The sequence below is a fragment of the Cygnus atratus genome, chromosome 13 (genome assembly GCF_013377495.2).
Source record: "Cygnus atratus isolate AKBS03 ecotype Queensland, Australia chromosome 13, CAtr_DNAZoo_HiC_assembly, whole genome shotgun sequence".
In the NCBI taxonomy this organism is placed as follows: Eukaryota; Metazoa; Chordata; class Aves; order Anseriformes; family Anatidae; genus Cygnus; species Cygnus atratus.
In genome coordinates, this window is record NC_066374.1 from 19150901 (window position 1) to 19272796 (window position 121896).

Genomic DNA, 121896 nt, shown 5'->3' on the forward strand with positions numbered 1-121896 from the left:
AATTCACTGTTTGCCACAGTACACACCCAGCAAGAGTCTTTATGAAGGTGGGTTCGGAGATTTGGTCCTCTCATCTCACCCTTTCCTTTCGTTTGCCAACCCAGTAGTTTGGGACAGGTTGTGAGGGCTGGTGTGAGCCTCAGAAACCTCCCAGGGTCGGGAAATCCAGGTTGTGCAGTGCCAGTGTGCCAGCTGTGCCGTGTGAGGACTGCCTGTGCCCCCACAGCTCCCGTGCTTGGGGTGGACTCAGTATTTGGGAGAACAACCTAGCTCTCAACACCCGGACAGTGCAGTCTGTAAATCAGCGTGTGCTCAGCTTGAGTGACTTGCTGTTGTCACTGCTTAGGTTTCTTACATGGTTGTTGAATGGAAAACCAAGTGGATTTTTAACATCTCTAATTTGTATTCAGCAATTAAGAACCAATAAGATATGTTCATGCGGTTGCAATACTGTTTGGAAAAGACCCAATGCAGCCTTTTGCTATATTTTCCCTGTAAGTGGTGTCATTTTCCATTAATGTAGGCTCTGTTTTTGTTGAAGCAGCTCCTGTGTTTTTTGTTGGTTCTTTGGATTAGACTGGCTGCTATGAATTTGACAACAGTTATCAAATCTCCCCTGCAGCGGACTGACTGTCAAGGATATGATGGTCAAATGTTTCACATATTGCAATCAAACCATTTGTGTTTGGTTTGAAGAATTCCAAAAGAAAGCTGTCAGCTAAGAAATGAAGTCGAAGTAGCCTGAAGCTTTTGGAGCATGTTGATCCAATTATGATGATCCACTCATATCCTTCAGCTTTTTTCAAAATCAATTTTCATTTTAGCTCAGGGGACAGGGTGGCTTTTTTCTTTTTTTTTTTTTTTTTTTGGTAATGCAGAGAAACATCTGTAAGGGTATTTCAGATGTGTTGTTTCAGGAAATTTCTTTTTTGTGCAAGAGAGCATTGAACTCTACACATATTTTGCAAGTGTCTTTTGTCTCCAGCACACACACACACACTTATATGTTATCTGCCTGTGTATACGTGTATCTGTATATACATGCAAGCAACGTCCACTAATCTGAGTGTGGATTTTAAAGTTATTTATATGGCCTCAATCCAGTTGATTGAACGTGAGGGGGAGAAAAACTACGGGAAAACCCCAAAGGGGTGTTAAATGGCCGGCATGCAAGGATGTAGAGAAACCTAAACCGTAGGTGTTGTGGACCAGATGTTCAGCTGGTGTTTAACAGCAAAGCCGTTTGTCACCGGCAGGGCTGTTTCCTGCAGAGACACTGCTGCGTGTGACATGCTGACATAACAAGCCAGTGGTCAGCTATCTCCTTTCTTTCCTTTGGCTCACAGATAACATTTGAACGTGCCTGATATTTATTATTCTGCTGCCAGGGAGTTGCTGATGTCTCTGTGCCCAGTGCAGGCTGAGCCTGATGCCACAGTGTGAACGACATGATTGAGTAGCAAAACCACGCTCACCCACCTGGGATCAAGCTGTGGGTGTGCAGCTTTTATAAGTTTGGACAACAGATTTGATCCAAGGTGACTGCGTTGTTCTCTCTCTCTAATGCACTGTTCTCATGTTGTTTCTGCACTAGATACGTAGCGAGTATTCAGTAAATTTAATTAGGTGAGATATTCCAAGCCTTTGGACATGGTAATAGGAGCTAGGAGTTTGGATTCAGAAGTGCTTCCACGCTCTGGATGCTGCCACTGGGAGGAGAAACTCTCCAGTGCCCGACAGAGAAACACAAAATCTCCCACGGAAGGGAGGGGAGCGAGAAGCAAAGCTGGAGCTCCGGCCCTGTGGTTATTTTTCCCATTAGGTCCAGCTCTGCTGATGGCGTCCTACAACCGTGTGTAACCATCATCACCCACAGCCTGGGTCTCTTGGTCAGGAGCTCTATACTTTCTTCAAACTAGCAATTATTTTGCAAACAGTCTACACACCCAGCAAGCCGTGAGTCCTGTGACCTTTCAGAGATCCATAAATGCTGTTCAGAAACCACCTGTATAAAATCTCAATCATTTAACCCAACAGTAAAAAATGTATAAGTTCCCAAAATCTCCAGGAAGTGAAATTTGACCTTTTCTCTACGATTCATCTTCAAGCTTCATTTAATGATAATTCTGCTGTGAGAATAGAGTACTAGGAGATGAGGAGGGGGAGCCTGTCTGTAATAGCAGGCAATATTTCCAAGTTCATGATTTGCTGAAGACCACAGAGGACTCTTCAGTACTGTTTGGTTTATTACGGATTTTGAAGGAGATGTTTATAAAGAAGTTAATTTTCTTGATTTTATCACAACATACCTACAGCTGAACTGTGCACATAACCTCTTTTTCAGGAGTATATTTGGTTAAATCAAGGTATTAATGTCAATTGGATTGCTTATAATTTCTGTGGTATGGTATAAGCCAACGCATAGCTGATGGTACTTAAATATCTTTGCACCTTGCAACACTGAGTTTTAAGAGTGGTTTTGACAAATGTTGGCTTTCAGCAGAAACCAGATTTATTTTTATTTGGATCTGAAGCCTTGGCATTTCTCAAGGAAATGAAGAGCTTATTTGATAAACCCCCAAAACCCAGGAGCAGATTACAAACTCTGACTTTAATGGAATGAAGCTGATTTGCACTGGTTGAAGCTCTCACCGTTCTGTCCTACCTCATACACAAATTTGCAGTAAAACAGCACCAAATTCCCTAGGATTTTTACAATGAACTGCATCAGCCCCTTAAAGGCGGTTATCTGGAAAGGAACAGACTGAGATACCAAATACCTTGCCAAGTATTTTTATTAACTGATGATGGGGAACTATATTAAGATCAGAGATCACCTTTCAAACCTTCTGGCCTAAATGCACTTTATCTTATATTTAGAATATATCCAAGAAACTTTGAAGTTAGAAAATGAAGCCGTTTTTGGAGTCCTCTTACCGTACAGTAGTGCTGCTGTTCAAAAGCACTATTCAAAAAAACATTTAAAATTTCACGTGACTATAACTATTTATTGTTGATCAAATTAAGGGAGTACCAGAGATGGGCTAGGCATCCAGCTGGCAGGTTTTCAACAAAATGTTAAATCTTGTATACCCATTTGCACAAGCTGTGCAGTTAGCAAGTGTCAGTAGCTGTTGAAGGCAGGGCTTCCAGCAAAGGCCAGGGATATGGGCAAGTTTCTCCAAGATAAACACGATGGGCCGTATTCTGCTCTCAGACAGATTTATCCTCATTTTCTCCCCATTCTCCCTCCAAACCAAAGGATTGATTTCATTATGAGTATTTGTCTCTGGTCAAAGCAAAGTATTTCCCTCATTCTCAGGCTCCTGAAACTTTCATTCTAAAATCTTTCCCTAATCTAGGTAAATTTTCAAAATCTTTTATATTTACTCTAGAGTAGGAATGGAAGTCAGCATTTCTTGCTCCTCGAGGAGATGCTGTACCTTTGTGTTTGCAGCCGTGATGACAGCACTGCACAGATGTTTCAGACAACCATGGACCTGCATAAACACAGAAAAAAGCCTGTCCAATCTCTCTGGATACTGAATTGTACAAGGAGTGGAGCATGCAAAATTAATACAGCTCATGATATTGAAATAAGGAAAATGCCAATCAAAATCTCTAACTGCTGATATGAAGTATCCCAGGAAGGCAGGATTTCAAGTAAAACCGATGTCAGCAGCTGACTCCCTTGCAAAATTGTGCAATTAGTTATTTTTTGGTATTACATCATGTGGGTGCTCTGGGTAGGGCCTGGGACAGCCTGCTGCATGAAAGCAGACTTTAATATGAGATGAAATACAGGGTTGCAATTAGAGCACTACAAGGAAACACGGTGGAAAATATTAATTGACTGCACATCATAAATCTGGCCTGTGCCAAATTTCTCTGTAGGCGCTCCGAGAAAGGAAAACTCTACAGAAGGATTTAAAGAATAATCCAGTAGCTTTTCCCATGCGTGCATGCAGTTTGGATGAATGCGTGAAATTGCTTTTTTGAAAATTTACCAGCTGGAGCTGGGCAGTATGGGATGGTCGGAGGCAACTGTCGGCCTCCCAGCGCTGGGCTGGGAGAGGTGGGAGAGTGCAGAGCTTGGAGGAGGACGAGCTCCTCAGCAGCCTGCTCTGGCTGGCCCTGCCATCAGCCTGAGTGACTGCTGGATGTCCTTGTGGGTCCCATGAAGACAGGCTGCTGATGGTTTGTTGTATAGAGGAACAGAGAAGGCCACAAGTTAGCAGTGTCCCCCCACATAAAAAATAATAATAATAATAATTTAAAAAAAATCTGGGACTTAAACAGAGCCTGGAGGCTTACACATAAGAAAATTTGCAAGTGAATATGAAGTCAGTATTATCTAAATATAAGCTAAGGTACCAAAAGGCAGATAACGTGGTGGTGTTTTCTGCAGTGGTTAGGTACTCGTACATCTGATCAGGCTGGGGAAGAAAGATGGATAGTTCTGTTTAAATCATATTGAACCAGGATAGGAAAACAGGCAGAAGGAAGGCGTGAGGTTTGGGCAAACCTGCCCTCAGCCTCGCCACCTGAAGCTCAACCCCAGGGCAAGCACTTTGCACTGCACAGAGTACCTGGAGGAACGCTCTGAGGCTCTCGCAATGTTGCTGCCCTTTGAAATGGAGGAGGAAGATCTCTGGCACTGCCTGTACCCTTGACCCTTTGTGCTTTCTGCTTTGAGCATAAACCACTTATCGAATTCACACATAAATATTGTAAAACTTCTAGAGTTGTTTTTAGCTGCTTAAATTTCAAACACGAGTAAATGGAATTATTTTATTTTATTTTATTTTTTACTGTGAGCTGCTGCTCTGGGGCAAATACATAAAGATGATGCATTTCAAAATTGAAGCTTTTGACTCAAAGTTTAGCAGAGTCATTAGTCATGTCATACATGCCAAGTCTGGTGGAATTTGGCATAGCTGTTTAAATTTTAACAAGGGCTAAATTAAATGAACCTTTACCTAAGATATACTGCTGAGGACAGAATGCCTACGGTTATGATCCAGATGCTAATTTATCAAGAACTCTTGAGTTCTCAGCTTCACATTAAAATACCAGTGTCAGCCAGGATCAATCCCTACAAATCTGCCAAGAAAGATACAATTTGGATCAAACAATAACATTTTTAGTTAGGCTGCAGAGACACAGTTTGGCTCTGATGTATTTTCCTGGGTGAATTACAAAAGCAGGATTTGGAGATTCTTCCGTCTCAGGAATTAAATGCTCAGAACCATTGGCTGTCAACTTGAAAAATGTTAGATCTGCATCTCTCCACAATTGTCTTAAGTTTCTTGGAATTTAGCCCAGCTATTAGCAGGGGGTAAATAAGACAAAAATTGACAACAATGTGCATTATAGTGTGAAGTGTTGAAGGATGAGTTTTAGATGTGAATGGATTTCGGTTAATGGATTTCTTAGAAGTGCGGTATTTGATTTGAAGCTTAACGTGTTTTTGAAGAAGGTTCACCTCAGTTACTCTCTAAAAATTAAATATATATATATTATTCCCTTTGAAGTACTGCAAAAAATGCCGGGTAGTGTTTATTACAGATATAGTTTTAATGTGCAGCATTGTGAGTTTGAGTCAGCCAGATTCAGTTCAGCAGTAGGTGTAAATCATTGCAGTAAAACGGGAAGTGCTCTGAGAAACAAGGGTTAAGGAGCTATTATTTCCCAGCACATTCACATCATTTCCAGACTCCTCCTTTTGTTTTCACATTGTATGGTGCCAATCTGACTCGGGGCTATACTGTCAGACAGGGAGTGATTCTGTCTTTTCATATAAATGTTTTTTTATTGGGCTACTTCTGCTAATTTATGTGTTTGAATAGTAAGATTCCTTCTTCTGTTCCATTGTCTGGGCTTTCTTTCCTACACTGTCTTGACTAGAAGTAAAAAGTCCCAAGAAATGAATGATAATTTTACCACAGTGAGAGCTGTTTACTGTGCATAGTGCAGCTAATATAGGGCAAACGTAAAATATCCCATTTCAACAGGTAAATCTGTTCTGTATGATGAGCACGAGTACAGCAAATCCTGATACAAGCCCCAAGCAGTATGAACAAACCCAAATACATATTAAATCTCAATTCAGTGAGGTGTTTGAGCCTGAGGTTATTTTAACATGCATGCAGTCCTACTAAAGTCAAGGGGTGCACAGTTATGCCTATACTAAAATGCTTTGCCAAGATGAGTGCTGGCAAGCAAGTTAAAGCCTTTATTATACTGTTGAAGTGAATGAGTGATTTTTCTGCCTCTCTCTGGACTTCCTTTCCTAGGAAAATATTTTTCGATAGTATTTTTCTTTAGGTTCTGAGGATGTTTCTGGAACCACAGCAAGTCCACGCACCCTGCCCCACACCTGAGCTGCCTGGTGTTGGCTCCAGGCAGCAGCTTCCAGGGGAGCCTGACTGCATTTCCACAGGCTTTGATTTCTTTGCTGGTGTCAACACAAAATTTCACTTTGGAGTTTGAGGCAGGTTTCTACCTATTAGATAAATCTGTGGGCAATAATGATGAAAAATCCAGCATGCACATAATGCCTTTAGAATTTAACTTTGCTCGGTGGGGAATCATCATCCCTTGCCCTGTCCTGCCTTTGGTAATCTGTTGCTATGTCCCAGGAACCACATTGTATACCTGGAAGTTTTCAACTCTTGATTTTCTTAGGAAGGAAAGGAGGACTTTTTTTTTTTTAAAGGTTTTATTTCCATGTTAACGGGTATTAGGTATGGCATTTGCCAGGAACCAACTTCCACATATATATATATATATATGGCTGATGTTCATGATGTACAACAGAAACTACCAAACAATTTGTCATACCATGACTTCAGCAAGAAACATAAGCACAGGCCTGAGCAAAAGCAGCTGAGTTGTTCCATTTGATGATACCATAAAACTGACAAGGGATGGACTGAACCTCAATGACTTGTACTAATCAAAATACCACCCACTTGGGACCAAGAACCTGGGGAAATATGAACTAATAGCCTATACTCAGTAGTTGCAATATCACTAGGTCACCAGGTTAAAGAAAATAATATTAAATGGAGACGGTTCTGAGTGCGCCACCCAGTTACTGTAAGGTATGGAAAGGGACAGCCCAGGTGCGGCGTCCCCAGCTCCAGAAGGGTTCCTGTAAACAAGGAGTTTACAAGGTCCCATTGATCATCCCTCATTGCAACATGTGTATACAAGAGCAATCTGAAGTTTCAGGAGTGTCATGTCGGGATGATGAGTCCATCAATTTTCTTTGGCTGTAGGTTTCCCTTCAGTGGCTGGAACGTAAATTATGAGAAGCTGAAGGAGAAAGCTGCAAATTATTGGGCTCTGTCAACTTCAATATCCTCAGCCTGATGGATCTGTGATTTGACAACAATCTGCTTGTCAGTCACTCTCGCAAAATATTAACACACTCGATTATCAAATGTGTTAGCCAACTGTTAAATCTAACGGGAAGAGCAGTCGAAAGTCCAGAGACACAAAGGCTCGCTCAGACTGCTTCTGTTCGCGTTGCAAAGCATCTGCTCAAACTCAGGAGCTGCTCATTGCTGGCCTCTGACTGCAGAGTTTCTTAGAGGTTTACAGTGTTCTCTAGGAAATCCTCACTGAGGGAATTCTGTCTGTTTCTGTGAGAAAACCAGAAAGAGGACCACAAATATTGTTGCCCAATCACCCCAGGTGCAGTCCGAGTTTCTGCTGAGTCAGTGGGAATGGGATGTGCACAGCACTGCAGAAAACCAGACAGCCTCTTTGAAGATGCAAAACAGAGTCAATGTGACAAAATGAAGTCCCCAGGTTTGAAAGCAAAAGCCAGGTTACCTTCATGGAGGTGTCAGAGAAGGGGACAAGCCTGCAGGAGCCTTGGAAAACTCAGCAGGGAAGGGAAGGAGATGGGACCATAGGGAAGGGGCCACCAGATGTTTGTGGCATCCTGCAGAGATGAGAACAGGCACATGGCATGGGAGACAAATCCACAGTGCGGCAAAGGAGGGTTGCCCATTCCCCCTTCCAAACAAAAATATGAATTTTAAGAATACTTTTTGGCAATAATGGAGGAAAATCCCCATAAGCATTGCAGCATAAAATGAAAAAGGAATGTGTTGACAGTCTCCAGCACCTCTGCTCTTGGAGCTGCAGTAGCAAGGTGGCTTGGAAATACCTACTAAGAGGAGTGCCTGTCCTTAATAAGCACTGTTAGTTTAATTGCCCCCATTACAGACGTTATCAGCAGCAGGAAGAAGAAAGGAATCGCCTGTCAAGTGGAGCAGGAACGCCAGGACAGTCAGCGATGCGGACTGCTGCACTCTGCTGAATGCATAATGAAACTGCCAACCAGCATAAGCAAGAAATTATGAATTTAAGCTATCAGGAGGCTTCAAAAAGTCTTGCAGCTTTTTTTGTGTGTGTGTGTGTGTGCGACTATATCTAAGTCCTCCTAACAAACCGTGCCTGCAGAGCTGGTTAAGTAAGCACTGGCTGGTGCTTTAGAAAGCTCTGAGATACCTCCCACCAATTCATCTTGGCAAGTTTTTTGTAGATGAGGAATAGATCAATTATTACATTTAATTGCTTGTGTGGATTTTTCTCTAAAAAGTTGTATCTTTAAGCACACTGGTCTGCCTTAGAAAATGGTGATGAGCCTTACTCTGTCTCCTCATGCCGTAAATTATGATGGGCTGCTCTAGATATGAGTGTTGTGCTAAACATTAAAAATAGTCACCTGGAAACAAATGAAAGTATGAGTAATAACCAAATGTAAATTTATCTCCCATATATAATGTGCTAGTAAATGCTGACATTCAGAGACAGGGAATGTGGTGCAGGAGGAGGCTGTTGGTTTTTGCAATTACAGTCACAATCCATTCTCAAAAGATTAAAGTTTTACACAGTGGTTGTTCTCAGGAAATTTGCTGAATCCTAATATTTAAGATGAAAGCATAATAAAGGGTGATTTTTTTTAAAGAATTGGCTGATAGATTTGATTTGCCAGTTCTCACTGAAGCAAAACTTTCTACTGACTTCAATTATCAGTAAATTGTGTTGACCTCAATAAGGATTTTTGCAGAAGTGGGCCCGTAGCATGAATAGGCTGTTCTGTGCAGAAAAGGGACTGCATGAAAATGGCATCTTCTTACTCATCAGTTCTGCCTCCTGAGGGCATACTGAGCCGCAGTGTCTGACTTTAATGACAAAAATGAGGTTTTGCTGCTCTTTCCTCCTCAAGACCTTTGGTGTAACCAGGCAGAGTTTGTGCAAGAGCAGCAGGATTTGGAGCTGGGCTTGCAGCATGCCTCTTCTCGGTGACGGTGCCCAAGCCTCAGGGAACACAGCAGTGCTTTCTTTCAAGTGCCAGGTTAAGTCTGCAAAGTTACACTTGGAAAAAGATCTTTTTGCTTGCAAGCCAAGAAAATATGATATGGAGACATCAAGGGAGGAAAACCAGGGAACTCCAAACAGTTTTTCCAGCTGGTTGTGTTTACAGACCATTTTTCCAAGTGCTAATGCAAGAGGACAGAGGACAGTGGGTAAAATGTGTTGCTATTTCACCCACTGAGTTGGCAGATTTAAGCTCAATGGATCTCTCTTCTCTTCTTTAGGTTTTTATCCCAAAGTGAGAGCTAATGCATTGCAGGGGTCAGGAGACCTTACTGTGCCGTTTGGGAGCTGGTCTGTGCCTCCTTTTATAGCTTAGATGTCCTCCTTTGATAGCTTAGCCTAGGGGCCATGTCTTCAGCTGCTGCTTCTTGTCTCAAAACCACATCTCCGCGTTGTGCCTTCATGGGCACAGACACCTCGCAGGGTGGTCATGCCTTGTGCTGGGGACAGCCTGGACCAGAGCCCCCCTTGTTGCCCCATGCCAAGCAGACACCTCACCCCACAAGCCTGGCCCCCTGCACCACGAGCTGGTCCCTAAACCCCACTCTCCATGCGACAATGAATCACAGCACGGTTTTCCCAGTGGGCTATTCCAGTCAGGGAGCTTTAAATGCTCTCTGTTTGACATCCTTCTGATTTATTGCATTTGTAAAGGTGACCTTAAATATTTTAATGGTAATAATTCTTTCAAGGGCTTGAATCTGTAAATGTGCTATGTTCATATTTTGGCATTATATACTGTAGGCAATTTAATCCATATAAGCAGTTTCAGTGATATTAACATTGTGGGCAAACTGATACTAAAGTTTAAATGTCAGAGAGAGTTTTCATATTAGATCTAGTGCAAACAAAGCATTTTTTCTTCAAGTACTGAGGCATAAAATACCAGGAGATAGTAAAGACAGAGAGCGCCAATGAATCTGAAATAAACAGGCGGTGAAATTTATAGTATTTTCAAATATGTGCCCTATCCAAGGACTGCTGCAGCTGCACAGATCTATAAAATTGGAGATAAGAGAAAAACCTTGTAGCACTCCGCAATAAATGCACCTCCACCAGGGTATCTGTCTGGGTTCCTGTAACTCCTTGGAGATTTACTATTTCACCTTGGATTTATTACACCACTGCGCACACCACGGATGGCATTTTATATTTCCTCCATCGCCCTGCTCATTATATGACGGCAAGTCCCAACCATAATCACAGAGAGGAAAGTGCTGCCGAGCCCTTGCCTGCCTCTTGCCAAAGGGTGCAAACAGAGAGATGCTTGGATGGGGCCATCCGTATTTATCCAGTGATGCTATAGGAGCTCTGGGACTGGGCATGTTCCCAGCCCACGTTCCTGAGGCTCTGGGTGCCTTCTGGCACATGATGGGCAGCCAAGCTTCTACCTTTGTGGGGAAGGAAGCATGGGCTGGACAAATGGCGTCTTTTAGTGTTTCTGGCTTGTGGTGAGGTGCTGGATGCTAGCCCTGGTTAGTGTCCCTGCTGGGATGCCTGAGCTGCCCAAGCTCTCGGTGGCATCAGCCTATAACACCCGTGACAAATGGCCAGAAAGTTTATTGCCCATGTAGTGCTGCTTATGACCCCATAAACCACCGAGGGCAGCGTGTGTGGAAACATGGGCTGTTGTTCAGGAGGTTTTCTTGTTAAATAACCTGACCCGCTCTGAAATCTCCTGCTTGGCATCCCGTGGCCCAAAAGGGGCAGCTGTAGGGAGCAGGCCCCTAAATATAAGTAAAGCAGCCCGTGTGCATTCTCTGCTGTGTTTTATATTAGGATATAAAAATGATATATCCTAAAGCCTGTGGAAATGCTTACCTTGACTTCAAGTCCCATTTTCTTCCCCTCCTTCCCATGAGAGCCAAGACGAAGGTTCTTCCAGCTTTGTCTGTCCTCCTCTGCCCCACCAGCCCTGGGCAGGTTGGCACCATCATTGCTTCAGCTTTGGGGGGGCACCAAACCTTAAGCTTTCTTCTACCTTTTCCAGCAGGCGAGTTGTGTGTGTAAGCACAAGGTAAATGGTGACGAATGGAAGAAAACTGTCCCTGCAGTTATGCTGATGCTGGCATAGTGACCATTGGCTTTGCACTGCTAAAGCCAAGGAGATGGGCTCCTCTCACTTAGGTCTCCACTCAAGGAGGAGAACGTGCACTTGGAAACAACCTCTACATCTTTACGAAGCTTAATCATATTTCAGTACAATCAGTCACAGTTTCCCAAACTCTAGTTATACGAGTTCTTGAACTCGGACTGGTGCGTGAGGAGCGATGGTGGCTGGATAATGAAGTTTGGGTGCGTGGTGTAAATGTTGCCTCATAATCAGCTTGCATTGTGCGGGGTGTATTTTTCTCCTTTCTTCGACACTTTGCCAATCACCATTATGACACTCAGCACAATTGCTAATCAGATTTTTTAGAAGTGGGACGAGGCTGGCAAGCTGTCTCCCTCAGAAAGCGCACAAAATGGTGTGGAGTAAATGTCAGCTTTATGGCAGAACAACTTGAGGACTCAGAAGTGACAATTTTCAGACCATTTCTCTGAGCTACCCGAGTGAACGATGTTTACAAAATCACAGGAGGAGAAAGCACAAGTGCCGTCACATGGGAGATGAGAGCAGGAGGGGAAAGGCCAGTGAGAATTAAAATATATGAACTGACCGTGTTCCTTTCTCTAAGGATTTTGTCCTTTCTGCTGAAGATAGAGGGTTTAAACCCACTGAAGTTTTAGCACAGCTGTGTTACCTGCAGCTCCCGGTACGTTCATTGCTATTGCTTAGTTACGTGGGACCGCAGCACTGGACATGGCAGTACCCCGTCAACCTAAGGTATTTGGGGAGAGCGAAGGTTCCTTGGGGACATTTAGATGTCTATACTTAAGGAGGAAAACCTGTTTCAGGTGGGGCAGTGAAAAAGGACCACTGCCTCCATCCGTCTCTGGCTCCTGGGTCTCGAGGCTAAGCCCTGCTAGATCCTGCAGAGATTTCCCTTAAGCAAAAAGAGCTTAAAACTCTCAAAACCCCAAGGGTGGGAAAGGAGGAGACTGCCTTTGCCAGGAACAGTTTCTTCAACTTCTCAGCAAACTCAGATTGCACCCAACAAACCCTCTAAAACTGGTGAGAAAATGAATGTGCTCAAAAGCTGGTTAGAAATTTCAGTATCCTGCTGAATCAGAAACAAGATCTTTAATTAATATTCAGATCTCTAATCAGTATTTAAAGAAAATCACATTATAAAGAATAACCAGTATATTGTCATTTCTTTGTCCTAATTGCAATTCTTTTCATTAAGGATCACTTTAAAGAGCTCAGCTTTCTCTAATATTGAGCTCCAATGAGAGCCAGAGGAACCCAATTCTAGTTGCCTTTGCATTTTTTAGTAGTCAAAAGCAATTCTTTAGCTTTCTGTAGCCTCCTTAAATTGACAAACTGTAAATAAGGTGTTATCATGGCTTATAGAAGATGCTATCATCATATTTAAAAACATATATAGAATGACTCGTGATAATTGCTACTACATCAATAGATGATAAACCAATAAATTAAAGTAACGGTTCATAAAATGATGAATTCTGATAGACTTAAGGCAATATAAAATAATTGGAGACTTTATTGCTCTTTCCATTTTTAATGGGGTGCTATGGCAGTATATTCTTGCAACTGGGATGGAGAGAGAAATTAATCTTTATGCATCATCATCAAGCAGTGTAAACATGGCCAAACTTAATTATGATATAATAGATTGTTAAGTGTCTGCCCCACAGAGGTGTGATTGCTCTCAGGCAAGTGATTACAGCAGAGATGTCTACCAGACAAGGTCCTCTTTGAAAGGCTGGTGCAGCTTTTGCCTCTGACAATAAATCCGACTGGAAAGCCATGCCAGCGAGGCAGCTTTCCATGGTGCCAGCTGCAGCAGAGCTGTGTTCTGGAGACAAACACAAATTTACAGTGGAGCGTTAATGAAACGTGGCCTGAAATTGCGTTAGTTTGCCAGTAAAAACTCTTGTTTCACTACAAAAACATGATGGGAATTTTTCCAGCAAGACGGCGGTGCTGGAACATCCCCTCTTGTCTTCCCATCCTGCTGGGCTGGGGTCCTGTGCCAGTGCTCAGATGGGAATGGGAAACCACGCAGGGCCGCTGGCCCCGTGTGCTTGTGTAGCAAAAAATAACCTTACTTGACATATTGCCTTTTGGAAATTATAGCACATTAAGAGGGAAATGCAACACAACATGTATTTTCCACTTTTGTCTCTGGTATTGTTTTATGTCATTAGCAGCGCTGTTCGTGACACAGATGTGTGATTTTATGAACCCATTGTACCATTACTTCTCTTTCCATGGTAGCAATTTAATTTATACTTACATATATAAGTATATATTTATCCTTACTAGACATACTCTGCAATGAACTTGCTTCCTTAATGGACTAAGTTCACTAAAAGAACACAAGGTAATAATTTATGCTTTAAATGTAGCTGCAAAATGTAGTTCATAAATCTCACATTACAGGGTATTTGTGAGAAATTGTTGGGAACTAATTCTGAGAAGGGAATACGTTTTATTGAGTAGTTTCAAGCAGGCTGAACTTGATGTCTGTAAATGCATGAAAATTCAGGCCAGAGACTATCTGCTGGATACGTCTGCTTTAAAACTCATATTGTCACTTAAGTGGCCATGTTTTATGGTTCAATATCATGATGCTGACACTGACGTGAACTGGTCAGATATCAAGTGGCAGGTTTCTTTCATGCTGTCAAGTACTTTACGATGTCTTAATAACTGGAAGTCAAATGGAAGTGTGATCTTGAATTCCTTCATTACTCTGAACAATTTTTTGGACTTCAGCATACTTGTATTTATTTCCTGATAACTGTGCTTAATTTTCTGTTGCTAAATTGTGTCAGGAATTGGGTTCTGCTACGGAGAGCAGTGAAAGGACTGCCCTGGTAGCACTCCTCACACCTATCCAGAGCAGAGAACATCTCTCATGGTGGAAACTATCAGGTTTGTGTGTGAAAAGGGGGAAAAATCATTTTAGAGCTATGACAGTGGTCTGCTCCAGATCACCAAAAAGACCACTTGGATTCTTCTTGGTAATCAAAAAAAAAACAGCAGGGAGGATTACGTGGCCACTGGTGTACCCTGCAGAGGGGCTGTCTGTAGTTTAATTTCTGTTTTAATTCTTTAATTCTCTTTTTAATTCCCTCTTTACTCATTTATTCCATGACTTTTCTCATTGTTTGCACCACCTAAAATTAAGCCAGCTTAATCCACTATGGGTCTCCATGAACATCTCTAAGTCACACTGCATCCCTGCATCTTGATTTTACATTTCCCCTCTTTGATACTAGCTTTTACTAGCAGCCCAGTTTAAATTCTTAATTTTATCCAATTCCTCTAAATGCACAATGATTCTTCGACTGGAAAGGAAACAGAGTAGCTCTGAATGATCCATATGTTGAAGTACTGTATTTTCATCATTTAAATGATAAACTTCCCATCAAATATCCACAAACGTACATTCATGACTCCCATCCAATGATCTATTGGCCAGAGGCACATACATTGTTTTAATTTATTTTGGAGTAAAGGTGCTTTCCTGCCGAGTTTGAATAAGCTTGCTATGTACCAAACAGATGTTCAATAAAAGAGAGACTTTACTGAATATGACATATAAACACAGGGAAAGAGGATGAAGGAAGGAAAATTACAGGAAGTATGGATTCCTGGTTCATCAAACAACAGGCCACAGTTTGAATCGAGGTCCTTTTATAGATGGAGCAGTAATGAAACAGAAGGACTGGGGTTGTCTTGGGAGAAGGTAATATCTATGCTTTGCTTCTGGTGGAATTAGCTTTGGGGAACCCACTGAGACACCACACAGCTTCCTTTGCAGCAGCGGGATGGTTTCTGGCGTTGCTAAGCTGTTCCTCACGTCATGGAAAAAATCAAATCCTAAAAAAAATCAATTGCGTGGTCTGGGAGAATTACGGTGTCTGGAGGTGTGCGTGTGAGGGTTTCTTCCTATGGCGTAAAATACCCAGTTTGGCTCTTGCCAGAGAGAAGCCTTGCATCTCTTCAAGGCCTTTCCAGCATGGTGCTGTTTGGGGAGGCGTCCAGGAGAGTGGAGCTGGCCTGATCCATCCCCGCAGAGGGGAGATCAGAGAGGGAATGCTGCCTTTGAGATAAGGACGTCCGCGCTTTGAAAGGCTTTTCCTTTGTGCGGGAGCCTTGCGGTGGGACGTCCACACACCAGGGGACGTCTCTCTGGGTGGGACACCTCCTCCCGAGAGGGACACGAGGAGGGAAAAGCACCTGCTGTGCCTTGGGGAAAAAGTTTAACCTTGGGGAAAAAGCTGAGGTTTTGGATGCGTGTGCCAACGTGAAACTTTGTGGCTGGCCTTCTCCAGATCCACCCCGGCTTTGAAGCCAGGTGTGAGCAGGGCAGCACAGCTATGTGTACAATGTGCCAGAGCTTTCCTGGTGGATAATCAGACCCAGTGCCACATCATTTGAAAAGGTAAAATGCTAAAATCTCACTGGAAACTTTCTCATTTGCAAGTGCTTGCAAATGTGAACTCCAATGCAGATTTGGCAAGGAAGATTTTTTGTATTTTAAGCCCAGGATTTTGCCACGCTTGTCCAGGGGCAGTCAGTCTGTAAATGGTTTTGCCTCATTTTACCTTCTAGTATTGATTTGTCAAGGTAGCAAAAACCTGAAGTATTTAAATACCATTGTGGGCATTTTGGTAAAATCTGATGATACAAAAGGCTTCTGCAAATGCTACCATCAGCACTCCCATCCACATCACTTAGTACAATCAAAATCGGTCCTAATAATAGTGATAATGTCCTGGCATGCAGTGCAGGACAACCTACACAAATGTCTTTCAGCTGCTGATGGTTTCCAAGGAAGGAGAGCAGCCTCAGTTTATACTGGGACTCCAAAACTCTTGGAACAAACCCTGTGTTTACGTCATCCCAATGTCAAAAGGAAAACTGCGATAAGGCATTTGTTTGTTTCTTTGTTTTCTGTTTAATGTAGACTTTTTGAGAGTCTCGTTAGCTGTTTGAGCTACAGAATATATCTGAAGGTGTCCTAAGCGCATAGACAAATGCAATTTCCTGCATGCGAGGGGAAGCGATGCGAATGGCACAGGCTGTGTTGGTGGGGTCTGTAAACGAGTAATGGCAAAGGGAATCCCATCTGGGAGCAAAAATTTAAACAGAAATTACACCGAAGAAGCCAATCAGCCTCATCAAAGCTGCTGTTTTAATTGCACCTTGGGTGACAATGTCTGTTTAACGCAGCCAGGCAGAGGACCTCTGGTGTTGGAGGTCTCTACATGTGTGGAGGCTCTTCTGAGAGTCACCCGATGCTCTCTGAGATGCTCACTGATGTTATTGAAGCCTGGTGGCTTGCTGCAGCCCCTTCTCAAAGGTCAGGCTCCTGTTCTGACTGAGAGCAAAAACCCTGTTGTCAATTGTTATTAAGGTAAAACCCCATGTGTGTTATTCAGACGGGAACAAGCAGCCATTTTCAATGGCAGACTTTCTTTCAGCAAGTTCTCAGTTATAAAAGGAAACTTTCCATCTCTCCCACAGGCAGAGTATTCTGAGCCCTGCTTAACACTCCCACATTCATTAAAAAAAAAAAAATCTTCCTTTCTACTACCTCCAAAATGTGCATTTTCATTTTGACGTGTGCAAAATGATTATCAGGTATCGAGTACCCACACCCCTGAGCTCTCAGCTTCAGGTGTAAAAATCCAGATGTATAGTTTGCAAGGAACAGCTGAGCATAAAAAGAAAAGACTTTCCTTCTGAACAGACTAAATACATTTGCTTCTTTCCCCTAAAACTCACTTGCTTCTCCAGGATGAAAAAGAAAAGAGCAATTCCAGGCCAAGTGCTGCTGCACATGCACAAATCAGGCTGAGCCGTCTTCACATAGAGCTGTGGCCTGGTTGCCACAGGGCAAAAATGTCTGCTGGTGTAACGTGGCTGGCTAAAGTAGTGGGAAAGGGGTATTGAGGCATCCAGGACAAACTTGAAGTTCAGTTTTGAAAAAAAAAAAAAAAAAAAAAAAAAAAAACACAAAAGTAATAAGAAAGTAGCTCAGCTGCGGAGCTGAGATTGGTTTCTCCAAAGCAGGCAGCAAGTTTGTTAACTTGCAGGGGTGGGAGCAATATTGTCCCTTTAATAATGGCTTATTTTATTTCCTAGTCCTCAGCACAACCTCCAGCCGTGCAGAGCTGAGCTGCAGGAGCCTGCAGCAGGAAGCAGCACAGCATTGCTCAGACGGCCAGGAGAACCAAGGCACCATGGTCACCTCAAGGCTGATGCTGAAGTTTCAAGGCACCAAACCTGGCCAATTTTTTGAACAAGAGAGACTGGTGGTTTTCGTAATTCCCCGATTTCAAACACATATGAAATGAGCCCTCGATGAGAAAGGTCTGATTACAAATAACCTGCAGGGAGATGAAAGTTTGCTTTTAATATCTGTTTTTTAAAGTCTTCTTTAGACTTTCAAGAGGCTTCAAAAGAAGGCAAAGACTAGAAAACAGTTTGATTTAATACTGTTAGATGTGTGAAATAAAATGCTGGACAATAAGAGATGCAAAACAGGCAACAAGTGCAAATGACTTAAATGAAATTAAAGAGCTAATTTAAAATAATGGAATTAAAACCTTTTTTGGTTGTTTTTATTCATCTGCTTTTCATCGCTGTTTGCAACAGCATTTTTTTTAATCTTTTTTTTACTTTGAAGAAAAAACTTTCCCCACCATAAAAGACAATGATTTTAATCAGTATCTGAAATGTCATTCCATGGGGATGGAGATGCTAAATGCCAGCCAGAAGGAGAAGCACCACCAGCACAAACCAGTGGGACAGTCAGACTGCTATATGGCCTTTGCTTACGAAGCCCTCTAATCCAGCATCGTGATACCAGGTTATTTTATCTCCCATTGCAGTGGGCCTGACTGGCACCACTTTACTTCCATTCTCTGTGCTACCTGAAGGAAATAGTTTTATCTCAGGTGTGGGATACGTGCTCCTACAGCTTCAGCATGCAGTGAGCAGCAAAGAGGTACGGGCAAACTGGAGCCTGCTGGTTTTGGGACCGGGTGTTGCTCAGATCACCCAATATGCAGCTGTGATTTACAAAGGGCTGTAAGGACCTTCCATCGAGAAGAACATGGGAAAAGCCAACGGAGAAACCATGAGGACAATTCCCCTGCCAACGAGAACACTACTTTTTAAATGAAATTATTTCCCCTGAGCACTGCCTCTTCGCTGCAGGGAGAGAAGCGTGTGCGCCTGCCCAGCGCCTGGCTCTCGTGGTATGCGGAGACGGCATAAAGAAATCATTTACAGGACTGAAAACCCAACCGTCACCGCTCACAGCTCCTTAAGTTTGGTGCAATATCCAATCAGTCTCAGTGGGGTTTTTCAGGAAAAGGAATTAACAAAAAAAAAAAAAAAAGGAAAAAGGACGAGACAAAACACACCAAGCCCAGTGCGTTCCCATAATGAAGGGTCTAAAAATGCCCCACTCATTGATGCGAAATTACAGTTATTGTTTATCCTCCGTCTACTTCACACAGCTTTATACAATACGCACCAGGAAAAATACAAGCAAACAACCGCCACATTAGTTAAGAGACCTTCCATTTTACTTTGGCAGTTCACGATAATGGAATTTAATTGTGGAAAAAGCTGAATAATTTTAGCTGAATGTCATTTGGTTCATTCAAACTGGGAATCAGGGACATTTTTAACAAAGGTTTTCAAACTTCTTTTGAAATCAGGAAGCTGCTGTGCACAGATAAGGGGAGAGGTTTGAGGATTCTCTATCAGAAATTTCAAGGTTTTTTCCATCTGCTTTTTCACATTAACTGGTAATTATCCAGAAAGGCACATAATAGTGCAGAAATGACAGAAGCTGACAAAGGTTTTCCTAAGATATGTAAATTGTCAGTGATAGGCAAGGTGCAACAGAAAGGCTTTCTACAGCACAATTATTTATGCCAGTTTCATTTGCTTTTAGGTAGCACTGATGGCATACTGCACGGCCACGCTTATCGCAGTCGCTGCACATTCCCTTCGCCACCAGCCGCCCCAGACACCGCACACACGCAGCTTTAGGGCTGGTGGTCTCCTCTGGCTCCGGCGTTGCACGCTAAAGGCGTGCGTGCGTGCCCGCCTGGGTGCGCAGATACTGCTGAGCCCTCTCTTGTTCGTTGCCGTGCCCCTCGTCGTCCCTCGCACTGCGTCAATAAGTAAATAGGTGAAACCCTTCCCATTGGAACAGCCTCCGCACGTGGGTCGCGCTGCTCGAAGGAGGCTGGCTCAGGAGAGGCGCTCGGCTGTTTGCCTATGATGTTCACCAACCGTATTTTCAGCAGGTAGGGAAGCCCCTGGAAGATGCCACAGCTGGTTCCAGCTGAAAGCACTGCTCCTTGCTGGGCTGGCAGGGCGGTGGTGGCACCCCGTCGGCCACGGCTGTCATGCACAGGAGCCTGTGCCAGCCACGTGTGGCACGATGGCTGTCCCTGCAGGTCACCGCAGCGCTTGAGCAGGGCTTTCCAGGGGTAGGTTGAGGGACAGAGGGAGGAGGCTTGATAAGCGCCGCCTTTCAAAATGAGAGCTCGAGTTCTGCACCCTCCTGGGGGGTTAATCCTTTCTGTAAGGAAGGCGTAAGGGGATGCGCAGTGCTGTGCATGGGAGAAATTCCTGCCTGACCCCCGCCGCGCGCAGCTCACACCAGAATTATGGGCTTTAATTAACCTTTTCTGGGAACAGGACTTCATATGTAACTACACATGTAAGGAGAGGTTAGAAGTTCTTTAATGGATGAAAGGACTTTACCTATCAGTCCCTGATGTAGTGGTACCAGAGGTATTACGGGGGTATAATTGCTTTACATAACCATGTGAGTGATAGCAAATTACTCTGATGGGGGGTGCTGCTATGTGTGGGGAGGTGGAATTAATTTCCCTTATGGTAATATTAACTTAAGTTAATGGGGGCTGTAAGAAAGTAAACAGGGAAGCAGCACAATAGAGTTATATATATTAAAAAAGGAAAGCAGATTGCATTTGAAAGTCAATGGGCTTAGCTATTAGCTGTAAGGAGCTTGTCTCCTAGCTCAAGCTTTGTTTGCCCAAATCAGGAGGCCAGTGCTCAAGTTCATCACCAATCAGCCAGAGCAGGGTCAGGTGCAACCTCCCAGTGGTGAAGGGCTTCTCCTCTTCATCACAGGTTTGGGCTCAGCACTCACACCAACACAAACAAAACATGACCGTTTTTTAAGGAGAAGCTGATACAGCAATTAGTTGTCTAGTGCCTTAGGGAGGGGAAGTTTAGGCACACACCTGCCATTAAAAAAAGGAATTGAAAATGGCCTGTATGAATTCATAACTGAAGAGTTTGGTATTGATGGCCAGGTCTCATTTCAGGGTTTGTCTTGTGATCAGCCATCATCTGACCAGCTCCAGTGCTGAGACTGCTGCACCCCTCTTGTCTGGTCGGCCACCAGCCCCAGCGATGCTGCTCCTGGGGCTTTTCCCCAGATTTAGACCAGAGCAAACCCTTGAGTCTCTCAGGGCTATGAAGAGGATTTTTGGTGCTGTGCGCATGGTGGAGCTGAAGACCTGGTGATGTCCTCATGCACAGACACAAGGTAAAGCTGGCAAAAAGCCCTTGTAAAGGCATGATGGCACAGGTGCAGGGAAAGGTGCCCGCCTGCGATACTTCGAGGAACTGGGCTAAACCTCTGGGTGTAGGTGTGCACATGCTCTGTGATGCGCAGGTTGCATGCCTTTTACATACCTTCTGGTGCTCTCTGGTAGAGAGGAGAGCGTATTTCCAAGTCAGAGCCTGGAGAGCATCTCCTCCTGGCTGTGTCATGTACTCCGAGAAGGAGCCGTAAGGACACAGGAGAGTTTGGCTCAACTACGACATTTTTCTTTGCGATCAGCCCAGGACCCCAAAGATGTCCGTGGTGTGGTCGCTTGGCTGCTATGGGATTTCAGTCCTGCAGACCTCAAATTTTATATATCTGACGAGCTTCATATTGAAAGAGGATGAGTTTAAAGAACACTAAAAGCTTTGGTGAACTAATATGCAAGAGAATCAATCCCGCCTTTTTAAAGGCAGTGTCCCTGTGCCCAAGCACAGCCACCTTTAAATACCCCCTCAGCTTTCGTAGTTCCTGCTGTAATCAGACTCTGAATTTCAGAAGTGCTTCTGAGGAGTTATCCATTGGGACAGTGAAAGGTTCAAAGTCAGAGGGGATTTCTGGTGCTGTGTTTTGCCTAGAGGCCCTTTGCTGCAAAATTTTGGTTGTGCCCTGAGTAAGCAGTGCCTGTCCTGATGCATCTCTCTGAGGGATGCTGAAAATCACGATGTAAAAGGTCACTCGGGATGACAGGAGTGCCACTCCCTTTCCAGGTCATAAAAGGATGAAAAAGAGCAATGTAGAAAAAAAATCTTTAGATAGATTTTCACTGACCAAAACATTCCAGATTAAGTGATGACAGAGCTCCCAAATGTGATGCCTGGCTTTTTTTTTGGTGGGAATCTGGACAGGCAGCTGTGGGGGGTCTAAATGCACAGAAACGGCCTGACTGCACTGTCCAGAATATTTGGGTTTTTCCTGCAGCCTCTTGCTACAATTTGAAAGGAAAAAAAAAAAAATTAACATATTTCAGAGTCATTGAACTGTGCTCACATTAACTTACACTAAAATTATTTTTAATTAAATGAACTTCCCCTGTTTGTAGCTGGAAGGTACTTATGCGAGATAAAAACTCCATTCTAATAAGGCTGAGCCTCATCGCCACTTAATTAGCGTCACAACTGATGGCAGAGGGAGTGGGGCACTGGGCTCGTGCTGCTGCCAGGTTTGGGGGAGCTGCCATCCCCCCCCAGCAGCCCCAGCCCCGTGCCCACCCTGTACCGCAGGGCACACCGGGAGGGGAGCGCACGCCCACTGTTTGACACAGTTTATGGCAAAGGCAATTATAATTAACATTATATTAAATATTAAGTCAAGATCATAAAATGTTGATTGGTGCTGATTAGCTGTATAATCCATAATTAGAAATCACTGCACCCTTCACCAGGTACTGTAGTGCTCGGCTTATGATTCCGCTGCTAAATTAAATGAGTGATTCAGCTTTTGCCCTGAGTTTTGCCTTAATTTAGGTCAGAGCCACATTGCAGGGAAGCAAGGCACAAGCCCTCTTCTTGCTGAGGACGCTCCCAAACGCTCCATCCCAAGCTCAGCTCCCTGTTTTATAGTCTTTGCTGCTGTTTTTCAGTGACTGCTTTGGCTGGAGACCCCTCCACGGCTTTCCATAGCATTTTTGTGTGTGAAAATCCTGCTGTAGCCTGGCCAGCAGGAGTGAACCCGCAGTGTGTGAAGCACGGCAGCTCCCCGCAGTGCTGCAGGTACAGCTTTTCCAGTGGGACCTTCGCAGCTGCACTCCCGCTGCCAAACCCTGGCAGGGAGGAGAAAACCCTGCAATGTTTTTTTCATTTCTGAGGGCACTCCTAGCAGCCCTGCGGAAGAAATCTTTCTAGTCTTCCTCCGGTGGAAGCACACGCTGTTATCTTTTGCAGTGGTTAATATTGCCCAGCTCGGAGGCGAGGCTGGGCCGAGCCCGGCGCTCACAATCAATTAAATCGATGCGGTCGTGTCGCTCCACTGATTCACGCTACACAAGGGTTTGGCCCGACCTGCGGAGCACGCAGCCTTGCAGAGGACACGGGGAGTCAGAAGATAACGAGGCTGGCAGCGCGGCCGAGAGAAGCAGGACCGCGGCACTGCGGGTCCTCGTCCCCTGCAGTCAGCACCGTGGGGTGCAGCACAGGGCCAGGTCAGGGCCTGCACCCTGCGATGCTCACACACATGCCCTCGCACACTTTGAAGTGTCTTATTATTATATCAGTGGCTATATTTTGATGTAAATCGTGGCTTTAAGCTTGCATGGCTTGTCTCTTTTTAGGGGCTGCTCTGGGATAGGATGGGGCAGCTCTGCTCTGGCAGCATCACAGTATAAAACTGCATTTGCACCCACAGTACAGCCCACATCTCCTGCCTGCAATGTACAAGGATCTTCCATCCAGCAGGCAGTTTTGTATCTTGTGTAAGAGCAAAACTGTCTATTTTTGCCTGCAGAACCAATGCATTAGCTCGGAGGGGTGGCACCAGCAGGAAAAGCTGGAGCAGCTGCCCACCACCCAGTCCCCGATTTCTCCTTCATTTTTTTTTTTCCAATTAAATTAATTTTAAATGAATGAAAAATGCTTCATGCCCTAAGATCCTGAAACCTCTGGTGTCAGCTGAAACCAGCACTTCTGCTCCCAGCTGCAGCCCTAGCTGCAGGCACCTCTGCTTTGTAGCCTTTGAAGTGGTTGTGGTGCAGGCAAGGCTCTCTGCAGAGAAAGCCAGTCATTTTATATATATTTAATGCATAAAGTGTGTCTGTTTGTGTTAGCATAACACAGATTTTCACAATGCACAGGGAATGGCGTGGAAGAGGGAGAGACCTGCAGAAAAAAATTGCAGGAAAAAAGCGGGGAGTCGTCCCAGGAATGGCTCTTCCTACCCCAAATAAGGCAGGTGAAGCCAGACAGCTGCAGAGGAGATGAAAGCATGAAAACTGCTTCTTCGCTGTTCATTTTATGAATGAATTTACTGTTTATAAGAGCGAGAGATTGAAACATTTCTCCCGTCATCAGGATTTACCCTTTCAAAGCTTAGAGGAAACAATGCTGCTGGGATGTGATGCAAAAGCTATGCCATAAATTTGATTAATGGCTGGGTTGTGGAGCTAATTACTGGACTCACTTGGTAATGACCTTGGTTCTGGGAGCGCTGCGTGTGGTTTGGGATGCAGAACCTCTGTGTAAGAAATGATCTGATGTGTCGTGGTCTGTAAGAGAAGGATCCACTTCAGCAATCACTAGGACAAATTCACTGGCTGACTTGTCTAGATTGATAAATTTCTATGCTTTTTGGCTGGGAGAGATTCAAAATTGATGCCTCTGTTTCAGAATGAGCCATGTTTATTCACCTTGCTCCCCAATTATTCCTGCTTGTAACAGAGGAAGTTTAAGCTTCAGATCCTCAAACAGCCAGCTCATTGCATGCTACCTGAGCAGCATTTCCAAGTGGTTTCATGAATGACTTCTCCCACAGAGCGGCTTTTAAACCAAAGAAAAATACAAAAGATTTCTAAAAGCATCTGAAATGGAGAAACAATTGCGTTCTGTGACTCTGCAAAAATTTCTGAGGAGAGGTAACGTATTTTGCCAGGGTAATGTCCTTTTTCTGGGGGTGGTTCTTTTTTCTCAGCATTTGTTGCTTTGTCAGTGCAAGCCACACAGGGAAATGTTGGAAAATGGATAGGGAAAATATAATTAACCCTGTGTTTTTCACACAGTTGCCCTTTATGCTCTTTTATTTTTATTTTTTTCCTTGCTTTTATGAAGCCATCATTAATCTAGTCAGTCAAGGTCAGGCAAGATTTTTTTTCTTCTTTGCAGACCTTAAAGCTTATAAAACTTCAATCTCCTCTCGCATAACCGAATGTTTAGTACCTACCGTTTGGGTTAATTAGAGTGCATTCTTTACAGCTCTGATAATAATCACTATTACACCATCAGAGCAGTGGTAGTAGAATATTTTTTCATTTGATATTTCTTTTTCATAGCAAACATCTATGTACTCATACTGCTTAAACAACTGGTTCTTTTGGGTTCTGTCAAGGGTTCATACCTGGAAATACCAAGCTCTAGAAGATAAGAACATTGCATACACTCATTAAAACTCCCAAACTAAATGCGGCACCTTGAAAATACCTCAAAAATAGGTAATTCTTTCGAAGAATTCATGGGGAAGAGATGAGAATAAAGAGAGAAGATCCTCTGAATAGTCAGCATTAAGACAGGCTTATCCAAGCAGGGTGAAAAGGAGCCTTCCCCAATCCCTTCAGTGCATGGTTATTAGTACTGGTAACAGGGCTCTGTGTCCCAAGAGAAAGAGTGGAGAGTGAATGAGGAAACAAAAACATTTCTGTAAATAAAGGTTTTTTTTTCAATTCAGATGTTTTTCAGGAAGTCGGAAAAAAAATCTACTTCTCAAATGTCAAGTACTTGAAAGACTAAAAATAGATCACCAGAATAAATAAATTAACCCAGAAGACAGGACTGATGCTCTGCAGGCACCATGGATTAAATAAATTCACTAAATTCAAAGTGGTATTCCAGATAAGAGCTCTTTGTGCTGCAGCATGTACAGCTTATTGATTATAGGATTGAGGTGCTGTGCGCTCTTGTAAAATGTACTGTGGCTGATACGACTTAATCCTGCAGCAATGTACAGCCCGGTGCACAAAGCATGGAGCTAGCTTATATTTTCTTGTTTATTTTAATTTCGTTTCTGCCTTAATTTGCTGCACCGCATCTGTGCCCTCTTCCACCTGCGCCACGTCAGCACATCCCCGGGCAGCATTTTCTTGGGGCAAGTGATGAGAGGCCCTCCACACTGTGCTGACTCAGCAGGATGAAGGTGAAAACACTACCTGTCCAGAGAAGCTGGATTCTTTTGGATATACAGAAAAAGTTTAGAGTTTTCTAAGTCCTGCTGGGGGAAAGCAAGCCATCCCAGAGGGTGGTTATAAACTTAACTGGAGTTAATTCTGGTTGCCTTTCAGTTAATGGTCTCCATCTCCATCATTACTGGAGAGCAAAACCAACACCTGGCCTAAGTTAGTACATACAGGTAGGCCACAGGCACAATGAAAGTCCATCCTCACCTCCTGCCTAGGTGTCAAGGGACTCCACTGGTCTCATTCTGCACATGCTCAGCACCAGACGCCTTGCTGCATCCGCAATACTCAACCATGGCTGTTGGGCTAAGGCAGGGAGGGAAAGGAAGGATGCAGCATGGCATCATCCGTGATCGGCCCCAGCCCCTAGGCGGGCTTTGGGTTGATGTCAAAGCCCTCTGTCCAGCCCTGTCCCAGGCCCAATCTTCTGCTTGACCCTCGGGCTCTGCATGCCATGTGTAGAGGAGGTCTCCATTCGTCCAGGCTGTGGTGTCCAGAGCTTCTAAAAAAAATACAGGTGCTATGACCTTCCTGTTAGGCCAGAGAACAGGCCCAGGAGACCACAAGGAACCTGGCTTACTCCAGACATTAAGGTCTGATGCATCTTGGGCTGATGAGTCCAGACTGTGCAAAAAGAAAAGTTTGAGCTGGGCACACAAGTCTAACGCAGTGTGAAGCCTCGCAAGTCCAGTGCTCCCATGTTTCAGTGACTTTCAGCACTTTTACTTTTTCCTTGAAACTTTCGAATTCTATTGAAAGCACGTGCAGGTTAGACCTGTTTTCCATGGCAAAGGGTGTTTTCTTCCTCCTGGTCAGACTGAATATCAAAGGTCACCTCACACCAGCACAGAAGAAAATTTCTTTCCTCCTTTGGAAGCTCTCTTCCTTGCGCTGCTAAACCCAGATTTCCTCTGCAGGTTGCTCTAAAGAGCTGGCAGATGCCTCTAAATGTGGAGTTTTACCACATAATTTACCAAGAAAAATTAAATAGCACCAGTCTGCCAGTGCTGTGAGAAAGCAGCAGAGCACAGCAGTATGCCCGTCTCCCGGTCCATCGCCTCTCGGTGCTGCTGCCCAGCACTCGGCAATGGCCTTAGGGCATCCCCAGGTGCTAGTTTGCCAAATCACCAGTAAAAGAGGTGATCAGACCACAGGAAAAGGTTTTATTAATTTTTGCCTCCTTTGGAAGTAATTAACATGAGGGAACATATGAACAAAGAAGCTGCAGGGGCTTGATCCTTGGGTAACCTCCCCAAAGCTCCGTATCTCCCACCTATTTGACAAACCTCCTGATATCTTACTTCACCAAAATCAAGCCTCTTAATCTCAAGACATACAGTGTCTGCTATGTAACATTGCCTCGCGAGCATGATCCACGGGGCCTGTAGTTTAACACCCAAGATTCATTAATATTTCCTGCAGAGCGCTCAGTAAGTAGCAAATAAAGCAGGAAGTGTCCCAGATGTTGGAAAGAAAAAATGGAATTATTCATTGCTTACTAACGTCAAATGCTAATGTGAGAAAAGCATCCTTGAAGAAATCCTTGACTAAAATTCATCAGTGATGTGAAATCACAGTTTTAATTATGCATTTTTGAATGTATTTATTAGTCCCAGTTCTAATCTGACTTACAGATGTTTAACAGTGATAAGAGTCTACTGCAGTCTCTGGAATTACTCATGATTTATAATGACAAAACTTGGATCAGAATTAGGTCCTTGTCACTACTCTATAATATCCTTTCATCAGACTTCTTCACATTCAACAGATGAAAGAGGCTGTGGTTTCCACATTTTCAAACCTTACCACTGAGTCCATTAGCTTATTTTTTTAATATTTTCAGAAACAATGATTTTCATACAAAATTTTATCCACCTAAGGTATAATTGCCACAGGAGGCCAAAGGAGTTGGACTCTCTAGTCCACCAACATGACATGTTTGGTTCACACTTGTGCTGACTATAAATGTTGCATTTTAATATAAGTGCTAATTAATTTAATTGTACTAGTCTATAATCTCATTTTCTGTATCCTTATTGCCATGATTATTAAAGTATGCTCAATACCAGAGTTTAAAAAAAAAAATCAATTCAAGAATGATTCAAAGTCATGTTTTTGAAAAGAATGATGGAGTTTTAAACTATTGCTTGTTCTAGAGCTGATCCAGAAGGAGCAAGTCTCCAGGGATGGTTTACTCCCTAAGGCATGAATGCATGATTAAGCTAAATGTATTCCATAAATGCCTTGATGACATTAAACAAAATTTTTTAAAGAACAGATGGAGAAAGTTAATAAATATTTCATTCTATAATATAAAACTCACTTCTATATTCACAACTTCAGGGATCCTCAGCTTCACAGATATCAATAAGTCTGATGGATTTCTTGCTGCATTCTCATACTTCTGCCCTGGTGTCTCTTATGGGATCATCATTTCTGCATGCTTGGATTGTTTTATGGGATTAGTGAAAGGCAAGTGACTGTAAATCTTGACCTCTTCTGCTCCTAGATTATATACTTTTATTCTTTGTGACCATAAGTGTTCATCTCTACACTGAATAGATAATTAAATGACAAAAATTATTCAAAGTGAATTTATAGTGAGAAATTATCACTTGAAGAACTGATGGGGCACAGGCATAATCAAAAGAGATATAATGAAAAAAAAAAAGTTTAAATTTGCCAAATAAAACACTGTAATACCCATGTGTTTGTAAATGTCATGAAACAGCTACTCACTGGGGGGAAAACAAATAAATAAATAAAATATAGCATGATTTTTACCTGTACATAGCAATTCTATTGAAACAACATTTCTATTAATGGAAATCAGTGTGAATTTTACTTAAGAACTGTAGACCAAGCCTGTTATTCATATGAAAGAACTAAGCTTTACATGTAGGAATTACAATTTCTCACTCTATGTATGCCATGAATCTTGTAAAAGAGTAATTAGAACTTGCTCCATAAAGGAAAGAAATGCCAGACACGAGTAATATTTTAGGAAGAGCATTAACAAACATTTTTATACTGCCAACAATCTTCACTGCTTTCTAGAAGAGATTTACATTCCATTATTAATTAACTATATTGAGTCAATAGTATGACATTAAGCTTGGGAAATGTATGTTTAGCACAAACTATGACATCCATGAGAAAAGCATATATTTCTAGTAAGTTTTATTTACAATTTATGCAGATGAGTTCAGCAAGCAAGGGCCCAACAAACTACTTCAAAGCAGCAAGATCCAGCCTGAAAAACACAGCACGATCAAATCTTTGACATTCCTTGGGTGTCTCTACAAACCTCCACATACACAGAATAAATGACTTCACCTCCCTTACCTAGATAGTTTTGTATAGAATTAGCATGCATTACTCTTAGTGGGACTACTGTAACCTGTCAGACAACATACACTTGAGCAATTGCAAGAATTTAAAAATATATAAATCGTATATAATGCATCTTTTTGGAGCTGACTCTTGTTCTATGCCGGCTGACAGGTTCTACCATAACAAACAAAAATCATAGTATTATTGTTCCCATTCCCTCTCCCCCAGCTCCATCGTTCAGATTTTGGATTGTGAATCCCCACAACCCTATGTCCAGGAAAATATTAAATGCACAGTAGCATGGTGCTGTAAAGAAAGACTAATTAATACATCTTATGATGCCACAGAAATTGCTTTAGTCACTTACTGCAAGTTACGTTAGGCCCAGTTACATTTGTATCTTCAGAATCAGGGCTTTTAACAAAAAAACTTTCTCATGTTTCCTGACATTCCATTAAAACTGTTGTCCTTTGATGTCAATTAGAGCCAGCTAAAAAAAAAAATCATCCTTAATTGCTTTTTCAGAAATAGACATTAGAGCGTACACCCTCACAGTCAGATTCGATTACCTCTTACAAGAAACAAGGATGCTGGGAACGCTGTAAACCCCCAGCTCTGCTGAATACGGATGGGTCGTGGTAGCTGCCTGGCACAGTGAAGGCTGTTCCTCTGACCTAAAAGTGCTGCACAGTCCATGGATACGTCTAAATTTCTCCAGAACATAATAGTGGTTTAGCACTGAGAGCACCTGCATGCTCAGTGCTCCACCCCTGCCTCCACGCACCAGTGACTTTAATCATGCACCTACGCCGACAATTATAGCTACAAAAATGACCGAGTCCTCAAAAACTTGTGAACATTTCATTACAAGGAGCATCACCAATTTTCTCTGAGGCTTGCCCAGCACTGCCCATTTTCTTACTCCAGGGACTTCATAATGTCTCTGCCGACCAGAAAGAAGAGGAGTCCGGAGAGCAGCACCAGGGGCACCCCTGCGGCAGCGAACATGAAGGACCAGCCGTAGTACACGTGCACGGGCGCTTCCTCCAGGCACTTTTCACTCCTCTCCAGGAGAATGTACTTCTGAAAATCAGCCACAAACTCCTTCCACATCACGAAGAGGAAAATGAGCAGGAGAAATAAGCATCCTGGAAAGACAGACAAAGTTATTCTCTGATTACAACCAGCGTATGAGATACAGAAAAGCAAGGAAGGACTGCAACAGGTTCCCCTCTATTCTTGCAGGCCCTTTGCATTAAAGGTCGGTGTTGCAGAATGCCATTCCTTGTTGGGTTTTCCCTTTAGAGAGGAAAAATCTGCCTTCCAACGTCAGATCCCTTTTCCACAAACATTTGAAATTTGAAATGTGAAACACAAAGCCACGGGGACAGGTCCTGCTGGCTCTGAACGCACTGCACTATCCCCCAGCATGGGGGCAAACAGAGCCCCATGGACACCTAGGTGGCTGGCCCAGCTTGCAGGAGTCCCCCTTCACGTCCAAGTGGCCATGATACATCAACCTCAGCTGGACTACTAAATAACAATATCAAACAGCTCATATCATGAGGCTGTATAAACTTTTATGGCCCAACACTGGCACGTGAGACCTTATTAGCCCTCCTTAGAGCCAGGGGGTGAAGGACTGAGGACACGCTCCAGGCTGAGCTGTGACTTCAAAGTCAGCAACTCCCTTGGAGCTCATGAGGGGCCTCCCAGGTCTTGTGAGGTGCCTGTGACCCAAACAGCAGCTCTCCATCAGGCCGAGCAGCTCATATTTCCATACTCATCCACACAGAAGGCCTCACAAGGGCAGCCTTCACAGGAAGAGTGCGGCCACATCTGAAGTGGAGTGCAGGCACCTCCCAGACCCGTGCGGGGTGAAGTGGATTCTTGTGTTAGGTGACCCTATAGGAACCTCCTTCCCCATATCTCAGAGCGGTGGGTCTCTGCACGAAACAGATAACAAAACCTAGCATGGTCCCAGTATTATTTAGTGCATCACATTAAAGAATACATATAGTGCATTTAAAAGTCAGCATGCATTAACACTAAATAGTGGCAGTGTGATGACAGATCTGAAGCTACTTCAGTAATATCTGGTCTTGCCACTTCACAGCTAGAAGCTTACTACGTTTAAATGGTTCCACATACATACACACACACATGTGCATACAGGTATGAAAGACATACATCACAGATTATGGTATTTTCGTAGTAGAAGTGAGGTGAACAGTTCAGAATCAATGTAGTTGACAAGTCACCACACAGTTCTGCTGATGCATTTTGGCTTCTGCTGGATTTCATTTCTCCCCTTGCAAATTTTAACCAAAGGTAGCTTGTGGTATATTTAATTATGCTTCCTGGCAGCTTATGCACTGCAAAATCCAGCTTCCATGCTAGGCACAGGCTGCGGGTATGGCTTGACATTGATCTATCTGCTTAGCAATGGAGCTTACCGAGCCCTCGCTCGGAGGACACACATCAGCGCTGAGCTGTGTTCCTGCTCACAAGGGATATAAGCACATTTGCTGCTTTAAAACCCTGCTTCACCTCTTGTAGCCTAGAATGAGACTTATGTGAAGGGTCCAAAATGTTTCTCAATCCTCACTAGGTGTTATATAGAAGTTGAAGCTACCCATCCCAAACTGTCATATTTATTAAACTGTCTTCTGCACCCTGGGACTGAGAATTGAACCTTAATAGTGAAAAATGTGTGTAACTGTATGAACACACTTCACATCACCACGTTGTGCTGCCTCAGACCATTCTCCCTTCCACAGGCAAGTCCGCATGCTAGGAGTTAGGAGCTAGGAGTTAGGAGCCAGGAGAAAGGCAGGCTAGGAGTTAAACAGCAGCTGCTGTAACATTTGCATGTTCATTGAGATTGTGATACCACTTGAAATTACGTGCACAAATAAATATTTTACACTTAGTATGATAGTTGTATGCTTAAAATACCAATTATTCTTCTATAAGAAAATGATTGAATGTTTAAATAGTCACATGTTCTTTACAAAATACAATATATTGATAAGAAGGCAATTAAGTCTTTATTACTGATGTAATTTAAAATTAAATTAATTAGATAGCAACTGAACCTTGAAAAGTGCTCTTTTAAAGATCAATTTATATTTCATTAGCTTATAATACCTACCATAAGAGACACAAATATAAAAGTAGTCCCAGAGGGACAGAGGACATGGGTACAGTGGTGTTTTTTTCCAGAGTTTTTCTATTTTTCTTTAAATAAAAAGGGTTGGGTTTTTTTTGTTTGTTTGTTTGGTTTGTTTTTTTGGTTTTTTTTTGTGTGTTGAATTGTCCCAGGACATTTCAGATTGCCTGAGGCTCATTTACTGGGGAAAGCAGACCAAAACCTACCTGCCCCTGTGCTGCTCCTGGGGAGCCCAAGAGGAGCGGTGTGTGTATCAATAAACAAGTGCTGGAGGTGATGGCATGGCCACAGCCTCCACACCTAAATTAAGAACGCTTTCACACTCCAGTAAAATGACAAGAAAATGCAGAGTAAGCAATTTCTTCCCTAAAATAATTACATTGGGGTGGCAAGGAGTCCCTGGGACTCATTTACACAGCCTCCACGGCGAGAAAAGGAAATCAAAAGCCACCTCCTTCTGGATGCTCTTTGTTGAAGCCGTAGCAGAAAGACATCTTCGTATCCCACTGGCCCCAAGTGGCTGCATATATACGGAGACAGAATTCTTGTGGCCTTGGTCCGCAAGCTGAAAAAAAAAGCTTTTTTCTGTACTGCTCTGCCAAGAAGTGAACCCAGCATCCCTCTTTGGCACCATTCATTAGGCAGGAACAGAAAAAATTAACTGTGGAACTCAGTCTCCAAGCTGATGAGGTCAATGGCATCTTCTGGGGAGGGGCTAATTGTGGGAAAATTGAAGTGGGGTGTTAAATCTCCTCCATCCAGGAGCTAACCGCGAGCACACAAACCCCCGGCACTCCCCCCACTCCCAGGAGAGCTGCACCTTAATTGTGGGTAAATTGGAGTCTGCCTTCTGCTTTCTCTCCCTTTTTATCCCTGTGACGCCTTTATAGCTGTTAATTGTAGCGACAGGTGAGTGAACTCAATCTTTAACTCTTATTCTGTGGAAGCTCCTGAACTTTCATGTAATCTGCTAATTACAAGAAAAATGAACTTTGACCGTCAGCGACTCGTTCGCCTTTCTCACCGGTCACCTCTTCGGATGCTCATAATAAGGGAACGGAGGGGTGACCTTCAGCTGCCTTTCCCCAGCTGTCAGCTTCTGCTGTACATGCAGAGCCTGAGACTTGCCAAAATGATGTGGGAGGAGGAATTTTGGCGTAAAATCCAATGGAGATGTGTGGAGATGCCCCACAGCCACAGCATCCCGCTGGTACAGTGACGGTGCCACGCAGGTGGGGATGCTGGAGAGCCAGCATAGGGAGCACAGTGGCTGGAGGAAGAGTGCACATTTAACCAGGTATTTGTGCTGCCCAGTGCAAGGATAGCTGGTAACGACTCCTGTCTGCGTTGTTTAACATCATGCAGGACGCAGCAGGACAATTCCTCCCTCCAGAAGAGGCTCCTCAGTCCTGGGCAAGCCAACAGCTTGATCTTGTGTCATTTTCTTCACTTAAACCTGCTGCTATACCAGTCTGAACATCGCACAGCAGCACTGCAGGTTCAGTAGCAGCCCCAGGGCTGGATGAAGTGTTTTCTCGCTTCTAAGCTTGGCTGCTAAAATGCCCAAAGGAAATAGAAATGAAGGAGCACGAGCGAAATCATCTCAGGACTTTCAACACAGCTCCCAGAAGGTGCGATGCAGCGTTCACCCAGCCCTCTCGGTGACACTGTGATGATAATCATATTGTCATCCGACTATCGAAACAAGTGGAAATTAGTCAGCAGACAGTGTCTGCCTTCCCCCTGCAAGCACTGAGGCTGAGTTTGAGAAGGAAAAAAAAAAAAAAAGCAGGAAAGCGACATGCTGGCTGTTTGCTCAGGCATCTCAGGCGCTCTTGGGAGCAGGCTGGCAGGGATAAAGGCTCACCGAGGTACCAATGCAGGTATCGGTGGATGTCAGAGGGACCTGGCTGTATTTCCTGAGTTGTCCAGCAGAGGAACCAAGGGGGATGACTCCAGTCTTCTGAGTGACCTCTCAGAAACATCACCACCGAGCTGGCAGACTGTCAGGTTTGTCTTCTGAATACACAGCAAGCAGAAGGCATCTCGGAGAGAAGACCCAAGGAAACCTAACTGGACAATAAAAATCTGCACCTTAATCTGTTGATATCCTTCTGCCTGGAGGGGCACACTAAGACCCTCAAGATGATAGAGAGGTTACCAGAACAGGTTGCAGCACCTTTCACAGAGTCCCCAAATGGCCGAGGTGGGCAGGGACCTCTGGGTCCAACCCCAGGTCAAGCAGGGGCACCTAGAGCAGGTTGCCCAGGACCATGTCCAGGCAGCTTACAGAACCTTTAGAGCCTTTCAGTGTCCAGCACCTCATTGCTTTACAATGATTCATGATGGTTTTAAAGCTGCCTGCGCAGAGGGAGGTTGAGGACAGGGCAGGGCTGGGCCACGGGACGTCCCGAGGGGCCAGCACCCCATGGATTTGGTGCTGGTCTTGCTGTCCCAGGGCCACAGCGTGTTCCCGCTCTGTGCATCACAGATTTCACACCTCCTCGAGGAGAGATCATTTCTGCAGGGGAGGTTAATTAGCACCGACCTGCAGGCCGCGATTAGAAGACAATATGCAATTTCTGCTGCATCATCGCTCACATCCTGCTACCTGAAGGAAAGGCACGGCAAGGGAGTTGATGCTGTGTTAAATCCATTGCTCCTGCCGCTGAGAACAGTTACACAAAATAGCTTTAGAAGGGATGGGGAGAAAATAACCCCTGAGGGAGGCATCCTGTGTCCATCGGGATGTCAGCATCAAGCAGGATGCAGAAGTTTGAGTTCAGGATCCAAAAACACAGCGATCAGCTGAAACTGTAAGCAAACTATGCTGAAAATGTTGAAATAATATTTCATTCCTCTTTTGTTTAGATCGAAAATGTAACAGTAAGACTCTTTCAGCTGAGCTTCTTCCTTTTAATGACAGTTAATAATGGTTGCTATTCAGGTTGAAACTGATACAAACTTCTATTTAAACAGCAGCATCTCTGTCTAACACCAAAAGGTTTAGGTGATGCATAATCAGCTTTTCTAAAAAACACCGAATTCTATGTCCCAGCCTTTTAATCCAGAAGTAGTGAAATAAAGAGCAAAAACAAAGAAAAAAAAATTGAATATGGTGTTTCAACTTTACTCAACACGCTTCTCTGTGTGATATTATATTTATCTGGCTGTGTCAGAACGTGACCATCCTCCGTTTTTCCAACGAAAGCTGTGGATTTTGGCGAAGCAGGGAATTAACTGAGGTAGGCAGTGTCTCCCCTCAGAGAGAATTCAGGTGCTTGGCCCCAGTCTCAAGTTGCCAGTGGAAGGCATCGGTACCCAACAGCAGTCTGAGAGCATCTTGCATTCCCAAATGAAATTCATGTGTGTAAAACCATATAAAATTTACCTTTGGAAAAAAATTATACCCAACCAAGCATTTATTAAATCATATAAGAGAGAGATAAGCAGATACCCACAGGCTTGCCAGCCTTATTTCAATAACTGACGACCTGGAGGCAAATGGGAAATTGGACAAAATGCAAAGCGAATTAGCAGAGGCAGGTAGGGCCATGTTGATTTAGTGCCTTCCAGATTTTTTAGACAAATAGATAGATGTCATCTAGCTCCATTTTAACAAGCAGCTCAGCTGCTGTCACATGGTTGATTATTAGTACATCCGGAGAAGATGGAGATTAGGAAAGGACCTATAAAACGGGTAGGGAGGTAAATAACAGGGAAAAAAGAGCAAAAGGTAATAATGGGAGGGTATGACAATATTGGGACGAATTTTGTTGGAGTTCCTCCAGGGTTAGTTTTGGGACCTCTCTTGTCAAATAGTGTCATGAATGTTTTTGGGCCCCAAAAGCTTAGGCGCACACACACACACACAAAATGGAGCATAGACCCTAGCTTATGTTTGATTGATGCAGTGCTCGAGGAAGAAGGACCTAGTGCAGGGTCCATAATTAAGCATAATTAATTTCAGAGAAAGGCCTGACTTCATTACAAAGCTCTTCACTTGGCATGACTTACCAGAGCTCCAAGCTTTAACTGCTTGCATTGCAAAAAAGCTCTATTTCCAAGTTTGAGTCATAGTTATAAATCAAGTACTTCTCCTAGTTAAGCTAGTTATTCCCTCTCAAATACAGAAAAAGAAAAAACGCAAGTGATAATTCAGTGGAATAATTAGTAATGATAGTGGGAATAATGAATAAATGACTCTTTTTAATTCATTTTTCTGCTGTGACACTGCTTTATCTTTTCAGATTTTATTGAAGCAGCCCTCCAGTTTTGAGTTGCGGGGTATGCCTGTCCCTGCGTGGTGGGTTTCCAGTTCTACCAGATGTAGAGCAAAGACAGAAGCCGCTCCCAATATATGAAGACACACTGACAGGAGCAGAGCGGGGCTAATCAGTGCCCAGGGTTGTTGCAGCTACAGGCTTTACTAAAATAAAAGGCTCTCTGGATTGCACAGAAGGATAAAGAAGAATAAAATTTGTTGCCCAATTCCCAAACTCCTTAGGACTAAAGACCTTCTTTCTAACATTTTGCTGAGCACAGACATTTTTTCTCTACATGAGGAAGGGGGAGATCATTTATTCCAAGTCAGTGCTGCTTCCATCAGAGCCCCCATCCCTCCCCAGCACCACCCCACCCCTGGGTGCCTCCCCATCCCCTTGCACACCGCGGGCCACGGCCACTGCATTCCTGCCCCGTGTATCTGATTACTGCTGCTTGAGAGCTTACCCGAGGCCAGCAGGAACCCACCGCCGACTTTGTAGGACTTGGCGCTGACGAAGGGCACGCCACACACCAGCAGCAGGCCTCCCACCAGGCCGCCAGCCACAGCCAGCATGATGAACGCTGTCCAGAAGCCTCTGTACACTGTGCAGCCAAAAAGAGAGAGTCAGAGGAAAAGGGGGAAAAGGTTTGCAAGGAAACCATGTCACAGAGCTTGTGAGAGCATAGGACACGGTCCTTAGATGTACCTGTGGGGATGGAAGGGCTGGGCAAGAAAGGAAAGGAAATAGCAAAATTTGGAGAGATGGAATCCGATTATATCTATGTTCCATTTTAACTTACACTTACAGAAGGTGCCGGGATCCTGGTTTAAAGTAAAGTCAATTGTTGTTGACTGCAGAGCAGGACTGCAGTGAAAACAGGAGCTTGTCGTTGTCCCACTTTGTGGCCTTGCTTGACTCCCAGCCAGCGAACAGGGCATGAGAGCGACTGCCTTTTGCCTTTTTGTCCCCAGGATTTGGGGATTTTTGCTGTGACTTCACACAACCATGCCAGCCAGAGCCAGGCAAGCTTGCAGCCGTCATGTCCCTGTCACTTCAGATGGGACAAGGGAGTGGCCAAGTTTTGGCCAAAGGTGGGGGTCCTCAGGCAGAAACTCTCCAATACCCTCTCCCAGTTCCCCAATTTATCTGGTCCTCTCAGACCACTGCCTCTCTCTGCCTTTTGTTTCTCAGAAGTATGAGTTAGAGAGATTTGAGCTGAGTGTGAGCAAATGGGCAATGCTGAAATGACTCACACTTGAAAGAAAAATGATACAGAGAAGATGCGTTTTGCTCATTTTAAACCATTTTGTCAGGAGAGCCACTTAGGGAGAGATAAGTATCTTGAACTCTCCAAAACCACAGAATTCATTTTAATGTTTAACCTCCCGTCACCCATTTCTCTCAGGGAGCCTAAGAGGATGCAGATAAGGCAAAATTATCTCTGGAGCAGGTAATAGCTGGAGGACCCTCTTCTTGGACGGCCTCCTGTTTTGTCATAATTTGCATCTGAGTGCAGACTGGATGGAAATAAAATAAATGTGTACAGCAGAAGTGCCTGCTCCCCTCAGATTTCCAGATGCTTTGCAGTGGGGTTGGTGCAGCTCCAGCTGTCCTAAACATGGGTATTGAGACATCCCCATCTCTATGTCACGATATCCCCATCTCGTGCCGAGGCATCCCCATCTCCATGCTGACACATCCTCATCTCTATGTCATGATATCCCCTTCTCAGTGCCGACACATCCCTGCCTCCCCAGGGGTGACAGCACTGAGGCCAATTCGGCAGCATGGCCACAGCAGCCTCGGCACTGAGCCCATCCCAGGGCCGTCCCCAAAAGGCATTTCGGGAGGCAGCTGCAAAGGGCTGCCGAGTGCAGGCTGACAGGCAGCGACAGATGGCTCAATGGCCCTTTATTTAGTATGGAAAAATCAGTGTGTTTATCATTGAGATCATTCAGAAGCTGGACGTCATACCACTCTCTCCTAAGCAGAAAAAATAAGCCAGTGATAACCTGCGTGCTTGCCATACACAACCTGCAACGGGCTACTCCTTTCACCACCACTCGCATCCGTTCTACATCACGGCTTGTTCCCCGAGGCAGGGATCCGACACGGCACAGCAAAAGAAACTAGCTGCTCTCCTTCACATGCTCCTACTGACAAATATATTTTTTTTAATTAATTCCTCATAAAAAAATAAAAAAAAAATAAAAAGGTACTGCTAAAGGCTAAGGAAAAGGTCAAGATGTTTGTTTGTGCAGTATGCCTGCCCCGGATCCCCAGAGGCAATGCAGAGTGATGCACACTATTTAAAGAAATCAATTCATTTCAAAAAAGATCATGAAATTAATTCTAGCTGCTGCCACCAATTTAGCAAATTAAAATTCCTAACAGCAGCTGATTCATTAAAGAACTCTGAAAATACAGAGAAACATAAATAAAAAGGGAACCAGTTGAAAGGAGAGCTCTCCAACTGTGTCATATTTGGTGTATTAAAAATAAGCCAGCCACTTGCATGGATCTTTTGACAATTCGGTCTTTAACTGATTTTTCCAGCATTTGTTTATTTTGTCTTGCAGTGAATCAACACGGGAGCTCCCCCGGGAAGCCAGGCCCTGGGAACGCTTCGGGGCCACATGAGGCCACTTTGTAGGGAGATGCCCAAAAGTCCTGGCTGTGCTCGGCCGCACAGCTCTGCAGAAGGGGACAGCAGCATGGCACACCCCATCCTTCCCGGCCCCGCTGCTGGGACAAGGGGGGAAACCCACCTGCGGTCGTGTCGTAGGAGGGATGGGGGAAAGGTCCCAGAGTGACAGGCATGGGGAACAGGTAGCCGTGCATGCAGTGCTTGGGGTGCGCTTGGCTGGCTGCAAGAGAACAAGAAAAGGTTTGCTTTGATTTCATGCAAAATCATAGTTATACTATATGCCATAATTTGGATTGGAATGCCCTGTTCTGGAAAACACGCACAACATGCATGAAGGCTGGGGAGTAAAGAAGGATGCAAAATTGTGGCTAGACAGAAGAAAAGAGAAGAGTGATGAGAGAGGGGAGATGTAACAGGATCTGAGACTGCCACCCCCACAACCTCATATCTTCATAACATCAGTCTGAGGTGGACATAAATCACAAAAGATGGAGCAACTCAAATTAATGTCAGTATTCCTCTTGCTATTTCCCTCCTGGAAGGGGCGAAGGGGTTTGGGTGCTAGAGCAAGCCCCCTTACAAGACCTCCAGTTGGTGAGAGGAAAGCACAATTAGAATGGACGTGCCCCATCAATATTAATACCACTGAGGCTTATCGTGATTAACGGTAATAGAATGAATGTTAAATGAATTAATTAATGGTTGGCCACTTATTTAAATATGTTCTCCAGCTCAAAGGAACACTTTATAATAGGTGGACATTAGTTCATGCTAAATTGACTATGGAATACCTATTGAATTAATTATTACATCTATGAGAGCAGCAAATTAATTTACCATGATCAATCCTATTATAATAAATACCTAAAGAAGTAATACAAATTTGCCAGTTATCAGGAAGAGTCATTTTACTTCAGGTAACATTATATTATATAATGTATTTCTGTATAATGTAATTAGATAGCAAACTCCCTCTCGCCAGCTTCTTTTTTTTTCCTATCAAAAAATTTCTGTGAGAAAAATCCCACGTTGTTCTGGTGAACAGTGGCAGTAACTCTTCCTACAAGATTTTACACGAATCGGAGGTCAGGGACTGAGGGACAGCAAAGTCATCTGAAACTTTAATCACCGGGGAATAACCTGATTGAGGGAACCGACCTTAAAAAGCAAAACAGGGCCTTAAAAGGCAAAACAGGTGAGATCTTCCAACAGAGGTCTTGTGTGCCCAAGAGCACCAGCCCGCAGGTTAGGGCTCACCCTGGCCCCTGCTGCTGGAGGCCCGGAGCACCCAGGAGGCCACGTGTGTGTGTGGAGGTGGGAATGCTCAGCACCAGGAGGCCAAAGCACGGATTGCAGAGCAGCACTACGGGCCCGACAGGCACCGTCAGCAGGCCTGAGCTGGACACAGACATCAAGGGGCACGGGGAGAGCTGTCCTTGCTGGTGGAGGTCACCACCGCGTAAGACTTCATAGGTGATATTTTAATTGGCACCAAGGGGTTCCTAAGTGACTGCGAACAGCCCTCCGACAGCAAAATCCAAGTCGAAAAAAGAGCCCAGAAAGAGTGACCCAAGTTAGCTCCTGACAGAGGGGTGATGAGAACGAAAAACGAAACCAATCTCGGAGCGGTGGCGTCGGGGCAGGCTGCAGGTACTCACTGTACCAGAAGGTCCAGATGGTCTCCGGCTGGCCCTCGCCGAAGAACCAGCACCGCCAGAAGAAGCCCTCGTGGTGGAAAGTGAGGATCTCCTTCCTGGCCTCGGTCGGCGTTTCAGCCTGTGGGGAACGAAAGCCTGAGCTGATGTGGGGATGATCACAGCAAAGGTGGAAAGTGTGTGTTTTAGCTTGGATGGTTTGCTTCCATTGTTTGGTGGGGCTTTGATTTGCTGTTGTTTGAGTTGGTTTTGGAGGGGTCAGGGAACAGCTGCTGCCCTCGGCTTTCTGCCATATCGTAGCTACAGAATGAAGGACCTTCTTAGTCCCTCAAAGTGAGTGCCATCACTGTGGCCATTCTGATGGCAAAGCTCCCTCAAATCTTCATAAATCATCTTCTGCTTTCTCTAATATCTTTAAAGCACTGACTGCCAGAGCTGGAAGGTATGTCAGGGGCAGAGCGTTCTGGGGGTATTCTACTTCTTAGCTAATTCCCCTAGGTAAGTGCTATTGCTGTTGTGGATTACCAGGTAAGCAATTCTAGGGGTGACCCAATGCAACAGGTCAGATGTCCTAGCACTCTGCAGGATCCACGTGAGGTCTCGCCCAAGCCCAGAAGGCAGCCCAGTGCTAACACCCCCACTGAGCCTCTACTCACCATGCCAAGGTTTTCTTCTTCCTGTCCCGCTGCTGAGCCTGGCAGAAGTTATGCTAACCTTACGTGAGACAGGAATTACTCTTTGCCCTCACCAGTCTTCTCATGGACCCGGGTAGGGATGCTGACAAATACTGCTTTTTTGGTGACTCTACCGCAATTCACAGCCCAGATTTGCGAGTGCAAGGTTTAGGTCTTTCCAGAAGGGAGGATATTGCAGTGTTGAGTCAAAGACTAGCTACCAAAAAACATTCTCCTTTTATTTTCAGGATAAAATACCCTCTATACAGACCTCATAGTTCATCATCTGGCATGCTGCTGACTTGGTGCAGGTTTAACTGCAGCTTGGCAGGTACTCACAGCCGTCCTTATCCTTAAGGAACAGCATTTGCCAGTTTGGGAAAGGACAGGTAAGGTAAAAACACAGCCCATTTACACAATTGGTACCTGAACTAGAAGTCATGAAAAGAGTGTCTGAAATAGAAATAAAATAGCTCAGAGGAAAGAACAAGAGCAGCGCCTATCTCTTCCTGGTGCTTCTGCAGTTTCCCAGCCTCAGTGACAGGCAAACTAACACACAGCCAGGAGCGTAACTCACAGGTCTGACATGGTTGGGCAGTGCACCGTGCCATCTCTGGCCTCTCCACTCTGACAGACAGCAGCACAAACAAAAATCTGAAACAATTAACGTTGCCATTTCCTAAGCATGCAAAACCAGAGCTGCACTCCTTCGGCCCCTTCAGCCATGGCCCTGCCTTCTCTGGGGCTCTATCAAGCTGCTTTAAAAAGAAAAGACAGCGTCTTCTGCCGGCAGTTTCTTCTATCAATTTTTTTTTTTCACTAGAGAAAGTCATTTGGAAACATGACTCAAGTGAACAGTGTCCTACATTTGATTATGGGATTCTGAAATGAAAGGAAGTATTTCTTGCTGGCATCATGATGTTTACCCAGCGTGACTCACCACACCAGAAAAAAAAATCAAACCTAATTGGATTGAACTTTGAAGTAACAGAAAGACTGCAAAAAACAAGGACCTTCCTGTCATTTTTTAATTGAAGCCGCGCATTGATCAGCACAAAAATATTTTTGAAGAGTAGATGGCTCAGGGAACTGGGCTGGCTGTTACTTCCTCAAGCAGTCAGAGAATAGCAAGTGCGGCTAAGATCACACGTTAAAAAGGATCCATGAACATGTGATAAGAGCACTTAGCACTAAAACACCTGTCATAAAAATAGGAACCATTCAAAATTGTCATCTAAAAATTGTGTTTCCTGCTAACAGAAGTCCTATAGAAATCTTAATTTTACAATAAACAGGCCTCTTCGTGTTAGATGGGCAGGAATCCGTGTCTGCTCTGCGCTGCCCCTGATGCTCGCTGTTGTTTTCTGTCTGTACTGCAGTCCTATCACTTCAGATGTAAATGATTGCCAAGTTCTACACTTTAAAATATGTACTGGTTTTAAATGAGCAAACTACGGGTAGAAATCTTTCAATGGCAAATATCAGGAGAAATCTTTTGTCTTTTGAGGCAAATGCTGTCAACAAGTAAAGCTCTTACATTTTCGCCTTTCATTCCCTAACATTCGTATCTGTCAGAATACAGAAGCACCGTTCTAATGTTTCCTAGACATTTTTACTTCAGTCACAATTTTCAAGTTTGCTCAGGCTGACTTTTTACATGAACAGGTCACTTTAAATAAGCATAAATATTATCACATCTAAAACTGCCAGCGCCTGAATTGAAAGTAGCTCTGTCGCCTTTCAACATTTTCAGAGCATATTATTTAAATGAGTATTTCTCCTCCCCAGTAAGACACGGTGTCAGGCTTTACCTCGCCGGGCTGGAGCGTGCTGTTTCCATCGGGGACCATCCCGCAGGTCTCTGAAGCCAGCAGCCAGTAATCCGTCCCGAAGGCAACGAGGAAGAGCAGCACGCCAGTGCCGCCCAGGATGCCCGCAGCCAGCCCCGCGATGCCAGCCTTCATGGCAGAGCGGAATTTGGGGGGAAAAAAGGGAAATGCTGGAGTTTCCCGTTCCCTGAAAGAAGAGGACGGAGAGACGTGCTATTCTGGGGGACAGATACGGATCTTCTGGTGGCCGGTGTGAGTTTCAGGGGCTGGTGGGAAAGGGACTAATAAAAGCAGATGACCTGGCGTAGCCAAACAGCTGTGGCATTAAAGAAACATGACAAATAGCTATTGAGGCAGAGCAGGAAGATTTCCAAATAAACACATGGCTGTTCATTTCAGCATGGTAGGCAGCGTCCAGAGGTCACAAGCACTTGTTATGCAGAAGTACCCAGGAAACTGGAGAGCTTAAGCCCGGCTTGTGCATGAACTTAGCAGGGAGGCCATGCGCTGCAGCAGCAGATCTGAGCCCGCAGATTTTTACCATTCCTCTGTTCCCACAGCCCTCACCACGAGGTGTCTTCAGGGGTGTCCCCAGAGCACAGTACTGAAGTGCACTTCTGGAACAGGCTCCTGCCTCTGAACCAAACGCTGATGCTGCTTTCGCACAAAGTAACCCCAGGGGTCCAAGGGAGGGCATTAAAATATCGGTGACCCTCTTGGTGCTCCAGGGAGTGGTGCAATCCTCCCCTGCACACACAGTTATATCAGACAGGTCCACATCCAGCTAGACACGGAGCATTTAGCTCAGGTATACCTACCAGTGTAGCTGAAGAGCCTTACTACATGCTTGTAGCACAGGGATCTCTCTCCTGCCACTGGAAATGGACATAGTGTGGTGTTTGTTCCCCTCCCACCGCCCAGCCCCGCTCTGGAAGCAGTGTCTCATGGGGATGGAGGACAATCCTGCACGGAATTTCATTGCCATTTGGTCCCTAACGTTTTTGTCTTCTGCTGGAGCATCTGCTGTAGATCACTGCCAGGAACAGGATGCCAGACCAGGAAAATTGTAATTTCTGTAGGGCAATAACTATATTCATGTGGCATGCCAGGAGTCTGGCGGAGGAAATCTAAATTACGCTGAAAATTTGGGTTCTGATTTTCTAACCTTAGCCTAAGTCGTGACCTGGTCTAAAAGGAGGTTAAAGGAAGATGTTGACTTCCTCGACCTAACAGATTTTGCATTGCCAAATTAATTTCCAAATCAATGTAATAGTTAAAGTTAGCTGCGCACATACGGGTATAGCAGAGAAACTGCCCACTGCTTAGGGAAACTGGAGAGAGCTGGATGAAATGTTGACTACACTTCTAGCCAACTGCTGGTGCATATGGACTGATGAATATGCTCGCTGTTCAATGAGTACAATAGACTCTAAACTGTAATAATTGATTGTATCCTTTGCATTGTTCTTTCTTACATATTGCAGGTTGGGGCAGTTTTAAATAATACCGCAGGTCTCTCTTCCTCGCCGTCCCAGTGGAAGAGCTGGTCTTTGTTTAACCTCACCATGCGAGCACACAAGGCAGCCGATACATTCCAGAAAACAGGTCCCTGCCCAGAAGACAACCGGAGAAGGAAAGGGTGGGCCAGGTATGGGCTTACCAGGGCAGATGTGCAAGACAGGCAGAAAGTGCTGCTGCTGGGCATGGTGGGGCAGACGGTGGGTGAGCAGGTCTGAGACAACCTGCAGACGCCCTCACGGACTGAATTTATGTCTTGGTTGGTCACTAAAATGGAAAAATGCTTTCTGACATTTAAGGTAGTGGAACAAAAATCCCCGCAGCAGGGCTGAATGCTGTTCTCAGCAGGGAAAGGGATCATTGCGTGGCCTTCAAATGGACGGGAGAACTGCAGCTCAAGGGCCGTCTTCAGGGAAGTGAAAGTATATGGTGTGTCTCAGCCCTTCTTAAGCATCTTTTTTTTTTTTTTTTTCAAGCAAACTATTGAGTTTTTTGGTTGAATTGGTTGCCGCCTATCCTTGAGGTCTGTAGCTCAAGGCTGGACATGACCGGTGGGGAAGCTCTGGCAACACCTGGAGAGCTCAGTGCAGGCAAGGTTTGCACACCAGAAGCAAGGACTTTTTTGCATTTTGCAGTGCAATCTCATAAAATTAAAATGCAAAGTGGGCACTTGTGCATTTAAAAAAAGGGATTAATGCACACTTCTACATTTATGTGTGTGCTTTTTAGTCAGCTGTATTTGGCAGTGCTGCATTTATGCTAATGCGTATTTGCAAGTTAGCGCTGTTTGCCATTTGGAAGGTGTCCTTAGCAATTCTCAGTCCCATTGGCAGCAAAACCCTGCGTGGCTGAGGCAGAGCGTTGCTGCTGCCCAGCCTTGGCTCCTTGTGGGCCGTTTTGTGCCCAGCCAAACATTTTCCAAATTCTTAGGCTGTGGAATAGGAATTGAGTTTGCAAGGTCAGAACGCCCCTCCAGCGAGCTCCCCTTCCTGTTCGGCTCCCCCCCACGCACGTGCTCCTCACCTCTGGGATCTGAAAAACTCCAAAACCCTTCCTGGGGCATGGGCAGGTACAGCTGGGGTACGAGCACGGGATGGTGCAGCTGCTCCAGAGAACGCGGTGGGGATGCCCAGGCTGGTCGCAGCCCCCTAATGCAGCCCCCTGCCCCCATTCCTGTGTGCTGTGCAGTGCCAATGGGGCTTTGTTCTCACAGCATTGCTTTCTGCTCAGCTTGATTTTTATTTTTTCTTAGACATCAACCCCATTGTGTCCAACCAGCCCAGGAGCTGCCGGCCCCTCACCCCTGCAGGGGCTACCGAAGAGCCAGACACTGTGGCCAGGACTCACCGATCCTCTGTGGTGCTTCCCGTGCCTCTCTGCTCCCCCAGTGCTGGCTTTCTCTGCACGCCAAGGTCTGGTTGCTTTCCAGAAGCTCTGGAGACAGCTCTGGTCTGGGGCGGTGCTGGCCGATGATGCTGAGCACCATGGTCCTGTCCTGGGGCTGCGCAGGTGCTTGCCTCCTCCTCCTGCCCTTGGAGGCAAATCCCCTCTACTTTGTACCAATGACCACCCATTTGCATGTCAGCAGCGGTTTCTATGTATATTAAAGACATTTCGTATAGCTAGTGAGCAGGAAAAAAGAAGATAAAATTGAAATTCTTATAATAGGAATGCTTTTTTCACAAGACTTTTTAGTCTTACAAACTAGGCTAATAGAAAAAATAGTGCCTTCACTCTTCAGAAAAAAAAAATCTTTATTAATTATAAGATTCAGGCCTATTCTGGTTTTGAAGGTTAAATTAGCTTTTTTGGTTTCCTTTTGTAGAAGCGTTTTGTTCGTATAGATTTTATACAATGCAAAAGACAGCCTCTTTAATAGACTGGACACACGTACACGAGGAGAAAAGAAAGGGAGAAAAGAAAGAAGAAATGGCAAGAAAACCACACACAAATCATTCCAGCCCCCCTCCTTTCCTCTGCAGTTAGAAAGGGCCAGGCATTTCTGATGAATTTCTGAAAATTTTCTGATTTTCTGATGAACTAATCAGAAAAAATGTGAGTTTTAAAACCAAATCAGTTTGAAATCAGTTTTAAAACCAAATCAGGGGAAAATAAATGAATGTCTGGCCAGGCTTTGCACGGCTGGGAAAACCGCTGCGATGCTGGCCGGCCTTCCTAGCTTGCCCTGGGGTCTCTGGAGGAGAAGTGCTGCACCACAGCCATGGAGCTGGGTGAACTGAGCATCACCACGTGTGTGAGCCAGCCACCGTTACCTGCTCCCGGGAAAAGGCTGCGCCTCCCCAAGCATCACGAGGAGCAGGAGCATCGCCGTCCAGCTGCTGCCCGAGGCACGTGCGCCACCCGTCAAACGCCAGCAGGCACCTGGAGGATTGACGGGACTGGTAGGAGCTGCGAGGGAAGGGGGAGGAATAGAGGCTTACGTTGGCATTGGCCCCTTTAATCCTGCACTGAGATTATAAGCAGTGGCTTGCCTCCACCTCATGCCTCTTTTTCAGCTCTCCCGTCTACATTTCTCTTGGAAGAAGCACGTAAGCCTGGACGTTGAAAGATCCGTAGTGTCGCTGGAGAGGCTGGATACCCCTGGCGCTTGATGTCGGGAGAGGAAAAAGCTCAGCTTGCCCCACCTGCTTCCCGAGAACCACCAGTACTCTCCAGGATTAAGCCATTATAATCACCTTAAGCAGTCGTGAAATAAAATAAACACAGGTGTGATTTTCTGAGCCAAGTCAAAAAAAAAAAAAGAAAAAAAAAGAAAAAAAAATAAAAAAGAGCCCACATATTGAGCACAAATTCCTCCTGGAGTTGTGAGTGCAAAGCAGATCTACAGCCTGATTTCTGGATGTGGCTCCTTGATCTATGTGCCCAGGCCTTCCTGATGCCAGTTTGGGCTCTCACTTTGCCATTGAGCCACTCTGCATCTTCAGCGACTTTTGTCTGTTTTAACCTTAACTTTCAAAAGGCTCCTGCAAACTTCCAAAGTAAGCACAGAGCCATAACTCTCTGCACCACTAAAGGAATCAAACTGATGCAATTTATTTCCACGAAAGCATGCAATATTCAATGATACAGCAAATCCATGTTTTAAACACTTTTTAAAGGAATAAAACCCTGCAAAGAATTAATTAGGCATGCTCCGGAGCCCGAGCATTTAACAGTTTTCCACTCAGTTGTAGAATTTTAAGACCACCAACACTGGATACTGGCACAGATTATCAAATGTATTCTAGGCTGAAATACATACTAGTCAGAGGGCTTGGCCACTAAGCAGCTGGAAAAGCTTCATGAAAGCTTTAGCTGTGCTATTATATTTTGTAAAGAAACTTAAAAAAAAAAAATCATAGCATCTAGGAGGTTAAATGTGGGGCATAGTGACTCATTGGGAAAGTATGTACTGCACAGAATATTGTCTTCTCTGCAGATCAAGCAGATTGTTAATACAGCAGAGAGGTATTTACAGTCCCAGCACCACAAAGCAGGGTTGAAAGGGATTAAAGGGCTGGGATCTGAGCAGGATCAGGCCAGTGCACATGCGAAGGCATGCGGCAGAGCTGGAGCCAGGACCACGGCAGGAGCAGGCCCTGAATTCTGCTCTGCCCCCAGCCACAGAGCTCAGGAGCTGGAAAGGTTTTAGGGCCGGGGGGCATCTGGCCAGGGTGCTGTGGGGATGGTTGGTCCTCAGCCCCCCTCCACGGGTGCAGTGTGCTTCAGCTGCTCGGGGAATGCTCGGCCAATACGCCAGCAGAAACAGGCATCTTTGGTTCATCTGAGTGAGACAAGATATTCACATCTTTGGGGGAAACAAAGTGGTGAAAACAAAATGTTGCTGTGTTGGGTTTTTTTTTTTTGGTTTGTTTGTTTGTTTTTCTCCACATCAGAGAATTTCAGTGCTGCAAAGACCCCGTTTTCTGGAAGAGTCCTGCTTTTTCCAACCTTTTCTGTTGCCTACTACAGTGTTACAAAGAAATCCACACCTGCCAAAGCAGCTACCATTGGATAAGAGCCTTGGAAACCCATAACAGTGTTGCAGTGAACTCATTTTATATGATGGGAAGCTCAAATGAAAAGAGATCATTAAGTACCCAATGCCTGGAAGTACGACGGATGCTGTACAAGGCAAAGATGGTGAAGACATTTGTCCAGGCATTTTGAAGGAAAGACGGACAGTTTATAAGCCAATAAAAATAAAAATAAAAATTGGACAAGAGATTCACAAAGTTTCTAACCTTGATTAAAAAACTTGATTAAAAACTCTTTGGCTTGACACTTGGCTTCTTTTAATTTTTGCTCTATAGCTACAGGTGAAAAAGGACCTACCTCAGTAAATCTTTCTATAACTATTTACTGTGCAGAATTAAGCAGAAATTTCATAGACAGTGGGTAAGCGAGGGACATTTCAACAGACAGCCAAGGACCTTCAAGTTCAGTATTTTGTTTCTCTCCCTTGCATGCAATTTCTTACACCAACAACCACATCATTTTTTCCTTACAGTTCCTGGTGGTCCTGTGATCACTTAACACAGGTGGCATGGGGCAGGGCTGAGCAGTTCGCTGTTCAGAGGGGGCCTGCCAGGCTTGCTGCATCGCCGTCCCTTGCACCAACGACAGACGGAGCATCTGCCTCGGAGACCCCGCCGGTGGCACCAGCTACTGCTGACACTAGGGTGTTGGATGCAAAGAGGTAACGACTCTGAGATGATCTCGTAACACAAGGTATTTAATTGAGATAGAAATGCAGTACATGTTGTATTTGCGGCATACTGAAGGATGGACAGTTTTCTAACTAAAGAGTAGACAAACGCATGACTCCTATGCAAATATGGATTGAACTAAAAACCAAACCAAAACTACAGTTGAAGTTGTCAATGGAATTATACTAAAATCAGTAAATATGCACACATATGCACTTGCATGCACAAAATAATGTAAGGCTAAAAGGTCTGATTTTCACAGTGTTGGGGCAGCGAGGAGTGGCCTTCACGTAAAACTGAAGCGTATCGGCTTATGCCAGGACATTGTAAAGGAGCTTCTTCAAATGATAACTGAGACCCTCACGTCTTTGTAAAGCAAACACATACAATTTTGTGTCTTTAATTTAAAATGAAAGCTACAGCGTACTGGGCAGAGATCTCCTAATGGAGTATTTCTGCACACAGGAGATCGGCTCCCAAAGTCCAAGAATATCATGGAGGAAAGTAAACGAATTCCTATAACTTCTTTTATTTTTAATTCAGAAAGAGTCTCTTTGGCCACTTGTTCCAATTAGATGCTCTTGAATTCTTCAATGCAGAGGAAGGGGAAGAGAAAGAAAAATGCCAACGCTTGCAGTACTGGAACTGAGCCCTTGGAGTTCAGCTAAGGTCAAGAATTCAGAGGCTTGAACACTTACCTGGAGTTTCAGACAAAATTACCCAGACATGGAGCGTCTCATCTTCAGGTGCTGTCCTTGCAGTTCACCTCTTGCAAAAGGGACTGCGCCTTTCCTGACAGCAGAGGGGCTGGGGGCCCCCTGTCTATTTAATAGTTAGGAGACTGCCTCAAACCTCCTCCAACGCTGCAGTCTCAGTAGTGGCAGCAGAAATCCTGACACAGGATCAGACACACTGCCTGATTCGACAACATGATTTGACCCTGCAATTCAGGGTTAATGTTCATATTCAGGACCCACCAGTTCCTTAGAAGCAGGAGAGGTCTTCTGCTCTTTCTGCTGTCTTTCCTGGTAGTATGCTCCATTGCCTAATAAAACTCTCCTTGAAATTATAAAGTTTCTCCTAACATATAATCTAAATGCTCCCTGCTGTTTATTCTATCCCTGCTGACTAATGAGAAGACCCGATATCTCATCTTATTAAAAGATCTTTTCTTGTACTTGCCGACAGTTTCGGCAATTTTCCCAGACTGAGCGAACTAATTTTTCTTAGCTCCCCTCATAGGCATTACCTTGCATTGCTGCTGCCTGTCTGTGCATCTTTTCCCTTTTTCTTGGTTCCCTTTAAAAGTACAGTGCTGTGCAATGAGAGCACATTTTGATGTAGATCACTCAGGTTTTTTTGCCCAGTCCATGCTGTCCTTTTCAATATGCATCTTATTTACATTACCGTCATGTTGCTGGCCTCCATTACAGAAAGAAGAAAAAAAAAAAAAGGCAGATTGTATTGTAGACATCCACAAAACAGCCTTCCATGCTGGGAAGCCAGCAGCACCACTTGTGCTTTTACACAGCCAAAGTTAGCTCTTTCTCCGCTTCTTCCTTCTCGCCCCAGGCGGTGCCACCAGGCTGCGGCGGTGGGATGACACACACGGACTGCGATCGGTTCTGCTTCACGGCCTGAACCTTTTCTGCATTCCCAACTGTGAGAAGAGAAAAACACAGGCTGGTATGAGAGATGTTCTCCTCTGTGGGTCAGCAGTAATGAAGCAATAGCAAGAGCTATTGAGATGACCACTGGCTCATTGGGGATGAGCTATTCCACTGCAAAGATCGCTTTTCAATTTTAAAACAGAAGACAAAGATCAGTGCCTGGATGGAGAAAAAAAAAAAAAAAAAGGCGATTTCAGCCCCACTTTGTACTTTGAAGTATGTAACTTGTCTGGTTCAATATAACCATCCTTTTGTCAGTGCCCACCAGCCACTTTGCAGAACAACAAGTCACGTCAGTGACTACCATAAAGCAGCTTCTCAGAAAGCAGCGGCACCACCCAGGTGTCCTGGCGGAGCACCTGCAACTCCAGGAGGCCACAGGAGAGACTGCCTGGGTGCACGCAGTCACGACAGACGGGCTGCAGCCCCTTCACCCCATGCCCACGTATGTCGGGGCCGCTGTGCTCACATTTTCCCTGCAGCACAGCCTTGACAAGAAGGAATGTAAAAAGAAAAAAGAAAAAAAAAACACCCAGAAATGCTGCTTTCTGTCACTTTGCTCTGGCTACAGTCATGTTCTTCTTCAGGAACAACGCAGTTTAAACATTTATAATAAACTGTGGATTAAAATAGCTATATCCACAGCAGACGTCCAAGCTACGAACACACGAGTGCCACAGAATCCCTTTTACCTGCTCTTGTAAGATGCCTTTCTACAGATAAAGTGCCAGCTATTCTACAGCTCTCTTCTTAGTAAGTTTTTAGTTAATTTTTAAAAGAAAACTGCAAAGGAAGAAAATATCAGATTTGGAAGGACACAAAAAGAGTGAAAGGAAACAACAATACTTTCTCACTTAAATATTTTTCCAGAATACACATAATAAAGAAATACTCTGGATGCTAATGCTAGATCCAGGCCCTTAATCCAACTCAGCCTGTATTTGGAGGCAATATTACTTGCAGGATCAACATTGAACCCTTTCAATCATCGCTTTTACAGATGCAATTGTGCTAAAAGGCATTTGCCAAGTACTGTAAAAACTCAGTGCTCGGTTTCCTACGTGCTGCATCTCCAGTATGGCTGGAGACCGAACAACTCTTTGTGGTTCCGAGCTAAAACGAAACCATCCTCTGCATTTTGAAAGATGCATTTTACAATTTTGACCAGCTAAACTTTGCGTGATGCTTCACTGGTATTAAACAATTTTTTTAAGTGTGAAAACTAAGCTTCCAATCGTCTAAAAACTGAGCTTGTGCTTATGAAAACACCTGAGGTTTTAAGCCACGGTAACAGATATTCTAAACAAACAGTGCTGGTAATGGTGCACTTCAATAATAGCCAAAAACCAACCAAAAAAAAATCTTAATTTTTGGAAGGCATTTCTGCACGAACTTCATGTTTCGGAATATCGTTCATTTTTATAAGGTTTTAGTTTATGAGTTAGCTTCACCACAGGTAGAACGATCTGCAATTACTGTCAAACATCTCAGTGTTTGGTAGGATACACAGAATGGTACCAGTGTCAAATGCATTCCTCGCTGGACATGGGAAACAACACATCTCCGTGCATATTCACGCAGCCCCTTGCAGCACACAAGTAGCAAGGAGGCCAAACAGCTGGACAGGGATTCACATCTCACTGCTATCGTCGCCAGCATCGCTGCCAGGAGCCTCTTTGTTGCCAGCAGCGCATCCCAGTACGCGATGCATCTCCTCTGCTCCACACCCCAGCAGTGGGGCGAGATGGGCTGCCCCCAGCAAGTATCTGCTCCTCTCCTGGGCTGGTCAGCGCGCCACGTGCCCGCCTGGAGGGCTGGGTGTTGTGCCTGGGCTGCCTTGCAAATCCCAGCCACGCAAGCAATGTGGCACCGACCTCCCGTGCGTCCTCCCCGCCACCTGCTCGAATGCCCCCCCCGTGGTGGGGAAGGAGACTCGGTGCCCTCTGGGCCCCCCCATCTTACCGGTGAGGGAGCGGCACAGCCTGGGCTGCACGTCGGGGCTGCCCTGCGCCGGGGAGGAGTCCTCCTTCTGTGATTAAGGAAGAAAAGTACTTTAATGCATTTATGAAGATTGCTAGCAAGTCTGTTAATGACACTCATGCTTCATAAACAAGCCATTTACAATCCCCAAGGACTCCGTTTCCATTTGTTTTCATTTTGCCAAGAAAAACAAAAAGAACTATTTCTAAAAATAGACCGAATGCATGGCAGGCATCGCTGAGGGGAAATATTTACAGACGCCGATGTGGTTCAGGTTGGTGGGAGAGGCCTGAGCTCTCCGGGAGCATGATGCAGTGGCTGCCATCAGAAAAAAGCCGAGCTGGGGCGAGGGGGCTGCAGGCAAGGACAGGGAATTGGAGGCCGTGGCCAGGGCAGGGACAGTTCCCACCCTGGCTGCAGAGCCAGGAGGCAGGTAGCGAGCTTGCCGATCCCCACCCTTCAGAAAAAAATCAGGTAGCACGATGCTGCCCAAATTCAGCCCTCCTCTAAACTGGGAGTAAGTCTCTTACGCAGCTGTGATTTGGCACCCAGGTCCAGAAACCCAGACTGCCAAATAACTCTGGACACCTCCCAGCCTGATTTTCTGTTTTGTTTCCTTTCGCTTTCTTCCCTCCCTTAACGAGGGACCCGATGCCCTCCATCCATTGTGTGCAGTTTTATTGACCATTTTAATAACAATGCCTCCCAGGCTCCGCAGCAGCAGCCCGGCTCCCTGGAAAGCCATTCCCAGGGGCATTTAATGCTTCTCAGAGCATGCTCCATGAAAGGGCTCCGACATAATTACCAAAGGCAGTATGTCATTTACGCACACGGCTTACGGGCAGCTCCAAATAAGCTCTTTCTGGGGGAGTGCACTTGCGTTTTGGCAGAAGAAAAGAGAGCGAAGTTGCCTGGCTACAGGTGCAAGGATTTTCTGGGTCCTCCATGGTAAATAAAAGCTATCCTGGGTCTCAGAAACCACAGTGCCAGGGTACTTTGCGTTGGATCCTTGCCTAAAACAAGGCAAGCCCAAAATACACACAGCGTTTAGAGCCAACATGATGCACAGCTACAGGAAGCAGTAGCCTTCAGGAGGAATTTTGTCCTTAGGCGGAGGAAGGCGAACTTTCTGCTGGAAATAGATAGTCTTGGAGTTAATCCTCCGGGCTGCGGTTCAGATCTGAAGTCACCTCTTAGCCTTGCCAAGATTTTTGTGCCTGGTGTAACCCATCTGATCTGCGCCCGTGGCTCAGGAGGGATAGGGGCTGTGTGTCTCTGCCTTCTTTTCCCTGCCTTACCTATTATTCCCTCAGCAAACCCCCCTGGGCAGGGGTTCCTAACACAGCCCGGGGCCACCCCGCACGGCTGTGGAACCACAAGGTAGATGCCTACAGCACAGCAGCCACCCAGGCTACAGACAGAGGGGATTCGTGCTGGCTGCAGCCAGCACTGATGCTGGTGAGCCCTCCGAAACCGGGCACGAGGCAGGATGGATGTCTACTCTCCTCTGGTTCCTCCATGGTCTGGCAGAGCCACAGGCCTATGGAAGGATTCACTTCCATACACACGTTCTTTTTGTGATGACTGATACAGGAGGAAGACAAACCAGGATCTAATAAACTATGAGATTAATCTAATTGAGCTACAACAGCTTCATAATTTAATAGCAAAAGACCAATCAACTCCACTAAAAGAGGAAAAGCCCTACATGCTGACAGCCACCGAGCAGGAAAAGCAGTGTTTCCATTGAGCCAAAGGCATTTTTTAATTATTCACTCTGCTCATGACATGTAACTGACTGAACGCATCGCAAAAGCTTTTTATTTTGTGTATGCTGGAAAGGAAAGACGGCTCACACGTTTCACCAGCACTGGAGGCTTCCAGTGGCCCTTTGCTTGAAGTTTGGTTCCTGATTTGCAGGTCGGTTTGCAAACACAGTTGTAATGCTCCCATCTTGTGGTCAAATGCAGAACAGGAAAATGTGTGGTGTGAGGGTGGGTATTTTTTCTTGCTGACTCAACGCCTGTAAGGCCAAATCCTTCCCTCTGGGATTACAAAAGATGGAGCGTGAGACAATTAGAGCCTCTCAAACACTAAGCACCTAGATTTTGCACTCACAGCTATTTTAAACAGGGAAGTGCCACTTGCTCATCAGCTTGGCATGAAACGCTAAATCTGAGTGGCTTAATTTTTTTCCAATATAAAATGTAAGGTACTTAGCTGCTTTTAATGGGCTAAAATCTACTTGTTATCATAGTGTTCTCTCCTCCTGCTGGCGAAATCCAGTGTGGCAATCTCTTCTGCAGTGGGAAGCAGTGGCATTCACACACCTCTACACTTTGTGTTGATATTCTGAGGCTCAGAATATTTTCCCTTAACTTTGGGGGACGGTCTTACTTCTATCCACTTGCAAATTGCCACGGGGAGCAGCCAGTGGAAGGCCAGCGCTAAGCATCCAGAGAAACAGGACAAAGTTTTCCCAGAGGTGCTGGATGTCCCACCAAATGCACTGCGTTACTGCTGGGAGCAGCAGGCGGCAGGAGTGCAGGAGCACAAGGGTTAACAATCAAATGTCCTTAAAGAATGAAACGTGCTCAAAATCAGCACGAGTTTGATGCTGTTCTTTTGAAGTTTAATTATACCAAATGTTCTACAGGAACATGCCATGTTCTTCCCTATCTATTTTGAATTGTAAGTACCAATCAGCATGTAAATGATCAAATTAAATCTTTTAAGTTGTTTGCAAGAGCCGGAACACCTTTCTGTGAATGAAGGGCTGAGAAGCAGCAGCATTTGGTGCAGTACAGCAGCTCTCGGTGGGCTCCTCAGTGACTGGCATTTGAACAAAGAAATCAGAATGGAATAAAGCCTGCGGCAGCCCCGAGTTCCTGTGCTGTCGTGGAAAATTACTATCTAAATAAAGAAAGATAAAGTACCTCTTTTTAAAAGGTCATTCTGCTCTCCTTAGTGATGGAGTCCCAGAGAAGTCAGTGAAATTTAGGGATGGCTCAGCAGCTACTGCTGCTGATCTGGGGGGCTGGGGGCAAGTTACAGGGGGCTTAGGTGTGCTTCCTACAGAGTAAGAGTTGCAGAGGGATGGAGTGACCCAAAACGACTGAGCCCGCTCCTCATGTGCCATTCCTGGACCACTTTGTCTTTCCACAGGGAAATCCTTGCCCAGTTTTTTTCGCCGATTTCCAGAGAAACCAGCAGAGAAACCATGGGCAGCCCTCACCACTCAGACATTGCATTTACCTCGTTTCTCCTCGCATTCAGAACATGAACTGACAGGGAGCTGTGCCAGTGAATTTGGACTGCAAATGGTTCTCCCAGGAATCCGGCATGCCACACTTCCTTCTATTTTACTTTCTTCAAATCTGCCCAGAACCATAGCTGCTTTTAAAAACAAAAACCTCACCTCCAAAATAAATAAAAAAGCTCACAATAATGCTTCTGTCCTTTCAAAAGAGTTGTGGGAGGAATAAAATCACCAAAGAGTTTAAAATGTTTGCAGAACATCTGGACCTCTGACAATGGGTGCTCCGAACTGGAATTGGGTATGTTCTTTTTTCCCTACTCACAGGAACGCAATTTAGGATTGAGATAAACTTTTTGGTATTTTTTAAAGACAGAATTTTTCCTTGAAAGGAAATACTTCCAGCAAGAAAGAGTGCTCTTCCTAGCATTTGTGATACCTGCTATCACTGGGGAGAACAGCCCGTGCATTACCCCATGGCCACGGGTGTCCCTGCTCTCTCTTACCTCCCTCCTGGAGCTGGCCCCATCGCTTCCAGCCGCGTCTGCCCGCAGGCTCCTGCGCTGCAGGATCAGGACCTCCTTGGCCTGCTCCGTGGGCTCCGTCTCTCCAGGCAGCCTGTGCCTGCTGTACGCCGGGCCCTGCATCGCACCAGAGACCACCCGTGAGCACGGGATGCCTCGAAGCAGCACCCAGTGGTATGGCCAGAGGCTGGCTGTGCGAGGGGACACCCTGCCCCAAAGCCCAAGGGATCACTGAACGACAAGACTGAGATGCCTTTTTGTTAGTCCTTGTGAACACCAGCCTAGAGGAACAGCTCTGGTCAAGGCGACTTCAGCCGGAGCTGCCTCAGTGCCTCTGCCCATGCTTCACATCAGCCCCACCTTCATATATAAATCATGCAATAGCATCAACGGGAACAAGAAATCCTGCTCCAACAGCCATAAGCCTACTACAGTGTGTAAAGTCTCCCATTAGCACCAGAGGGAGATGGGATAATTCTGTTGCTGTGAGGGGTTAGCTGGATTTGGGTAGGAATAAGTGCAAACAGCGGGTGGGTCTTCATCTTTCATAGAATCATCAAGGTTGGAAAGACCTTTAAGATCATCTATTTCAACTTACCACCAATATTGCCCACTAAACCATGTCCCTAAGTACCACATCTACCCTTTCCTTAAACACCCCTCCCCTGGGGGACTCCCGGCCTGTAGGGAGCCAGGAGCTGTTGAAGCAGCTGGATCTGCTAACCTGCTGCCTGAAGATCCCTGTGCTCCTCCTTTCGTGCTTCTGGTGCTGGGTACTGATGCCTAAAATACTTCATGAAATTATAGGCTGACTCGGTGAACCTTTCAAGAGCTGTCATGCTGCAAACAGAAATGTGCCACTGACTTGGAAACTGGATCTGGCTTCATACAGCCAACTATTCTCTGCTCACAAAGACACATCATTAGTAATTATGTAAATATTCATAACATCTGCTCAGGCTGTTAGGATAACTGAGATAACTTTTGTTATTGGACATCTAAAATACAGATGGAAGGAAGAGTTATACCGTTCTCCTTATTCGGTACAGGTTCCTTGCCAATATCTCCTGTATATTTTCCAGGACATCCGGATTCAGGGTATCCTCCGACTTTTTGTCTGTTATGACAGTCCTGTCGCTGTTGCTGCAAAGAAACCCAGAGCACCTTATTTCAGAAGATGCACAGCGGTGCAGCCCCAAAGCCCAGCGCTCACAGCAGCTCTGTCGGAGCCTGCCACCAGCGGCGCAGGCAGACACGGGCCCATTGCACTCATCAAGGCCAGGACATTGCTCATCCTCTGGACCATTTGGAATATCGACCCCTCCCGAGAAAAAAAAAATAAGATTTCTTCTTTGGAGAAACCTCGATAATTCTCAGTCATGATTCTTTCCCTGAGAGCCAGCATATGGCAGGAGGAGGATAAATCCTGCCTGCTGGCTTTCCCAAGCAGGGGCACGGCCTTACTATAAACTTTGTGACTCGTGCAGCTGGCCAGGGAGCACTTACAGCAAGGACGGGTGAGATGGTGCGTGACTGAGCTGCCCGGCTTCTGCCAGCTCGATGGCATGCTTCCGCTCCAGCTTTTCGTAGAGAAGCACGATACTTGATTTTGGCTGGTCATATTCTCGAAGCAGGATCTTCTGCAGGTATTTGCTGTTGAGATACTCTAACCTGTTTGAGGACAGTGCAAGACATTCTTAGCCTCGTCCCCCCTACTCCCCAGAACTGCTATGCATTTGAGCATGCCAGCATGCTCACAGTCCCTGATTGCCCCATATTCTATTTCATTACCTGCTTTCCAGAAACCAATGGCCCAAGAGGCCAGGCCCTATTTATTTCTGTACATGAGCTAAGATATTAAAACATCTTCAAATACAGGAAGAACTCCCCAAAGTGCCAAATTTATTATGAAGGCTAGTAAGTGCTATAAGTACACACAGTAGTCCCAAGGGACAGAGCAGGACTTAGTGATTTAAACACTTCCAGATTCCCTCTTGAGCTGTTTCCTCCCACTTTCTGCTCAAATGCAGCATGAGGTTTGGAAAAGACCTAGCTGTTATCAAACATGGTCTGGCTGCTGTCAGCTGCACCCAAACCTATGTGCAAGGAGCCAGTACGCTCAGCAGCAGCAGCGCTTCCCATACCCTCTAGTGGCACTTCCAAGAAAATACCTGTCAGCTGCCTTGATCTGAACCCGTATCATGAAGTTAGCTGCATCTGTGTCTGCACAGCCAAGGAATTAAAGCAGGTAGATTGTTATTAGCAGGTTTTAAGCTATTCATATTTTTAAAAATAATAACAATTTCTCCTATGTGGACAATCTACCAGAACTCAATGAAAACTGCTACAGAAAGCAGTAGAGATGGTCTGTAATTTGTCAGCCAACAAAAAGCAGCTGCCCCTCCGAGTGCTGCAAGCTCCTACCCGTGCTGCTAAGTGTGCAGGCACTGGGCAGACAGGAGTCTTTTCAGGGCAAAGAACAACATGTAACCTGCAAGCAAGGGGAGGGGCATTGCTCTGCTCAGCACTGGTGCCCTGACAGCCCGCTCTCACCTTGCTGCAGATGGAAAAGCTGCCCCCTTCCATCTGCATTGTGCCATGAGGATGAACGAGGCTCAGCTGCCCACAGCGCAAACTTACGGAACAGGAACCAGACTCATTTTTTTCTACACATGTACACAGTTGTATTTTGGCAAATCCTTACTTGTCTTTCCAGTAATACTGTCCCCAGTGTCCAGATATATCTTCTATGCCAGCCAGCAAATGATCCAGGAACTAAACAGAAGAGAGGATTTTGCTATACACTGGTTGCATGTATTGCATACGTGATGAACTCAGTCAGCAAACATCAAAAGCCAGCAGACTAAACGGGGGACGGTTTCAGCTAGGTACACAGCTCTGGTAAACAAGAAGAGGGGCTGTTGGCTCAATTCCCCATTCAGCCCTACACGTGTATCCCTTGGTTCTGGAGTACAATGAGTAATTTGGCTGCTTTCTTTCAAGCCTGTGCAAGCAAAGACTAATCGCTGAGGGACATGGATCTGTTCTTTATGATACGTGCAGGTTGGCTAATGGCTGGCATGTCCCGTCTATTGGGCCTTGATAAGCAGGAGATGTTCATGCCGCATGTTTTGAGGACAATTTGTCTCAGGAGAACAGTGTCTTCAGGATATCGATGTAGATAATGCACAAATGAATGCTCCGCTTGAATAACAAACACTGCCTTCTCCAAGCACTTCCCCCTAAATAAAATCATTGACCACATCGCGCCCTACACAAAAACATTTTTTTTTTTAATTATATTAAAAACCCCAGGCAGGTTGATTTTTCACCTTGAAGTCAAACCTCCATAACTTCTCGAATTGTCCTCCCTCCTACTGGCATCTGTAAACTGGGAGAGTTCGCCACTACTCAACACCCCTTCACTTGGGTACCAAGGCTCCCAGAGCTTCCTTTGCCTCTAATTCTAAGAAATCAATTTTTTTGTGGGGTCAGAGGCAGAACAGTTCTCTTGTCTGCTGTGGCAGAGTGCTGCACAGGTTTACAGCCCTCGCTATCAGTGTCTGTATGGTCAGAGGAGTGATGGACAAATCCCCCACCCACCAGGCCTCCTGCCAGCGCTGGATGGTACCTCCCGGGCAGGCTGGTGGGAAGGGGAGCCCTGAGTGTCTGGGCTGAGAAATTTGAGGACAAAAGCTGCTTCTGGCTCCCTGCATGCCTGCTTTCCAGCTATCGGCATTGTTACCTTGTCTACTTAGCTTAATTGGTACATAGCCATTTTCTGCTCACATTTCCCAATAAACACATTTTCAGAGATGATTTACTATTCAGTCACTAACAAAAGAAGAAAGTATTCTCTGTTCATTATAGGAAAAGCCTCTTCAGCCTATTGAACTGTTCTGTTCACCTCAGACAAAGCCCTGTAATACAACCTAATTGTGATGATGCCAAACATTTTGTAAATGTCCTCAGACCTAATATCTTTACTTCTAGCTACCCAAAAAGGAAGACAAAAATATTCCTAAAGGAGACGTGCTTATGGAAGTGTGACTGGGCATAAACAACTGGATTCAGAAGCCCTCTGTAACTAGAAAGGCCAACGCTTGGGTGGCAAGAGCAAGGTGAACCGAACTGCACCTTTAGGCTCCGGTGACTTCAGATCTCAGCCCTGAAAGCACCCAAGTCTCATTTTACTTCTTTCCCCTTTTCTGAACAAGGTTAGAGCACAAAGTTTTAGGCAAGTGACCATCTTTTTCTGTCAAGTTTGTGCATCACCTAGTGCAATGCCTGACCGAGTCAGTCAGTGCTTGCTATTCCAACGCAAATAATAACCCATGGCTAGAAAGCTGCATAGGACTTCAAACCTGGAAAGGGACTGACCTGCAGAGGATTCAGGTAAAATCAGCAGGAGCGTGCAGAGCTGTAGAGTCCCAGGAGCTGCATTTCAGAAGGACCACGTGCTGTCAGCAAAGCATGCAGGAAAGCCCTAGCTGTGTGCTGACGGACGCCCCACTTACCCGGATATGGATCTGCTCTCCCACCGTGGGAGCACTCTCTCTTTTCCTCTTGACGTGCAATAGGTCAACGAGAGGGCGGATGGTCATCCCCTGCAGCATAACCACAAAACCAAAAATCAGGCTGTCTTCACACCAAGTGTTCTGGCAGTGCTTGCTCTGCCTCTTTTGGAGCAAATTCACAAGCATGGACGTGAGCCACAGCTACCCCAGCCACTGCAACAGTAATAACTTGGTAGTCAGACCAAGGCCTGCTGTTCAAGGTAGCACCTCTCCTCTGCTCCGCTTTACGGGCAGGATAGTATCTGTGATGCTTTGACAACACTGAAAACTCTTACCTAACTGCAAGCCACACATCTGGCTTGCTTGCAGAGAGCTCTGGCAGTAGCTCGTCAACGGGAACTCGTGTGCAGGCTTTGGGCTGGGGTAGGCAGAGAAGGGAAGCGCTCCCCACTCCTCATCTGGCATCTCAGACACAAAAACTCGACCAATAATTTCAAGGTCAAGCCTGCAGCTCGCTATTGCTGCAGCCTTCCAGATGGAAAGCGGCTTGAAATGCTCACGGTTCAACCGCCAAAAACTGTGATAGCCATGGGTACCTCACAGCGCACGGCCTCCGCCAGCGTTTGCCCAGCCTGGAGGGGTGATGTCTGCTAACTTTCTGAGCATTACATGTCACAGATCGTTACTCCAATGATCTTTGATTGTCAGCCAGTGGCTAAGTCTACTAATCAAAGTATCCACCTGGTGGGAAGGGTCAAGGGAAGAGTCTTAATGTCCTTTCAGCCTCGTGAGAGAACTTCTAAAATGCTGCTGTGATGCATTTCTTGGTCTGGCTTCCATACGAAATTACTTTTCTAGGACATGTTTACAGCAAAAATGATGGAGTGGTTGATGTTTATGACTTCTGAATGTCACAAATGTTGGCACGGAGGAGAGTTGAACACATTTTTAATTGCAAAAACAATTAATGTGTCATTTTAATAGCTAATAGCAATAAAAAATGCATAATTATTCAGAGTAAATAACATAAAACTCACAAATTCAGAAACAAAAGATATTAAAAAAATTAAGTAGAGACTATGCAGTTTGGTCTCTTGTCTTCCGTGGATAATTAGCTGCATTTGCATTCGTCTTAAAGTAGCATTTCAGAGATATATGCCCAGGACTCCCAGATTCAGAAACACCTACACACCTGCATTCCTTTGGCCCTTCCTCGCCTTGGCAGAATTACAGAAATCCCGCATGTCACTGCAGGCCACCAGACCATGACATGCCTGTAGGTCCCCTGTGACCTCCTCCACCCACCAGGGGTAATTCGCCCGGAGTGCATCCCACGATGCTGACAGCTCTATCACAGCTCACACAAAGTTTTTTTACCAACAGTGATGCAGCAGCTAATGGGTAAGCACAGTCAGCAAACAAACAAACAAAAAAAAAGACTTCCCAATTATCATATTTGCTCACAATTTCACCAAAGGGGTCAGAGGCCAAGAGGCTGAGAGAGTGAACTTTAAATGGAGAACACGGTATTTAATCTTTAAACCGCATTGAAAGGCAGAACAACGAGGGCCTCCTGTGACATTCCAGACAAGCCCACAGCTCCTAGGAGGACTTTCGGGTCCATGTGGTGCACATCCAGGCCTGCCTGGAAGCACTGAGGACCCTGACACCTGCTCGGTCAGCCTTCTCAAAATCATTAACCAGGCCTGTGGTGGGAAGAACCTTATGCAACTGATTTAGACTAAAATAGCCATGTTTCCTGGGCTATATAAAGCACCGACAGATCCATGTATGGACAAGCCCAACCGCTGGTTGTTGGTCTGCACAGCACAAGGCTTTTCAGACAGCCTGGTCAGCATTTCCAAGAAAATGAAGTGGCTTCCGAAGCTGCAGGACTCATTTATAAATCCGACTTTCTGGAGGTTCACCTTAATACCTGCATCTGTTGTTTTAGCTTCTGTTTTCTATGCTGGGCTACAACAATATCTTTCTGGCTCAGCTTTTGAGCAAGTTCACTCCCTCCCCCGTTATTCTTGTGGTGGCCTCAGAGGCCCAACACTGCAGGTACCTGGAGCCCACGCCGAGCCTGCCTTTGCAGGGGCTGTGCCCCCACTGAATGGCTGTGGGTCAAGGGGTCGTCCTGCTGCCACGTACCCGCGGGGGACCCTGTTTAACTCTCACCCTTTAGCACGGAGATGACATCACCAGTCGAGCTTTGAGGTTACACAAAGGCCCTTTCCCGGTCCTGGGAAGGATTTTCCGAGGCCTCGGCAGAATGGAGCTGCTGCCTTAGAACAACCTTTGTCTGAGGCTCAAGAGCGTCTCTGCATGAGCGGACGTGCCTAGTGACCGTATCTTTTCAATTTCTGACCCACATTTGCATCTTAAAACTTGTCACCCTCCACCTAACCGCGCTCCCCCCCACCCCCTGGCCCCAGCTCTTTCCTTTCAGCCCACGACAGAGCCCTGCGAGCCGGGCCCAGTGCAGCTGCCCTGCGGCACCCTGCTCCCAGCCCATCGGCACGCCACACTTGTTGAGGATTTTTGGCTCGTGATGTGGATTAGGAGGACATGGGGAAGCCCTGAGCCGACCCCAGCACAAACACGGCCCCCTCTGCATTGCCCAGGAGCCCGACGCCCACGCCAGAGAGGCCGAGCAGAAGGGGCTCAGTGTGGCGGGCAGTGCTCGGCAGCTGTCGCCCTGACCCGCCACCTCCCACAGGCCCAGCTGCTGCTCCGTGTCCCGACCCAGGGCAGGTGAAGGGGTTGGGGGGCATGAGGGGGGCGGCAGGAGGGCAGCTCCGCTCAGCACCCTGCTCGGCATCATGTGCCTGACCCTGCTCGCTTCGGGACCAGACAACCACAATTTTTTCCGCCGCATCCTCGTTTGAACGTGGAGGCATTTGTGAGGTGAAGAAAGGAGTTATTTCAGGGAAACCCTTGAAGTAGCCTGGGAGTTAGAGGCTTGCTCCTGGGCCCAGGCCAGCGGGAGGCCCCACGGAGCTGTGCCACCGCCAGGTGTCAGGGCGATGCCGAGCGCGGCCCCAAGGAGAGCACAACGCCCGCCGCCCTGCACCGGGATCCAAGGGGATCTGCCAAACAAAGCCGCCACAGCACTGCTGGCAAAGCCACAGAAATACATTCGCAGGGTAATCCCAGCGCAGAGGAATTTTGATAGGAACTTCTACACGCTTGCGTTGGGACCCCGTTAGCAAGACGGGGTTCCCTCGTTAGCAAAACTTGTGCCCTCTTCGAGATCCAGCACTCCGGCATAAATGAGCAGACCCAAAGCAGCAACTTCTGTGCAAGAATGTTGGTGCAAGAGGAAGGTTTCTGTGCAAGAATCACTCTGTGATTCCGCAATACAACTGAAGAGTTGCTAGGGCCAAAAGAGAAAGCAGAAAGCAACAAGGCTTAATGTTCAGTTAAAAAAAAAAAAAGGAAGAAAAAAAGGAAAAAACAGAGGCAAATAAATCATATGTGCTATGACTTCATTTGCTTTTGATTCTCCTTGCTTTTATAACAAGAAACACACCCGAATTTTTTTCCAGTGGAAGAGATAGCACAATCCCCTTCCTGCTGAATCATCATAAAATAACTACAGCTTATCCATTAGATTGTGCATCAGATCGAATGGCTTGGTAGTGGTTATTCATATGAAAAAAAATATCATGCTCATTCTCTACATCTGCTGGTGACATTCCTTTGGAGTGAGCATTTTTACCTGTACAAACACAGTGAAGAGGATGACAACAGTTGTTGCTGCAATGAAGAGCTTCTTTCTGTGAAAGTCAGGAAGCAAGAAAACCAAAGAGAAACAAATGGCTCCACGGAGACCCCCGTACGCTATAATGAATTGGTCTTTGCTGGTGACAGTGTTCACATGAAATCTGTTCACGAAGAAGGTCAGTACAAGAACCCCTGAAAAGCAGGAAAGAAGAAGGCAACACATCAAATGAAAAGAGCAAACAGATATATATCTCATAAATATATCTAATACACTGATTATCTCAAACTCACAATTGTATGATATATTCTGCGGTAGAACATCACTGAACTGGTACACACTGATGACTAGGAGTTGACCAGGGCCGAGGGGGTGTATTCCCAAGAATTCCACAAGGCCCCTGGAGAAGGGCTTTTCTTCCAGCCCCAGACATTTTTGATTTGGGGGAATACAACAGATACCAGTGACTGGCAACAGGTCGGGGAACTTTGTAGGACTATAATATTTTAGTCAGCTCATCTGGTAGTAAATTCTCTTTTTTCTCCTCAGCCTCATGCTTATCACGGTCCACCTGGAAAACTGGAGTTTCCTTCAGGAGGACTCTGAACTCTGCAAAGGATTTTTAGTATTATCCCACTCCCATGACTGCGGATGCCCAGAGCATACCATTTACCTACAAAAATAAAAATAAAAATAAATAAATAAATAAAACATTAAGCCTGCATTAATGTTCTTTCTTCACAAATTTTTCACTCAAAGATTTATGCTGTTCAACTTTAGACTGTGTAAGGTGACACAGCGATTGATGTAATTTACAATTGCTTGCAAATACACGAACAGATTCATAAAGGTACAAAAAGTCTGGCCTTAAATCTATAAGCCGTGATCTTAATACCAACTGATATGAAAAACATTTTATTTCCTGAAGATTAATAGCCATTTTGAGAACTGGTGACACAGACTGTCATTGCCTGTTGCAAGGAATTAGCAGGACCCACATCACTGTTGCTCCTCTAGAGGGTGTTTGTAAAGCATCATTGAAGAAATGAACTTCAAAAGTAGCGTACGTGAAATGTACTAATCAAACATCTTCCCACACATGTTCAACTAAAAATAACCAACATGATTGCAGAAGAAAACAAAAACCTGTGGATGTTCAGAAATAGCGAGCTCAATGAAGTGAGCCTCACAGCACCTTCCCTGCACCCAGAGCACCGGGCACGGGCACCCAAAGAGCTGCTGGGGAGGGATCTGGTTAGAAGGGGCTTTGTAGCTTCTAGCTCAAGCAAATGCTCTGCTCTGCGCCAAAAGGCTCTGAACTAAACCCAGAAGGACTACAGCACAACTTACACCCTCAGCCCAGTACTGTCAACCCCAAAGTACCCGATTCCTGCAGGAGGAATCTGTAGGGTCTGGGCCTGTGCCATGAGCACGTCCAGAGCTGCTGCTGCCTGGGTGGGCTGAGCAGATCCCACCTGGCCACCACCTCCAAGGCAGGCGCTTCAAGCCCAGCCCCAACCACTCCTGCCCAGCTCTCACCCACCCCATGCACTGATGTCCCGCACGCAGAGCACAATGGTGCTGCGGGGACCCACACTCAGGGTCAGATATGCAGAATGATTACAAAACAAGAAAAAAAAAATCAAAACTCAGAACTTCTTTTCATATAAGCCATCTAATTAAAAAAAAAAAAAAACACCACTCATAAAAGATTTGAATGTATGCACGTTTCCAGGTGCATTTACAGTGCACAGTTATTAAAACAAACCTTGGCATGTATTAACAGCTAGTAAAACACATTCTGCTGTATCTTGCTAATCATGGTTTATCCTATTTAAGCAATTTCTTGAAGTGTCTATCAAATTTGAGTTCAAGTAAATTGCCATTCTGCTTGACTCAGTGGTTTGTAAACATAAATCCCATGGAATGTTTTGTAGCTACTGAATTCTTTGCCAAAATTCTTTTGCTCTGTTGTATCTGCAGATATTGTTAATATATAAAAACATTCATAAATGAGAAGGATAGGAAAGAAAGAAGATGGGAACATATTGGTGTCATGGAGTTCATCTCTATCATCTTTTCCTTTCAAAAAAACATTTGTACAATATTAAACAGTATTATATTTGATTACATTACATTGTAAAATGAGATCCCAGAGTACTCTGGCACCCGGACTCATGTTTTCACTGTAACTGATCTCAAGGAGATATCTTTAGCCACAGTTACCAGTGAAGTATAACACTCTTCCTTCAATTACCACTAGGTTTTGTTCACTTTTTTACGGTGAACACTGCAGTAGGTTTCCCAGTGAGGTTGTAGAATCTCTCTCCATGGAGATACTCAAAACCCGATGAGACAAAGGAGATTGAGCAGGGCGAGGGACCAAAGAGGGACAATGGTAATTGTTGAGTCCGTAGCACACCTTGGAAATCTCAAGTTTAAGCACACCTTGGAAATCTCAATTTAAGTGCTTTGGAGCCCAGCTCCAAAACTGTTTCAGGGTATCATTTTCCTGCTAACATTTCACAGTTGTTCCCACAGAGGAACAAGCAGACACTGAGGTGTTGGAGCGTGACATTTTCTTCCCATGTCACAACATGCAGATTTGTTCTTAAAAGTCACCACCACCACCCAAAAAAAAAAAATCTGGATGGGTGTTACAACTCACTATAGTTACTTATATTCCTAAACATGGCATCTAAAATCTTAGTTACACAAGTATCCTCATGTTTTCTCCTGTTACCTCCATTTTAGGTCCCAGCTCTTATCTACGCAGAAATAAGCTATGTGAAGCAGAACAGCATCTCCAGGGACAGCTGTCTGATGGCTCCAACAGTTTTCCATTTAAGGACACTGCTGTACACAGAAGTTGTTATGAATTAAATCCCTTAAATCCCTGCAATTCAGAATATGCAGTCAGAGGCCCCAGGGTTTTACACAGCTCTTTGATCCCAGGCTCTGCACTTACACCCTTTCTCCTGTTGTGAAGATACCAAGGGACTAAGCCACACTGAAATGGAAGAGGAGATCGTGGTAATCAAAGAATGGCCTGGGACAGATGTATCAATACACTAGATATCATGAGAATTTCTATTTAGCACCAGCGCTGTCTGTGGTAGTTGCACAGAGTAGGAAATTGCAGTAAAGTGCATGGCTTGCTTTTGAGCCAGACAGCAGTTCTGGAGGAGGAGGAGGAGAAACATCAGCTGGGGCAGCCCTTTCCAGTCCTTGGATTCACATCTGTAATAACCACACACACAGGGAAACAGCAGAGGATGATGGTGGGAGCAGAAGCACTCTCCCATTTCACAGAATTATATGTTTCACTCAAACAACCACCAAAAAAAGCATAATTTCACCATACCTAGTGCTCTCCAAATGAGACAGAAAATGACAGTGAAGCAAATATACGGCCAGTTCCACTCATGATTTTCTCCAATGGTGGAAACTCCAAGAAAGATGAAGATGAGGGTATCGCTAACGCTGCTCCACATCTTCATGAAGTACTTGACTGTGGTGTGAGACTTCAGAGAGATGTTGGCCTCCACGTAACGTTTCATGCCCATGGCACAAGCAATGATGCTGAGAAAACGAAACAATAAATTTTTCTTCATAAGTGCACAAAACTGACATGTTAACATTTAAGAAAAATAAAAATGGCTTCATCCAGTGTCAGATGTTTGCGTCAGTACAGATCCACTTCCTACATCAGTCCACTGATGTTGGCAGGACCACCAGGACAGTAAGATACTACATGGGTTGACCAGACTGCCTGAATCTGGTTTTTAACAGATAAACAACTCAATCTACTGCATTTATCATAGCCACGCTGCAATACTTCCAGTTAAGTACACCCAACACTTCCCATCACCACACGGTTTTAGCGCTCTGACTGTGCCAGTCTCTCACCATCTGGGCCGAAGAATTTCATTCGTAGGAGCTGCTTCTCCTGGATGGGAAAAAGATGTTTGAGAGGAAGGGAGACTGTTTTTTCTCAGTATGAGAAATGCATAAATAGGACTCCTTTGAGTTTGTTTGCTGTCTGGTCACTACAGCAGGCTCTTGTAGGATTCAGAATCATAGAGCAGCTCGAATACTGCACTCCTGCACCCAGGGGAACAAAGCTAGCCTAAAGCTGGAGAAACTCGAGCACAATACATACCTCACGTTGCCTAATTCCAAGCCCATCCGGAGTTGCAATGCACATTCTACAGGCACAGCCATCCCCTCCACCCAAACAAAAACCAACAAAATGCTCAAGCAGTAAAAAATAAAAATCTTAATGAACACTCATCAGGCTGCACAATGAGCCAAGAAACAGCTTCCAAGAGCACTGCTGTGTTTCTGAGCAAATTAGAGAGCATCGCTATAGTCGGAACATTCAACTTCCTCGTGTATCGCATAGCCAAGGTCATTTCAGAAGTGTGCACCACCAATTAAAACTTCTGCCTTGCAATTTTTCATGGTTAATTGGTTCTTCAAGTTACAGGGTACATGTGGTTAGCCTAATTCATCAGCTTTTCAAATCAATACGTATTCAGGCCAGCAGTCTTGGAAGGTCAGAACAATTGAGTGCTCAGAGAGTCAAAGGTCCATTTTTTATATTTTAGCCCCGACAGAAACATTTTGTTTCAAATGTTGTACCGACAATGGCAAAATGGATTTACTTCTCTGAGATCTGATTTCCACTGGTGTTTGGAAGGCCAGTCAGTAAAACTCTGTGTGGATGAAACCTCCTTTCACAGGGGATTTCATGGTAACTCTGCTGTCCTGCTTCAGCCCAAGTATCGAAACGAACTAATCAAAGTCCCCACGTCTTTGCTGATGAGGAGAGCTTTCATCTGGTTGTGGTTTTGTAACCTGCATGAAATCACAGACCCTGATTCCCTTCTCCACAGCTCTTTATTTCAGGAAGACAGAGCCGGCCACCGCGTTGCTGCTCCCAATTTGCACGGCTGCTAACAAGAGCAGAATAAGGGCCACTTTCTTCTGGCTCATCGGTGAATCACTAATGCAGCACCGCTGCCATAACTGCATATATTATTGGACCAAGGCAAAAGGAATGAACAACAGCTACATTCATTTCTGCTCTACTTAAACCACTAAGAAAATCAGTGATACTATTATGGAAAAACACTTATCTGGTATTTGGTTGGAAGAACAAACAAGACATTACAATAAAATAAAAATAAAACAGACTTTTTTGAAATGAAGATGGACTTCCACCCACTGTGAGTTACTGATTCCTTGGCTTGCCATTCAAACAAATGAAAATAACAAACACACAAACATTTCTATTTTTTTCATCTTAAAATAATTATTTGTTTTTCCTCATTGCCATGAAAAAAAAAAAAGAAGATACATTTTTCAAAGGAGAAAGAAAAGGATATAAAAGGTTAGATTCAGAAAAGCCACGATGTTCTTACTGGGGAAAAAGATCCCATTTTGCTCAGCAGCCTGCCACAATGTTCAAATCCCTTTTTCAACTAGTGTTTAAGTTCACTTCCTTCATCTATTAGGAAAAAGTACTAGTACTTAACACTATTCTGAAATTGGTCTTTTTGATTTTAGACTGACCCACTTTGCCTAAAGCACAAGTCATGATCTAAATAAACGAATTCTTCTGTTTCTATATCTGCCTAAATAAATAGCAGATAAAATAGTTCCAGCTAGGAACTAAGAAGTCCAACAAGTATTTATGGCCATCCAGAGCCATGTTTTGGAAGTGTTTTCTTGGAAAAAAAAAAAAAAGAAAAAAAAAGAAGAAAAAAGATACGGGTCCAGATCAGATTCACAAAGAAAGAAGAAATTTGACCTATTCTCTCACAGCTTCAAAGATGGACCCTGCCACTAGGACAAGGAGAAAAATATATATATTTCAAACTAAAAAACATTTGCAGAACTGCTTAGCAGATTGTGTTGCATTCACTTTTTTTTTTTAGACTATGTAGAATTGATTATTTTTGGCAATCAAACTATTTTCAAAGAAACATTTGGTTTCTTTGAAAGGTCTGCTTCTTATAATACAGTATTCCCTGGTCAGAAATGAATGAATTGTTTAAAAATCAGGATATATAAAAGAGGCATTTATAATTTGGCAATTATAAGAGCAGTAGTGTAGGTATCGGCTGCCTTTGCAATTGCTTTGCTTTAGAAACAATACATTATTCAAAAGAATAGAAAATGGGTTCCATAATGGGTACAGTATATTGTGATTGATAGAAGGAGACACCATTAGGATTGAATGTTTTCTGCTCCATGATGATTATGCAGCATTATATTTATTTCACTGTTCTGCCTTTTGCTCCTATAAATAGGCTTTCTCTTACCTATTCCCAGAGCTAGCCTTGTTGTCAGTAATGCCAGAATATTTTTCACATCAACTATTCAAGGAAACAAAATCTGCAAGATATAGGAATAGTTTAAATCCAAAGGAGCATCATTGGTTTTAAAACAGATTTCCTACATATATACATATATATATATATATATATATATATATATATTTTTTTTTAATCTTATCACCAGATTTACATTTGTTTACAATGTAGCTATCAATGGAGTCTAAGTGCACTTTATACTCTTCAGGGAAATATTAAATGGTTGGTTGTGATCCTCAGCAGCAGCTAACTTAGTTTAGGTAGTAGAACCAAATGCAACAAATATCAGCCCATAGATGTCAGAAGGACTGAATCACTTCTGCTGCGTTTTTCATCTGTCTCTGCTTTCCAAGGTAAGATTTCTTCAACCATTAGGACTACTAGATCCATTTTTTGTCAGCACCAGCTCTGCAGGTGAAATTCACAACGAGGAGCTAAGCACAATGTTCAATTATCAGTGTGTGGAACTGACTGTGCTATAATAAATTGCAAGCAGTTTTGGTTTAGTACCTTTGAAACCTTGATCTCTGCCCAATTTGGCTGAAATTGGTCTGAGGATTTAAAACGTTACTAGAGACAGAGAGGTGATGCACAGGCCCACCCGAACTTTCTGTTCACTGTCACAGACAGATTTCCAGCTAACCAAACTTACTTAAAAAGTTTCTGATGCTTTTCAGCAAGTATAACCAAAAAGCTTTCCTGGAGAAACGAGATGCTACGACATACTTACGCCACGATTCCAGAGAGGTGAAACATTTCCGCAGTGAGATAGGAGAGATAACTGTACAGGAAGACAAAGAGCGGCTCGATTACGCGGATATCCTTGGTAAATCGCGTGGTAAAGGCGGCCGTCATCCCAAAGGTAAGACCTACTAAAACTCCTCCAATCCCAACCACAAAGAATTTTCCAACTCCAGCAAAAACATCCACAGTTTTGATGGCTGGCATTTCACAGAACGAGCGAAATAACTTGTAGAGCACCTGGGTAAGAAAGGAAAGAGAGAAACTGCCATTAACAAAGTGTTCACCAGCCCAACAGGAGGGTGCTGTGGCACTCGCATGCATTTCTGCCTGCAGACACGAGCCAGGTGCTCAGCTCCGCTGCAGCTGAAGGGTTGTCCACCCGACAGCCTGGGGCCAGAGAATAGGACCAGGCATCCTCTGCTAGAAGAGGCTGTTGAAGCCTTTTTCCCCCGTGGAGGAAGGCTTACCACGGTCACCGCGTCATTCAGGAGCGACTCGCCGAAGACCAAAATGTGCAGCTTTTCGTTGACGTGTATCTCCTCAAACACAGCCAGCACTGCCACGGGGTCCACCGCAGCGATCAGGCTGCCGAACAAGAGGTTATGGAGCAACGAGACGTCTTGCAGGTGAAAGGCCCTCACTTGGCAGATGCCATACAGCGAGAAGCCAATCCCAAACACGTTCCATATCGTCCCCACCACCGCGTACAAGAGGATGGTGCCGATGTTCTCAAAAAAGGGACGGCTGGGCATGAAGTACCCTGCGTCGAGGACGATGGGTGGCAGCAGGTAGAGGAAAAAGATGTCACTGTCCATAACGGGTGGTGACTTGTCATTTAAGCCGTAGATGATGCCTCCCATGATGAGTCCTACAAATATCAGTAAACAGCTCTCTGGCACGACAGAAGGCAGCTTGCTGTATAGATGAAAGCCTGCAAGGGGATGAAGAGAAAAATTCCGTATTATCTCAGCAGCCCAAACTGGCCAAAGAGCACCAGCTCCTCACTGGGGTGAGGAAGCTTCCTAACCTCCCTCCTTCTGCAGGCCGCACTTGGGAATCATAATAATAAATGTGCATAATTATGGTAAAGTTGCCCAATCAGAAACTGGCTCAAAAATCTGAAAGATCACTGAAAATACCAAACTTTCTGAAATTATTATTGGTTCAGACTGCAGTTCAACATAGCATAACATTAAAGATGTATTTTTGGTAACACACAAACATTAAAAAAAAACCTGCATAAATAAAAATGTCTTTGAGATAATTTATGACGTAATCTAGTTAGCATGCCAACTTCAGCACGAAGAACATAAATAGTAACTGCTAATTTTAAACACAATACAGATCCCATACATCCAAAAAGATCAAAAAAAGAATCTCATTAATTATAAATAGTACCAGTTTTCATATTATTTAATAATTGACACAAATCTAATGGTAGCATTGATTTTTTTTTTATTATTTATTTTTCCCAATCAGGCCAGCCTTGTGCAACACCCAGTGTTAGAGAGAAATCCTGACAAACACCAGAAATACTCAAGGTGGGTTATTAAAAGAAAGAAACTTAACAAACCAAACTGGAATAGAAATAAATAAATAAATATCTGTGATTATTACTATTTCTTCACATGTATTGACAGAATTGAGACCTCATCATATAATATGCAGAATAGCAAAAGGAAAAGACCATCTCCATCTGAAAGTAATTCTGATCTAAACAAATCTCAGAGATGTTTTCTTTCTGGGGAAAAAATAAAAGGAAAAGGTGGTAAAATAACCTATATTATGGTAATTTCACAAAAGCAATCACAATTTCTGTGGGAGGGGGGGAATAAAGGATATATAAATTCCATTTTCCTATAGCAAGTTCTGCAGATGAATGCAGGTCTGCTTGCCTTATGCGTTTTGTTTGACTTTATCTGGCTCATGGAAATATTACAGCAGCTAAAAGTGTTCCCTGAAGGGCACAGTGGCTGCTTCCAAGTCAGATTATCGCCACGCACACAGACACATTTGCAGAACTCAGGTCTCAGCAAAGAGTCTGACGTACAAGGTGTGCATTCTTAGGACTTGGTGTGTTACCTCCGGCTCCAAGATCACCTATTTCTGTCCCACCCCAAAGAGCTTTGAGCTCCGGAGATGAAGCACAGCCGGTCCCTTTTCCTCCTGGTCCTACTCACAAAGGGGATTTGAGGAAGGACCGATGCCTCCCCACCCCACTGCTGTCCCCAGGCCGCCCCGCAGAGCAGGTGAGACACCGCTCCTCACCCTCTCGAGATGCCTTACCTATTTTGGCCAGGGATGCAAGCATGATCCAGAGCGTGATTTCAAAGGGGACTTGGACATGTTGGTAATCCAGAGAGAAGAAGGCGTGCTCTGAGGATTCGTTGCTCCGGGCTTCCTCGGCAGCCCAGCTCCCGTTCTCTGCTGCTGGAGAGCCCTGCAGGGCTCTGACCCGGGCGGCCTGCAGGAAGGAGGAGAGCAAGGGCCCGGCCAGGACAGCAGCTGCGGCTCTGCACCCTGGCCTCTGCCTCTCCATTTACCCTTGAAGCCGCCCGCTGCGTGGGTTTGGCCACAGACTGCTGCTCCCGGCCGCTGGCTCTTGCTCTCGATGCTGCATGCGTCCTGACGGAGCCAGCCAGCGCGGGTGGATGTGGAAAGGAGTGACAGCTCAGCCTCTCACCACCCCTCTGCCCTGCTGGGAGCCCCCCTGAGGATCGCACCCCCTTGGGACCACGTGCCCACACGGGCAAAGGCTCCCCCTCCGGATGCCTCGCGTACCAGATGCATTCCTGCGCATGTTTGAGGGGCGTTGCGTCGCAGTGCTAACCCCTGACGTGGTTTGGCTTCCCGTGTCTCAGATAGCCACCCTGGAGGGGGGGAAAAAAATAAAGTAAAACCGAAACTGCCACTAGAGCAGCCAAGCCTTGGTGGAAAAGGTCCCACATAAAACAACCCCATCCAGAAAGGGGTCAACCAGACAGTGAATTTCACCGAACTTCTCATCCCTCGCCCGCTGCCCACAGTGCCCAAAGGCAGCGATGCTACTGATAATCAGTTTCCATTTGGAAAACCAAGCAAAGCAACTATCTATCTTGTGCTGAACACAGAGCTGCAAGCTGGGCTGGATGAAGGCCCCCTGAACAGAGGAATAAATTTCAACATTTGCTTAAAGCTTCATCTTATAGTAAAAGAAAACAGGAAAAATTATCTTATTTCGCTGCTTGGAAACGGCACTGAAAACTGAGTGAGGTTGCTTACTGAAGCTGGACAGACGGACGAACAGAGCCAACAGCAAAATCTGCCAGACTCTGAGCTGCAGTGGCTTGATACCATGCCACAGGGCATACGATGGCCTGGTCTGAGCAGTTCTTTGCAACCCCAACCTCCAACTTTTACATAAACCCGAATGCCTGTTTTGGGAAAGACGTATTTTCAACAGAACAAGATGTACAAATATCAAAGAGGAAAAAAAAACCATATTGGGTCAAATTCCTCCATTGTGGAGTTTCATATAAGTTAATGATGTTTCAACAGGGATGAATTTAGCCCAAAGAACAGATGTAATTAAAAACCAGAGGCCCCAGGCTGTTGCTAGACTAATCGATGGCCTCTGTTTCTCTGCAGCTGCCTGAATGACACCAAAATGGAGCTGCCAATAACATGCTGGTGACCCACTTCTCTGCGACAGAGCCAGAACCCAACAACCAAGTGGTGCTAGAAACAAACTTTCTTATACTGACAAACTGAGGCAGGGATGATGATAAGTGCCCAGGGCACTGGCGTCAGAGCTGAGTGATGGAGGCAGCTCTGAGCCTGGGCTCGCATGTCCCACCATCATATTTCGTCTTTCTGCCGAAATGCTTGGTGCTGAACTTAGGAGTTTGAAGATTTGTTCAAGAGTTTTGCCAGCCTCCTATTCTCCCCCACCCCAGACAATCCAGTTTGATTTTTTTTATATATATATATTTTGAGGTAAAAAGCAAGAAAGTTAACATTCAGTTGCATTTTTCCTAAGCCAGAAATGAAGTGTTTGCACCTTAGAAGGAAAAAAGACCTGCAGCATGGAGCTGTGCTACTGGAAAATGTTTTTGTTTATGGAATCATTATCTACTTGATAATGGAACCAGAAAAATTTACAAACTTAGGACCATATCTAAGAGACAGCAGCAAGGATAAAATTAAAATATGCTCCATTGTTCTAATAAAGAAAGCTTCAAAAATTAGGACCTTAAGAAGGAAGCCAAAATGACAGGTGAAGTGACAAACCACATGTGCATACATGTATTTACCTTAACTGCTCACCAAAGCTCTGTCTGAACAGAGCAGAGCACACCCTGGTTCTAAGAAAAAGATATAAAATACAACAGATAGGAAAGGAGCCTGCGCCAGTGCTCTCCGCAGAGTTTCACTGAGCCTACTTCATGTGTATTCCTCTCTGCTCCTTTCTGTGCTGCTGGTCACATCCCTGCAACCAGCTCCATGCAGACGGAGCAATGGATTTGTGTTCCTGCAGCCACGGAGCCTCCCTCTGCAACTGGCTTTCCTCCCTCGAAGACTCACACACGTGCCTCAAAGAGCCGTTGTCCTCCTCAGTCTAATTACTGCTTTCCATACCCAGATCCATGCAGGAATAACTAAATGCTCTTAGCAAATGTTTTGGACACCATATTTCATCACAGTGAGAACTTCCAAGTTTGCTCCTGGCACTTTAAAACTCCTCATTTTTATGTTTTGAATTGTTTCACCCTCAAGTTCTGTATAAATAAGCTCATTACTTCCCTTGCATTTTTACATATATATCACTTTTCATTAGGTATGTTACGAATAAACCAAAAGCAAACAACAAAACATTTTTCCAAAGCGCTGATAACACAGTCCTTGTTGTTCCTCTTGTAATGGCTATTGATATTATTGAACCACTTTTTAATGTGAATACAATTTAATCATACACTTATTGACATGCTTTCATTTTTTCCTAATGTACTGTGCTTTCCCCCATTTTTAGGTTTCAGGGCTAGATTCGGATCCCCATAAATTTATTGACGGGCACCTTTCTCCTGTTGAAATGGATGGGATTATGGGAAGAACAACTTACTGTGTAGTATGGTAACAGCAATCAGAACTCAGGATCCTGTAATGAAAATACTACGTTAGATTAAATCTTTTAACTGTTGCTATTATACTCCTTAATCAGTGACAACAAATTTATTTTTCTTTATTTACTTTTTTTTTTTTAGCTTCCTGACTTGTAATTACTTCTAAGTACACTCTAATTTATGGCTTTTTTTTTTTATATGAAAGAATCATTTAATGAAAGAAATGCAGTAAATTAAATCTCAATTTCCATCACTTCCTGAAATTCTTATTATCTACCACTGAAATTTATAAAAGAGAACTTTGAGTATGCTCATACCCTACAGGGATGGGGGGAAGAAAAGTAATTTGTAATGTACCTTTCAGCTACAGTACTGCAAAGACTTTCCATATTATTTGGGTCTCAAATGAGGAAATCATTTAAGCATTTACTTAACTGTGAGTACTCAAGGTTCCATAGCTTATAGTTAATAACACAGGAAAATCCTATGTTGGACTGGGGCCTCCCAGAAACACCCAGCACAGCAGATCACATAATGTAATCTTCTTAAGTAATTTGCCAGGCTCAGAACTCACTGGACGGCTTCCCCTCACTGCTGCGTGTGAAGGGTATTGCAGAACTTCCCACCGTCGGGAGTTCCACTAATTTCCAGTCTTCGGTGCAATTCAGGTAATCCTGGTAGAATTATTTCTGCTTTCAAAAGCTCTCGGTTATTACTCTTTTGTAGTCTCTGTAGCGAGCACCATTCTCACTTTTCCACAGCGAAGTCCCATTTCCCAAAACCAAAGACTGACTTTTTTTTTTCCTTCCATGAAATAACTATTTCGATAGCATATAGCAAGCTACCCTACACACAGCCGGGCTTTTTCTCCCTCCAAAGCAATTTTCTTAATTGTGTGAGTGAGGTCTGGTTGCAAAGAGAGCTTACACGCACTCCTTCCCTTTGCGTGCTTCCCTCTCCATGGAGGCTGCTGGCACGGAGCTCCTGCAGCATCCCACGGGAGCACAAAAAGCGGCACAAGGCTACCCACGGCCACAGCAGTTCAGCCTGCAGTCCTGTGATCTGTGGCAAGAAGAAAGATTTTACTAATAAGTACTCGTGGTGTTTGCTGACCTCACGTAGCCCCACTCCTGCAGGAACGGTGCCTGGCCAGCGGAGGAGGTCTCCTACTAAAGCTGTGGTAAACACACAGTAAAGCTCCTAAGAAGTTACCTGTACACTCCATCTGATCAGCTCATGGTGTAAAGATAACATATTCGATACGTTACAGAAGTCTTACTGGTATTGACCCTGATACACAAACACTGCTTTTCCCACAGATGTCAGAAGAACGGCCATTTGCTTACATGCGCTGTCCAAAGTTTGAAGAAAGTCGTTCCAATTTATCAATGTGCAAAATCTTTTCCACCATCAGAATGGAAATTGCTCATATTTTCACAAGGTCATCTTTTTTTTAAAAAAGAATAAGCTTCTCCTCCTCATTGCCTGCATTTTCCATTGCATTTTAATATGTGCAGTGAAGAGTATGCATAAAATACTGATCTTCTTCCTGAAGAAGCAGGGATGGAAGGGTACATATTTTCATACATATGCAAGCCCGCAAGCAAACACAGAAAATACATACAGCAGACAAGCAGTTTAACAGGATTTAATCAAAACTGAAATTAAGACCAAACCCCTCAACACACTTCCCTTGCTGGGAAGGATCACGCAGCTTTTCTGAGAAGCAGAAGCATAAAACCCCTTAAAATGTAAAGTCATAACATGTGGTTTGTTTTTTTTGTTTTGTTTTTTCCCTCAGTGTATAACAGGCCACGAAGATATTGGGAAGCTAACTGTGTTGCAGGGATCGAGATGAGTTGTGCTGCTGTATCGCACGGCACTCAAGGAAGAGCACACACTTAACAAGTGACTTCATTCAAAGAACTGGTTTTAAAGAGAATTTGAACAAAACTACTCATTTCTAATAAATACTTTGTTTGCTCAACGTAAAGAAGAATAAATTGAAAGAACGAAGATCTTTATCTGATCTCCCTCGTGATCAGGAAGCTGCAGTGTGCATACACAATGCCAGAGGTAAAACTTGTTGCTTATTCCTTAACATTTAACCGACTTGAGGAACGCAGATTTATCACTGAGGGTTTTACCTTGCCTAAAAGGAGAGAGTCCAACAAATAATCGCTCCCACATGAATATTAGGAAGATCCAAAGGAGAAGGACTTACCTACTTGGATGTAATGTCCTTGCCCAGCCCCTGCTGCTTTTCCCCACAGCAGCGGTGCTCAGGCTGACTGCGAGGTGGCCTCACATTTAGCTACTGACTAATTAACGTGGCCTGAAACAATTCCTGCAGGGCAATTACATGCCAAGTACACGTTAATCGTTTTGGTACTGACTTCTGTTTGGATTCCACTTCTGTCAATAACAGCTCAAGCATTTTGAGAAATTGCTTAAATGAGTTGTAAACCAAATAGCCTTTAATATCTTTCTTCATCATTATAACTGGAGAAGTTTGTAACTTTATTGAGCCTGTGGCCTCAATAAAATAAATAATACTTATCCTTTCCAGTTACCTAAAAACAATTTTTTTCATTTAAGTTACAAAGTTTTAATTCCCTGAGACACATCCAGAATTCACACAATTGCAGATGAGATTCATTTCCAAGAGACAGTATGATGTTTCTCCCATTAAATAATTCTTTTATTGCTCGTTACTTTTTACATGACCAAATTGGAGTGAAATTCTTAAACTTGTGCAAAAAAAATCTCCAGTTGACATCTAGTAAGACTGGAGACTGTTTGGTAAAAGTCTGCTTGAACCAGTCAAAAGCTAGCTGTGATTTCACCTGGTAATTTATTTTCTTTGATATGTTTGCAAGACAACCTGAAGAGCAGAAAATAACTGCTGCTTTAATACCATTGTAATCTTTGTCATTGGGTAGGAAAATACACAAGACTGGACAAACCCAACACTGAAAATCACTGTTGTCGTGGTTCATGGCCATGACAGTTTGGTAATCACAAAATACAGACCCAAAGAGGAAAACGAACTCTGGAAGTCAGTGCAAGTGATTACAGCAGCAAGCCACGGTGTGAGGTGCATTAAAACTAAGGACGGTAAATGTCACGTAATGACGCAGCCTGTAGCTTCTTTGGGGGAATAAACATCAGCAAATGGATACTTCCTAGGATGTATTTGTTATACAAAACCATTCAGTAAACCTGTTTGAAGGCTGTTTCAGTGCAGTGGTGTCGCCTGTGATCGATGACCTGTACTATGTTTAATAGCTGAGTGTGAGTGGAGAACGGTTAGAAAAGGGAAATGGTGTTGTGTCAGCTTCCTTTCTGAGCAAGCACAACCAGTGCAAATATTCGGGGATATTATTTTCCTGCCCAACTTGCACAGCTTTTGCGTATGTAACATTACAGCTTTCCCTTTCTGTTCCAAGAAGAGCTATTTTTCTTTAATTCAACTAACAGGAAAGAGGAATAAGAACGAACAAAATCTGTTCATTTAAAACTTGAGGCCAAGATTTTTTTGGAAGTTAGTTTGCAGTTCTGTTCATGGTTCCATTAAGTTCACAAATTTTATTCATTTGAAACAAAGCAGTAGTATGCAGCTCACATGCACAAAAAGGGTGCGAGTTGGGCAAGTCTAGGTTTTCTCTTCCCACACGAGACAGAATCCAGCGTCTTTGCATAAAGAAAAGTTACTTCAGGATAAATGAACAATTCCAACAAAGAATGACAGTGAGCAAAGCACACAACAAAACAGAGAGCATCTGCCCGAGAAGCCCGCGAACACACTCCTCTTACCAAGACTCAGCAGATTGTCAGGCAACCATTTGCCAGTCCTGTGTCTCCCTTACTGCTCGCCAGACGAGCAGTAACTGGTTACTTTTCTATAACTTTATGCATGCAAGCCAAATAAAGAAACATTAAAAAAAAAAAAAAAGTATATTATCTATGTAGTAGTACCTTAGTATCTTCATCAATAGTCAATTTGGGAACATGGCATCATGTGCTTACCCACAGGGACGCTCTTGATCTGACAAAATTTAACAATAATGAGTACATAATTACATAAAACCTTTCCTCTGATACTCTCAGCCTGCCTGCCCAGAGCTCTGTTAATTTTTGTAGTAAATAACAACTGAAACATCAATTTTATAGGTTTAAGCAATAGGCACAGCCATTAAATAAACTGGTCAGCATCACAGCATGCATTAGAAATTTGATGATGAAAAGCAGAAGTGTGTTGTCAGTACGGATGAGGAATGAGGAAAAAATAGTAGCACAGCATATTAAGAAATTACATTATTGCACAAAACAAGAAATTTTTTGAGGACCACCAAGGGCCCCTAAAAAGAAGTCAGAGCTTACGCACCAGCAAGATTGCACGGGTGTATTTCCAAAGCATGGAGTCACTTATCCTCTGACACCAAATATATTTGCATATATAACATCATCAATATAACCAATACAACCAGTTTTCTATTAAAAAAATAAAGTAAAAAAATTCAGCTTCAGCGAATAAAACCTTATATTCACAGCAAAGCTAGTATTTCCAGGCCCCTGCAAACAGCAGAGAGAAATTAAAACCAGCAGCCCTCTCTGTGTGTAGTTCAACTGCACAAAAAAAAAAGCACATCAGCCAGCTTTGGTACCTTGCCAGCACTGCTGACTGCCGGAGCACACAGAGCTCTGCAGAGCTCAGAGCGGCACATCAAAAAATCCACCCTTGCCTTGCCCCAACAGCATCAGGTATTCCCCCAGTCTTGTTGCTGGGGTTTTTGCACGAGGCTTATGTTGTGAGAGATCCCCTTCCTTGCAAAGAAATGCTCAGCAGCACAGCGAGGCTGAACCAGGGGAAAGGAGGAGAGCCTGCCCCAGGAAGGAAAACAGCAGGTGAAGGGCAGAGACCCTCGCTTTTTTATCACAGGGGTGATATCTGCCGTCCTTACAGGACACTGTGATGCTGGGAGAGTATCAAGGAGAATGGTCTTCAACCCTTTAGGATTCATAGGTCAATACTAAACACTTTTTTTTTTGCCACTTCAAAGCCTGCTGGCAGCCAGGACCCTGTATGTGGCAGAGGCAGAGTGTGTCAGCAGCTGGGCACTCATTTATCAAGCAGCTGCTGAGCTACACAGTTGATTTATATACCCAGTAGATTGATGGGGTTATCACAAATAAATTAACTCAAAGGAGACAGGCAGGAATTAGGTGACGAGGTTCTTTTGGTAAAGAAAAAGTAAATGAGATCAATTACAATCAAATATCTAAATTTTGGAAACCTATATATAAAATGAGAGCACTGTGCAAAATAGATCAGAATTGCAATTTAATGTGTAAGCTAGTGGTGAGAAAGCTGGATTACCATCTTTCCAGATGTTATTCTGCAGAATATAAGAACATCAACTGATGCAAACCGTTACTCTGCTCATCTGGGCATCCTCTCTTCTGGGAAACAATCTTCCTTCTGTAGGAGCTCATTTCCCACCACGGGCAGCAGAGAACAGGCTGGGGAATAACACGCTAGCTGTATGTCTCAGGTAATCGGGTAGGATTAACTCAAGGAACACAGCTTTCTTTGGGGTCCTGGTCCCGGGACTTGATGACTGTTTCCCTGGGGGAATGCAGAATGAGAACTGGAAATAAGAGCAGAAAAATCCCTGCCAGTATTTCGCCTTCGATTTCAGGTTTTCTGGCGTGTGCAGAAACAGAACTGCCAGCCAGAATTTGGCCCCATATGTGTGACCTCTAAAGCATGGCACTGCTTTCATTTGTAATAAAATACATCTGCTGTCCTTCACCAATCTGGGAAAGCACACCTTTTAAGTGATTTTCCTGTGTAATTTGAGTTCACTGAGTCATTTTTCCTGCTAGTGAAAACAGGCACAGCTCCAGTGCAGCTGATGGAGTTTTCCTCAATTAAATCCAGAATGCGATTCGATATCTTTCAAACATTTAAAAACTAAAAAATAAATCAAAGCATGTCATGAATTGAAACGTATCAATGAAAATAAAATGGAACTAAATATGGTACCTAAGTGAATAAATCTGTATTTGTCTCATTCTTCTAGAAATTACCAGACTTTGCTCCTAAATGTATTCTGCAGCAACACCACAGATATCTTTCTTCCTATAATGAGAAGTGAATTTTAAGAAGCTATTTAAATTTCTAAATCCAAGTAACAAAAACTACATAGAGAATACTTTTTCATGCGCAAAATTGCATTACATCAATAACAAAATACAGTCCCTGGTACTATACATTAACAATGTGCATTTATCTACGACTTTACTTGTAATGCTAAAATGCGTTATTACGCTAACAAAAAGTAGCTGAAAATGCATTTTCCCTTTCCCTCCTCTAAACTGTGCATTTATTTGAGTCTTAAAAAACAAGCCATCTTATATTTTTCTATTAGAAAAACAAAACCCCAAAGCATATATGTTATAAAGTCATGTATGCTACACATACCCTTTATTCCTCCACATCCACAGTGGGGCCAGCTTCAGCGTAGCTGCTGCCATGAATTATATAACAGGCTCCTCGCCCCCATCAGGTTATAATAAAGGCTATAACGATAGTAAAGGCTACAGATAACGAGCTTTTCTCATAACATTGCTTGTTGTGTTGTGTTTTCTTTTCATTGTAACATTTACATTATAGCTAAAATTGAAAAACAACTCAAGAAAGGGTTCTGAAAACAGTCCTGAAAAGGTACGGGACTGACACAGCTTCATGGCAATCTTGGATTCTGCCAAATACAGAATATTCATTTCCATGTTCTCTTCCATCTCTTTGTGGTGATGGGAGAAGCGGGTCCATAAAGGTGTCTCCCACCGTAGCATTCCCAACACTCGGCAGCTCCTGCTGCTTCCATTAACCTCGGCGATCAATCTGCAGCCGACCTGACTTTAGGATCTGGGGTTATGATTCTGGGGCTGGCAGGAGAGAAGTACACATTTCCTCTAACTTGTCTCTCTAAGGCTGGGAAGAAGGACAGAAAAAAAAAAAAAACCACCAGAATCTGGACCTTGGCTTTAAACTCTTGACTTCCAAATTTCCTGAGTAAAAACCTTGTGCAATTAACTTCTTTCAAGACGTTGGCTTGAACTATAAATGCGTCCCAGGGGAAATAAAAGGCTAGGCCAAGGCAGCACAAATGCCACAGAGCACGTTTTTTCTACGGTTAATTGCAAACCCTTTGGTTACTGATGCCCTTGTGAATATTTTTCCTCTCACCTTCAGATAACTTATTCCCTGCACCTCTCCTGAGGAACAAGTTAGGGTGCTGCCCGTTCTGGACTCCTTTAGAATTTAATGAAGACATTTGGCCTCTTCCAAAGGACTTGATCCTGAGTGCTGAGAAGGTGATTAATGAGACACATAGAATTAGTGTGGTGCACAATAAAAGCAGAGCATCCTTTCCTATCATCGTACAAGAAAACACGAACTAGTTTCAGTATTAGTTATACTTCTTGCATTGACTAAGGTCAATGAGAATTTTTGATCAGGCAAGGAATGGTCACTTACGTCTTCACAACAACACTGTTGTGGAAAAGTCTACCTCACATCGAAGACTACCTGCAAAAATGACATAAAAGACTGAAAGTTAGGCATTCGAGATGAGAAACAAGGAGAAGGAGTGGGATTTTCAAATGAAATGAATGTCCAGCTTTGCAGGCAATTCAAGAGAAGAAAAATGTCAATTTTCCTGTAATTCCAAGCTTGAAACACCTTAAAACTAGGGGTACTCGTGCCACTCAGGTCCTGGGCGGGCTTGATGCTTAGTCTTATTCAGACACAGGTTGAGGAGCCGTGACTGCTGAAGGTCACATGTTTCATTTTGGAGCTTTGAGGTTTGGTCTTAAATTTGAATGCACAAACCACATTAAATCCACGTGTTTCCATTTGAATGTGTATTAGATATTACATACATAAATTCACCAAGGCATACACTTCAGTTAAGTTCCACCAATCCTGAAAGAGACTGAAAGGCATCAGAAAGGGTTAAAATCTTGAGACACATGAAAGTTTTGCAGTTCCCTTTCCATAACACAGCCTGCTATATTTAGCAGACTGTTTGACATCATATACAATGACTGCACAGAGTGGCATTTGCATCTTCCTCCTACAAAAGAAGCCCCGTGCCATGAAAGTGCAGTCTTTATTTAGGTAGAGCTTATTAAGAGTCCAGTACGATTATTTTTTTTTCCCTGCAAATGTCCTTCTTTGTATAGGCCAAAACAGGTACAATTTTAACTCTAAGCCCCGTCACGCAGTTTCTATTACAGTAAATGCAACCAATTGAGCCAAATTACTTGAATTAAGAGCTTTAAGGTGAATCCCTTGTGAATTCAGATCTTCTCAATGTTCTGAGGCATTCTTTCAAGCCTACTGATACTTTTGTTATAAATTCCAGCACTTGATGATGATTTTAAAGAAGCCCAACAACTGAAGATGCTGGATTAAAAAACAACTTTTATGTCTTCAAAGGGCTGATCAGATGTCAAGGGCCTTGATTTACAAGCATAAATATGTTTGCATTTGATGTATTATTACCTAGAGATCATAGATCCTTCGCGTTCTCTCAGAGGGTTGACAAAGATTTAAAAAATGCATATTACGCATCAGAGTTTAAGAGGTGTGCCTCAAAGACAGAGAAGGTTTTGGTTTACATCCACGGTTTGATAGTAAGCTTCACTGAGAAGCTCTGCTTTATAACTCATCCCATACCTGTCCACTGAGTGGCATCAGGATCTGGGTAAAGTGACTTAACTAGCATGTCAGCGTGCATTTTCGAAGCTTACAATTGTATAAGTGTAGTTTGTTGGTGCATTTTGGAATTCGATTTCAGGATTGCAGACCCAGAACTGCAGACGTGTAAAATCATACTTAGTCATTGTGCACGTAAAGAGGTTCCCTTATTAAAAGAAAATTTCCACAGACAAGTTAATAGCCTAATTCATTTATCATTTTATAACGGTGACACAGTGATTAATTTCCAGTCGACATACTTAGTGACAAGAAGTAATAAAAAAGGAAGAAAATAGGTTTGAAAGTCAAGTAGTGAAATTTCTGTATCAAAATCTGCATTTAAATTTCCAAATGAAGACGAAGAAAGCTTGCACTATTATTTCAGGAATGCTGCAATAGTCTGAGCTTGCTGAGGCTGCAAGAGCTTCATTTTCAAGGAAATAAAGCCAGAGTCTGCCTACTGAAAATGCAAATTGAACATATAATACAGTGGTGGAAAGCTAAGTGGATTTCATCATAGAGGTAAGGCTATATTTAAAAGGAAAACATTTTTATAGAAAATATTTTTACATTTGTGATCAACTATTTCACTTAGATTTTCATTGTAACATACTCTACCTACACAGTATAAACATATACATGCAATAAAAATGTGTCTTGACTGATGTTTCATGTTGATACACTTCCTGTGCTTGATACTATATACAAAATAATTCAGAGTCCTGAAATTCTCCATCAGCTAATGAGATTTTTCAGACCAAATAAATATTTTCTTAGCCACTGTGATCAAGCTTTGCAGAAGCAAAATTTGAACTTGAATGTCCAAAATGTAGGCTTCAACTATATAGCCTAATCCGAAGTCCAACAAAGACCATTTGATTTACTGGGTGGGTGGATCTGTCTCTTAGATCAAAGTTTTACCAGAAATTCTGCCTTGATTGATTATTCTTGCAGTAGTAGATCCAATGAAACATGAGTACAATTGCTCATACAGCCAGAGTCTTAGAAGGAGAATGTATACATTTTAAAAACAGGGTCACATAGCATTTTAGAGATTAATTCATTTCAAATTCTGCATTGGAAAAAAGAAAACAGTGGCATTTACTTCCTGTGCTAATGAGCGCCATAGACAAAGTATGATTTAATCATTAAAATGGTTCTTTGAAAAAGTCTGTGGCATCTAAATGTTTTCCTTTCCCAATTTAATCCTCAGAGTGAAATATTCATATCTGAACTGTATTCACCTCTTCAGCTGAGCAGTTCAGTCATGATGTAAACTGCGTCCTGCAGGTCTTTTTCACACATGCTGGGTTTGAGATTTGTAAGTTTGGAGTACTGAACTCAGAGCTACTTCTATTGGTAGTATTGCGCAAACTAAACAAAGCTAAAGACTGTAAGAGCACTTCTCTGGCTTTCGATGCTTCTATATTCTGCTCCTGGGATATCTGAACGCTGATCTGATTCAGGTTGTTCCTTATCAAACTGCAAGTGAGGAGGTTTCTTACAGAGCCACACCTGGTCAAGTTTTCTTCAAAAAACAGTTTATAGAACTCTGCCGCTTTTGTTTCCATGTAGTCGTTGAGCATGGAGTTTGAAAGAGGCTCCTCGCAGAGCATCATGCTCCTTTCTCCAGCTTCGTCTCCAGGCAGGGACTTACTGCCTGACTTGTCAGGGCACTCACACGGAGGAGACTCACCAAGAGGAATGTCTATGGACAGTATAACAGGGCCATCAGGAAGTTCATCACACACGTGGTCCAAAACACATCCTGAATCACACGTATGGTCCCCCACATGGTTTCCCCCAATATGTAAGTCAGGATAGTTTTGATATATGCTGTTGCATGACCAGGATCTATACAAATCCATCTGTTCATTATATTGTTCTCTTCTGGGGATGTGTAAAGCTGGTGATACGGTTCCTTTAACAAGTGTCTTCTGATTTCTTGCAGGAAACCCTAGTATGGGTCTCTGCTGAGGAACTCTCTTGCATTCCATGTCGCTTTTAGCAGAGATCCTATCAGGCTTCTCACATCCATCAGCAAGTCCTGTAATTTTGGGGTTGTCTACAAGTTTCTCTCTCCAGTTTCCCTCTTCATCCTTTTTTGCTGCATGAGACTTGTGAGGCTTATCTTGATGACAGCTTTCTTTATAGACGAGACTAGTTAAGATGCCTTCTGCCAGCATGATGACAAGTGTGAGTTGCAGTCTAATCACCAGAGTTCCATGGAGTCCTGTGAGGGAAAGAAAGATGAGCAAAAGACCTCAAGCTTGCTTGGAAAAAGAGGTATAACAATAAAAAATGAACAGTGCATATTTCATAAAGACAGTCTGTGATTTTGCTTTTTCTCCAGAATATTTGTTTTTAGTAAAAAGCAAACTCTGTGCTTTTCTATGAATTTAATCTCTATACTCAGGTCAACAAACTCATCCTGAAGATACGAAGGGGGCATTGACAGGATTCTTCATCTCTAATATCACATTTCCGTGCCTAGGTATCTCTTCTGCATTGTGGCTAGTTACGGTGGTGCATACTCGTGAGCTGCTACTGGGTAAGGATTTAAAAAAAAAAAAAAGCAAAGTGATTTCACTTGATTTCCATTTAGAGCTGAGACTGACCTAAATTCACTGAGGGAAAGATCATAACCACTCCTGTTGTGGAAAAATGGGAAAGATGAACACAAGAAAATACCTTTGTCCTTCAAATATCTTTTTAATTTCTGCATATTTCAAGCACCTTCACACGTCTCTGGCACTCTCATGTTTTGAAATAGTGAAGGCAGGCAAGGGATGAGGCAGTTTGACTGGAGAGCGCATACTAAAACTCCTGAAGAACAAGACCTTCTGGCATGCCCTTTCCTACGCTTTCAAGAAATACACCAAAACCTCGACTGATATCATGGGCAATTAAGGCTCACTACTTCTCACAGTGCTGCCACTTTACACCAGTAGTGATGCCACACAAGTCACCAGATAGCTCTCCACCCAAATGAAACCTCTGCAAATTTAACATGATATTTGATATATAACCAGAAAGATCCTCCGCAACTCCGCTCATTTGCTGCTAACTATCAGCAGCCAAACGATACTCTAACTTATTTGTTCTGCAGTGGAACTTGATAGGTTAGGTCTTTTTTTGTTTGTTTGTTTTTAATCCCAGTACTCCTTCCAGAGAGCTATTCTAAAACTTCAGTTACTTGATAGATGGAAGTTTTCTACTCCCTCTGTAAATTTATGCATTGTGACAGTACAAGCACTTGTTTTTTCCTTTTTCGGGGCTGTTTTTTAGCTTAAATTGCACTGCTCCTTCCCAGAAGTTGAATGTAACACTGGAATTTTGAAATGCTTGCAAGTCAGACCAATGCAGGCAAGAAAGGCAGTACACCCTGCCTTCTCCTGGTTACATTAGCATAACTGTTTACTTTATCTACCGAATCATTTACATATGCAAAAAGCAGGGCAACATTTTCTTCAGCACTTCTGGGACTTAGGAAACTAAGTGCCGTTTTCAAAAGAAATAAGGGTACTTTGCAGTCTAAATCTTGCTGAATGTCAACGGTATTTGGAATACTGCATGCCTCATTTACTTCTGAAAAACAGGCTGCAGGTACCCAGATCCTTACATGCTTGAAAATTTTGCTATATTGCTTTGAAAATGCTCACAGTGCTAATATAAAAGCTAAAATACGGTAATTGCAGCAGAATTGCATTCTCTTTTAAATAAAGTAAATAGTGCCACCGTTCTGGCACAAAAAGGGGGTGGGGTATAAAAAAATAAAAGGACAAAAAGCCGGACTTACCAATTCTTCAGTAGGGTAAGAAAGGTAGATAATCACATAGCCCCGAAGTCTCCTACTTCGGCTGCTGTAAGAGAATAGACTCTCACATACTCTTTCTTCACTGCTGACTGTGTGGGCAATAACGGAAGCACACATGATTCAGTTCCCCATTTTGTTGTCCTTTTAAAACAGAAGTGATCCCACTGGAAAAAGTGTGCAGTTTTTGAGTACACAGTGACAGAAAATCTAAAGGAGTATGTTAAAAAATGAATTGAGATGTTTCTGACTGCGGTGCAATGCTGATGAGCTGGTAGCTGCCAAAACACAATGTTTAAAAATCAGCAAAGATTATTAAACAATCAGGGTGTCTGTGCTTCATCAGGCTGTTCAAAAACTGAAACTGGATTCCAAGAAACAATTCCATCTATGCAAGTTTAGTTATTTAGACAAAAGCTCTTAAATAAGTACTGCTAGCGTAGTGATAGGAGTGAGACCCAAATGTAAAATAAATCTAGAGTGTAAAGATAACATTATAGCAACATATTGATTGCAACCCATCATTCAACAAGTTTTGGCAGAAAAATAAGGATGTGCCTTAGAAATGAATTAATGTACGGTTTGTAGTAACTATAACCCTCTGTGTCCAGTGGAGTCTCTCTAAAATTATTCCTCTTCCCTCATTTTCACCTCCATTTCAGAAGTCTTTTGTTTTTATGGGAGCAGAATGCAAACCATTTTTATTCCCAGTGAATTTATGTAAAACTTGTTTCATATTTAAAGGCTGTTTAAAATGACTTTTCTTTTTTTTTTTTTTTTTAAATCATCCTACATGACTAATTTTTGCATGGTAGACCTGGCTGTGACTTCAACAGAGCGTTCCTGCCCCCCGCCTTGGAGGGGATCAGGCCTCACAGGAAACTGGCTGCTTCAAATTCCACGTAGTTTAAACCTCGCCTCCTTCACCGAGCTTGTAATTAGTGCCAGCTGCAGTCACGTTTTTTTCTGTAGCAGCTTCAACAAAACAGCAAAGTAACGGAGAGATGGAGAGAAAGAAATCAAGTTAGGCAAATTAGTTGTGTTATTAAAAATAAGTCACCTTTCATATCAGTTCTACTCGGGTGTCAGATGCATCGATACCTGAGAAAACGACTATCTTTATTGCTAAGATCTTTTTAGAAAAAATAAAAAATCCTTGTATTTACAGACATGAAATCAGCAGGAGACGGAATTAAATTTATTTCAGAAGTTGGATACAGGTTGCAGTTAAAAGAAGCAGTGTCAATAAGAGAACAGTGTCTAAAACCCTGAAGTTAAACTTAAATTAAAATGTATAAAGGACAAAGAAATTTAACTACATCATTCACATATAGAAAAATAAATACTACAGCATTGTACATTATCATACACAATTATATTACATTATCATATTACACGAACAATAAGAATCACAACATGTAAACAAAGTCCTTTATTTCAGCTCCAACTATGCCTTTTATGTACACACAAATATGAAGAAGCTAATTTTTCCCAAGTGCAGGTGGGAAGTCTTTTGTTTTCCATTGAAATGTATTTTGTTTTAACAACCGACACTTCTTCAAGTGTTCAAGAGGGAAGAAGGGAAGGGAAGGGAAGGGAAGGGAAGGGAAGGGAAGGAGGGCGGCCGCCATTTTCCCCAGCCCCGGTCCCCCCGCGCCTCCATTGGGAGGGGGCGGGCCTCAGCGCTGATCGCCAAGAGGCGCGCCCAATGGGAAGGGCGGGGCGGGCTCGCCTCGCCCGCTGATTGGCGGTTGGTTGGCCGCGGCGACGGCAGGGGGCGGCGGCGGCGGGGCCATGGGCTCCATCCGGGGCTGTTACAGCAGCGTCACCGCCTCCAGGCAGGTACGGGCGGGGCGCGGCCCTGTCACGGCCGGGTCCCGTCACGGCCCCGTCACGGCCCGCGCTGTCGCCCCGCCGGTGAGGCAGCGGCAGGCGGCCGTGAGGCGGATCCTGGCCGTGAGCGGGCTGCGGTACGGAGCTGCTCGACGTGGCGGCGGACGGGGGCCCGCTGCGGGAGGTGCAGGAGAAGGCGGCGACCCGCGGGCGCTGCCGCCGCAGATGTTGAACGGCGCCGCGGGGTGGGCGCCGGCCGGCGGCGCTCCGCCAGCGGGGATCGCCGTGCAGGTCGCGGCACGAGCATAACGATGCCCCTTTTCTCTTCTTTTTAAGGATTTCGAGGTGTTGGCACCAAGCGACTGGAAACGCAGGCTCAAAGTTCCTGAAGATGTCCTCGACAGACGCACCGGCGAGGGAAGGAATTACTGCATAAAGGACTGGGCCCGGCACTTGATATTTCACGAATGCAGCTTACTAAATAAATGTGTTTTGTATACTTGGAATACCGAGGGTGCTCAGTACTCACCGGGACACGGTGCTCACCCCCCCCCCCATAGCTAATTCCTCCCCTTAATGTGGCTTAAATGTTTAATGAGAAATGAAGAAAATCCCACGTTAGGTGGTGGAAAAGTTTATTATTATTACAGTGCAATAATTTCTGTAACCAGAAACAGCAAGTTAGGTAAACGTAATGCGCACACGCAGTTAAGTTTTCTAAACAGAATTTTGAAACTGATTTTTACCGAGCTTTACATTAATGAATAATTGTGTTTGATTTTAAGACTTTTTATAAACAGACGAGAAAATTAGATTTTATCTTGGTTATGCAAGTGAAGTGTATATATAGGGAAAGTAAATGGGAATCGTAATAATGAGAAATGCCATCAGAAGCCCTTTTCTCTACCTTTCATTGTGGACCATTTTTTAAAATAAGGGCAAGTGTGACAGACAAGCAGCAGACACTGATATTCAAAGCCATCAGTGTAACTGTTAGCTCTTGGGTGTACTTTAGTTGCTTAGACAGAAGAAAAATAATCCTATAAATGGCAAGCAAGCAGCTTGCTCACAAGCCACTCTAGAAAGAATGAAGCCACTGGTTTCCTTCAGAGCATGTGAATTGAAACGTGGGATTTGAGCAAATCCTAATACAGTTTAGGGGTTGAGAGTGCATCTTCTATAGCTCGACAGAAGGTCTTTATCTTCTGGTACAACACTTCAGTACACACGGCTTAAAAGAATGCAATTGCTAGATCTGTGGGCACCACAGGAAAGGTAAAAATGAGTAATTTTGGTTTAAAAAATGCATCCTATATGTTGCCTCTCTGGCAACACAAATGAAAAATAACAGTACCGCTGTTGTGACCAGCATAAAGCTAATCAATTACGCATTTGGGAAAAAAAAACCTGAAGCTGTTTGGCAAGCTTTACAGGCATGGGGTGCAGCTGATTTGCCCTGTCCGCTTTCAGTTTGTAACTGCCTTAGGGAAAGAAGAGGAAAGCAGCAGCTTAATTAAAGTGTATTCAGTGCTCTCCTAAAATCCCCCAAACCTCCAAAGACTTTGTTTTGTGGAGGTGTGTCCCAAGTAATTAAAACCTATTAGCTGCAAGAGGTGAGAGATCCAACAGCTTTAACGTGCGGCAGTGGATGCTTAACTTTCATTTTGTTGTACAGATCCCGTACTTTAAAATCAAATATTTTCATTTGAGGACTGCACTTCTTGAAACTCACAGGACCGCTTCCAACCATAAACAAAACGAGCAAAAAAGTCCATAGTGTGAGAAAGCATTTAAAACAATTTTATTGGAATGATACAGGAATGGTTAATATTACAAGTTAAATCCTCATTGCCGGCCATCTACATAGGAAAAAAAATAGAAACGAACAAATTCAGTTCTTGCGCCCATCATTAACCTAAGACAGGTATATGAACTAGAAAAATAGCAGATAGGCAACACATTCCTAGCACTCCTAAATTCAAGCAAGGTATCCGCATCAAAGTTAATGCACATTTTACACACAGCCCCACAACAAAGAAATATTTTAGGTATTTTTCAGTTTGTGTTGGTGCCTTGTTCCCCAGACAAAGAAATAATTCAGTCTTTCTCAACAGAGCTTTCTTAGGAATGCTGATACAGTTTGAACGCTACCATATGGCAAGGATGGGGGACCCGACGAGGGAAGTGACTTTGCTTTCTTAACTTGGCAGTTTTCTTGACCATCAGAAACAGAGGCTGACCTTGTTTCAGCATGTTTTGGGTCGCTGAGCTGACACAATTTGGCAGCGACTCTCAGTTACAGCTTCTTGAAAATAATGCCTGTAGTTCACAAAACTTACTTACTTCACACAGGAAACACAGCAAATCAGCATGGGTGTATAAGTGACTCGTGTCAAATTCCACTTTCTTCACAAGATTTCACAGAGTATTTATTCTTAAATACTTTCTCAAAAACTTGACCACTGATTTAGATAGAAAAAGATTACACCAGGGTTAAGAAAGAAAAATCACCTCAGTTTAAAAAGGCGAAATCACAGTGAACAACAAAGATCAGACACCGGGCTTCAAAAGCAACCCAACTTCCACAAGATCTTAGAAATAAGTTTCACAAAAATTCATTAATCACTGATAAAGCCTGTTAATGAAAAAGCACAAATGTGTGTGTAAATCTTGAAGGTAAGGCAACATTAATCTATCCATGTATATTTTGATGGCGTGCTTGCTTTTTTAAGCACAAGCTCCAAACCAACTCCCTGGCTCCCAAATCAGAACAGATAAAATGTGAAATAAATATGATTTTAACTAACTTGGCTCTGCGCTTGATCCCGATCGCTCTGACATCTGTGGGAGTTTCCTCACGAACGCTCTAGAAGCAGAGCTGCGCTCCAACCAAAGCAAGAAGCTGCAGCTCTCTTTCAACAGATGTTGACAAAACGAGCAGTTTCCCTGAATGAACAGAAGCCCCAAAGAAATGCGAAGGAAGTATTTAATTACTGCACTTTAGACCATCTTTGTAAACCCCAGTTTTTACTTTTACCCTGCTCCTAATTTCAGACTTTAAAGCTCTGAACTGTGAACCAGGTTGTAACGTCTTTAAGAAGCACTGCGTATGTCGTACAGCATAAGCGTAAATTAACCGCGTTGTCATGATACGCTGCAGCCTTCTGCTGAGCTGTGCCACCTGTTTCTCTTCCTTCATAAAGCAAAGAAAACCAAAATGTGTGTGTGCAGAGCAATTAGAAGGAGCCTCCAATTACAGCAAGGACTAATTACCTTTCTACCTGTATTTTGATGCTTTTGGGGGATAAGTACATTGTGTGGTGCATAATGCATTTTAAATTACCCACACATTTTTAAAACCTGTTTCTTATCCTCGAGGGCACTTGTAATTATTTGTGTTTTCGCAGAACACGGCCAAGAAATCCACGCTACCTCGCGAGCACTGGGAGGACAGACAGGTTAATATTGCACGTGGTAAATTCACCAATACAAGACACTTGAATAGGTTCGCGGCTCCTGTAATAGCCTCATGATATGGCAATAGCAATGGAAATAAGTTGTTAGACCTTAAAAAAAATCTTGGATAATTACAATAGTTCTTGCTGTTCAACCATTTAACTTTACTAATTTGAAAAAATACTATTTTAATCTACTGACTACTCGAGCATGCATTAAGATGCCTAGTACTATAAGCAGTGTGAATTGGTATTTTTGTAGAGAAATACATTAAAGGCGCTCACCCTTACACAGGTAAGGAAATGCCATTTCTGGCCATTTTGGCTTATTTGCAACATTGCCTGGGAATTAGGACATACTTCTTCAATGTGCACTGACCCTTGCACGCAGACATGTACTGAAGGCATGCTCAGGCAGCTAGCTATCCTGATCAGCTTGCCAGTGGAAAGGCCGTCCAGTGCCCAAATCCCTTTTTCTTTGTCAAAAGAGCCCACGTGGATCACTTAAATGAGAAATACATGGCATTTTTTTTGTTATCATCTGTACAGCGTGTTACGATACAAATCTTAAATACCCATCCTACAAAAGAACAAACGTAACTTCCAAAAGTGACTGCAATGGTTACACTACACAACACCACCTACAATTTCATCCGAAACCAGAATCTAAAGAGGCTGAAAATCACGGGGTATTTCCGTAACGTTTTTGAGGCAACTCAGGCACTAAGCTAGTATCTGACCGGGTGTGAGCTACTGGTGCTTTTTTTCCCATATTTTACATAGCTGGATCCCTAGGTATAACCACATCTGCATTATTAGTACAACGATGGTTTTTTGGAGTTTACACAAAATAGACGAATTGCCAAGACAATTTAAACTACGTGAAAGTCCTTCGTGTCCGATTGCTTCAGTTTCCTATGCGTACAACTCAGTAATAATACACCCTGTGCTTTCTACCTTTACGTTCACATTTTCGTATTGTGTTCAGATTTGCATTATATACGGTGAATGCTGCAAGCACCAATCAAATGTTAGAAATCACATCTATATTTCTTGAAGCAGAGACAATTTTACTATTTTATAAAAAGCTGTGGAAATTCCCTTTACAGAACATTTAAGGCAGTTGAAATTCATGCTTGCTGCTTTGCCAGCGCTTCAGCTTCCTGAAAGAGCAGAACAGAAATACATAAATTAGTACTTTGTAAACGATGGCAACTTACGCACACCTGTGTTAGGCACCAACACATGACAAAAAAATTGCAGTAGTACATGATTAAGAACAAAACAGCACTGAACCCAACTCAGAGTCCCCACTGGCTACAATTACATTATAACATTATAAACCAAGTCCCATACGGTACGGGATTAACCTCCAATTCTGACCTAGCTCGAGTAGGACTTGCAAGAGTGTGCTGGTTATTCACCTTCCCCCTGCTTCCTGGCATGCACGCCCAGGGCTGGTTTTGACCATGAACGTTTATAACAGAAGAACAGATAAAATGAGTTATGCCTCATTTCGTGTTACGACACGAGAACTATTTAGAGGTCAAAGACCTCTTGAAGAACTAGGGATAGATAAGAATATTACATATATAAGAAAAGAGTCTCCACATTGGGGAAAGAAAAAAAAAGGTATTGGGAGAGGTATTTATTTATTTATCATTTATTTTTAACTAAACACAACCAAACTACCAGCAGCAACCACTGAGCTTTTTGCCTTCCAGAGGGCTGATAAGCAGGGATGCCTTCCTCGGGAAGGGCTGCTCTTTGCCCCCTGCTCCTCGTGCCCAGGGCTCCCTGCCCGCAGCGCTTTGAGGGACCTGGTATGGAGCTGGTGCCCTTCAGCTACGTGAGAACGCTCCTATGAAGCCGCTGAGAGCAAGGGGGGCAGCTGAAGCAGGTTAGCAGGCACACCAGAAGCCCCTACCGTTTCTCAGTACAGCTCAGAAGGATCATTAAAAAACAACAGCCTGCATTTTTGAGTCTTTGGTTTCCGTAAGGCGGTCACACAAATGGGAAAATAACATTACAGAAGAGATGTAAAAGGAATTTCTTTTCCTGAAAACGGTTTCTACAAGCATCCTTCTGACTGAAGATTAATTTAATTACCTGTTAGCAGCAACGTGGCCTACAGAAGGATGAACAGAGTCACTGTGCTCTTGCTGCGGCCCTTCAGGGTGGAGAGTGTGGTTTATTTTAAAGGAAATCTGCTAAACTTAGCTTTTACGTAATGAAGTTGTTTGCTTTGGTGACTGCACAGAAATACTGAAGATAACGGATTGACAACATCACTGTTAACGTGAGCCGGTATGGAAAACAAAAACATTTTAAGAAAAAGGGGGAGGACTAAGAAGGGAACTTCTGAGAAGCCCGTAAGACTGGTCGGAGAGAGGACGCGGGCAGTGACCCCAGCCTGCGGGGCAGGAAGCCCCACGCATATCTCTGGTATCTCAGACGCGGTGGGTCACGCCGCTGCTCCTGGCTGCCTGCCCACGCGCGTCCCATCGCGCTGCCTCTCAGCGCAGGGGCGTGGGAAGGGCCTCGCTCGCTCGCTGGCACCGCAGGCCCAGGTCTGCCGAGCTCCCCGACCCCGCTCCGCGCCGCCGGCCGCACCGCGCGGGCCAGGAGCGCGGCCGGGACGTCACCGCCTGGCCCCGCTGCTCGTGCCGGGGCACCCTGTGAGCTCCCAGCAGAAAAGGCAGGCGAAAAGGGAGAAAAGATGAGAGAAGACGACAAAGCCCGGGGAAAAAAAAAAATAAAGTGCTTCTTGAAACGGTCACAAAGAGGAGATGGTTCTCCCGGCTTCGCAGCAACTCCGTTAGCAGTCATAAGCAGTACGGAAGTGACACCTAGCCTCTTTCTTTTGTTTTCTTTTTTGCTTAGAAAATGCAGGATCAAATAAATATCTTCAAAACAGGCGCCGCTAAGCTGAAGAGGATTCCTGGCATTTCTCTCATTCCCAGGAACAAACCACCCGCGCTCAAAAACAGTTAGTTGCATTTCCATGCTCGCTTTTGAGCCCTTCTCTTAATTTTCTTTAGCATTAATGCTGGAACTTTGCATTTGCGATCACCTTTCCAAATCAATGGAAACTGATGGAAATGGACCTTTAATGGAAGTTTGCTGCCAAGGCAATCCTCTCGTGCAATCGCACGCAGGTTGGTCCTCCGCTCCTCTCCCTTCCCCTAGCAACATGCACGATGGTGTTAACTACACCATTAGAGCCAGGCGGCAGGCAGCTCTGCTCTAAATGCCAATTTCAGCATCTACAAATCAGTTTCTCCTCCTTGGCAGCAGGCAATCAGCTTGATTTGCCTTTTACATCGTGTAATTGTGGGGTGGATACCGCGAGCCGGAGCAACTGCAGAATGCGCTGGGCACAAGGGCACTCATGCAAAGGTTATCTTCACCGGCTCCAACGCGCCTCCCCGAGCTGCAGCAGGCAGTGTGAAAACACAGCAGAGAACAACTGCGTTCGTGTTCCTCCTCCTTAGAACTCCTCTTTTTCCCTGAGGACAGATCAGGGCAACTAATAACCAAGCAGACTGTTTCTGCCAGAGAACCCATGTAGCAGGTTAGGAAAGCAGCGATGTTTATAAATGTTACAGAGACAGATGACCCGATTCGGCACGGCACCAGCTGCTCTCCGCTACCACTGCACTTCCCAGACCTCGCACGTGAGGGGAAACGCGAGGGCTTTCCTGCCCCCCGTGGTCTCAGGGCCGCCTTCTCTCTCCTCGGCTCCATCCTGCTCTCTCTTTCGTGCAACATTGTGCAGATGTTCCGAGAGATTCAAACAGGATTTAAACAACTATCGAACTGTGTGCGGCTGGGGCACACATCCCAGGGTTTGCTCTCTGCAACCCCGTACAAGGCAGAGTGTTTCCTCACTGCACCACTCACTAGTGGAGTTACCGCTAGAATTAGCTTGGCTCCCAAACTGTCTGTTTCTGTCTGACCTGCAGCTTCTAATGCTTAATACTAGCTGATCATCACCCACCTTTAAAATTAGGTCTCTGAGCGATGTGCACACTGTGACCTTCAACTCTTACATGACTAAAGTTGAAAGGAAACAGCGTGTTTATCCATTGGAACACGAAAACCGAAGTGACCTGGAGGATCCTGCTGCCCTCAAGTGAAACGTATAAAGCAGGCTTGTCCTATCCGATCAAAATCAAAAGGAGAATTCCAGCCCATTGCATCCGCAGAGCAGCAGCCCAGTTTGTAATTGGCAAGGAAAACAAGGCTTCAGATAACAAGCTGGAGGAAAAAATTACTCTGAAGTAAGACTGTATTATTTCAAAAACAGTGACTCCGGTTCCAAGGTATTTTCTAGTACAAAAATCTCAACAGAGCTTCACATTAATTAAGTTTTTTTCACTGAATTGAAATAATTTGTTTTTTCATGGCAATATCTTTTCATCCAAATTTCTTGTGCATTCGTCAGTACAAATATTAACTACTCTTTCTCTTGTTCCAGGAGCGTGCAATTAAAAAAAAAAAAGAATAAAATCTAATGGTAAAACAGGTAATTAATACTAGTGAAGAACTCGACCCAGCTCTTTTTTTCCAAAGCGATGAAAGCTTTTCTGTTAACTTGGAAAACTGCAGGGTGGCTCCACAGTGAGGATACCAAAAGAACATCAGTACTGAACACGGAGTTTTTCTGGTAGAAGGAGGGGGAGGAAGATACCTCCAGGGAACAGCGCATCCTCCAAATAAACCAGCACATAACAACAGCGTGTTGCTGTGATGTGGAAGCCTAAAAGCCGGTCTCTGGAGACTGAGTATCAGGCCAGCAGGGAGATTCACTGGGACAACCACAGAAACATGTGAAATATCCTGCCGGGAGCAGAAAAGAACAAGGTATAAAATACAGGTTGTGGTTTACTGTGACGAGTGTACACACCTACCTTCGAACCAGGTGGCGCAGTCAAGCCTAAAAACGCATACACCGCGTTATTCTCTCGAGCTTCGAAGAAGGCTTCGTAATCCTTCATGACGGGGTTGAGGGACGGGGGGAGGAAACAAAAGACAGAAGTGTTAATTTTGAGAAACAATCGGAGCACAATTTGTTGTGTTACCCAACCCGCACCGAGCAAACTGCTTCCTGTGGCCTGATGCAAAATCGCTGATACCGCAGGGTTTCACTGTCTGAAAAGCGACGAGCTGGGAATTTCGGGATCTGTAGCAACAAGATGCTGCTGTGAGGTGCTTCAGCCTCTCCCAAGGCGACAGCCTCTAGAGCAATCCATGGTCTGCCCTCCTCCAGGACCAGGCTGAGCCCACACCTTGCCCTCAGAAACTGATGCCAGGCACCGATGTCCGCAGCTGCCGTCACTCGTTGGTAACAGCGACTGTGCAACTGTGGACAGTGACTCCTGGAAGTTAAATTCAAACTTGCAAACTAGGATTATGCCTGTTCTCATCACACTTTGCCGTTAATGATGAGCTTACACAAACGAATGAAATCAGGGCAGACTGCTTGTTGTAAAACCGTCCTACTCACGTGCTGAAGACGTACAGCGGTCGCTGCAGCGTCAGCCCAGTTAGAGCATCAGCCTCGCGAAAAGGTGCACGGCTCTGCCTCTCGCTGTCTGGCACTGTATTAACACGGGCGTTGTGGCTGCTCTACGTATGCACGCGGCCACTTTCCAAGAAAATTAAGGTGAAAACAATTAAACAATAAGAAGTACCCTTCGCTGACTTTGCTGTATTTGAGAGAATGCAGTTGGGTATGGTTTACAAACAGCACAGCTTAGCTGTCTGCTAAGTGAGGAAACAGCAAGCAAAAGAAAGCCCGGCGTGGCTCAGCAAGAGCAGTTGCCAAATACTGACCAAATGAGCCCAAAATGTTTGTGCAAGTCCACTTGCTGCCCGAGTTACCACATACTTCCCAGCTCCAGTTTCCAAACTCAGCACGTATCTGCCCTATGTCGTCCCTTTTCTGCCTTTCTGACTGGAGCAGCAGCACGGGCTTTCCGCAGCTCTGCTGGGGAACGTTTTGCTGCAGGAGTCCTGGCAGAGAGATCCCCGGGGAGGCGGCAGCTCGGAGCAGGCTCAGTCAGGGGCTGAAGTCGGGGAGGGAGCTGCCATTGAGGGCAGGGCGCTCTGCACGCCTGCTGCAAGCCTGAGAAACGGCAAGGGCTGCAGGAGCTGCGGCGTGTGCGGGGCTGGGGCGCCCCTCAGAAGGGGCTGATGCGGCCGGAACAGGGGGAAGTTGGGAGAACTGAGCGCTGGAGCGCAGAGATCAGGGATGTCAAAGCACTGCTCCGTTTGCACACGGAGCATTCGGGTGCTGGTTCGATACAAACGCGTACGACTGCGTTAAATCCTCCCGAAGCCCCCCTGGTGACAGTCCTTGCTATACGCTGGGGCCGCTCGATAACAAAGGGGGTGTTTATCTCGCCGGCGCGTAGTTCAGCAGGCCGCTTTGTAGCAGCCAGCAGGAAAGGAATGCCTGTGACTAAGGGGCAGGGTTTGTGCCAGCTCGCTGATACACGGCGCCTGCACTCACAGCCCTGCCGTGCGGCCACGCACAGCCCGGTAACACGCAGCTCGCCCCCACCTCTGCCGGTTCCACCGCATCCGATGAGACAAACGAGGAAGTTCATGCTTGAGGAGAAGCAAGTAAAGCTGTAAAGAGGTTCAGAATAACTTCTGCCTTTCGGAAAGCTGAACTGTAGTAACTTGGACCCAGCTACATCGATTCACCACACTTCAAAAGTTCAAAGTGGCGCCTGGCAAAACTGGGGGGGATGAAATAAACACAAGGCAGGAACCAGCCTGAAACATCTATACCCTTCTCCCTGAAATTACGGCATAAAGAACTCGCACGGGCTGCAGCTGGGGATCCGTTAGGAGCATCTCTGAAAAGCAAGCATCCAAATTTAGCAGCATAAGGTTTTTCTCTCCCTGTCCCACACGGCTGCGTGGCAGCGCCCTGCTCTGCTGCACACCTGCAGCAATGCAGCAGAAATTTCGGCAACAGGAACAAGTGCACAGCGATCTGCTTGCACGCCTACAGCTCTGGTGTACCAAGGAAGGTGATGCTGTTGCAACTGGACTTCCTACCTGTACAGAAATTTCTGCCTTTTTTATTTTTTTCTTTTTCAATAGAGATAATTGAACAGAGCTTTTCAGCTCCTCATGACTCGCCCCTTCTCCGTTTTCGGTTGCAGACGGCCGTTAATCGCTACGTTTGTCACTCCAAGGCAAGCTCTGTCCACGTCCAAACCATCAGCACCAGTTTGCAAGCCAAGCGGTACATTAGCTCACTGTGGGCACTACTTCAAGTTCTGCTCTTCTCACAGACACACAGAAAATGGCAGTGCGTTAGGAATCACTTCTGTCACTGGCCACGGAATCACCTCGCAAAGGTTCAGAGCTGGCAGATTCTGAATTTCAGGCTTTGAGCTCAGGACCAGACTTAGAAACGACTTAGAAACAAAGCCACAGCACCAGAACGACGCACACCGTGAGCTCTCTCCAGAAGATATCAAGTTTTAAAAATAAAATTAACAGTTAATCTAATAATCATTCAAGCATGGCCTGCTGAGTACAAGTGCTGCAGGGCAGCATGCTTTCGATCAAGCATTAAAATAATTACAGGCAGGAACTGTATTCGCGACATGATTTTTAATCTTTTCAAAGCACTGCAGTAAGTGGACCGCAACGGGCTTCATTTTGCAAGCAGCACCCGAAGACTCATCCCAAGGATCAGAAAACTCATCTATTGCCGTGGGAGGCATCGCTTCATAGGAGCACATCTTTTGGGAGACGAACAGCGGACCGGAGCGATCCGAAATCCCCACGCAAAGCCCCGTGCAGGCAGAGCAGCTCTCTGAGCTTGCTGCAGGTTGCTGCAACGCTGCCGGATTTCTATAAAGTGCTGCAAAACGGCAGCACGAGGACAAGGGGAGGTGACAATCAGCCCGAGCCGAGCCTTACCCCGAGGTACCGGCTGTCGTTGAAGAGCCGCGGCGGCAGCGGGTTGCCGCTGGCGGGCCGGCTGTCCTCTGGGACGTTCTCCCGCATCCATTTCCGATTCTCCTCGTTGGCGGCGATGTCCTTTTCCTCAAATTCGATTTTGTTGGCCTCCAAGAACCCTAAAACATCTTGTTGCTGCTTTTTAATCTGTCGGAAAGAGGGAAGGGAGGGAGAGAAACAAAATCAGTCAAACCCTGCTGCCGGTTTTGCAGTTCTGGGGTTCAGTGCAGAAACAAGGGGGTACAAAACCGGCTGAAAATGAAAACTGGAAGAAAATTCTCAGAAAAAAAATAAGTATCTTCTAAAGAGCCCCACCCGAGGGGCTGCGGGTGATGTACACACACAGCACGGGCCTGAAGGAGGTGGCGAAGGCACAGCCCAACCAGCCGGGTGGGCCGGGGGCTCGGGGAAGGCAGAAGCCCTTTTCTTTATACATCTTAAGAAATCTGCAACCCAATGTAGGTGCTGAATGCCGAGTGATTTAACAACCCCTTCCCTGAACGAAGGGCTGGTCTTCAGCAAGGCTCACAGGGAGGGTTTCTTCACAAGAAACCCCCTGACTCGTCTCCAGAAGGATCGAACGGGCTGGGGTAGGGGCACTGCCCCTGTACAGACGGCAGTGCTGTGAGCTTTAAGGGTCTGCACAGCCAAACGCAGAGCTTCCCGACAGGCCGCACCGAGTCTCGCCAGCAGTCAGGTCCCAAAGCAGTTTTGGGTCCTGCTTCTCCGGACAAGAACCCGCCGAGCTCTGCCCCCACGGCCTCGCCTGCCCTGCAGGAGAGCTCTCGGGTGAGACCCCCCCGCCGACACAGCTCGTCCCCCGCGTGCTCACACGGCACCCGAGCGAGAAGCGGGATCTGTGAAACGAAGACGGTGCTGGCCATGGACAGGAAAGGTGGTTTTTATCCCTGTCATACGTGAATTATTAACTTCCCGGTGCAGAGACGTTCTGCTTGTGCTCTGGTCTTCCTCTGCGTGACTTTAGCGCCGTAAGGGAAATTATAACCGTGCGCATCCAGGGCAACAAGGCAAAAATGGGACTTCGTGGGAAATGTGTTCCCTTCAGAGAGGTCTGTTAGGAGCCAGGACGGACGGCTCCCCGGGGATCTACCGCAGTGCAGCACAAAGGGGCCTCCCTCCAGCTCCCTTCGTGCAGGGTGCGGGAGCCGCGGCAATGAATTCCTCCCGGTGTGCTGGTCCCGGGTACCCACCCTTCAGCAGAAGGATCCAACGGAGTAACGTTGCTGTGCACTAGCAAATTTTTTTTATCATGGCCGAAAATAAATAAATCGGCCAGGTTAAGCTCGCCCCGAGGAGGTCATTCATGTTACAGGCTGTGCGCAAGAGCATTTCTCAGCACGCTCGCATCCACCGGTAAGAGACTTCCTCGTTTGCCTTTAATAACAAGGCTCATAGCAGGAGGGGAAAGTTTTTCTCCGTCGTGTTATAAGGGTCAAAGAGCAAGGAGGCGGCACTTCCTTCAGCAGCTATTCCGTAGGACTGGAATACGGGAAAGGTCCCTGTAATTGTAAACTGCTCCGCCGGCAGCCAGCGTTCAAGGCCACGGGCCCACCTGGGAATAAACGCAGGCTTCTTCCTCCCCAACTAATTACCCTTTAATTAACCGTTTCCCACCAGCTGCAAATTACAGATGAAGCCAGATCCCACCAGTCTCAGTTCTTTAACTTGCAAGAAACCTCCCGGCTTGCCGGAGCCGTTTGTTGAGCGGCAGGTAGCGCGACGGGGTCCCCGCTTCGTGACTGCAGCCGACAGCCCGCTTGGCTTGCCCGGCAGCAGCTACTGGAGAGGGGCTCGTGCTTATTCTGCTAGAAAAGGCACCGTGTGGGAGGCAAACGTGGCATTTTGGTTCCTGCTCCACCACCCGCCTATGGTCAAGGGAGGTAATTCTCCCTCCATGGCGGTGGGAATGCCCTGGAAGGAGGAGGAATGGGTGCTGGTACACAGGGAGCGTTAGCCTGAAACCGCAGGCTTTCGGCCAACGAAATAAATGAGTCGGAGGTTTCAGAGGCGCCACCTTCCTCCCGGTTCCTCGCGCAGAGCATTAAAAGCTCCAGAAACGCGGCCCCCGACGCTGGGCGGGACAGCCACGGGGCTGCCAGACGGCACCGCTCCATGCGATTTTGTTTAGAAAACCCGCATGAATCTCAGGCGCTGGGAGGGAAGCGCCTGAAGCAGAGCCGCAGACGCTGCTGCCGCCCCGGGGTGCTTCGTCTCGCCGGACAGGGCAGGCGCTCCCCCGAGGACAGGAGCCTGGGAGCTGGTTCCTGCTGCCCGTGGTTGGGAAGGAGCGAGGAGGGAGGACGGGCCCCACCTTCAGGGGGTGCTCACCAACGGGCAGCTCCCTCCGGCCTCCCAAAAAAGCTCCGGGAGCTCCTAACCGGGCACGGGCGCCGCTCAACGCGCTTCCAGACACTGCTCCTGGCGTTGCTCAAACAACTGCCGTGTCTAAAGCTGTTCTGGCCCAACGCTGAAGGGAAACATTCAGCCAAATTAATCTATTTTCGCTCGGGTTTGGCTTCAGTGTCTGCTCCACGAAGAGAAACGGCTTTACGGGAAGCGACTGGAGGTTAAGCAAACTCGTACCCCAAACCTGCAATCTTTTGCATACAAAACCTTCACAAGCAAGACTGGAAGCTCATGGTTCCAAGAGGTTTGTTTTTAAGAGAAATCCTCGCGTTTCAAGATTCTCGTCCTTTCCAGTTAGAAGGCAGCCACGAAATACCAGCCTTTCAACAGAGGACGTGCAGAAAATAACACCCTGAGAGCAAGTAGCTAGGATCGTGAACGAGTATCGTCCCTCCTTGGAATCCACACCAGAAGTTAATTTTCCGTTCCGGGATGTAGCTGCACCCCTGGATGACAGCAGGAACGCAAGAAAAAACACATCAAAGCTGTCAGGAGCAGAGGGGGGTGATGCTGGGCAACAAACCGTATCCACCAAAAATGGAGCTTCAGCCCCAAAATGGGCAGAGCACTTCCCACAAAACGCTGTGGCACTTGTGACTCAAAATGGTTTTTCTCCCTCAAATCTTTTCTACTAATAATAATATAAATAATATAAAAAATAATATAATAAATATAATAAATAATATTAAAAAAAAAAAAAAGAGGGCCAATATCCGGTGTTCTCTCACCAAGGCTAACCTACAGGCGTATCGATTCGCAATCCAAGGCCCTCTGTTTGTTTTAGCAAACACTTCCAACTACAGTAAAAACCTCTCCCCGTTATTTGAGGTCACTTCCAAGGAAGCGATTCCACTCGCAGCAACTTGCCCCGAGCGGCAGGCTTCTGACAGCGCTGGGTAACACGCCGACGTGCTGCCGGGACGAGTCCTTCGCCCAAAGCCATCCCAGCACCTGCGGCAGTGGAAGAAAACGACGTCAAGCTGCCGGGATTGCCGAAACCTTCCCCGGAGCAGGTCCCGTAGGAGCAGGGGAGCTCGGTGGTTCGGGACCAGCCGGAGGGCAGGGGGTGATGCTCGGGGTCCTGCGAGCTGCCCATGCCCCAGCCCGCCTCTCTGCGCTGCCCCGCTGCAAGGAAACCCTTGTTTAAATGTGTTCCTGAAACGGGCTTCAAAGACATTTCTTGTTTGGTGTACGCAGGCACAGGCGTAGAAAAGAATAGCCTAGTCTGCGCCGCTGGCCAAGAAGGGTTTTGTTTTTAGGCCTTGTTATTTCTTCAGTTTATAAAGAAATTCCCCCTTGGACAAGAGACGTGTTTTGGAAGTCTATTTCTGGCCCCTGGAAGCCTCGGAGCCCGCGGCCTGAGCTCTGCGGCTGCCCTCACCCGGCGAGCGGCTCTGGCACACGGCGCGGGGCATTCCCGGGGGCCCCGGATCCTCACTTTCATGCAGGGAAGAAACACGGATTTTTTTTTGCAAAGGTACAACTCATCCCTCACACCGAACGTGTGCCTGTGTGCCCTCCTCCCAGCCCACCGCCGAGAGCTTCCCCGATTTTTATTTCGCTTTTCAAAGCAGCACCGGGAGACATCAGAGCGAAGCCAGAGTTTAGCTTACAGACAAAAACCGCTTTAAAAGCCTTTTGCCACTTCCAATTCCAGCCCTGGGGGTTCAGCCAGGACTGTAGATAAGGAAAAGAGCCCGAATCTTTGAGGGGTTTGCATTTTGAGCCACCGATGATTTTAAGCAAGCTGTTTTGTCGTGAGGGGGGCGATCCCTCCTATCACTCGGGACATCTCTTGCGCGCAGAGAGGTGGAGAAGCGCAAACCCCCAGGCGACCCTCCTGTCTGCAGCCAGGGTTGGCACCAGCAGTCCTCGGGGTTCGTTCCGAAGGTGGCTCAGCTCCGATCTGAGCCCCGAGCGGGGAGAGCCCAGCGCCAGACGATGCCAGCGAGCGGCGGCCAGCAGCGCATCCTTTCGCTCCCCGCAGCCCAGGCGGTGACCCCCCGAAGCGCCGCGCTTTTGGGGCGCGGGGCGGCCCCGGGAACGCCGTGCCGCTGCCAAGGCACAGCAGCGAGCTGCAGGGAGCCCCGCGGGGCTGCCAGGGGCTGAGCTGCCCAGCCCCGGCCTCGCATTCCCAGCCCCGGCCTCGCATTCCCAGCCCGCGGCGTGGCGCAGACGGCGGGCTAAATATGTCCAGCGGCAGCAGCGGCTTCTCCCTCCTCACGTGCCTGCGGTACTCGCGGCCGCTTCTCGGGATTTTGAAAAAAAAAAAAAAAAAAAAAAGCTTGTTCTTTGTTTTTTTGCACGCCGGTTTCTTTTAACGTTTCTGACGGTAACGCCCTCCTCATCCAGGCTGCTGGCGCAGAAGCTGATGCTTGGAAATCGGCTGCAGGCAGAGCGGGGATTTCAGCTCGCAGTACGACGAACCTTGTGGGCAACTCCCCGCAGCATTTTGAGGCCGGGGGTTCCTGCCGGCCCCTGGAAGCTCGCACCCCACAGCCAGGGCACCACAGCACGACAGCACGCCTCTGAGCGGGCTCCTTCCCAGGCTCCATCAGAGCTTTCTGTGGTTCTGTTGTAATATTCAAGGATCCAGGTGTTTGCACACAAGTTGCGTGGCTTCCACTCACACGAACAAGCCAGATTTTTCTCCCCTTACCACCTTAAACTTCAGAGGTGCCAGCTCTGGCGGTGCTGGTGGTCACCATCGCTGTAAGCTGAGGCCAAAGGGTGGAAGGCACCTGCAGCACCGCAGGACCTGATCAGAGCTCTGCGGGACGTCTGTGGGTGTCTCTCTCACTTCCCTCTGCCTGGCAGAACATCCACCTATTTTTAGGTCTGGGCAATTATCATTGCGAGGCTCCGACCTCTTCTTTGTCCGACTATTTTAAGCCACGCGCGACACGCGGCAAGGCCATCGTTGGCTTTTGCAGCGCTGGGCTTCTGGTCTGCAAGGAACGATGAGGACAAACACGCTAAAACCACCACGAACTTATGTGACCCACACTGAACACAAGGGGCTGGAAAAGCTCATACTGTACTCGTGCTTCTTTTTGTTTTGTTTTGTTTTTTTTCCCCTCCAGAAATGAGGCGGTGTCCAGATGGGCTCTCTCCGTACTCACTCTCTCCCTCCGGGACAGCCCGTGGCACATCAGCACCCATCCTGCACAGCTCTCCAGTGGCTTTGCCTTGCACTGGGTTGTCCCCAGCAGCTTTAAAAGCTGCTGCCGTGGGCACGACCCTCGCCCCCGGGTGTTCCCTGCCCCACAGGGCTCGGGCAGCAGCCAGGCTCCTGCTCCTCACACGCGGACACCCAGGAAAAAGCCCGGGGCTGAAAGGACGCAAAGCCGCCACTCAGGGCGGCGTCAGGGGAAGGATCCAGGCTGGCGAAAGCTTTTTGCAACCCAACCTGCAGGCTGCATCGCTTCTGGAAGCACGCGGTCTGCTCGCAGCGGGGTGTGCCCCGGAGCCGCCCACCTGAGCGGAGGGCAAAGCCTGCGCTGCCCAAAAGCAGACCGCAGCGTGCTCCAGAAGCTGTAGGAAGTTACATGAAGGGAAAAGCTGGCTCACGAGCACAAAAATAAGAGCTGCTTTTACGGATTATAACGCCATTTTAAGCGCGCTCGTTCAACAACCCGAGGCCTGAAACTCTGCAAAATCCCACCTCAAGAAACTCCGAGCGAAGAGGCCGCGGCGCTCTGACACACAAGAGCCCGTTCCACCGAGCTCTGCTGCGGTCAGGCTGGAAGAGTTACCAAAACACCCGAAAGGCCTCAGAACCGACTGGCTGCCCCACATCACAGATCTGCTCGGCTGCTTTCCTCCCACAGCGGCCAAAAGCAGAGCCCTCTGCCCATCCGTCAAGCGCGAGGCCAAGCAACATTTCCTTATTTATATCCTCGCGGCTCCTGGCAAGCAGCTGCAGCCGCGCCGCCTAATGAAGGCCTGATTACTTTTTAATGTGTTTTAAGCTTACTTTCTGTGAAGGCACCTGAAGGATTAATACTGCGTTACATCCCAAGCCAAATTCGGCTCTTAACAAATAATATCCAGGCACCTGGGAGGGCAGGGCGAGAGCCTGTTCATCCCTTTACACCTGCTTCTCAAGGGGCTGTTGAGGTGCTCCAGCATTGCCAACACGCAGAACATCTCACCACCACCAAGACCTGAAGATAATCTATAAAAGTCCCATTTAATCGACGTCAGATTCTGCTCCGGGGCATGGAAATGATCTCCGTCAGGTGAAAACCCAACTCGGTTCCTGCTGAAGCCACCAAAATCAGAAGCAAATCTTTCTTCTCTTTCTTGGCCCCAGTGAAAAGCAGGGCGACATCGTGCACGCTCCTTCAACTCTCCCCCATACTCGCTGCCCCCCAGGTGGTTTTGGCTGCTTTTCTCACGTTCCCCAGACCACCAAAGCCCACGTACCACAGCAGCAGCTCCCGGCTGGTCTTGCCCAAAGGTCCAGCTCGCCACGAGCCCACCGGCCCGAGGCACAACTCGCACAGAAGCGGGCAGTCCGGGTGGCCGAGCAGATGAGATGCAACCTCCTGGCTCCAACCCTCTCTCTTTAGTCAGGATCAGGATATCTGTTTCCTCACCAAAAAAAGGAAAAGCATCCCTCCAGCGTTTGCTTTAGAGGCCTCTGTTAATTCTGCAAAGTGCCAAATGGAAGCGGTGTGGAAGTCAGGATGCCAAACACCCCCCTCTGGGGCAGCCGCAGCCTGCTGGAGCACTCCAAGAAGAGAAGTAATGCAAAACATTATTGCAAGGATTCACCGCAAATACGAATTAGCTTACGGTGTTACAATTCGCACGCATTTCTCTCACGTGTTTCGCTTTTTTGAAGAAGTTTCCCCTAGTTCAAGGCCGTGGAGCCCCAGGTAGCCTGTGCAGGGATCACCCTGGGGACAGGAGCTGGGGGGTTTGGAGGGGAGGGAGGATCACCTTACCCTTACCCTGCAGGCCTGAGCTTTGCTTCGGATGAGAGCCTGAAGAAACGGGGACGAGCTGCAGAGGCACGGCCCTGCGCTGGCACCGTCCTCACACCGTGAGGTACCGTCCTCACGCTCATTCCAAGCTGCTATTGCAGCACGACATAAATTGACCTTCGGCAATTTTCTCAGCCGGTTTCGTGGCATTTGACTTTCGCCAGCCTGAAAGCCGCTCGCCTGCTCCAACACCAACAGAGAGCGAGCCTCCTACGGCGGGAATACAGGCCCCGTCATCCCGCTTGGCCATTAACGAGGCGGGAGCCGCGGCACGACCTCAGCCCCGCGGTTATTACGTGCCGTTGTTTCCTGCAGCAGCCTCGGGACTTGGCAGGCTGCGTTCCCCCGAAGGCCCAACGTGCCCCTGGCGACAGCAGCCCAGCTCCGGGGGGGGTTAAGCAGAAGCAGATCCGCTCCCCCGGCCGGGGGCGCCCAGCTAGGCCAGCTCCTGAGCGCCAGGAGGAGCGGAGGAAGGAGGCAGATGCCCGCTCCTGGCACGTCCTCAGCCAGGAGGAGGTTTGGCAGGGCGGAGGAGCTAGAAAGTTCCTCAGGGTAGGCCACCTCTGCCACAGACTCCTTGGGTAACTTTGGGTCAGCCTTTCGCACCTCGCAGCGTCCGCCCCTAAGCTGTTCGCAGTGATTTCATTTTTCCAAATCACTTGCTTGCTTCGGTATTTGGGTGAGGGATCATTTCTGGCTGTTCCTACAACCAGGACCAAACAAACCCCAGCCCAGCCTCGCAGACAGGCTTTAAACGTTGACCACAAGGCAACTTAACACGCACAAGACCGATCTCCAGCCAGACAGTCAGGCTGAGCACCACGTGAACAGCTGAAAACTCCCCAGAACACGACAAATACCGAGGTGCTTGAAAGTTCTCCCTGTGGCCACGACAGAAGGGTGAAGAGTCATTGTGGGTGCCTTTGCAAACCCGACTGCCTGCTCCAGGAACTGCACAAAGAGCTTGCGCCCTGCAAACCCGGATCTCACCACCGCTGTCAGCCTCTGAGCCCGCTTCTTTCCGCCAGCCTCGCTCCAGGCCGAGACGATTCCTCCTCTGTCTTCCTGGCCGTACAGGGGCTCCGGGACAGGCCGTAGACGAGCATGAAGGGCAGCAATTAGAGTCGAAGAAAACCAGTGGTGGTCACACGTCATTCTGCCCCGAAGGCCGCGTCTCTTCTGCCTGCCAGCACCCTGCTGGTGCCTGCTGGGGAGGCAGCTGGGGGCAGCCCCAGGTCGCCCCGCACCAGAGCCGCACGAGGCTGCAGGCTGGGGGTTGCTTTAGCACACAGAGAGCACACAATTAACTGACCAGAGTGAAGGTTTACAGCATGAATCGCTGTTTCACTGCCTTTGTACTGCCAGGTATTCATCACCTTTAAATAAAACTTGCTTTAAGAAGAAATACGGTACGCCCCAGGGATCCTGCTCTACACCCAGGTGCTCCTGCTCACTTTCCGCCCTCGAAGAACTCACACACCAGAGGCACCATTTAGCAGAAGTCTTTCGGATGGCTGCTAGGCTAATACTAAACCAAACAAATTATCCGAAGAGAAGAAAGCTTTTTTTTTCCTAATCAAAAATACCCACCTACCATAACAGAAAGCTCCCAAGAGCTGCCCTCTGCCCGCCAGGAGCAGCAGCACTGCCCAGCCCCTGCTGCCTCGGCCCAGAAGGCTGCTGCCGGGGCTTTGCTCTGCGGGGCTCCTCTCGGGTGACAGCCCGGAGTCAGGAATTCCAGGAACAGCACATTTTTCCATCACAGTAAGGTCCTTCCCCCAACTCTTCCCACCCACAGCCACGGGGAGCTGCCACCACCCATCCCGCCCCACGGGCAGGGCATGGCGCTGCTCACACCACGACCGGGGCCACCCCACAGCCTCCCACGATGTCCGGCGTCGTCTTGGGTTCACTCTCATCACCCTGCTGTCGTCTTCTCTCGTTTTTCAAAAACCACGGGCTTCTTCCTGCCTCCGTGCAAGCTAGCATTCGCATACCACGACCGAGCCCTAAGACAAACACGAACTGCGTTTTATTTTCTGAAAGGCCGAGTCCCCCAGCTGCTGCGTGCTGGAGGACGGAGCTCTCCACGCCTGGGCGAGCAGCCAAGCGAGCTGCATTCCCCTCGTGTTCAGCCTCATGCTGGGCTGCCGGCAGGACGACGGCTGTCCTAGCACCTTCCACGCTGCTAATCCTGGTCCCACAAAAGACCCAGCCGCGGATCCAGCTGCTCCTCGGTTCGTACAGGCGTCAATTCCTACAGCGAGCATCCCCCGGCAGAGCTTTCAGGACCTCCTCCGAGCTTTTCACAGCGGGTGCAACTCAAACCTCGGTCCCCTGCAGGTGAAGCGGAGTCCTTCGGCCACCTCCCGACACGCTTTAACGGGGTAAAGGAAACAGAAATTTAGAGGAAGACCGCTCGAGTCCAAAGGTCTCGCGGAGTTAGCCAGCAGAACCATGAGACGTGCTTATCTGCGCTGCGGGCTGGGAAAGAATTGCAGTTCCTAATCGGGATTATCAGGTCGCTAACAAGCGAGTTTGCAAACCTGCCCCTTTTTATTTTGTGCCTCCTTTTTTACTTATAAATATTGTATTTTCTGCCTAGGGAAAAAAAAAAATCCTACGCCTATTATCCATAAATCAGCTTCAGTGCAACTTCACTTCCATCCATGTCCCCCGAGAAAGCTTTGGGATATATTTTGAGTTACCGAGAGTTACCTGTTCCTGGCCCTCTCTGCCAGCTGCTCTGGCCAAGCAGCCTCGCACCACGCGCACAGGAGCGATCTCAAACAAGCGGCATTAAGGATTTCCTCAGTGAAACCTTGCCCTGCTGTAGTCCATGGCAAAACTCCCAGCGACGTTCCCGCTGCCAAAGGTTCATCCCGCGAGGTGAACACAGATGCGCTGTTTAAACCTGCCTGGAAACCACGAGTCTCATAAAACCGGGGCTTTATGTGAAAACCATTATTGTTTTCCCCGGGGGCTGCCTGCTTGCTGTTTACACTGGGCTTCGCCAATTCCTTTTGACCTACGGCAGCAGGGGTTCTGATACATCTGCCTCACTGTCTAGGCCTAAACGTGATGTGTACCAGCAGCTGCTGCTCGTGCTGCAAAGCCACGATGTTCAGGAGTCACCTGTCTGTAGCAGCAATCCCTTCTGTTTCCTGCGTACCAAACAGCCCAGCCCCGACCTGGAGCCCACGGAGGATTTCATTACGATGTCAAATAGGAGACCTAACGACAAAGCTTCCCTACGCAAAGTTTTTCAGCGCCCAAATGTTGAGATTTCGGGGTCTGCCCGCTGCTACTGCATAGCCAACAGCCTCCTGTGACATGTCTGACAGCCCTGCGCTGAACTGCAGCTGCTCAGAAGGAAAGCAAGAGCAGAATTATTATTAAACCTCTGCTATTTTCTTCCTGGTTTCTAAGATACAGGGGACAAATACAGTTAAAAGTTCCTCCCATGTCTGCAGCCTCTCAAAGCATCTGAGTCTGCGAAGCAGAGGTAAGATCCTAATCGCATCGGTATGCCTGAATGCAAAACAGATTCACAGCCCGTTTACATTTCGAAGGAAACTTCCAGTTACAAAGCCTGCTAACACTGCTAGAACTGCAGGTATTTGTAGTAAACACCGAGTTAAAAACAAACCAAAAAAATCCCCAACACACACACACACACACTTTCCTTCTCCAGCAAACATTTTGTCCCCGGACAACACGGTCTCACATATTTTAAGTGCAAACTGCTAACATGATTTTGGGAGCAGAGCCAGGCTCGTCCAAGCGCAGAACAGCTCTGTTGGGCCAGATCCAGCGCTTGTCCTCCCCAGCATCCTGCCTCCACCAGCCACAGGCTCCAGGGGAGAGCACGCCAAAGGAGTGAGCACGCAGCACTACCCCACGTTGTCCTCTCCCAGACTCACCAACGCGCAGCACAGAGTCAGAGGTGTAGTCATTATCTTTAATCGCCCTAATAGCCCTTCACAGACTTTTTTCCCCCTTCATTTGTCTCGCTGCTTCCCGAACCCGTGCGGTTTTTGCCACACGCAACGCCCTCTGGCACGGCGTCTCTCCGCCGAGCTGCACGCTGCCAAAGGAGGCACCCAGCTTCTCCCCGCTCTCCCCCCGTTGTTGCGCTGCGAGGAGTCACCAGCAACCGCTTCCTCTTCGTTCTCCCACGCCGGACGTGGTTTTTATCTTTTTTTGTGCTTTTTCAGCCCCCTCTCTCTGCTACAGAGCTCCACCTTATTTGGCCGTCCTCGTGCAGCGCTCACCTCACGCTCCCCAGCATCTCTTCTGGCGCTGTCACACCGCTCGTGGCGATCGTCCCGGCCTGACAAAGACACAGACCCGCCACAGATTCATGCAGCGCTACTGTCCTAACTTTGCTCTCCCCGGTCCCAAGAATTCCCGACGTTTCACCTACTGTTTATACCACTAATAGGGGATTTTGTAACCAGCTTCAAGCCCTGCACAGGCTGGTTCTTCCCACCGGCGCCTCCTTCGGTGGGCTGCTCACACCTCCGTCACCTTTCTCGTGTCTCTCCGGGTTGCCTGGGACTATGCCGACCTGCACAGACCTCCGCGAGATCCTCCTCGTAACTCCTGTGCGCTGCACGAGCTGCCTGTAAGTCACAAACTCTCAATCATTGTCTGCTTTATATAACTGGAGTGTAATCGATCACGCAAGCCAAGAAAAGTCCTTCCCTCTTATCCCCCAGCAGCTGAGTTTCTCTCTGGAAATCCGGCTGCCTTTGGCTCCTCTCTTTGCCCCGGCGCCACAGCACCTCAAACAGCACATCCCTTGACAGGTCATACTCACAATTTTACGCTCGAGCGCCTCCAGAATTGAAGGCTTGGCAGTACTCACGCGCGCAAAAGGAGCCCAAATAAAATTATCCTTCACATATCTAATTAAAGAAATCACCACACTCACTTCTCACGGGCAAAACCGAGCCCAACAAGAAGCTGTAAGCCGGAACCAAAGACTGCCTCAGCTGCACTCAGACAGCATCAGCTCTGCCTCAGGCTGCACCTTGACGCTGACCCTTTCTTTACGTTCTCTTCTGGTAGCTTGAATGCCCCCTTCCCACCTTCCGAAGTTGAGGCTTAACAGCCTCCTGCCGTGCTGCCCTGAAGAGGACGTGCTCCTGGACGGAGGCTTTCTCTGGAGCAAACAAGAGCAGCATTACAATTAAAACTCTCTCAGGCTTGATGAAGTATCTGATGAGCACAGGTGCTTTACGCTGAATCACAAACTGAATATGGCTGGGGTTACAGAAGCGCAGCTGAGCTTTGCTGTGTGGGGAGGAGTGCCGTGGGGCACACGAAGCCCCTTCAGCTGCTCCAAACTGCAGAGCTCCCGTCCCTCTTGCCGAGACGGGAAGCCCTTCATCCTCAGCCCTTCTCCTTATCACAAAGGCACTATTTCAGTTCTGCCTTGAGCCTGAACAGCTGATACCTATCGATGTGCGCCTGGTTCCGTTTGTCTCCTCTTTCCCCGCTCCCTCTTTCCCTGGGAGGAATGAGCATTAAGAATAGCCCTGCAGAGACTCTTGGTTTTGGCATCCTCTACTCGTTACACGCATGCCAACTCCATAGGAATCTTCTGCGCGTAGCTTTAATGCCTCGAGACAGGAGGACTTCCTTGCTCGGCTCTGCAGACGCTGCAGAAGTGCTGAGCATGGACCTGACGCTGCACGGACACGCCTGGGGGGAGCCGGGCGCCGGGACAAACGGTGCAAGGTGAGGGTGCTCAGCCTCCGTCCCGGGCCGGCCCTCCCTGCTCCAGCAGCACTGGGGGGGACAAATCCTGACCCCCTGCCTGGGGACAAGCACCGTGGTGGCTGCAGACACAGCCGGCAGGCAGTCCTAACAAAACCCCTTCCAGCCGCAGCTGTGGAGCGTCACCCCAGGACCCGCTTGCATTTGAGCACGGTAGAATGTTTTTTATTTCGGTCCATTAAAACTTTGGCAACAACCGCAACCAATTTAATCTTTGGCTCCGTTAGGGATTTGAAAGCTGTATTTTAAGAAAAAACACTCGACTTATCTAGAGTTCGGAACAGTGATACAAAAAAAAGGGACAGCCACGAGACAGATGGAAGGCACCCCGGCTGTCTCGCTGGATTCGTGTTACGCATCGTGTCTTCTGCCCTGAGAGCTCGAACTCAGAGCGAGTCTCGTCCTGGAGAGAGAGAGGGAGAGATGAAGTTTGGTTATCACTGGATATCCCCGAGGCTGCCTGCACAGAGCCAGCTCCGTTTGTCACTTTGGGGGAATGCTGCAGAAGCAGGGAGCAGCCTCGCCGGCCCTCGCAAAGCCCCGAGCTGCTGAAGACGAGCAGGGAGAGAGCAGGTGGGCACAGACAGCCCCGCTCATTCTGCCTCTGAGCCGTTCTGCCTCGGTTCCAGCCCAAAGCGCTCTCGAAGGCGCTCGCTGCCAGCTGTACATCCGTGGCACCACCAGAAGGTGCTTCTGGGGAGGAGAGAAGAAGAGTAGGCGTCATGGCTAGCAGGTGTCTGCACGGCAGAGCGCAGGCTGCCTTCCTCTGTGCTTCCCGGCGGGCGGGGAGGAGACCCAGACCCTTTCCCGAACAAGAAAACAGCACAAAAGAAACACCAAGCCGCAAACCCTCCCATCCCTGACTCTGCAAATGAAAAAATAAACTCAGACTTCCTTTCCTCTTTAAGCCGCCCCCGACCAGCGGGAGCCCGAGACGTGCCGGGGGCCGGATCCGGAGCCGCACACCATCCAAACACGCGGGGGCTTCCCGCACGCCGCCGCGGCTCGCACCAGGGCACCGGAGCTCTCAAATCCTGTGGTGGCAACTGGTGCAGTTGCTGGCAACAAATGAGCGCTCGCGAGCCCGAGAAGAATTTAAGCAGCTGGCTCCTTCCCGCAGGGGATCGACAGAAGCGGCAGTCCGGCTGCCTTCGGGAAGGCGCGCACAAGTTCTCCTGGTGCTGCAGGGAAGCTGGAGCAACGTCCTTCCCAAACAGAACAAAGTACCTAAATGCCAACGGGGTAAATCACAGACCAGAGCAATTCAGCCTCTTCAGTCCCCGCATCCTTCTTCCCGGAGCAGGAGTGGCAATTACTCCCTGGCCTCTCCTCCTTTCGCCTCTTAGAGGATTTGAACGGAAGCCCGTAGCCAAATTCAGCCTCACAGCCTGCGCAGTCCCCGCTCGATCAACGCTTGGGCGCTCCTGAATGTGGCATTTGCGGCTGCCAGTTCGCGTTCGTGGCCTCCAACACCGCCTCGCGCTGAGGAGCGCTGCTCACTTGGGCTGCGCGTCCCTCGGAGAGGCTCCTGGATGGCCCTGGACTCCCGCGGCCGGTGCCTGCAGCTCCTCGCCGCAATTACAGCCAGCCGTGCTGCTTCGTCCCGGCCTGGGGCTCACCGGCACGGAGTCCACCCCGAGGAAGAGTGAAGGAAAAGGGCATCTGCTGGTTCGGGACTTCCAAATACAGCCTTCAGACTGAGCTGTAACCATGACGCTCCGATCTCCTGGGCGAAATCCAAACAGCAGGCCGGAGCAGGACTGCAGTTATAACATCTTGCCTGAGCCCTTAATGATAAACTTTCGGTACATTCGGTTATCTTTACGTCTGAGAAGCACAGTGACAAACCACACCACACGCAGCCACCTTTACCTTCACCACCCGGGGTATAAAGCAAAAGCCACGAGCAAACACAAACACCGGGCTTTGCAACCAGCGAAGCACAACAGAGATAAGGCCGTGTACTTACTAACTCCTCGCGCTGGAAACCGGGCAGCTCAGTCACACTTTGCACAGTACCACCCATGATGAGACGCCGCACAACACAGCTACAGAGGAATTAACAGCAAGGCGTACTTCACCAGAAATCCCTTGAAATGTACTCTGAGGTGCCTTTGCTTAGACACGAACGTCCTATAGCAATTTCCCCTCACAGATACATGCTATTGAATATAAACAGTATAGAGAACGGCGCCTCGGGGAAACATTTTATACAATATGATATGGAAAATTATCCTGCAGAACAAAGTATTCCTTTGCCAATAAAAGACCACAAAATTTGGGCACCCTCCAAGACTCACGGCCCGAGGCTGCAAGGTGCGAAGCAGCCGCAACGCCCTTCCCCTCCGGTGGGAGATAATGCTTCCCAGAGCCCCGCGAAAGCTCCACCAACTTACAGAAACCACGCAGTCATTTTCTAGGAAGGAGGCGCTTTTATACTTATTGCTGGTTTGCTTTTACTCTGGCAAATTAACCTTTCCAAAAACCGAAGTAACCCCGCGTCGGGTGCTGCTGGCGGTACAGAGCCATCGTAGCAGGAGCGAGAGCCGCCTGGCAGGGCTGACATTACCCACTTCAGTCGCTGCGCTGGAAACGACTTTGACTCAGTTCCACCCCTCTGCAGCAAACTGATGGGGATTTTCCATTTCCCAAGTGGATTAGTTCACATTCAGCACCCGGTAAGGCTCCTCTGGCCTCCGGGCACAGCCCCTCTCACCAGCGGCTTGTTTTAAGGGACAGGAAAACGACTGATTCCCATCGAGCGCCTTTCAGGCGAACGCTCAAACTTTCCCTTCAGCAAGGTGCCTCTCTGTTCTGCTTTAAGTTGAAGCATCAATTCAAATTCTTATACCAGAAAGAAAACAGCCACCCGGTGAGGTACGCTCGAGCCCTGCCAACAGAAACACCCTTGGTGTGCTGAGTAAACCGAGAACGTGCAAGTCCTGCTCATTACCGCGACACCACTTCAGCTGTACTCGCTTTGGACCTGGGCTTGGGCATACATATGTAATAAAACACAATTACGCGTATGTTATGCTTACGTTTCATACAAACAGACCACGCCAATGCTAATATCCAAATTCCATGGGCAAGGATGCACGAGGGACCCTAAAAGGCAGGGAGGGGGATGTTAGCACTGAGTCTCGTGACACGCACAATCCACACAGACAAAACACCATGGCAGATACCACTTAGCAAATAATTAAAGGCCTCATTTAAAACCAGGTAAATGTAGTCAAGATCAGTGGCCGTATCCCTGGAGCTTAGTGTCACTATGCAAACCCAAAATCAATAACTGCCATTAAGAGGTCACCGATAAGAATCTACAGCAACAGAGTCCGTCATCTGGAAACCTATTAACAGCTGTATTAGAAAGGAAGAATTACATTTCCAGTTTGCTAATGACTGCTTCTTTCCTTCTCGCTGATAATTTTGCAAGAAGCCAGCAGAAATTCCTTTCCACCCCCCCTCATAAATGAGCCACTCCGGATTTCAAGGCACTTTCAAGACCGGCATGGGATAATCACCAGCTTTCCGTCACCGGCATCAGCGTGTCGATGTCAGGAGCAGCACCCAGGCCGCCAAAAATGACGGGGGGAGAGAAGCAGCGCGGGGACGCCCGAGGGACGCGCTTCTGCTCCTCTCCCCCAGCGGAGCCCGACGCGGGCTTGCCCCTGTCACAGCCTCCAGCCGCACAGCTCACCGCCGGCTGGTTTTGCTGCTGAGGACTGGAGATCTGCAGCTGTGCTGACGGGGGAAGGAGAATTCAGTGCAAGAGGCAGGGTTTTTTCTTCCTCCTGGCTGTCACCGGCCTCTGGAAGCTGGGGACCCCGCACCTCCAGCAGGCTGACACGGAAGGGCATCACGAAGCCGGCGGCTTAGCCCCTACCTACGTGCAGCAGAAGACTCCGATCACTAACTGCATTCTTTGGCATCCTGCACGTCTCTTCGACATTCACGCTAAATGCGACAAACCCCCCCCCCCCCCCCCCCCGGATTTTAGGCTCGAAGCATCTTCCTCGCAGAAATCTGGCAATCTTTAGGGCGCTGCCGCTGAGCCGGGTCCGGCCCCAGGCGCAGACTCGCACTTTTTTTGTTCGCCTCGCTCTGGGAGGGGACACACACAGACGCAGACACACACAGACACACGCACACACGCAGACACACAGCCTTCTCGCCGAGCCCTGCCGGCGGCACAACCCGGTGCCGGCCCACGGTGCCCAGCCCGGCTCCCGGCCGCGGTTCATCACCCGACACACGGCCGAGAAGCCACCGGAACCGAGCCGGGCGCCACAACTCGGCCATCAACTTCGGCAACACGGCAGGAGCGGCGGCGTGCTGCCCGCCCGCACCCGCTGAGGGGGGCAGGAGCCCCGGCGGACACGACGGGCCGCTGGGCACGGCCGGCGGCTGCAAGCACGGCTCCCCCCACCCCGGGGCTGGGCGCTCCGGGTCCCGCACCGTGCCCCCTTCCCAGCCCCGCAGGGCCCCGGCCGCCTCACAAGTTTCCCGGCGCGCCCCTTACCGCCGTGGAGCCGGAGGAGGAGGCGATGTAGACCTTGATAACCATGCTGGGGGGGCGAGGCGGCGCCGGGCGGGTGGGTGTGTGAGGTGAGGTGAGGAGAGGAGCCGAGCCGAGCCGAGCCGAGCCGGAGGCAGGCAGGGAGGGAGGCAGGGAGGGGAAGGGAGGGAGGAGGCTGCGCCTCGCCCCGCCTCGCCCCGCCGCTCTCACTGGGCTGCCGCCGCGGCAGTCACCGCCAGCCGGCCCGGAAGAGGGGAAAACGGTTTAAAAAATCAAAAAAAAATAAAATAAATAAAAAAGGAGGGGGGAGAGAAAGAAAGGGGCGAGGCGAGTTCCCGACGAACCACGCGAGACGTGCGGGGAGGAGGGCGGGCAGGGGAAGGGGCTGCGCTGAGGCGCAGGGCTCGGCCGGGGGGCGGGGGGCGAGAGCCGCCAGCGGTGGCCCCGTGGACGTCGGCGGCGGCCGAGAGGCTAACAGCCTCGAAGAGCACCGAGCCCCCGCTGAAATGGGCGGTTTCCAGGGAAAAATCGCGTCAGGGATCCCTTCCCTCAGGGGAGGTGAAATCCAAGTGTGCGCGGTGCGGGGC

At 46.2% G+C, this 121896-nt stretch overlaps 4 protein-coding genes across 7 annotated transcripts; all 4 read right to left on the reverse strand.

Moving 5' to 3' along the window:
- Nucleotides 1-30273: 30273 nt before the first annotated feature.
- On the reverse strand, nucleotides 30274-43735 carry LOC118245632 (transmembrane protein 182-like). Its single transcript, XM_035542005.1, has 5 exons — nucleotides 43583-43735; nucleotides 41101-41218; nucleotides 39564-39662; nucleotides 37259-37396; nucleotides 30274-30503 (listed from the first exon to the last, which is right to left on the reverse strand). Exons 1-5 carry the CDS (start codon nucleotides 43733-43735, stop codon nucleotides 30274-30276), a joined length of 738 nt encoding a protein of 245 aa, XP_035397898.1.
- Nucleotides 43736-49833: 6098 nt separating this feature from the next.
- Nucleotides 49834-75495, reverse strand: LOC118245550 (sodium/hydrogen exchanger 2-like). Of its 3 annotated transcripts, XM_035541846.2 has the most exons (12): nucleotides 74912-75495; nucleotides 73093-73556; nucleotides 72612-72862; nucleotides 68866-69083; nucleotides 65499-65695; nucleotides 61775-61864; nucleotides 59962-60032; nucleotides 58764-58928; nucleotides 58286-58400; nucleotides 57240-57374; nucleotides 53460-53526; nucleotides 49834-51487 (listed from the first exon to the last, which is right to left on the reverse strand). In XM_035541846.2, the coding sequence occupies exons 1-12, from the start codon at nucleotides 75162-75164 to the stop codon at nucleotides 51351-51353; spliced, it is 2163 nt and encodes a 720-aa protein (XP_035397739.1). In that variant the 5' UTR covers nucleotides 75165-75495; the 3' UTR covers nucleotides 49834-51350. The 3 variants fall into 3 exon arrangements, with proteins under 3 accessions (XP_035397739.1, XP_035397740.1, XP_035397738.1); XM_035541847.2 differs by lacking the exon at nucleotides 57240-57374 and having other exon boundaries at nucleotides 74912-75383; XM_035541845.1 differs by lacking the exons at nucleotides 49834-51487; nucleotides 53460-53526 and adding an exon at nucleotides 55274-55522 and having other exon boundaries at nucleotides 74912-75464.
- An 11220-nt stretch (nucleotides 75496-86715) lies between these two features.
- LOC118245549 (TLR adapter interacting with SLC15A4 on the lysosome-like) lies at nucleotides 86716-90434 on the reverse strand. Its single transcript, XM_035541844.2, has 2 exons — nucleotides 90294-90434; nucleotides 86716-88727 (listed from the first exon to the last, which is right to left on the reverse strand). The coding sequence occupies exon 2, from the start codon at nucleotides 88678-88680 to the stop codon at nucleotides 87760-87762; it is 921 nt and encodes a 306-aa protein (XP_035397737.1). The 5' UTR covers nucleotides 88681-88727; nucleotides 90294-90434; the 3' UTR covers nucleotides 86716-87759.
- A 3484-nt stretch (nucleotides 90435-93918) lies between these two features.
- Nucleotides 93919-121671, reverse strand: SH3BGRL (SH3 domain binding glutamate rich protein like). 2 transcript variants are annotated; one of them, XM_035541961.1, is made up of 4 exons: nucleotides 121313-121671; nucleotides 103547-103732; nucleotides 100510-100590; nucleotides 93919-96759 (listed from the first exon to the last, which is right to left on the reverse strand). In XM_035541961.1, exons 1-4 carry the CDS (start codon nucleotides 121355-121357, stop codon nucleotides 96727-96729), a joined length of 345 nt encoding a protein of 114 aa, XP_035397854.1. In that variant the 5' UTR covers nucleotides 121358-121671; the 3' UTR covers nucleotides 93919-96726. The 2 variants fall into 2 exon arrangements, with proteins under 2 accessions (XP_035397854.1, XP_035397855.1); XM_035541962.1 differs by lacking the exon at nucleotides 121313-121671 and adding an exon at nucleotides 114927-115136.
- Between the last annotated feature and the right edge of the window lie 225 nt (nucleotides 121672-121896).

Bases quoted from the DNA above. Each gene is read 5' to 3' on its own strand.
- LOC118245549 (XM_035541844.2), bottom strand. From the start codon at position 88,680: ATGCTGGCAGAAGGCATCTTAACTAGTCTCGTCTATAAAGAAAGCTGT.
- LOC118245632 (XM_035542005.1), bottom strand. From the start codon at position 43,735: ATGAAGGCTGGCATCGCGGGGCTGGCTGCGGGCATCCTGGGCGGCACT. The intron at 41,219-43,582 runs GTAAAGCCTGAC...CGTTCCCCACAG, and splicing joins GCACGCTCCAGCCCGGCGAG to GCTGAAACGCCGACCGAGGC. The intron at 37,397-39,563 runs GTGGGTTTCCCC...TTGGCTGCACAG, and splicing joins CTCCTACGACACGACCGCAG to TGTACAGAGGCTTCTGGACA.
- LOC118245550 (XM_035541845.1), bottom strand. From the start codon at position 75,164: ATGGAGAGGCAGAGGCCAGGGTGCAGAGCCGCAGCTGCTGTCCTGGCC. The intron at 61,865-65,498 runs GTAAAAATGCTC...GTTATGCTGCAG, and splicing joins TCTTCACTGTGTTTGTACAG to GGGATGACCATCCGCCCTCT. The intron at 60,033-61,774 runs GTAAGTGGGGCG...TCTTCTGTTTAG, and splicing joins GAGAGCAGATCCATATCCGG to TTCCTGGATCATTTGCTGGC.
- SH3BGRL (XM_035541961.1), bottom strand. From the start codon at position 121,357: ATGGTTATCAAGGTCTACATCGCCTCCTCCTCCGGCTCCACGGCG. The intron at 103,733-121,312 runs GTAAGGGGCGCG...TCTTTCCGACAG, and splicing joins CCTCCTCCGGCTCCACGGCG to ATTAAAAAGCAGCAACAAGA. The intron at 96,760-100,509 runs GTAGGTGTGTAC...CTGCTCTTTCAG, and splicing joins CTGCGCCACCTGGTTCGAAG to GAAGCTGAAGCGCTGGCAAA.